General features: G+C 37.4%; 1 protein-coding gene and 1 long non-coding RNA gene across 3 annotated transcripts; both read left to right on the top strand.

Moving 5' to 3' along the window:
- The first annotated feature begins 438 nt into the window (after positions 1-438).
- Positions 439-71,837, top strand: MYOM2 (myomesin 2). Of its 2 annotated transcripts, XM_085056686.1 has the most exons (37): positions 439-564; positions 1,590-1,709; positions 3,351-3,489; positions 3,666-3,823; positions 4,685-4,777; positions 15,873-15,961; positions 16,046-16,096; positions 16,373-16,537; positions 20,885-21,046; positions 22,952-23,093; positions 24,678-24,877; positions 25,586-25,639; positions 28,898-29,025; positions 31,989-32,172; positions 35,392-35,566; positions 36,939-37,060; positions 37,837-37,857; positions 39,120-39,307; positions 41,784-41,910; positions 46,256-46,434; positions 46,604-46,718; positions 47,301-47,457; positions 47,559-47,665; positions 49,304-49,348; positions 49,821-49,957; positions 54,809-54,953; positions 55,066-55,125; positions 56,549-56,616; positions 60,355-60,468; positions 61,824-61,911; positions 64,951-64,989; positions 65,671-65,776; positions 67,274-67,437; positions 67,767-67,803; positions 67,925-67,947; positions 68,786-68,841; positions 70,750-71,837. In XM_085056686.1, the coding sequence occupies exons 1-37, from the start codon at positions 458-460 to the stop codon at positions 71,074-71,076; spliced, it is 4,392 nt and encodes a 1,463-aa protein (XP_084912812.1). In that variant the 5' UTR covers positions 439-457; the 3' UTR covers positions 71,077-71,837. The 2 variants fall into 2 exon arrangements, with proteins under 2 accessions (XP_084912812.1, XP_084912813.1); XM_085056687.1 differs by lacking the exon at positions 37,837-37,857.
- A 26,295-nt stretch (positions 71,838-98,132) lies between these two features.
- On the top strand, positions 98,133-104,262 carry LOC146440215 (uncharacterized). The gene is made up of 3 exons (XR_014851082.1): positions 98,133-101,165; positions 101,707-101,800; positions 102,964-104,262. It is a non-coding gene; the product is annotated as an uncharacterized LOC146440215 (long non-coding RNA).
- The last annotated feature ends 17,634 nt before the right edge of the window (positions 104,263-121,896 follow it).

The following is a 121,896-nucleotide window of genomic DNA, read 5'->3' as shown; positions in this document are numbered from 1 at the left end:
AGTCAATTTGTTGTCATGGTGAATTGGACAAAAAATAGTGAGCATAAATTGCCAAAATGGAAAAAGTGAAAGGTTTGAAGAGGAAAGAGCTGAAATGTCTAACAATGGCCAAAAACCTGTCAAATTTCCATCCCTGGAAATTTCTGTGGAGGCTTTAAATGACATCTGCAAAGAAGAGGAAAAATGATCTAGTGAAATATCTTTTATTGCTATCATCTGTGTTTCCATAGTTCACACTTTATGACTGATTAGATACAGCCGGCGGTACCTATGTGTGTGACTGATGGCTCTTTTGTCACAAATTGATGCAATTTTATACATTTGTACATGTTCACACACATATCTACATATCAAAAAATATCAAACCTAAGTGTCTGAAATATATGGCTAAATATGTGTGTGGCTAAATACATGGTTAACTTCACTCTCTGCAGGAATTACTGGTAAAAGCAGAAGTATGTCGTCAGTAGCAGTGCCATTTTACCAGAGGAGGCACAAGCACTTTGATCAGTCCTATCGCAGCATTCAGACAAGATATATACTTGAGGAATATGCAGCAAGAAAGTAAGTGCCATGTATTTGAGCATAGACAGGTTTCTATTTTGGGTAGTCAGCTCTTAGAATCAAGATACTTACCTTTCCCCTCCACCAGAAAGTAGTGATTTATTCAGAATGATAGTTTTCCACTTCCTTCCCTTGGCATGCTCCTCGTCTATAGTCTCCCATCAGCATAGCTAAACTTCCTAGCAGCATTGCAAGACAACTACACAGACCTTTTAGCTTAAGATCTGTTCTGTTTGCTACCTCCAAATGGAAAATTCTTCCTTTTAGGCTAAAATTGAAACTCTGACTTAAAAAAAATTGCAGTGAATTTTTTTGTACATCATAGAAACAGCTTTTTACCCATTCTTCCATATGACATGATGATATTCCTTCTCCTGAAGTTGGCTATAACTAATTATAGTTTTTGTGATTCAATTTCCTTTTTAAAATTTTAATGAAGGCTTAATGCTTCTCATGTGAAATCTCAGAGTTTTAGCCAGAAAATACACATTCTTTGCATTTCAAAATCTGAACTTTTGTATTGTGGTTCCTTCAGAACCACTGTTCTCCCTCCTTAGTAATTAAGATGCCTACGTAGCAGTCTAGCTGGTCCAGATTGCTTTATGAAAGAGGAGAGTTTATGCAGAAGGTTCTGTTAAATATAGAAAGGCAGGAATACTTAGAAAAAGAAAATGCTATGGGGAATCTTTGTGATTTGTATATTAGACAGGCCGGTACCCTCATGGTTCTCTGAAGTGTTATCATCACACCTGAATGACTGAAGATTGAAATAAAAATAAATTTAATAGAATGAAGGAAAATGCCTAATGATCCCCAGTGACAGATGATGGGCATGAAACCCTTCAAGGATAAGTGACAATCAGCATGTAGTGTAATCAATGAAGATACAGAGGAACATCAGTGAAGATGCAACAGTGCTCAATTGTGGTATTCAGCTCATTCAGCTGAAAATACTTCCTTTGACGTTTGAGAGTTTATGTTTTACCTGAATTGCTGGGTGATAACAATGCCTTTTATATTTGAAGGGCTGCTTCCAGGCAGGCTACTTATTATGAATCGTCTGGCTTGGGCAAAACAACATGCAGACTCTGTGCCAGGAGGGCACGCACCTTGGCGCATGAAGCAATGCAGGAATCCAGGAAAAGGTAAAGCTCTGTCGGTCCAGTCTGACCTGTGTAGTGGCTCTGGTGCCAACTCTTTTGCCAGGGCTCTTTTCAGAGTTGACAAGCCTGGAGGCTTCTCTGTCACTGTTCTTCACTAATCTATTTTGGCTGGAACACTAAATGACTGAGTGTCACTTTCAGTCTCATATTTCAACCCAGAGTTATTCCCCTGATCCCCACTCTGACCCTTGAAAACGGCTTTAAAACTAAAATAAATTAGAATCCACATGGTATCCAGAACTCATTTTGAACAGAGCTACTCCACTATTCCTAAATTTCTAATTTGGATCAATTTAAGCATTTTAAATTATTTCCTTAATTTTAAGAGGGTTTACTGTCATGTCTCAGTTACAGCCTTAATAAGAACTCTTGTAGTAACTGCTGATGACAATATTCCCTTAGTGAATTTCACTGTTTCTGACCTGCTTTGCTCTATAGTTACAGCTCCAAAATATGGAAAATTTATACTACAAGTAGGAATTCTGCCTTGTTTGTAGAAAATATGTTGTGAAAATCATATACATCCATATGGTTCTGATACTTTGATTGCTTTGAAATATATCACCTCAGAACAGAAAGCTCTAGGAAAAAATAAAATGATTTTGTATATTTTAATTTCATTTTTAAAAACTGTTTTTAATTTCATCAATGTAAAAAAAGACATGGCAGAACACCTGGTATTTAAAATATGTTGAAAAGGTACAAAGATTTTTTTTTTAAATATCAGAAAAAAAATATCTTGATCTACTATTCACTGAATTTCATGCAAGTTTTGTTATCTGGGTTTTGCTTTCAGAGTCTTGCCATATGTTGACTATATTGACAGACTTGTTAGAAATATCTGATATTCAGTACCTTCTTTTGTCCTGTTGGGAAGTAAAAGAGTAGCATAGGCTGCTTACTGAATCTGCATGAATGAAGGAAACTGAGCTAGCTCCTCCTATAAATGTTTATGAGTTGGGTTTTTTTTTAGGAATTCTGAAAAATCCGTGGAGTCAGATTTTCAGGGAACAACTCAAAATTTTTTCAAAACTTTATATTTTCCTGGTAGTTTATATATTATTTCCTGCTCATCCTTGTCCAAGGACAGCTTGTTTTGCATGCAGTTCATCAAATCCTGGTGAGGTCCTTGGTCTGTATCTTTCAGGGGAAGCTGGCAGATATGGACCATGGAACTACAAGAGCTCCCAGGTCCTAAATCTAAGGGTACTGTGTAAGCAAGGCACAGATTTTACCAGGATTTGAACAGGCACAGAACTTGCTTTCACTTCTCTGCCTTTTTGTGTTCATGGAAGGAGAATTAGGGGCCAAAAGGAGGCCAGGCAGGTTCTTGATCTTGATTGCCAGAGGACTGTGGGGAGCCGTGTCAGTGTGACCACAGTGGCATTCAAGACCTAGAGCTATGGCACCACAAATACAGGAGGAAAGAATATGAAGAAAATGCACTTGACTTCACATACTCATTGTTAGGATAGAAAGATAGGTGTTAAGAATTATTCCTAACCTAAATTTTACATCCTGCTGATGTAGTGTCACAGCCCTTGGTTACCTGAAGTAATATAAGTGGGAACAATCATATAAAACATCATATTGGTTACTCTTATTTTTTTTCTTGTCCCACAGGAGTCATGAACAAAAGTCTCATGCAAGTGATGAGAAAAGAATCCGTTTTGCCAGTGAGTTGTCTGCTTTGGAAAAGGAGATTCACACAGCCAGGCACCGTGCTAGAGAGCATCTGGATAAACTTGCTGTGCAAAGAATGGTACCTGCTGAATCTCATTGCTCCTATACAAAAATAATTACAAGATACACTGAAATTTATGCCTGTGCTTCTAATACGAGTAGTGATTTAGCATCTTTTTGTGGCTTTAAGGTTAGATCTTCTAGCCTATTTGAGTCTGGTGCCAGATGCTTCTTTTCTTTCCCTGTGTTTAAAAGGTAGAAGAAAATATGGCTCTGGAAAGACATATCCTTGAAGAAACCATAAGCCGAGCCCCTGAAATTCTAGTGCGCCTGAGGTCTCACACTGTCTGGGAAAAGATGTCTGTGAGCCTTTGCTTTACTGTACAAGGATTTCCAACCCCTGTTGTACAATGGTAAGAGATTGGCCTTTCCTAGCCCTCTAAAAATGTTGTTAAGCTTTTTTCATTTGAAAGTTATGCCATAACTGATAAGTGTCACGTACATAATGGCTTTGTTAAATCCCCTTTATAATCCTCGTAGATGTGCTGGATTGTAGCAGTTGATACTGCAGTGCAGGGAGTGGGAGGAGAACTTGAGTGGCCCCATGCAATGTGAGAAGCAAACTCAAGTATTTCAGAAGGCAGACTGGGGAAGGCATTCCAGTCTTTCTGGCCACTGAGTTTACCGAAGACAAAGAAGCAAATGGCAAAATACCCAGAGCTCACAGGGTGCTTTCTAAGCCTGGATGAATGTGCACAGCACCACTGTTGTCATGGGCTGTATTGTGTCAGCTTCTGTTGAGAAGGACATAAAGGTCCTTGCAGCTGCCCTCCTCTCCAGACAGGTGCTGTCCTATATATGTGAAAGCCTCAGGCTGGACTGTGAAAACCTAACATGAGGCACAATTCTGTTGCTGCTCCCCCTTTTTGTGCTGAAGTGTCTCACTGTGGTCCAAAATAAAATTTGCTTACCATCTTGTGTCATGGCTAGTGGACCTGAAGGTTCAAGACCCATGCCATCTTCTCTTTACTTCTCTTCATGCTCTTCTAGATGGGGTGCACATCTTTCCACTTCCTGGCTACTATGATAGTCCTGCTTTGCCTTCATGATAGGTATCTATCCATACATACTGGAAAATACTCCATGCAAGTAGCGAAGATTCATAGAGAGAGTTCAGATGATAGTAAATGATTTCTTGATCCAAAGATCTACCAAATTAATGAAGTGAAGACTTGCTGGTATTTATGAGTATTAATTTTTTTCTTGATTGTCAGGTACAAAAATGAGGAATTGATTTCCCCTGCAAGTGATCCAACAAAGTACAGAATTGAAAGCAAATATGGAGTACATGTGTTACATATAAACAGGTAAATCTTTCTGGGAAATACAACAGTTTTTAAATAGTCTACACAAAGTATTTTGTATCAAATACAATTAAAAATTCACACAAAGGCTGAAAGAGAATTGTTAAATTCACCACAGTTTTCTGTTGGTACTCATTTTTATGCTGGAGAAGGTTCACTGAGTGCCTGAATATTAGATTATGAAAATGAATTGAAAAGTTAGATATTTGTATTCATTAACTCCATCAATCTACAAGATATAAAAGAAGAGACAAGTAGATGAAAGAATGGTCATTACTTTTTTATTAGAATTGTATCTTCTCAGCATTTGAAGTGGAAAATTGTATGTTCTTGTAATGATGAAGCTCTTCTAGGTAAACAAAATTATAGCTGGTCAGGGCAAGGATACACAGCTGTATTTGTTGTACTATATGCTAGTTCTGTTTACTTTTTCATTTCCTTTTTATTTTTTTTTGTCTTCCTAAAAGTAAGGAAGTGTAAATTATTTTTTATAAAGTTCTAATTTAATTAATTTTATTTTTTTCAAATGTTAACCATGTGATATAGAACATGCCTGCGTAGAGCAGCTTCCCATAAACTAACTCCATGCTTTCTGAAACAATTGAAATGTTACATGTGACTTGGTGCAAGCTTTTTAAAAAATATAAAAACCCAAATAAAACCGGAGACATGACTGTGGTATTTAAAAAGAAAATTAATATCTAGAGCAGAGACACAAGCGCCTTCTTTTAATTTCTCCCGAACATGATCATCAGCTGTGCTGAAACAGCTGGAATATTTCTGGCTAACACTTGGCTGGCCAAACATTTAATCTTCTACCCTGTCTCCATCTGTCAGCAGTGGAAGTAGCCCTGAGCACAGCCTTGTGGCATTAGTACAGAAAATAAGTGCATCATTCCTTCTGCTTTTGGGAAAGACTACTTGCTTTTGTCATCCTGCAGCCAAGTCCAGTCCAACTGTGAACTTTTTCATAGCTCAGGATGGGAGAAACATATTGCTATACAGAACCTGGCAGCAAGAATCACCAGGTTGTTGCTTCCTAAGGTTCTTCAAAGTCTTAGCAGCTTAGTCTACTCAGTCTTCTACCCTGAGGTCATGGATGACTTGCTAACTGCTGTCTGTATCCATGAAATCTGTCAACGCTGCTGTTTCTTCCCACCAACATTACTTTTGAAGATAAGAACAGGAGGTTAAAAGATAAAAACAGGTTGTCCTTTTGCAATCCTCTCCCTTTTATCAGGGAAATGGAAAATGCTCTCCTTTGCCTGCATATGTGTGAGTACCACACATATTTGTGACATTTGGTCACTTCCTGATGGTGAGTGACTGTGACTGTTTACTTCTCTTGATTAGTACTCCCAAGGAAATGAGTCCAGATGCCAGTTCTGTAGTATGTAGGTTCCTTTGTGACATTTTGGGAGTAAATAGCTTTTAGAAGAAATGTGAACCAGTGCTGATTCTACTTCCTGAGCACCTGTAACCATCAGGCTGAAGTTTACTAATGGCTTCCATGCCCTTGGTACTTTTTATCTCTTTTCTCTGCTGGTTATCAGTCATGTAGGCACAACCAGGTTTGGGAGTGCTCAGACCCAGCCATATTTCAGACGAGTTCAGACATTCCACGGTCATTTACTGACTCCCACTCAGGTTTCCCCACCCCCTGTCTGCTAGTCCCAGACCAGTATGTGCTCATGCAGACTCCCTCACATTCAACCAAGCTGCCATCTTCAGAGACTGCTGCTCCCTTTCTCTTTCATTCTGTCTGGCAGTGCAGTCTTTTTGCCACTTCAAGATTCCTGGCTGCTCTCCCACCGATTTCCCTTCTACACTTAATAAAAAAACCACTAGGGTTATGATTTCTAAAGTTTATTAAATTAAAATTTCTTATTTTAATTTTTTTCTCTATTGCTAATCCATTTTATTTCATAACTTGACCATCAGCTGTATTTTCTGTCCCAAAGAGACAGAAAATGAATGTGCAGGAAATGAAAGAACATTCTGTTAGAGCATAATTAAGTGTATCTTGTATTGAAAACAATGGATGTATAGATAATGTTTAAAATATATAAATTATTAATGACTTTATACAAAAATGTATCTATTAAATCTGTATCATGCATATCTTTGTGCACTTATATGTTGTATTTTATTAACAATTTATTTTACTGGGAGGTGGAGCCATTGGGACTTTCTCCCTCTCCACTTCTGTGCTCTTCTCAGCTGTTCATACTGAAGTGCTGAGCTGAATGTAATCCTATCTGCAGCCACTCAGAACGGCCTTGGAATTTCTTGGCTCCTTTTCTAGCACTTCAGCGAAGCCCAGGGAGTGAACTTTTTCCTTCTGATGCAAGTGTGATATTTATTCCTATGAGTATTCCCTGATCCCAGTGGAAACATTCTTGAGGCACTGAAACCTTACTGTCACCTTGTTGTCTTAAAGTAGTAACTGGACACAATTTCATCCCCCACTGTTTGCTGTTCTCCAGGACCCATAAGCCTATATAGTAACCAGATAATTTTAATTTCTCTGTCTCATATTTTTTATGATGCTACATTCTCAATTTACCACATTTTCTGCATGCATTCAGAGCTATCATGATCATATAGTGTCTCTTTCTCTCTCCTTTTAAACTTCTTCAAATGGGAGTTTGAGCTCAAGATCTCCCTTGAGAAGTAAAGAAAAGGAGTTTGGAGTTCAATTCTATTTTTTGCACATCATGTAATTATAGCAGAAGTGATATGCACTGGGCTAGTGGTTCATCCCATCTTTCATCTCACATCTGATAGGTTATTAGGAGGAGACTGTGAGGAATCCTTGGAGGGAAAGCTCCTGGTAGTTGAAATGAATCATACATGTCTGAGAATGTGCGGGTTTCTTTAAAATGTGTTTTTTATCCCCCATAATTTAACTGTGGATAGGCACATAGTAAAGATTTACACAAAGGCACAAAGAAAAGATTTCTGTATCAGAGGCAGTCATGATGAGGGTAACCATTGCTTTACGGCATAGCTGAAAAATATTTTCTGTCTAAGTGACTATCTTAGAAATTAAAAATGGTAACATTTTTAAGTTCTTAGTTGGTGATACTTGTTTAGCAACAGATTTAGGCTTTTTTGTTTCTTTGTTTACTGTGATGACATATTAAATGGATCACTTGGCTTATTCAGCTGTGAATGACTGTGTTATATTTCCAGCTATGCTGGCTGGTGTGCAGAGGGCACAGCAGTATACTCCTCCCTGGGGGTATTCTTGACTCCCACCCCTCAGTGAGCAGGAGAGAAGCTGAGCTGGATGATAGAAGCAGGGAAGGACATTCGACTTTCCAGAGGACTGTCACCTCTGGTGGTGTGGCAGCACAGTTTCCTATATACAGGGCTCAAGGTTTGCCAGCATTTTGTCTTTTATTAGGGCACTGTCCCTTTCTATTTAATAAAGTCACAGCCTAAGCAGTGTATATCCCTGCAGCAGCAAAGGTTTGCAGCTGCATCGGCAGAGCCAGCAGAGTGCAGTGTTACACCTGCTGGCAGCAGGCAGAGCCAGCCTCTGATCTGGCACTCCAGCCTCAGCGCCACCTGCGCTGCTGCAAAAAGGAAAGCTTAAAAATTGAATGAACCTTCTCTTCTAGCTGTTCTCATTTAACAAATGATCCTGTGCGGTCAGTACGGTGCTATTTTAGTTTGATTAGGCACAAAAGGCTTGAGATGATTTAATCTGGAGAGGCAGAGAGCGAGGCTTGCCCTTTCTGTGCTGGAGGTAGCAGCAGAACAGAGCAGAGGTGTTGAGACAAAGGCGACCCTCCGGCGTAGCCCACTGAGCCTTTGAGCTCTGCAAGGTTGGTGGGTGATAGACTCAGCTCCCTGGCTTTTGCAGGTATGCAGTACCAGTGGCTGTGCAGGCAGCAAAATGCTGTACTGCTCTCCTTGCCTGGCTGAAATGCAAACAACAGCCCACAGCTATGTGACCTTCTGACTTGTCAGTCACTGCTCCTTATAAGCTGCACTGGCTGGGGGCTTGAGGAAGTGGCCACCTCATCACAGAGATCCCTCTTCCCCAAACACAAAATCCAACCAAACAAAAAGAATCAGTGAGATTCAGTCTGACTGGAGAATCAGCACAGGAGATGGCAATTCTGTAGAGTATTTCTGCATTTTGATGTCATAGAGCCATAACACTGAAAATTTGTCATTTGGATTCAAAGGATTAATTTTTAACTCTGTAATTTACTACATACTGCCTCCTGTTCTTTACATGCACTGAATTGTGTTCTAATTCAGGCAAAGAAGCTATTTCACTCTTAACTCCTGTGTTTAAATCTACACTAGGCGGTTGGATGAATATATGCATTTTAAATAGATGTATCTGCCTGGGGAATATTCCCCACACAAGCATTAGCACTTCAGAACCTCATGTGGATTCAGAGCAATTTAATTTTCACAAAAAGTATTACTACCTTGGGACAGATACAGTTCTGCACTCACACTCCATGCTATCTAAATGTACTCTGTGCATATTTTATCTGACCTTTGTAAAAGCTGAAAAACACATTCTCCGTCATAAAACAAGAATAACTGTTAGACCACACCTTGCCTCCTGGGTACTTCTAATGTAGTTTCTGACTGGTGTTGACGTAGTGCACTTTACAGTGCAATTTAGGAAATCTAAGACTTTTTTAGCACACAGAGAAATAGATAATTTACAGGATAATCCTTATTCTGAGCACTGTCTGGCACAAAAGGAATGTCAGGACCTTATGTAACTTCATCCTGTCCAACTTTCTTCATAGTGGGTATGAAACAAAAATGCTGTCTAGCTCTTACCCACTAAAACCCTGCACTTCCAAAATAAGATTTAAAGGCATTTTAGTGAGTATTAGGCTGTCTAAGATGGTTTATTTCTCTCCTAGAGAGTCAGGTGAGTGAGCATAGCAAAGAATTTTAAATTGCTGTCAAAGCAGTAACCTACAGAAAATGGGTAGAGTTGTTATGACCTCTTAAATAGCAGAAAGTGCCTGGCCTGGGGAATTGTGTGTTCATAATAGCTATAAGTACCTCATTTCTCTTCATAAAAACCAAAGGATGCTTCATGAGTGTGGTCAGCTATTTGGTCAGTTGCTTCTTTCTTATGTTCTACCTGAGCAAATTAATTCTAATTCTATCACTAACTTGTCAAATAGTTGCTTTCAGATTTTGAGCTTCTTTTGCCTAAAGATATGACCCTTTTGTTAATCTCCTGTCTGTTCTAGAGATATTTAGGATCATATGCTGTTTTCTCTACCTTGGACACTGTCCCAAACAGAAAGATCTCATCCAGAGATGTATTTTGCTGTTTCTTAGGAGAGCAAAGCTACGGGGAGGGGATTGAGATGAGCACAGACATATATCCATTTGGGAAGTTAATCAGGTTTCTGCCGTTCTGCTACATTTTAGGGAGAAAATTTTGCAGTTCTTACACCTTTGAATTTCTTACACTTTGAGTGGTTTAGCACAGTTTGGGACTGCACATAAGTCCACAATACATGTTTCTCTACTTTCTGGATTATTTGTATGCCACCTTTTGTTTAACAATAAATCTCTCTTTAGATCCCATGTAATTCTTACAGGAATTAGTTCCTATTTACTCATTTATCTGTTCTGCTGGAAAATGAAGTCAACACTGAGAGCAGATGATGACTGGTTTAAAGTGAGATTTAATCAGAGTTAACCTCAGTCAAGCAATGCTGGTTTTTCATCTTTGTTGTCAACACCCTGTAGCAACGACAAAATGTTAAAGAGCAGTTAAGTCGGATTTGACAGAAGATAAGCAGCCTGAAGTAATGTTTTGTTTATGTGAGGAAATGGCCTAGTGCAGCAGTGCTGGTGTAATATTCATCACTCATTTATAATGTGAGTGCTGTATGCTGTCTAAATCGTGTCCAGGCCAGGGAAGGATCAGGCCTGATCAGCAAACACAGCATGGCTCCCCCAGCAATGTCTTGCCTGCTGTAAGTGAGCACCATCCTTCAGGAAGATCTAGCTCAGCCAGGGGAAACCTGGACATGTGGGTGCTAGGAAGACCCTTTGTACCTCTGTAGGTCTTTGGCAGGATGGTCAGTGGCCTGGGTTGTGGCCTGAAGGGCAGGAAGCCTTTGTAGGGCAGGTATCTGGGGACAAGGACTGTGGGGCACTCTATGGCACATACCTGCCACCAGAGCCTAGGAAATGCACTCCTGGGCTCTGTCTGATACAGCAAATTAGAGACATCCTCTGCCACAGTGACCTCCTGGCATTAGATGACTAATTCGCTCACTCTTCAGGACAGGGCTTTCAGACATCCTGACTGCTTTCTGGAAAAAGTCCCTTTCTGTTGCAGTTTAAGGGTTGTTATCCCAGACCTTACCGGAGAGCGTCTCTGCCCAGCCCAGGTAGGCACCTCAGTGTGCCAAACTGTCCCTCCCAGGTCACTGTGCTCTCACCAGCTAGGGAGCCATAAGGCTAGCTCTGGTTCGTCTGCTTCCACAACCAGTGATGATAAATGAGGCCAGGAGGGTCTATGTGTTGTGTCCATGGAAGATGTTTATTCGCATGGTGCAGCAGAGGCCAACGACCTCCCCGAGACAGAGATGCCTCATGGGTGAAGGCCTCACATGCACAGACAGATGTGCACAGACATCCCTGGTGCACAGACACACGTGCATAGACAACAATATGGCAGAGGGTGAGGGGTTTTATAGGGAAACAGGGTGGCAGGGACAGCACATTGGCCCAGTGACCTCTGGGCACAGGGGAGGTACATGGGCAGAGTTGGGGTACTGGAATCAATAGGGAAAACTCGAGGGAGCGGCCAGGACAATGTGGGTTGGGAAAAGCAGGACAATAGGCCATGGGTAAACACATTAAGGAAGGAATGGGTGGGGAACCTGCAGCTATTATCATAACACCTTCCTATCTCCTGAGCTGTGTGTGGGAATCCTTTTGGTGAGCTGGAGCACACTAAGGCATGACAAGGGCTGTTCTAATACATCAACATTGGGGCAATCAAGATCCAGTTTCTGGGGATGACTGCTGTTTAATTTGCTAATATATAATATATGTTATTAAATATACTATGTACTATATTTACACTATTTTCTGCATATACTATATATAGATTCTTAAATTAGGGATATAGCAGAGTGACAAAAATGCCTTACAGCTCCAAAACAATTAATTCTGCAATGCCCCTTGTAACAATGTTTTGAGCTTCTGCATCTGTTGTTAACTTGTTATAATACAGTAAGATACTGTACCAGACTGTGATAAATGCATGAACTATGTACATTTCAATATAGAGACATAACATGTCTTAGAAAATCATCCTGTGCTGCAGTTTTTTATTGCTTTTGGCATTTTATTACACAAGTGCTAAATAGTGTGAAACTGGGATAGTAAAAAAAGATTCTTTTAAAACTTCATTACAAAGAAGTGTTGCCAACTCTGATAGCTCTTGAACAAGTCCAGAATCAGTTAAGCTTTATATATCTCTGTGAACAGGAATTGTAATTTCTTTAAAATCCTTCATGAAAACAAACAGACAAACAGCTAAATAACATTCACCAGAGAAAATGGTGCTGAATGAGGTTACATCCAGCTAGTGGCCAGTCACAAGTGGTGATCCCCACCACTGTTGGAGTGAGAACTGTTTGATATCTTCATCAGTGATCTGGATGAGGGGAACGAGTGCAGCCTCTGTCAGTTTGCAAGTGCCACCAAGTTGGGTGGGAGTGCAGATCTGCTGGAGGGTAGGAAGGCTCTGCAGAGGGATTTGGACAGGCTGGATCAATGGGCTGAGGCCAGCTGTGTGAGGTTCAAGAAAACAAAGTGATGAGTCCTGTCCTTGGATCACAACAACCCCATGCAGAGCTACAGGCTGGGGAGAGGGTGGCTGGAAAGATGCCCAACAGAAATATCTTGAGGGTGCTGTTTAACCGCAGCTGAACATGAGCCAGCTGTGCTCAGGTGACCAAGGAGGCCAATGGCATCCTGGCCTGTATCAGCAATAGTGTGGCCAGCAGGACCAGGGCAGTGATTGTCCCCTGTACTCAGCACTGGTGAGGCCACACCTTGAGTGCTGTGTACAGTTCTGGGCTCATCACTACAAGAGAGTGAGGAGCTGGAGCAAGTCCAGAGAAGGGTAATGGAGCTGGTGAAGGGTCTGGAGCACAAGTCTGATGAGGAGCAGCTCAGGGATCTGGGTTTGTTTAGCCTGGAGGCAAATAGGCTCAGGGGAGACCCTATTGCTCCTACAACTGCCTGAAAGGAAGGTGTAGCCAGGTGGGGGCCAGGCTCTTCTCCCAAGTAACAAATGACAGGACAAGAAAAAATGGCATCAACTGCACCAGGGGAGGTTTATTTTAGATATTAGAAAAATTTCTTCACTGAAAGGGTTGTCAAGGTTTGGAACAGGCTGCCCAGGGAAGTGGTTGAGTCACCATCCCTGGAAGTTTTCAAAAATCATGTAGCTATGGCCCATGAAGTCATGGTTTAATGGTTTAACAAGTTAACAAGGTGTTAGTGCTCGGTTGACAGTTGGACTTGATGATCTTAGAGGTCTTTTCTAACCTTAACAATTCTATGATTCTATGATTTCAATTATTTTAAATTGTTTTTGAGTTTCACTGTGCCTGTCCAGACTGTACTGGGGTTTCCTGCTCAGCTGCAGGCTTTTTGGTTATGTAGCCTAATCTTAGGACTTACCCTTAAGTCTTTGATAATTTATTGTATGATAAACTTTGTAATTGATTTCTTGATTTTGTGAAATACGTGTCTGAAGGGTGGCCTCCAGGAGGAGCTGTCAGACCTGTAAATTTAGAGAGGTAAACCTCAATTTAATGGAACTTTTGTCAAATTGTGCTTTAGCCATCACAGTATAGATAGTATCATTTTTGTGATATGACACTGTCCAGAACATATGCAAGAAGTGAAAAATAGGTGTCTGATGTGTCTGTGACAGCTGCTACATGCTCCAAATTTGGCATCCTGTTATGTAATTTCTATAAAACACCATTACATATTCCTTCTCCCACATCTGAGATATGTGACCTCTTAGAAGACAAATGCAATCAGAATTTCATCACTTGGCAGTTGCCAAGAAGACCAAAATTTGTTCTTCTGAGAGGAAACTAAATGCATGCATGCATGCACAATAGTGTGTCTCGTAATTGAAAATTTTTGTGTGGCTTCCATTAAATATATTACTAAATAAACTGATGGACTGATGGACTCCATTTTAAGTAAAAAACAATTTGGGGCATCAAGGTTTGTACCTGTATCTTAACAGGTGGTCATATATGTGCTAATGTAACTTTAAGGAAGGGTGTATTAAGTGAGACAATCTACCATTGTTTTGCACTGTGTTGGTTTTGCATGGCCTGGTTTTTGGTAGTGAGGGGACCACAGAAGTGGCTTCTGTGAGAAGCTACCAGAAGCTTCCACCATGTCCAGTAGAGCCAAAGTCTGATGGCTCTGGAGATGATGGACATGCTGCTGGCTAAGCCTGGGCCAATTAGAAATATTGGTTATGCCTCTGTGATAACATAGTTAAGAAGAAAATCAAAACAAAGGGGACACAGTTTTTTTCCGAGGCAGAGAAGAAGAGGAGGAGGTGAGAACCTGTGAGGCAACAACATGGAGACCCCAAGGTCAGTGGAGAAGGAGAGGGAGGAGGTGCTCCAGGTGCCTGAGCCAAGATTGCTCTGCAGGCTGTGGTGATGACCATGGTGAAGCAGCTGTGCTCCTGCTTCATGGGGGTCCATGGGGGATGCAGGGATCCACCCACAGCCCGTGGGGAGGTGCCCATGCTGGAGCAGGTGGATGCCTGGAGGAGGCTGTGAGCCTGTGGTGGAGAGAGGGGGCCCTGCTGCCAGGTTGGAGCAGCCTGGCCTTGGAGGACTGCACCCCGTGGAAGAGAGACCCATGCTGCAGCAGTTTGGGGAGGACTGTCTGCCCATGGGGGGAACTCACACTGCAGCAGTTTAGGGATGATTGCTGCTCATGAGAGTGAATCCACACTTGGAGAAGTTCACAGAGAACTGTCTCCCATGGGAGGGGAAGCAGGGGAAGGACTCCTCTCTCTGAGCAGCAGAAGAAGTTCTTGGTGATGAACTGACCCAAACCCCCATGCCCTGTCTCCCTGGGCTGTCGGTGGGAAGGAGGGAGGGGTTGGGCAGAAGAATGGTGTGTTTAAGGGCTTATTTTACCTCTCATTATCCTCATCTGGCTCTCTTGGTAATAAATTCACTTTGTAACTCTTAGTTGAGCCTGTTTTGCCCTTGGAGTATTTCCTCCTGGTCCTTAGCTCAACTCATGACCCCTTTTTTTAATTTTTTTTTCCTTTCCTCTGCCCAGCTGTGGCAGGGGACAGTGAGTGAGCAGCTGTTGGTGGGTGCCTGACGCTTGCCCAGTGTAAAACTACAACATACACCAAATAACTATTTTTTGCTTTATATTTGTTTATACTGTCCTTGCATCATGAATATTTTTTCTCACTTAAAAATATAACAAACCAAGTCATATATTTAGGTCAGTGTTCCTGATTTTTTTCCCCTGAATTTAGGTCAGTGTTCCTGATTTTTTATCATTTCCACTGGATTTAGTTATGAGAGAGGCAAAAAATACCAGTGTCTGCCAGCTGGGAATAGCCACAGAAGGCAGAATGTTAGCAAGAATCACCTCTACTTTTATTCCATGTCTCTGTCCTAAAATATGGCAGAAAGGCAAGATGGATTAAGGAAGGTTACATACAGAAAGGGAATAGCCAGACTGGCATACTCCAAATATCTCCTTTTGATCATTCTCTAAAGGTCATTTCCAGTTTGCTCGAGTTAATGTTAAGTTGGGATAAAACTGCAGCCTGCATGTTAAGTTGGGATAAAACTGCAGTTAAGAACAGTAGATTTCTGATTCTCTTTCATCAATATCTTGCACTGTGTGACACCAGCAAAGAGCTTTTTAAACTTTCCCTACCAGTAAAGATCTTTATACACTTTCCTTATGGTTGACATAGTTTGGCCTGTAATATCAATCATTAAGAGAATTTTTATTGGGATAAAGAGACATCTGTTTTTCTCCTCCCCCTTTTCAGAGCTGACTTTGATGATTCTGCTACCTATTCAGCAGTTGCAACAAATGTCCATGGTCAGGCATCAACTAATTGTGCTGTGATTGTGCGAAGTAAGTCCTACTTCATATTTAAAACAATAAATAAATAAATGTAATGTTCATGTCATTGACTGTTTCTTATATGTTTATTTATAGGGTTCAGAGAGGATGAAGAGCCTCACCCAGCTTCGATAATGCCCTTCCACTGTAAGCATTTTTTTTGTTTGCCTAGGTAATTTATGTTCTCTTGTGAGAAAAATGTTTTATAGATGAGAATACTGAATGCAACTCACTTCTTCTGACTCTGCTTTCTAAGCATTCAGTTACAATAGGAGCTGTCCAGATGCCCTAGCTTTCCCAGGTGAATTTCTAGATCAGCATACAGTGTAACAGAAACCTCTGTCTGTTGCTCAGATCACACACGAATCTGTACCAAGTACAATTTACTTTGACTCAAGAATGCTTTCATTTTCTTGTGCATAGTGCCCATGTCATATGATGTTTGCTTCACCCACATTGATGTCCAGTTTCTGGAGAAGTTTGGAGTTACTTTTGCCACTGAAGGAGAAACACTGACCTTGAAGTGCTCTATGTTGATCACGCCAGAGTTGAAAAGACTACGACCTCGTGCTGAGTGGTACAGAGATGGTAAGTTGTTACATTGAATAGAAGCTACCCAGAAAATGCTGGAGGAGACACTGAGGTCACAGGTCAGGTTTAGAGCATCATATTCTCAGAATTAAACTTGGAAAAGAGCAAAAAGATATCTTTAGTTAGAATTTATAGTCCTGCAGTCTCAATTAAGTGACTTGGTCAACATTTCCTTGAGCACATATTTATAGCAACAGGAAGTAACCTCATATTATCTGATAGCACTATAGTCAGAACATTTACTTGGAAGGGATCCAAAGTAAATTCTTAGATTTCACAATGATTTGTAGTTGAATACTGTGACCACTGAGCTGTAGAGTAGTCACAGGGCAGTAAATTAAAGTTTGAAGTACTGAGGTATGGGTGAGGGTCTCCACTTTAATCTTGCTCCAGTATTTGTTGTAAATTTTATATTAAAATTACATGAACATGTAGTTAAGAAATACTTAGAGAAGCCAGGTCTTATACACACGTTTGCCTTGCTGTTTATGTGCCATGTTGGTAGGCTTCTTATGTTCCCTCTTTTGTCACTGAAAAATTGAGTTATGCCAGGTGAAGCTGTCTTACCAAGAAATACTCAAAATAACGTCACTGAGGATATAGATGCAGGGGTGGATGGTACAAAAACCCTGGATGAGTAGTGTTTGTTCACTGCACCAAGAAAGGATTTTGAAACATAAAATGAGCTACTCAGAGCTTAACAGATAGCAGCCTGTTGTAAATATTTAGCCCACCACTTTTCACCAATCACAATCTCTGTGTAGGACTCTAAAGTAATTATTCTACCCGAGGATTTAAGGAAAACCTTGAAAATCTGTGAATGGTTAGACCTTTCTTCAAAGGGACCACAGTTGAGAATGGTGGACTTCCAAGACTGATGTTTGGACTGGTCCTGAAAAATTTGGCAGAAATTTCCATAGAGGACAAAATGTGATTAATAAGCTATGAAATGACAGTAAGATTAATAAGGCAGTCAAGAAAATTCAAGATTAGGAAAATCAGCAAAAGGATACTTTTGCTACTGCTTGTTATGCCTTTTGTTTCATGTACATCATAGTTTGCATAGATTCACATCTGATCTTTCAGGGAACAACTGCTACTTATTCTTCCATTCTTATTTGTCTATGCTTGTGGACACTTCATTGTGATGAACTATTATATGTCATCAAAGTAAAAAATATGAAATAATAAAATAGCTTTTTCTGTTTGCTGAATAACCAAAAATCTAAGGCTGATCCTTGAATCCAGATTCAGTTCCCACTGAAGCATACAAGAATTTCACTATACACTTCAGGATATTTAAAGACTATAAATAATTGCTCACTGGGTTCTCAGATGAATCATAATTTTCAAGGGTACCTTTACTTTGTCTCCTACTGGGGACAGTTTCTCAAGGTGCCAAACTCTCAAATTTTTAGTTTCAAACTGCAGCTAAGAACTTCTCATTTTCAAGGGATGCCAAATTTTGTTTCACTTTTCATCAAACATGATTTTTTCTTGCACTATGAACAAAAGCTCATGAACTTTTCTCTTTGTGCCTTCATAATGCCAAGATAATTCTTTCTTGATGTGTAGCAAAAATATACTCTTTGTTTTCCCCCTTATTTGACTTAAAAAGTCCTTATCTGTGAAAACCTGAGAGGAAAACTTTGTTTAAAGCCAATAGGTTTTTGCTAGGGAGTCAGGTAGGTGTTCATCCCATTATTCTATTTATGTTACAGGAAATAGGATATTAGAAACAAGCTTAGATTTGTCCTTCATTACAAGTAAATGGATCACAGTATTTCTGAGAGGTGTACAGGTGCATTAACTTGCAGAACTTGTTCCCAAACACAGCAGAAATTCATGCACTATGAACCTTTGCTATGTGCTACAGTTCCCTGTGTTGAGTCTCTTGAGAGCTGGAGGCAATGCACAAATATAAGCAATGAGAAGTTAATAATTTGTTCAACATCATGAGCTTTAGACATTCTGGTTCTTTTGAGAGGTAATATTTAATTCTACTCTTGCATTATGACAAACTGTACTCTTTCTAATATTTTCCAGTTTGTTTTAATCAAATAATAACAACTAAAGCCCCGAGATGGATATGTATGATTTACTTCTAATAATTATACACAGAAGAAATATGTGTTTATCTAGCATAAACAAGCTTCACACTAGTGAATCTTATTGAGGGTATCTAGTAGACTCCTAGGGGCATAAAAGTCAGCTCAATCAAATCCTCTGAAGTGATTTGGGATTTTACAAACATGCATATGATGTCTATTATTCATGGTCTACTTAGAACAATTTAGGATGCTGAAAGAACCATTTACGACACTGAAGGAGCTAAATCAAAATAATACTTCAGGAATGTATATCTAATCTGAACGTGAGTTCAGATAATAGCAAGAATTTTCTGTTATTGATCTCTAATGTAATATAAAGAGTATAAAGCTATATGTACCAGCTTTGTGCAGCCATTTGCACTGTAATCTAGAATAAAATAATTTGCTTCAGAAGGAAAGATCATGGAGTGAAGAACCTTGCTAAAATTCCAGCAGAACAAAATACATGATAAAAAGGAGTTTCAGTATATAGTAGTTCCCCACTCTTTGTATGAATTTTCACCAGAGTAATGTATTAGGAAAATTATCTCATGTACTAAAACCAGTATGTGAGGCTTGAGACACACTGCCTCTGAGGGTTACTCTCCTGCAGGTTTGTTCTTTGGTAAATTCTGGGAGAAATAACAGAGCACAACACATAAATAGACTGTGAATAGTGAGAACTTGTAATATTATTTTGATGGCAGGTATATGAATACTTGTTCTATTAGAACTTAATATGTTTGAGACCTCCAAAATTTACTCTAGTTGTCTTGCCTACAAAGTCATTCATACAGACTGCATAAAAAGAAGATTACTTCTGCTGATTTCTGGTGGATCTTTGGCCTTGTTTGAGAGAGAGGATATTTTTTGCTCTTACCAAACACAACTGCCTCCTCAATTTCTGGTGTCAGGTACACATAAAGAATGGAAATGAGTGGTAAGGCCTTAGTAGCCTTACAAGCTTGCCTAAAATTTCTGTATATTCAAACTAAGGTAAACACCAATCCACTGAAACTTGGAGTCTAAATAAGTGACCAGCTTTTCAGAGATGCTGGTCAATCAACTTTGTTTTTTGCTTAGGATTTTCCACAGTGCTCATGAATTGGTTACAGGTTCTAGGTGGAGATATTTTCTGATTTAATTTAAAGTACTTTGTGTCTCTCTGCACAAAGTCTAAGTACCATTGTGACATGCATGACAGAAAGGGGACACTCAGGTTTTCTAAGTAAGGAATGTGGGATGGAATGTGATTAAATTTACCATGTGTGCTTCTCATAAAACTACTGCATGCTTAGCTGATTATGCAATTTGCTGCTCTAAGTTTTAGTAGTGTGTGTCTTTCACATGCTTTATTATCTGAATGTCTGTCATGTTTTATACCTTCTCATGCAATTCAGCTGGTAGGTGAGAACACTGATTCCTTTGCAGTTTTTTGAGTGTCTGCTCCAAAAAGTGTTTAAGCAATAGAATAATAAACATTCATATATATTCAGATCTTTTAAATACAGTTCTGCTGCATTGATTACAATAAATTCATATGTAATGGGTCTTAGGGAGTAAAAAATCAAAAATAATCCAATCAGCTATTTAAAAGGATGGTATGAGAATGTCCCTTGGCTAGCATAAAATATCCCCTTCATTCTTTTGCTCTGGTTTCACTAAGCAATCATATTAATGTGCATTAATCATGGGTCATCATCTCTCACCTTTGAGAGATTTAAATTTAATTTTATTCAATGCTCAACAGGCATGCATTGAAGATTTAAGTTTGGTGTTTATTCGTAGCAGTTTTCAGATTAAACTGAAATCCAGTTTTTAAATTCAGAAGAAAAAATTGAGTAAACTGACATTTGACCTGAACAGGAAGCAAAGCTTATTAAAAATGAAACAAGGTTCCACCCTGCATTCATTAGAGGGTATGACAGATTTTCATGTCAATATTTCTAAATGTGGATAATATTTTTGTCTCTCAGTGTATTAAAAATTACAGTGATAGGAATTTTGTTGTTGGCACTGCATAGGGTAGTATTGGACATCATCTCTAAAATTCACTGATCAAATAATTTTAGAGAGATGCAACATACTTTCTGTAGAGTTTTCATAGCACCAAAGCGCTGTAATTCTAAATAAAACTGTCACAAATCAATAAATAAATAAATATTAGTTTGTGTCCCTGGTTAGCACAGAACTGCACTAGGATGCAGGTTGTTCTAGCAGCACAGTAATGTTTCTCATGAGTCTTCTCTTCCAGACGTGCTGATAAAGGACTCCAAATGGACGAAGCTGTATTTTGGAGAAGGCCAGGCAGCTCTTTCCTTTACTCATCTGAACAAAGATGATGAAGGTTTATACACCCTGCGCATGGTTTCCAGAGGTGGGATCAGTGAATGCAGCGCATTCCTGTTCGTAAGAGGTAAACTTTTAATCTCTTTCTTGAGGAGAAATTAAAAAGAGCATTGTAAAATTTAGTCTTATTAAACAATCCCACGTAATGACTGAAGTACAAATGAAATTTAGCCCTGTGGTGTTTCACAGGATATTTTGATTTATATCTGGTAGTCTGTACTGGAAAAAACTATCACCTTACATGAATGGGGAGCTTCAAGAGGAGCATGCTCCTGAGGATATTTTGTTTCCTGAAGAAACAGAGAAACCATTCTTGTGAAGAAACAACTTGCTTCTTTCTTTGTCATCTCCTTTCCTGGTAGAAAATAAACATTTTTGTGTACAATCAGTTCTTACTGTGATGGTTTTAGCTTTAGAGCTTGGAAACTGGGAATGAGCCTCATTGGGCATTCTCACATCTTGTGCCTGGCCTTAGGTATATGCACAGGAGAAAGCAAAAGAGATATTCCCACCACTATACCAGTCATAGTCATGTCATTAACCAGAGAAAAGAAGAAAAGTAAGAAATTACCTGACTGAAGAAATACAGTTTTCACAAGAGACATAGATAAAAGGAGGTAAATGTATTAAAATAGAATAAAGGTCAGAACTTTTCATCACATTTCCATGCACAGCTCTCAGTGAAGTGAGAATGAGCTTCCACATGCACCTGTGAGCAGAGCTTAGTATTGACTTTTATATATTTTTTTGTTGAAAAATGAAAATATTACTGGTTGAGCAGTTCTTTTACTCCTTAAATACAATGGATGACATTCTTGATGGGGGAAATTGGAACAGCCCCACTGAAGCCACTGTAGCTGTATTAGTTTTAAACCTTGCTCTTCTTGGAAACATATTGGAGCATATGTGCCTTGCAGGAGTGTCATGCAGACAGCTTGTGTGGAGTAGAGAAGGTGAATGTCTTTTTCAGGGGGCTGAGATCCAGCTTCCTCATAGGACTAGTGCAAGGGCTTCATCAGTTTTGCAGTATGTCTTGAACAATCCACAATGGCACCCTGATCTCATTAGAAACAATTTGCTAAAGATTTTTATGTCCAGGTTACCTTCCAACAAAGACATTACTAATATGAAGAACACCCACTAATATATAACAACTTTCTTAGAAGTTTTTGTTGTAGCAATGGGTCAATTTTAGGTACCTCTCTTGTCTTTTTTATATATATTTGATCCCTTTACATGCACAGGACCCTGGCCCTGAGCAGGGTCTTCTGGAGTCTCTAGTTTTGTCTGTGGTCCATTCTCTTGCCTTTTTTCATGTAGGCTGTAAACTGATACTGAGCATGAACTACTTCACAACTGCTTTGGACTAGACTCTATAAATTTAGACTCTATACAGGGTGTTTTTTTATTACAGAAATCTTCTTCTGAAGGGAGAGAACTTTACCTGTTAGAAGATTCCATTAGGTGTTGTGGGTCCAGATTAGTTAACATCTCTCAAAATGAAGTCATGAAAGGGTATCTTAAATGTGGTATTGTAAGACTATGAATAAAACATAGCATTCTAAATGTTTCAGGAGTTTGCAATTTTTTTATTCTTTAAGAGATTTGTTTTCCTCAGCTACTTGTTCTTTACCTTGGTCTGACAAGTAACACAGTGAGTCACAGATTTCAGTGTGACCGAGCACCAAAAACACGTGGGTGGGTAAGGCTTTTAATTCTCATGAAAAAAATAGATATTTTATGCCTAAGCAACTTTTCTGTCTTCAAAAATATTCCTGAACATTTTATCTGTATAAAAATATAAACATTATTGTCCTGAATCATCATTGCATTGAATTACTTTGTCATGAAATGTTTGGGCTTCCATTCATATAAACAAATAGCACAATGAATTGGTTGTCTTCCCTTTGCCTTTTTGATGTATTTCTGAGGAGCTGGGGTTAAAACCAATTTATTTTTCTTTGTGGTCCAGATGCTGATGCATTGATTGCAGGAGCACCAGGGGCACCAATGGATGTTAAATGCCATGATGCTAACAGAGACTATGTTATTGTTACCTGGAAACCACCAAACACAACCAGTGAGAGCCCAGTTATTGGATATTTTGTTGACAAGTATGTAAACATTAGCATTTATTTATTTTTGTTCATCACCAGAAATATGTATATACTGAAGAGAAAAAAAAATCCTTTATATCCTTTCAGTGTGTGTGTTCTTTAGATATATTTTCACAGACACTTGGCACTGGAACTCAGTTACACACTGTGTTAAATTACTAGGTTTTTCCCTGGCAAACTTTTAGCCCACATGATTTAGCACTTTCACAGGCAATTCTGGGCACAGTCTGGGAATTAGCAGGGGCTGGAGGCCATTCCAAGTAATATTTGCAGGCAGACACATTTTATCATACACTTAAAATATTCAATAGTATGGATGTGGCACATCAGAGAATGAGCCCTGACAGTATTTAATTTATAAAAGCTAGAATCCATGGGCATCTTCAATTGGATTTGGTGTCTTTAATCTATGCTGCAAAAGCTGATACCTAGGAGTTATTACATTATCTTTTTATTTCTTTCTTAAATGTAGTACATCAGGAGCTCAAGGCCTGGACTCCTGGGAGCTGGTAGTTTAAATCAGACTGGCAGACCTCTGTCCTTCAGTCAGCTCTGCACTTTGCTGGGATTTCAGCACAGGCAGCTGGCAAGCAGAGGATCCAAGTGCTCTTTTTCATGTCTCTTCCACTGAAGTGAATGCTTGCTCCTTGTAGCCTGAGCAGAACATCTGATCCTTAGTGTCTGAAACTGTCAGTCAGCAAAGCATTACTGAAATGATTTCGTCATGCGTGCTGCTCTGCACTTAAAAGCAACATTTGCACCTCATTGCTATTTACTACCCTGTCATTCGGTCTAGTTCAATGATAACTGTCTGGGAGTAGCTGGAAAAATATTGGTTTATGAATGGCAGTCAGTATGAGGAAATTAACTTGAGACCTGGGGACTCTAGCATCTATATCCAATTTGTGCAGTGCATAGATCACGGGAGTATTTCACCTATGTGGTGTATAATCTAGTCTGATGTGCCATTTGACACATTGCTTGTATCACTGCAGTGCAAGGAGCCCTTGATCATGGCACCACCTTTTTCTGCTACCATCAGGGCAAAAGAGAGTCTTCTACACAAAATTTTATAGCAGTAGGACACAAGCTATATATGTACACACAAAGCAGTCAGTATGAGGGCATCACTCTGCTTTGTGATGACTCTGAGCCATTTTGGGAGAGAAAGGCACAAAGAAGTTTGCTTGAAAACATGACAAGGAAGAGATGGAAAAGATTAGGTGAATCTTGCAAATTCAGCATGTTCTGTGGAGACGAATATTAAAAATGAAAGTGAATAATTTATTTTTTATATGGCAAGGAAGAGAACCAAACAGAAGAGAAGCAGAGATATTTGAAAAGGCCAAAAACCGTGGAAGAAAAATAACCTTTGCATTATGAAAAAGATATGAACAGAGTGGGAATTGGTTCTCTGATCAGAGAAGAGTGTATAAAGTGTGTGAATTTCATTAATGAGATGTATGGTTTAGCTCCTCAGCTTAGCAAAGGTGGCTTCTGTGGTTCTGACTTGGCGTGTGTAACATGGGGCAGATTTATTGTGAGATGATACTGACATATGCTCTCTTCTGCTATTCCAAGATGTGAAGTAGGCTTGGAAAACTGGGTCCAGTGCAATGATGCTCCTGTAAAAGTCTGCAAGTATCCTGTGACTGGCCTTTATGAGGGACGATCTTACATATTCCGGGTGAGAGCAGTGAACAGTGCTGGCATTAGCAGACCTTCTCGAGCTTCGGAACCAGTTGCAGCACTTGACCCGGTTGACCTGGAGAGAACACAAAGTAGGTTATTCAAGGCTTCTTTTTTGAAAAAAAAAATAAAATTAAGAGTCTGTTTACCTAGTTAACCTAAGGAGTAGAGTTTATTTCTTCCTTTGGTTGAATATCTCACTACAGACTGCCAAGCAGCCTTATGAGAGCTTCTCCATGAATAGAGTAAGCTGGCTTGCTCTGGGGAGTAGTTTTATTGATTTAGCCTTGTCCTAAACCCCTGTGCAGATTCTGTATGTCATGTACTTGCACACCTTCTGTTTTATGTGCTCCTCTTAGTCAGTGGAGAATTAAAGTTAATTATGAATACTTCAGAGCGCTGCCCCAATGTTGCCTGTGAAATCTGAGCTGAATATGCAGTTTCCGTTACATATGTCTTATGTATGTGTGTATGCTTTATGATTAATTCCTATAACAAAAGTGCAGTTAATTTTACAATTGTTTACTAATCTGCCTCAAAATCAAATCCATCTACTGTGACTATGACTCTTTCTTTTTAGCATATCTTTAAATAGTACTGTCTTATCATGCCCTGCTTTCCTATGAAAGTGAATAAATCAGTTTATGACTTTGAGTTGACTCTATCTGGGGAAAGATTTAATTGCAATGTTATAGAAACTGAGGTATACAGGTTTCTGAACAGGTGACAAACAATAATTTGCAAAATTTGTAAATATATTGCAGTAGTTTGAGAAGCTAATTGAATATTTTGGTTAACAGCTATCCATGTGGATGAAGGACGAAAGATTGTGATCAGTAAGGACGACCTTGAAGGTATGTAGCATTTCTACAAATTCAGTCCATCTCCTCATACTCCAGGAATTTTGTATTATAACTAGAAAGATAACTTGAAAAGAAATCCATCTAGTTACTAAACTCTCTATATTAATAAAGACATATTCTGGCTTGCAAGGCTGAGAGAACACAAGTGAAAGGTGGGGTCTAAAAGGATGGGGAACATCACACTGTCAACAGTAAAACTTTTATTATGTGTTGACAGCATGTTCTCACCTTTTTGCTTTGACTAGTGCTAAGCTGAGTTTAAATGGTTGAACACTGTATTTGATCGCCCATATTTTCCCTCTTTCTAGCCTTCTGGGAGCTAAGTATGGGTTTTTTTAGACTGATTTTGATGATCTGAGCAAGTTATTGCCATTCTCATAAAAACTTATGCAATCCATCTCAATTAAGATTAATTAATCATCTTAATATATCTACCTGAATAGAAAGGTTATTCTTAAGGCTAGCGTTGTAGACTAAATAATGTTTTTCCTCAGGAGAATTGGAGAGATCACTGACAACTTTTGAGATAAAGTCTGAATTTCTTCTGGTTTTGGTTGTTTCTCTATGGGATGATTTGTATTTTAGACTTGAGTAATGATCTTCTTTACACTTAAACTGTTAAAATTTTTAACTGTAACAGCTCAACATTAAAAAAAAAAGTCTGGTCTCTTCCACAAAGGTTATAAAGCTGTAACTCCAATAATAACACAGGAAAAGAGAAATCACCTGAGAACAGATGTAGTTTAAAGGAGAATCAGACATTAAATGCTTTTCCCAGTGCCTGGACAGGACAGATGAAGTTTCTCTATTTTTACAATGGTACCCTAAATGAATTGATATGGGTATTATAGGATCAGAGGCACATTATGATATCATATTATAATTGTCTTTTTTGGCTTCACAGAACATTCTCCTGCTCTCAGGGTTGCCTTAGAATGATCAGGTGTAGTAAATGACCACGCTGGCATAGGCGTAAATAATGGTATTTGGATTTCTGCCACATGAATGTGCATATTTAATAGAGAATGAATATTCAAATATCACTCTTTATGTAGATCATTACTTTCGTCTGCAAGATTGGAATCTGTTTCTGAAAAAGCAATCTCACAAATCACAAATGGTTTTGCTTTTTAGTGCTGGATGATGTTCCTTTCTGGGAACTACTCTGTACCACCATATTGTATCATTACAAAGTATGGTATCTTTGTTTTCTTTTAAGAATGTAAGAAAACATGTTGAGATTTAGTTACGTGAAATCAATTGGAAGCCTTTTGTTATTGTGATAATGGCTGGAAGTTCCCCACACCCCTTTCTTAACGACTGTACTTGTCACCTATTGTCCTGCCTTCCCTACTCCACACAGTCCTAGCCACGCCCCCAGTTTTCCCTATTGGTTCCTGTACCCTAACCCCACGTGGCCCTGGCCACTCCCTCGGGTTTCCCCTATTGGTTCCTGTACTCCTAACTCCGCCCCTGTACCTCCCCTGTGCCCAGAGGTCACTGGGCCAGTATGCTGTCCCTGCCCCTCTCTGTTTCCCTATAAAACCCCTTACCCTCTGCCATCTTGCTGTCTATGCTCCACGTGTGTCTATGCTCCACATGTGGCTGTGCATGTGAGGCCTTCGCCCTTGAGGCATCTCTGCCTCGGGGAGGTCGTTGGCCTCTGCTGCACCATGCGAATAAACATCTTCCATGGACACAACGCATAGACCCTCCTGGCCTCCTTTATCACCGCCGGTTGTGGAAGCAGACGAACCAGAGCTAGCCTTATGGCTCCCTGGCCGGTGAGAGCGCAGTGTCCAGCCCTGGGACAGAGGGTTTGGAGCACTGAGGTGCTGAACTGGGCTGGGTAGAGAAGCTCTAGGGTAAAGTCTGCTGCAACATCCTCAAAACCGCAACATTTTGTCTTTATGCTGTGATTGTAATTTTCTTGACGATATGGGGTCAATTTCATCTTAAACTCAGCTGATTCATGTGCCTTTCTTAAACAAAAAATACCATTGTAGGAAATCAAATATAGAAGGCATTGTGAGAAATAAATTTTCACTGGATATGTCAGTTTGTTTTATAAACGTCTGGTTTTGATTTGGGAAATATATATGAGGAAATAACATCTGTGTACGTTTTGTACCTGCTTCTTTCTACATATGTTTATAAACTGTTAAAATATCACTGCCATGATTTAGAGATTATTATTGAACACTTTTAAAGTTTTAAAGTTTATTAAACACTTTCTTTTTTAAAGGCAAATCTTAAACATTTAGAGGATATATGCTCTTTTCTAGCCTGAGAAGGTGAAAAATTTACCTTCAAAAAACAAAGCTTTTTCCTTTTTCTACCACAAGCCATAAAAATAAAATTTCTAGGTGTCTGCTAAGTTGCTATTTCTGACCTATTACCAAGTTGAAGTTTCTTCAGGTCTGTGTAGCTGTGCCTCTATAGAAGTTCATCGCAGGTCCATCGCAGGCCACTCTCCTATCTAGTGCAGCTTTCCCTCATTGTAATTCCTTGGATACCAGAACCAGCTTTTTTTCATATTGCAGTCAGTGAGAAGGACCACAAAAGGTCGAGCTGAATTCTTCCAGCCTGGCCCAGGGTAGGCAGGTTCTCTCTACCACTCCTGGCAACTCTGCAGAGTGAGTGGGGAGAGGGGTTTGATCAGGCCACGCTACCTGGTGGAGCCATCAGAGGGCTGGTGACATATTTTTGTTTCTCTGAGTCATAGATTTTACAAGTGCTTTAGACTACACAGCTGATAATACCATCACGTTATAGGATATATTGCTAATAGGTTCTGCTCCTTTTTCTGCTTTCCTTTTTGTTTTAAAGGTGCTTTTCTCATTGTACTTCCAGCTACTTTTCCTATTCTAATTTCTCATAATAACTTGTTAGACTTCTGTCTTTGATCAAAAAAATCTCATGTTTGCATATAGTGAGAAGACTTTTTACTAGCAGACTGAAATAATTCAAATGTGATCAAAGAAAAAAGTGTGACAAGTGCACTGAGTTTCAGGGAGCATATTTAGCTTTTACTGAAAAACTAAGTAACTGCTATTAATACTGAAGTTTTATTTATAAAAAATTAATTGAAGTGATCAGGTGAACTGCACAGATGATAGCACAGCCCCTAATAGCAGAACATCGCAGTGCAGGGTGGGAAAATTGAATCAGAAAGATGAGCTGTAGCATGAATGCTGACCCAGGAGTTTATCTGCTGTTTAAAACTGACTACATTTATTAATCTTACAGGGGATGTTCAGATTCCAAGCCCTCCCACAAATGTACATGCTTCAGAAATCAGCAAAACATATGTTGTACTCAGCTGGGATCCACCTGTTCCCCGTGGCAGGGAGCCACTGACGTATTTCATTGAGAAGGTACTGCACTGTGTAGTGGGTTTCTTTTATAAAGTGCTTCATTGCTGTGTGCAATTACATTCAACCCATTTTCAGAACTACAGAATGAACAATAAAACTAACACTTCCTGTGGTCTTGCATGATTTGGAGGTAGGATATTAGAGAGGCATGGATAATCAAATGTCTTACTGCAAGATTTAATGACCATTGGAATTCAAGGTCCAGGGAAAAGAATTCCCCTGTGCTATTTGCTTACCGCTGTCTAAAATGGGAACTAATTATTTATATAAAGTAGCAGTTTAAAAAATAGAAAAGAAACATCTTAGTTTTTTAAGTTTCTAACTACATCTGTAGTTTTCACAGTCCTACAGACAGGATTTTAAGTTTTTAGTCTTTCTGTATTAAAGGGAAGCTTCTGTTAGTCAGATGGGAGAGCAAGGAATAAACAGTAACTCATAATTTGATCCTCACTTTTTGCAGGCTTATGGCACCCTCTACCATACACTGACATTTCCAATTTATCCACTGTGAGGTCAGCAAAGAGGCTGATACCTGTCTCAAGTTCACTGCTCCCTGGTACTCTTTATGGCTGTCTTCCTCTTCTCTTTGAATTGAAAGAGACTTTAGTGTTCACAGTAGGAGAGGTTTGTTCTTCACCCACCTAAGTGAATAAAATTTAGATAAATCTGTCCCTGAGCCAGATTTCTAAATTATATTGGATTACAGCAGTTCGTTACGAAGTTTTCCCAGTAGGTAACATGGGCCTCATACCTGACCTCTAAAACACTTACATGTCAAGCTATACTTAGTTTTTATGAATTATACCTCGAGCATATGCCCCCACTTAACAATCCACAAACACTAAACCTGTTCATAAAACTTCCACACATTCAATTTGCATCTTGAATATTGTAGCAGCCTTTTCTCAGGCCCTTACTTGCAAGCGTTTTTCTTCTCACATCTGAAATTCTGCACATTCCTCCACAGTTAATTTCCCAGCCATCCTGTTCATGTCACTCCCATTTTTGCAGCCCCCAGCTTGTTTTTTCCCTCTGAGACACACAAAAAAACTCCACTTCAAAAGAGCTCCATAGGCCATTTTTACATTCTTCATCATCCATTACCTGCTGGATGTTGAACAAATTAGTGTGAAGACTGCTCACTAGATAAATTTTCCAGCAAGCATGTCCATTTCTCACACTTTACCTTTTACATTCAAAAGAAGTAAAAACTTCCATAGAAATAAGCTTTTAGTTTTTCTTTATATGCAATAAAATATGCCTTCCTTGCATTTATTACCAGTTACATATATCATCTCTTATGTATAAATTTGAAGAATATTGTTGTAAGGATTTTGAACCAGCTCTTGTCATGGAAATACCTTGTTAGTTCTAGAATATGCAGAAATAACCCAGATAAAAAGCTCAGAGGTAGATTTCCATTGAGTGGACACTTATACTTGGTTAACTGAAATTTATTCTAATGAATTGGGAAATACACATTATCTGCTTGTTTTATACAAATAAATTTATATAGCTCCAGAAACAGCATGGAGCAGAGACAATGATGATAAAAAGGCCTCAATTAAATGCCAAAGTTACTGAAGGAAAGTGAGAATGAGAACTAAAAGGCTATTATTAGAAAAAAGAGGTTTGTTATACTAATGAATACCTGAATCTAAAATCTTTTTGCATAAATAACTAATATGAACAGCTTATTCAGTTCATAGGTGAATGTTTGTTGCTTTCCACTGTCATCTGTTAATTAAGAACAGTTTCTAATTATTTCATTTCAAATAAAGAAGATTCTATCCTGAAGAATAAAAATGTATTTGTAAAGGCTTCAAGAAACACAGAATACAAATGAGTCTTCTGTTCTCTTGAAATACTTTTTAAACAGACAAATCCAATCAAACTGGGGAAGAAAATGTGATGCTGATTCTTTGTAATAAGAAAAAATAATGTTTTTCATGGCAGGAAGTAAAATATGTGGCAAAATAATATTTATCTCATATTTTCCAGCTTTTTATTATGAAGAAAATGGGTGTTATATTTCTTTTTTCTGTTGAGAATACTAGGTGGGTTCAGTATCTATGAAAAAGACTTTGATATATGGACTCCAGCTGTTTATATTTTTATTATTTATCTATTGTAGACATCATTATATACAGGGTAGTTTCTTAGCACCCATGAAACACTGTTCCTCCTCTAAGTTCACAGTCTATCAGATTTTGTTCCCAGATTCTCTGTTCTAAAATTTTATGAACATATAATTTGTATGCACCTATCTATGCGCCAAGGAAATTTTCTTCAACCTGTTTATTAGGCACTTGGGATTTACCAAAATTTCTGAAAGATTCCATGACTAATTTTTGGATAAACAGTTTATGTGGCAAATCTAATGGACAGCAGACTTCTGTCAGAGTACAGATTTGCTGGCTCTCCTCCATGTGCAGTTTGGTGATGATAAGCTCAGCTGCTGCACTGAGAATATTCAAAAGTAATTACTTCATTTGATGAACACTTTTAGGAGACTTGACCTTACGCAACAGAATAAATAAAAATAAAGTAGTGAGTAAAGTAACATTTCCCTCCCTACCTTTCTGCTGAATTTGGATTAGGGTTTATTTGCTTGATTCCAAATCTTTGAGTGTTCAAGTGAGTTTTGCAGGACATGAGAATAATTCTTTTGGGACCAATCACAGTTGACAGTCACAGCCCTAAAAGAAGGGTGGCTGTGTGTACAAGTGTGCATGTATTGAAGCTGAGACAGGAGGGGAGACAGTGAGCTATTCAGACCTTTTTGTAGAGTAATGGAATGCACGAGCTATGAGAATTTGCATATGTTTAAGTCAGGCATTTGAGAGTGATCCTTCTCTCATAGCTCTTAAATAAATTCATGACAGGATGCAATACAGCAATGTGTTCATTTTTTGACAGTTCACAGAAATGATTCATGGCTTTTTGTTTTTTGTTTTTTGTAGTCCATGGTTGGCAGTGGAAGCTGGCAGAGAGTCAATGCACAGGTTGCAGTAAAATCTCCTCGCTATGCAGTGTTTGACCTTGCAGAAGGAAAACCATATGTTTTCCGAGTGTTGTCAGCAAACAAACATGGCATCAGTGATCCATCTGAAATCACAGAACCTATTCAACCACAAGATACTATTGGTAAGGTATTAATTTTAAGACATTAATATTAAACACAATAGAAATTTTACAAACTGGAAATAGACAACTCTCATTAGATTAGTATAACTACAATAATAGAAGCTGACTTTGTGTTCAGCTCTGCGAAGGATTTGAAAAAGGCCAAGATGCTAAATTTTAGAGACTTTCCTGAATTTTCTTAGTGATCACAAGCCTCCTTACTGAAAACAATAATCAGTATAACATTAAATTATTTTAACTTATTCACTCTTCAGTGTTCTATTAATATGATGCCAAAAAATAGGTTAATCACTAGCTTTGATAAATATATTTTCTGGCTCAGGTAATTATATACTACCTAATTCCCTACAGTTTCAGCTAGATAAGGTAGCCTTTAATTTCTTTCTTAGTATTCTGAGTTGCAAATTACTGCTGGTGCACTATTCCTGTGGCATGCAGATGAGCAGATTTCAGGGAAAGGGGAAGATACAACTAGATATTCAGTGGTGATTTTCCAAATGAAAATGAAGTATTTATCTTGGGCCCACATTCAAAAACAAATGAAAATGTAGGGAGTGGTTATTCATCTTGTTTTTCAAGTATTAGTTTTGCTTTTGCAGTTTTGCAGATGCCATACATAACAGCCTGATGTATGGAAACTCACCTTAAGTGTAAATATCTTGCTAGTACACTTTCTAGTAAGATAAAAGATATTTACAGTATTTGATATACCATAGTTAAAAAATATGATCCATACTTTCAGCTTGATCTATAGCTACATGATAAAGACAAGCATGTTTTACTTTCATGTATTCTTGATTTGATGTCTCATTAATGCATATAAATTATTTAAACCATTCAACGTCCCCCAAGGTAGGGAAGAAAAATACTGCATTTATTTCACTTAGTACAGAAAATAAGCTATCCCTTAGGGGTTAATGCATGATGTTCTGCATAACTTACAGCTTTAAATAAAGCACGAAGCGGAAGATTCTATTTTAAAGAGAATTTTCAGTATTTTCAGAGACAGAGTTTGCCACCTGAGCTAAAGTACATCAGAAACACATGGCTCCTTCTAGTTGCCTGCACTTAGTGTCATTTGATATTCTTAAGGGTGACTGAGAAGCTTCATGGGGATGGCAACCATTAGACAGCAACTATGGGTAGCTTATGAGCAGAAACTAAAGAATGGATGGGTTATCTTAGGCCATCCTAAATGACACTTAAAATGATGCAATTTAATTGAGTGGTAGAAGAGTATTCAGTCTGAGATTTAAATCTAAATTTAGGTGTTTCCATGTAGATACCTACAGGTGCAGTAGATACCTCAACTCTCACTGTGGCAATTGGAGTCTGGAAGATAAGCTGGCTGATGTTGCCATTAGCTTCCCCATGTCACCCAGCTGTGGAGTGTCTGTTTTGGGGTGAGATGAATAATTTTCAGGATCCAACCAACCACTGATCGAAGGCTTGGTTTAACCGGCCAAAGAGGCATCCTTTTCAAACACTTTTAGTTTGTCATTTCAGTGTAGGTGTTACCTCCCAAGTCATATCTGACTGCTCCATGAAGAAGTTATCGATGGTCCAAAATGGCCCTAAATTATTTTATTTGTGTAACTGAGTTAATCCCTATGACTCCCTATGACTATAGTGGCAGCTTAAGAATATGTGCTTTTAGACATATTTACATAAAGACCTAAATGTAGGGACACTTATCTCAGACTGAATCCATTTGATCTTACAAATTTATTGTATAAATTTGTAGTGTGTAAGTATTAATTTTTATTTTAATATTGAAAGTCTAAGTGGAAAACATGCTGCCTTTCTTTTGTTTCACGTGCTTGCAGCTCTCTGCACTATCAATCTGAGGAAAATAAAATATCTTCAAAATGCAAGTAATGGGTTCCTCTCTTAATCTGTGATGCTAGACTGAGACAGTGCCATGGCTTTTTACATTATGAAAGCTCAGATAGATATTTTATAGTGTACAGACTGTGTGTTGGTTCTTGCTAAGATTTGTTTCCATTTAGATCTCAATATTTCTGTTTCTATTTATGCACATTTATTTGTTTACATCAATATAAACCAACAATGAACTTTCATTGCATGTAAACTGCATACTATGGTGCATTGGAAGAACTGTAGTCAACAGATTGAAGGAAGCTTTATCCTCTTTTTCTTGGTGGTGTGGTTTTCTTGAGATTGGTCCTGGAGTATTGGTTCCCAGTTCTGGCTTCCTTAGTCTAGAGGGATGGTTTTAAAGTGGAGAGGTCCTGTGGGTGGCAACCAAGATGACCAGAGGATTTGAGGTTGTGACCTATGAAGAGAGGTGGATGTACCTGGGCTTGTATAGTTTGGTGACTTACAAACATGATGCTGTCAAACTTCTCAGCAAATAGAGGCAAGAACTAAAACTCTTAGTAAGTTCATGCTGGACATACTTTTAATGCAAAGGGTGCAAGGTGCAAGAGTGCAGTACTGGAACAGGTCATGCAGGTAAGCTGTGAAACCTCCACTGTTGGAAGGTTTGAAGACTCAGAGAAACCTGTGACTGGCACACCAGTTCAGTGCTGGTGATGATGCCACTCAGTGATGGGATGGGTTAGATGATCCCCAGAGATCCCTTCCAACCAATGTTCCTATGCTTCTATGACATTCATCTGGATACCTTTAGATAAACATTTTGCATTTAAATATATTCTTAAAGTTGTCCTGAAAAGCTCATATTTTCTGAATTGGAGCTGTCATTAGTTGACTGTAAGACAGTATTTCTTAATCCTCATGATATCATATCTCTATGGTTTATGTGCATTTCTTACTGATGCAGTAATGCTACAGGGACATAAGCTATTCATCAACCTCTTATTTGAGAGACAACTTTTGAGAGGGAACATTTTCATGTCTGTATGCCTTTATCCACACTCACATTTGAAAATATGTATTCCTATAATTGACTATCAGAAAACATATATGAAATCATATAGGTGAGGAGCCTCACAGCTTATTCTGAGTAAAAAAATAGAAAAATAAATATATTTGTATACACACTTATATAGCTATCCTGACTTAGAGTGAAAGAAATATATAAAAATGCATATCATATCACAGTATTAACATGTTAGGAGAAGTCAAGAGCTGTAGTGATTAAATATGATCAAATTATACAGTGTTTCATCTAACTAAAATTGCTTTCATTTTTATGTATTTTCTAATAGTATATGTTGTATTTCTTTTTCCTAGTTGTCCCATCTGCACCTGGTCAGGTGGTTGCCACAAGGAATACAAAAACATCAGTTGTAGTTCAATGGGATAAACCAAAACATGAAGAGGATTTATACGGCTACTACGTTGAGTATTCTGTGGTGGGATCAAATCGCTGGGAACCCAGTAACCATAAACCTATTAAATATAACAGGTATTGATAATATGTATGTATTTTTGGAAAGTTTGAAAACTGTAGGATATTTTAAAGACATTATATGTGCTAAGCCATAGGGTTGTAATGGAAGGAGAGTATGGAATGAATATGAAGAAAAACAGTCTGCAGATTCTCAGAGCTAAGTTTTCCAAATCACAAAGAATTTCAGGGCAATTCTCACCTTTTTTTTTCTTTCTCCAAGAAAAGTGTCTTTTTTTTTCTATTCCACGACTTTGAGTTTTAAAAGCAGATTCTAGAGATGTGATTCCGATTGTCTTGGACATAAGTAAGCCTAAAATATGTCTTTTTAAAGTTTGAATTATGTTATGGTGTAAATAGACCTCATTCACATGAGGAAGAGTATGAGAAAGGAAAGGGAATTCTAAAGCTTTGTCATAGTCCATGAATAACAGGGCAAAACCCAGGCCATTTTTGCTATAAATATGGTGGTGAAAGTGCTTTGGCAGCTGACACTATTGTGCAGGAAATCCAAGTGTCCCATTCCAGAAACATCAGAGCTCCCTGATCTGCTGCATCTCTGGATAAAGGACAGTAGCCCCTGTTTCTAATTCCCTTGTCATGACACTAGCTCTGTTTGAATTTCTGCTGATTTCTTACTTCCTCCTGAAAATATCAAACTTAATTCTGGGATGTTTCAAGTAATTTCCTCTGTAAAAATCATACTTATTTTTATTGGAATCACTCATCAGATGCAAAGCTTTGATGTTTAGGTTGTATTTTCTATAACAAGCACATAATTTTGTTTAGTGTATTATGTCCGTTGTTAACGGAGTGACCTTGTATTCTGATGAGCTCTTTTTTCAAGAAGTCAAGGAATTTGATCAAAGAAAAAGCAGAGACTAATTCTTACTAATTCCAGGTCAAAGGGGGTTGGGAAAGCACAAAAAGAAGAAAAAACATTTCATTTCTTCTCATGTGAACATATCTTACAGTAGGATAGTTCTCAGTACTCTGTTTAGTACAATAATTACCTAGAACCTTAGATCAGAACTGAACACTATTTTTGACAATAACTATGAAAGTACAGTGAAAAATACAGTTCCTTCCCAGAATAGATTAAAATTTAGCAAACCAAAGTTCACAGGGAATATATTATATTTTATCTGACTTCACCTAGTAGATCAGTACTAACAATCTAATGAGTACTACAATTTTTGCTCCAGTGTCCCATCCAAGTATATTGTACTACATCATGTCGTTGTATTGCAGTTTTCCTCTTGGAAATATTTTCCTTTGTGAAGCATTCATGAAGCTGAACTTTTTAATTGATACAACAATTTCATGTTACAGCATGGAATGGTTTCCATAAAATATATACTAATATGTGATGCTATCCTTTTTAACCCAGGTTTGTTGTTCATGGTTTGGAAACTGGAGAGCAATACGTCTTCCGTGTGAAAGCTGCGAATGCAATGGGATTGAGTGAAAACTCGCAGGAGTCGGAGGCTGTAACAGTGCAGGCAGCCCTTAGTAAGTGTCATTCTGTGCAACTCAGCTTCTTGTTTCTTGAATAAGGCACATATTTTCAGCAATCATCTCCTTTGGTCTGATTTGCTATAATAGTGCGGCCATCATGCACATCTGCTTAATGATGTCTATCCTCTGGCATGTGGCTATTCTAGAGAAAGGACATTGTTTTATAAGAGAAGTTATTTGTAATGACTGTTAGAAATATTGGCTAAGATGCACTATAGTGACCAGGTTGCCTTTTCCTCCTGGGATGTATCAAAGAAACTTAAATATTGATTAAGTTAGACAATTAGTTTCTGAGTGACTTGGAGTAGTGCAAAACAGTTTAGCATGCAATCTGCTCCATTTAGAAGAATCTCAGTAAACTTTATTACTGTGTAGCTGAACCAAACAGAAAATCCCCTTTGTCTGCTCCAGAATGGAGCACAATCTACATCCTCTGGTATCCTACAAACAAAATTTCTGTGTAAGATCTGTTCTGCAACCTTCAATGGGAATGATACATGTTGAGTGAAAGGTTGAATAATCATTTAGAACAAAAAGAAGACCAATCTGGGCTACCATGGTTCAATTTTAATTTCTGGACAGCTTCATTTTCATACTGAAAAATTTAAAATAAGGGATACCTTTTCCCCAGCTGAGTTGCCTGTACCTCTTGGAGAAGACCAATTGACATACTTGTCAGAAACAATAATCTAAAAGATTTATAATTCAGAGCGGCTAATAGAAAGTAAGTTTGGATGTTACTGACAAAGTTACTCTATTTGATTTTTTAGGAGGAAGTGTGTCTCATGTGGGTAGGTGGTGCATGGACACCTGTATGTCTATCACCAAAATGTTGTAAATGCACCTATTTGTCACCGTGTGTTTTGAAAATGAGAGTTGCATGGGGTATATCACCAAACACAGAGCATGTGGATCTTACACACACTTATGGGATGTGGACGGCTTTTATCCATTTTCATAGCCTTAACAGGAATTTAGCAGGACTATTTATAGGTGACTTATATTCTATGATTATTCTTATTTACCAAGAAGTGACAATAAATGCAAAGGCCACATTTTATGGCCTCTGAGTATAACACCATATTTGAAAAAAGAAAAAAAGAACAAAAGGCCAGTTCCGCTGATTGCTATCTGTTTTCATGGTGCTCACTAGTACAGCTCCAAGATCAGGGACTGTACTAAAGGCCTTTGCTAATGTATTCTCTTCTGAATGAGGTAACATTCTCTCAAGTTATACTGGTAATTCAACTGAAAAGATCAGATGAGCTTTAGAGCCAGGTGTTCAGCTGTACTGGTTGAAGCACCCCAGTGTCAAGGAAGGGCTATCTTTGGGCAGACTTTCAAGTATGGATGACAAATGCAAAACTGCTTGCTAGAAGGGGTGCTTGCTAGTAGGAAGGGGTTAAAAGGATCAGGAAAAGAATTTTCATCTCTAGGAAGATGTCACTCCTGGTGACATTTCTGCTTCTGCTACAGAAGGGATTAAACCCATGCAGGTAAACTCATTAAGGAAATTACTTTTCTGCCTCAACACAAGGTTAAGTTACTGAAAGTCCAATAATAAGAGAATAAGAGGGAAAAACTGTGGTGGCCATATATCAGTCAGTCATATGATTTAATTTCATTTAAGTTTATAATCTTCTTTCTTCTTTAATTGGAGGATTTTTACTGAATTCCAGAAGCATTTGAGCAGCTTATTTGTTTCTTAGTAAGAAGAGATCTTCTGACCCATTTCAATCTTTTAGCACAATATTTGGTCTGGAGACACTTGCTGCCATTATTATTTCCTTACCAAAGATCATCTATTCCCCCTTGCTACCTTCTGAGAGGGTAAAATGTAAAGCAGACCTTTTAGAATCTTCCATGTTTATATCTGTGATAAAATGAATGTTGGTTAGCAACTTTACAACTACTTTGTTATGATTATGCAGCTGAGAGTTGCATATGAGGGTTTGCTGCAGAAAACAGAAGCAATATCAAAAAGGCTAAGCAACTTCTACACTGCAGTGTTTTAGACTCTGTCCTAACTCTCAGGTTGTTTATTTCCTTGTAGCTTGTCCATCACATCCTCATGGTATCACACTTCTGAACTGTGATGGGCATTCAATGACCCTTGGCTGGAAAGCTCCAACATACAGTGGAGGTTCAGCAATCCTTGGTTATTATATAGATAAACGGGAAGCTAACCATCAAAACTGGCATGAAGTCAATTCTTCCCTTATTACCCGGACGATTTATACGGTTAGTATTTTTAATTGTTACATTTTTGGAGTTGATTTGTACTATTTCTTTAGATTTGGTTGTTTTTTTTTTACAGGGAAATTCTTTAAATACTTACTTCAACAAAACTAGGAACTTCCAGTCAGAGTGTAACAAAGTTAAACCTGGGTTAGAGAATCAGTGCCATCCCCTACTATGAAATTCTAATATGAATAAGGCCATTCAGATGAGAAAACTTTTGAGGGAAAAGTGTGAAGCACATTTTTCACAAGGAACAAGATGAGGTATAAAATGCTCCACAAACTATTTTCATTAATGATCACTGTAGTTATCACCACTGTAACAACATACAGAGAAAGGATGGAAGTATTTAGCAGGAGAGATAACTGCTCTCTGTAGAACTGGCGACTTGAAAACAAAATGGAGATGGGTTGAGAAAAAAATATAACTGTCCCTGTTCTTACTCTCAAAATCTGCCTTCAGCTTGAAAAAGCATGTACATTAATGAACCTAGCCTTATGTCTCATCACCTTCTTTACAGAGTACCAGTTTTGAAATAGAATAATTCTGGTTGAACTTACAATATAATAAATGTTTCTTAAAAGAGGAAAATCTGGATATGAACTTCCATGAGGAAAAGTTAGGGAGATAGGATGTAGCAAGTAATCAATCAATCCAATGCTTTTAAAATTAAGTTAAACAATCAGATTTTATTCACAAATACTTATAATTTTATTTCTGCAAGTCAGCAAACTCTTGTAAACCTTAGGGCAAAAGTCTTGCAGGTATTTGACACTAGTAGAAGATAATGATGCAGATGAGCTGAGGAAGAATGTTTCATGCACAGAAGACAGGCAACAGTACTCAGGTGCATATGTGCTCCTGACTGATTTTATGATTGGCATCCCTGACACAGCAGATGGAGCAGGATGTCGAGAAATAAAAAAGGGCAGGTAGGATAGGCATGAAAGGGCAATACTAAGCAATGCTTTCCACATATTTTTATTTTTAATGCATTTGTAAACAAATGAATAATGTAAATTAAGGGCCACCATTCAGAATTTAACTGGATATCTAAGTGTCAGTGCTTCCAGTAATTGTATTTGTGCCTGAAGGGACATCTTAATACGTGAGTTTGAATGACCAGAATCTGAAGTACTGATGGGAAATAAAACCAAGACAGCTTTTAGTAGCATAGAATATTTTATGACATACTGCAAGCAGAGAATGCCCTGAGATATTCAGTGCAGCACTGGGAAATCACTAAAGGTTTAACCTTCTCTGATTAAATAATTCTGTGGGAACCCCACAAATATTCTTTCTCTTAAAAACCTAGTATTTCAAAATCATTTTTACAGGCTGAGCTGTTATTCTGTCTTGTGGGTCACACTATATTGCTCTTTGTCTTCATGAAATTATGTGTAATTATTTTAGTGCCTGAATTTTCTGTGTTACCTTGTTTGCTTTGGTCTTGTATTTGATGCTACCCCACATGTTTGTTACCATCACATGTATTTTATCATTAAACAAACCCCACCAAAATACTTTTTTATCTCAAATTTCAAAGCCAACTATTTATTCATGAAAATGTAAAACTGTTTGGTATCTACAACAGAAGTACTATCCTTAGCTGTCTCTTGAGATATATGGTTAAATATAATTTTTGGAAAATTATTCAGAGGAAGGTGGTGTAGAAGACTTGGGGTTTTGTACTTAGGTGTTCTGGAAGAGGAAGGATGGAAGAGGGCTGCTACCATGATGTGCTCTGTGTGTCAAGACATTCATGCCTTCTAGTCCTCTACTTTGATCTCAAAATCTGAGGTGCTGGTGTGGGGATGGGCTCATTAGAAAAGTCAGGGTTCATTTACCAGGGGTGTTTGCAGAGGAATATTATGGATTCTGCTCATCCAACTCCCAGTGCTTACTTTCTCACTTTGTAATGGTAGGTAAGATTAAGAGACAAATGCATACAAACCACAAAGAATTACTGTGAGGGTCTTTCCTAGATTTATATCAGCATATTGTGGAACTAATTGGATTGTTTTTTCTTTTAGTTTCCTCCTGTTTCCTTTTCTACCTTGGTCAGTCCACTGTGACCTTTTCAAACCAAAACACCATTTGAACTCTTGCATAAGTGAATGGCTTATGAACAGCCATAAGCAATGCAAGAAGGTGTTTCATTCTAGAACACTCAGCCCTAAGTATCTGCTAGTGGTCATTCATTGATTGGGCCCCTTGAACTTTTACTCTAAACTTGTGCACCTTTTCATGCCAATATATGAGTGCTGTTAATCCCAGGATGATGTGACTGAAATGCAGACAAATAATATAGCATTCTGCAGTGCATTTGGTTTAAGAATAACATCTTCAAATTAGATCGTTCAGCACAGCAGAAAGGTCTCATAATTGACTAACCAATGTTTCTATTCAAGTATTTATTAAGTGAATAAAAGTCATGGCTTTTGAGATATTGAATTGTTTTCTCAAATGAAAAAAGGTAGAGGATTTGACTGAAGATACCTTCTATGAATTCAGAGTTGCTGCTGCAAATCTGGTTGGAATAGGACAACCTTCAGATCCCAGTGAGCATTTTAAGTGTAAAGCCTGGACTATGCCAGAACCTGGTAAGTCTATTAGTTCTTCATGAAACTCAATCCAATATAATGTCCTTAAAACACAGACCCAGGGTTCCAGCCAAACTCTGCAGGATGTCTTTTGTTTAACTTCTTCCACAGTACCGGTTGAGATTGCCAAGATCTGCTAAAAGCTACCTCCACACCTCCAATGATGACACTGAGTCTCCTGGGAAATAGATGACCCTTACTAAGCTTGTTGAGTGTCCCTTTCTTTCACTGCCCTCATCAGCTCAGAACATTGTTGAGCCTTTAGTCTATTTTTGTGTCTCTATCAGCTCTTCAAGCCCTATGAGCTGCATCTCACACTCACCACCTGTGCCATATCTCCACACCATAAATGCAGTCTATTAAGGATATTCCTGGAGTTTCAGATTCCAAACCTATGTTAGTTTTTAGTCATAAGTAGTACATGAGAGGGTATTTATTAATAGCACATGAGAGGTATATGTATTTATTAACACATGTCTATGTTTCTTGACATAGACAAGTAGCACAACTAGTCTCCTAGTGTCAAATAGTATGCCCGTGTACATGTGTTTTCCCTACATTGTACCTAGGTGTTACCTGAGAGATTATTATTAGCCAGGTGTTAGAACAAATTTGCTAACAAACATTCAGTAGGAATAGCTGTGTGCTAGTACTCAAAACCTGTGTTTAGGTTGTCTTTAGTTTCGCAGTGTAAATGTAGCTGAAGACTATTAATCACAATTATAAGTACTGTGAATTTGGGACCCTCACCAAAAAGAAGTTAAAGTCAACTCACCTCATGTGAGCATAGAAATTTGTTATGTAATACATATTATAATATATATGCTATGTGTCGCTGTTGAGCTGCCAGCAGAGTAAGAAGACCCAGGTTCAAAAGGTGGCATCCAGAAGAAAATTTTATTATTTAATTCCATCTTATATAGACTTTTCAAAGGTCACCCAGATTGGTCAGTTCAAAGCTTCCCCCTAGGCCTGATTGGCCAGGCCTGAACTGTCCACATCTGAGAAACTCTTTTTAATAATATCCAAACTTTATCTTTGTTTATAAAACACAGGCAGAAGAGAGAAAAAAATTCCTACGGGAAAGGTCTGTGCTAGCCACAGCTATGTATATGTTATATGTTATATTTATACATAATATATAGTTATATAATATTTGTAGTATAAAAATATTAAACATCTAAAGAATTAGTTCCCCCAACAATGCTAAAGGTCTCTACATAAGCTACACAAGAGTTTCTGAAGGTCCATTCTGCTTATTTTATAAAACTGTAACACCATTACTCATGCCAAGGAGAGAATTTGCTGAAGATATTTCTGATGCCTGGACTGATTTGCTTAAACAAACTGTGTCACAAGCACAGCCCATAGTACAAAACACAGGGGCCTACCACTTTAAAATATTTCTACCTTCTTTTCCCACAAATACTGTAAAATACTGCTGTGTTGTTATATCAAATTCTATTTATGACATTGAGCTTTGGTATGTACCTAAAAACCCATTGTACCTAAAAATCCATTCTAATACTTGTTGATATCATCAGAAGCTGTCTGACACCTAAGGCATCTGTTCTGTGCCTGAATATTCACATAATTATTTCCTCAGTAAAGAAAAAAACCACACAACCCCTAAATTTAGATTTGTAAAGCTATCAAAATAATTAGTGAGGAGGCATGATGTGTCAGGGAAATTTCAGTTTTCTATGCTATATGTAAAAAGTAGTTCTTACCTGGAACAAGTAAAAAATTCAATAAAATCTTGGAATTCTTTATGAGAACAGCCTCTCAAATGTCATCTAATCCAGCTGCTCACTCACTTGCAGGTTACCTATACCTATTGTCTTCCCAGACGAGAAAATCCCTCTTTAGTCTTCTCCTCATGAAAAAGTCCAGGTTCTCCTGGACAAGATCCATTCCTAATCTTACTATGGTTGCAGTTTGAAAGTTTCTCTTATATTCTTGAATCTTTCTTCCTGCAATCTTTCCTATAGATCATGCATTCTTTATTGCTAAGTAAAAAAATATTTGCTCTACTTCTAACTTTTTCTAGTTGGTTCATTTCTTTCTTGAATGGCAGTACACAAACTGGAGACACTACTCCAAATGAAGATTTTTCAATGCTGAATGGAGAAATTGTAACTCCACCTCCTGCAAATCATTTGCCTGCTTACACATCCCCTTCTATTTGCTCTCTAAAACAAAAATTACATTGTTAAGTTCCAAGTTTAGTTATTTATAATGACCATATTCTTTGCTGAAAAGCTTTGTCTTTGTGTTTTCTAGCTAAATTCTTCAGAGTTCATGAATCTTACCTTATGGATTTAATGACATGACAAAGCTGTCAATCACAAAATGTTTAATCTCCTGACCTTAACTCACTTCATATTAATTATGTTTCTTTATAACTTGTAATATTTAGTATAAATGCATCATCTGTTTCTTTATAACTTGTAATATTTAGTATAAATGCATCATCATTTGAACAATTATTTTTCTTAAGGAAAATATCTACTATTTATGTTCTCTACATAAATATGTTTTCAAAACATAAGTGAAATTAGGTGGTGTGTAAACAAGTTAACATTATCCTTAATTTTAAATGATAGATAAAGAAATAAAATAAGAGGAAAGAGCCTGACCCTCTTCCCTGACTTATTAAAAATACTAAGGACTAATGTAAAGTGACTGCAATATACTCCCAATGTCAACAAAATACTCTTCCACCTTTTGATATAGAAGGGAGGTTACCTTAGAAAGGCCAAAACCTTTTGCAGGATTTCCAGCATAAAGTGATGGATTCCTTGCCCAGAGTCCATAATTATTTCATCTTTCTGCAGAACTTTAATCTTAGGTATCTCTGTGAGTTTCTGTGAGTTATCAATGATAGTAAATGGATTATCTTGCATTATTTTAAATAAAAAGAAATGTCTGGGGTCTCAGAATCCTCAGAATGGGACATGCTTCATTACATTTTTCCTTCTTGTGTCTAGATTTCTATTGGGTGCATTTGACAGTGGAATTTTAATTATCTATGGATATATAGACATTTAGTTTGGGATTTTTAAAGAGCCCCGAGGGAAGATTTTAGGTTCCTTGAAAACGGCAGTCTTTCCATGAGAAATCTAATATTTGTCCTTATAAGGTCTGCAACAGGTATTTAGTATGTTTCTTCTCTGAAATGAGCTTATTTACTTTGGAGAAAAACTTTTCTATTTTTTTTTTCCCTTGTATATTTGCTGAATATCATCCTTTACAAATTTTATGTTCATTCATCACTGGTTCACATCATGTAGGCTGGAATGGCAATCAGATTTATTTGTAAAGTTTTCCACTCTTTTAAAAAAGTTTTATTTTAAATGGTAAGATGTGTTGTAGGAAAAATCAATATCTTGAATACTGAGGATAAGTTTCAAGATATTGAAACTTAATTGAAACTTAACTAAGTCATAAGTTAATCCATAAGTCTTCAGTTTTCCTTGCTCTAAATTTAAAAAAAAAGAAAAGAAGCAAGCTACATAATTTGACTGAATATGAGTATTCCATCATATGTGTTTTGACCACAGTAGGAAACTGATATGATTATACCTTTACATTGATACTTATTTACTAGTGTAATAAATAAGAAATGTATAGTAAAAAATAAATACTATAAGTAGACTGAATGGCACTTGAACAGTTAGGTGACAAAGAAGGAAAGTATAGTGGGGAGAACACAACCTGGTAGGTGCAAACATATAAACTCTCACTTATTTGTAGAGTATCAGGACATTTTTGGTTTAAATTTTTCTCCTAACTGGCATCATTTAACTTGAGAAGTTCCTCTTGGCTGCAGCTATCCAGTTCAGAATAAAAATTCTGTCAGGGAACAAGAAGCCTGATCTAAAGTCCCTCGGTACCACTGGATTTTGGATTACTCTGAAAGATCACGGCTCATGTATACTAACAAAAAAATAAAAATTTTTATTCCGAACCTGACTCAGGCTCAGTGAAGCAATTTTGATTTGGGGCTGGTGAGTTAAATAATAGACAAGAAGCCTCTCTTACTTGTTGGAAAATCTTAAACTGCATGGATTTTCCACATGATTAACTTTCCCTTAAAATAGAGTTACTGAGATCAAGCTAAGCAAGTATGCTTCAGAATATTAATGTCACTCACTGTATAACTCAGGTACTGCTGTATACAGCCATGAGGAGAAAATCACCTAAATACCACTTATACCAGGTTTATTGTAAAGAATGAGATTTTTGAAAGCAAATACAGTCAAAATTATAGCAGTACATTTTGGCCTCTACAAAGACAGCTTCATTGTATTGATGTGAATTTCCAATATTTCAAATACTTTAGGTCCTGCCTATGATCTCATGATATGTGAAGTTAGAAATACATCACTGGTTCTTCTGTGGAAAGCTCCTGTGTATGAAGGCAAAAGCCCTATTACTGGGTATTTAGTGGACTATAAGGAAGTAGATAGTGAAGACTGGATTACGGCTAATGAAAAACCTACATCAAAGCGCCATTTTAAGGTAACATTTTCATTAATTAATATTAATATAAAACTGAGTACTAAAAAGTTCTTAATGAGTATAAAAATGTTATTTATTTGAACTTCAGCTTCTGCTAACATCTTCATATAAGTAAACAAAATAGTTTAGATTGTTTTTTAAATTGGCTTTGCCCTTTATCTTGTTTAAGGTCACAGATTTACATGAGGGTCATACCTATGTTTTCAAAGTTCGTGCAGTGAATGATGCTGGGGTGGGCAAGTCATCTGAGATATCTGAACCAGTGCTTGTTGAGGCACGGCCAGGTAAAATGAACTGTTTAAACTTCTCTGCTTCTAAAATACTAAAATACTTGGAATTGAATTTAATCAATCTAATTTGATATTGTATCACATATAAGTATTTCAAGAATTAAGAAGCTCTTAGCCTTAAAACTTAAAGAAAAAATCATAAGGATTTGATGTGGATACAGAGATAGTGATAAGAGTTTTCTCCTTTACTTACTGCAGAAGTTATTTGATAATCAGTTATTTAGGTTTTTATTCTAACAAAGGTGCTACTTGCTGTGACAACACGTTTATTAAAGCTTCAGGGATGATAATAAAATTGGCTTTTTTAAACTTTTCATGTCTTCTCATAGTCAGTTCTATCTTATTGACTTGTTTCTCAATAAACATTTATTAGTATTAACATTCCTTTCTGGTGTGTAGAGTAAGAAACTTACTAGCATGTGATGCTGAGTCAGGATATGACATAAACCTGCTTTAAGACCTGCTAATAAAGTCAGTATCTTTTAGGACAAAAGAGCTCTGGGCTTTAGTAATTTATGAATTGCACCTTGAAAGAAAAATGCAGCCTTGACATTTGAGTTTATTCCTATTTTGCAGGAACAAAAGAAATCTATTCAGGTGTGGATGATGAGGGTAATATTTACTTGGCTTTTGAGTGCAAAGAAGCTACAGATGCATCTCATTTTACATGGGGTAAATCTTATGAGGAGATTGATGATTTTCAGAAGTTTAAGATTGAAACAGAAGGAAATCAGTAAGTCATGCCAGCCTACCAAATTATTAGAAAATTGTTATGTTAAAAATCTTAACATGTGATACCCTGCTAACTATATACTTCTTCACTGGTGATTTTAGTTCTAAACTGTACTTCAAAAATCCTGATAAATCAGACTTGGGAACTTACTCCATCTCAGTTAGTGACACAGATGGGATTTCTTCCAGTTTTGTTATGGATGATGAAGGTAAGGTCCTTACAATTTCAAGTCTTTCTTCATTGTATCACCTCAAATGCACTAAAAATTGCTCAAGAGAAAAGAACACAAGTCTGACATTCTTTCCTGTGCATTAAGGAAAAACAAACAAACAAAAAAACCCCCACACAACAGACTTCATGTGATTACTTATTTTTCTGATTATCATAATAATGAAAGCTGAGATACCTTCAGGCAATATTTTCTAGAGAAGGTAAAAGACATGTCAAATTAGAATTGTTTTCTTTATGCTGGGATTATAATGATGTTTGCAAATATCCCTTACACTCTCAGTTGTGCTTGAGGCTCTAGATACAGTTTCTCATAACCGAGAAGCAGGAAATTAGTGAGAAAAAGGATGATGCTTTAACAAAGTCTGAATACATTGGGTCAAATTATCATTTGGCTTGCATTTATATTAGTTTTGCTTTATTTCATTGTAGCTATTTTGTTTTATTGGAGTTGCAATTAATTTGCTTCAATCTGACTTTGTTTTATCATTGAGACATGCTGACATAAAAAGCAAAGATGAGAGTGTGCTATTTTACGTAAAATAAAAATTACTTTGATGCTTTCCCAGTGCCCAGGCTGTAATTGCTATGCCCAGTTCCTCAAGTTTCTCCAGGACTTGGAACATTTATGAGGTGTCTTAGTAATTAGTCATTACCAATATGTGCTTTTTAATTTTCTAGTGCATTTTTCATGAGAACTACCCTTTGGCTTAGTTTTGAAGCATCAGTCTGAAATCTGTGTAGATCTTGTCACCATCAGCTCTACCTTTGGAGTTTTTTTTTTTTAATAAGAGCACTGAAGATATTTCCCATCCCACACTTAGCCTATGTCTTCCCTGATCATATGTCACTCAAAATTACAATTTTATTTGTACTGGATCCCTGCATAAGTATCAGATTTTGCATCTTAACAATGGAAACCATTATTTCACTGCCCATTTACTCTCTCAAAAGCTATAAATTCTCCTGTAATTTTGCTAAATCCTCTATAATGTCATAAATCCATGCTAATTTTCTCTGGTCTTTACATTACCTGTAAATTTGGAATTGGCAGTAGTGTTCATTTTCCAAATCTTTATTGGCAATGACTATGATAAATAGGATTAGTATGAAAATCTGACAACTGAATTCTACTCTCACACAGCCTTCATGAGGATCTAGTGCATTAACTAGAACTTTCTGTACTGTTTTCAGACTAACCTGCACTTGATCTTGTTTCCTGCCACAGTAAAACAAGCTTTAAAGGAATAGTGTGAGAATGGAAGTCATCAGATAAAGGAACTTTGTACACTGCTTAGAATCTATTGTTTCCTATCTTTCTTTTATACTGCTGTTCTTGAAAGTTTAAAATAGATTTTGGCCTTTGTTTAGATTCCCTTGTGTAAGAGAGTGTACACCAAAATGCATAGAGTAGGAACATTTGCTAAATCCATGCATCAGAATTTAAGTTTCCTAAATCTTATTTTTCAGTGATCATTCTCTGAAGAGAGTTGTGTGTTTCACATACAAGCTTCAAGGGGACAACTTTATTGAGGCTGATATTTACTTTCGTTGACACTTATTTGCTATCTGTGTTTTTCAGAATGAATTAAAACATGAACATTTTTCTTATTTTCAGAGTTTGAACGTTTGATGGCAATAAGCTATGAAATAAAGAATCCAAGTAAGTTGAAGATCTGAACATTCTGCATACTTCTAGGAGAAATATAATTGTATACTAATGACTGGAGTTCCTAAAAGATTCCTCTTAAGACAATAGCAACTTCATTTTTCATGGCAGCTTCAATTACCATGGAACACTTTGTTTCCTTATCTTTTAGTTTGTTTAGGATAATATTAGATGACATAGAATAAAATCATCATTCCTAAATGTCTTTGAAGTTTAATTTTGACAATATATTATAGATTGTTACTAGCCAAATCCCTACACAAAGTACAAACTGGAAGACATAAATTCTTGTCCCTCTTTGAGAAATTAATTTAAAAATCAGCCAAAGGCTGCATTAGAGGACTTTTCCCTGTGTAAAATTTATTTGATATCCAGAAAGCTGTAAATAGCAGGGAATTTACAATGATATTCCTATTTCTCACCAGGTTTCATACATTAATGACTTTTGGTTCTTTTAATTTTGTAGCAATACCACTAAAATCAGAATTAGCTTATGAGGTTCTTGACAAAGGAGAAGTTCGTTTCTGGATTCAGGCTGAAAGCTTATCTCCAGATTCTACCTTCAGATTTGTTATTAATGATAAAGAAGTTGAAAACAGTGAGGTAAGTACATATTGAATATTGTACATAAGTGATTTTGTTTAATTAACCTGCAGGTTTCTATTGTTATCATAGAATCATAGAATTGGAAAAGATCATGGATTGCAACAGCTAACATAACACTGCCAAGATTACCATTCAACTATGTCCTTAAGTGCCACATTTACTTGTCTTTTAAATACCTCAACCACTTCCCTGGGCAGCCTGGTCCCATGCTTGACGGCCATTTCAGTGAAGAAATTGTTCTAATATCCAATCTAAACTCCCTTGGTGCAACTTGAGGCTGTTTCCTCTTGTCCTGTCCCTTGTTCTTTGGGAGAAGAGGTTAAGCCCCACCTCATTACAGCCTCCTTTCAGGCAATTGGAGGAGCAATAATGTTTCCCCTGAGCCTCCTTTTCTCCAGGCCAAATGACCCCAGCTCTCTCAGCTGCTTCTCCTCAGACTTGTGCTCCCAACCCTTCATCAGCTCTTTTGCTATCTCTGGACAGGCTTCAGCTCCTCAATGTCTTTCTTGTAGTGACGGAACTGAACACAGTTCAGTTCCCTCACTGCGCAGTTCCCTCTTGTAGTGTAGAGAACTGAACACAGGTTTTGAGGTGTGGCCTCACCAGTGCAGAGTACAGGGGGACAATCACTGCCCTGGTCCTGCTGGCCACACTATTGCTGATACAGGCCAGGATTCCCACTGGCCTTCTTGACCTCCTGAGCTGATGGCTCATGCTCAACCAACTGTTGACCAGCATGCCCAGGTCCTTTCCCACTGACCCACTTCCCAGCAACTCCTCCCCAAGCCTGTAGTGCTACCTGGGGTTGTTGTGACCCAAGGGCAGGACCCAGCACTTGACTTTGTTGAACCTCATACAGTTGGTCTCAAACAATCTCTTCAACTCATCCAGATCCCTCTGCAGAGCCTTCCTACCCTCCAGCAGATCAACACTCCCCCCCAGCTGGATCCTTTCATCTAGATTGCTGATAAAGACATTAAACAGGACTGGCCCCACTACTGAGCCCTTGAGAACATCACTTCTGATATCCACCAACTGAATTTAACTCCTTTCACCACCACTCTGGCCCTGGCCATCCAGCCAGGAACTAGTGCACGCATCCAGACTGTGAGCAGCCTGTTTCTCCAGGAGAATGCCATGGGAAACAGTGCCAAAGGCTTGACTTAATTCCAGGTAGACCACATCCATAGCCCTTCCTTCATCCACTAAGTGGGTCACCTTGTCATTGAAGGATATCAGGCCAGTAAAGCAGGACCTGCCTTTCACAAGCCCATGCTGGCTGGGCCTGATCTGTTGGTTGTCATGTGTATGTTGCTTGGTGTCTCTCAAGATGTATCTGATTCCTAATATTCCCCAGCACTGAAGTCAAGCTGACAGGCCTGTAGTTCCCGAGATCCTAGAGTTATGATGTTATTAGGATGTGATAATACCTGAAAAGAAGGCCAATCTTTAACTTAAAATATTTTGCAGTATAGAATTCCTGTTGCAGAGTGAGCCTATTCATACTGGAAAAAGAGTTGGACATCCTCTATTCATTTTCAGTAACAAGATGACCAACAGCCAAACAGAAGGAGAATTTGCACACAGAGCAGTGTTAAGCACAAATATTTCAGAAAAATAGCTCAAGAAAAAGGCTGTTTCAAGTACAGTTTTGGACTCCAAACCAAGATGATACTCTGCTCCCAAAGACTCTCTGAGGCTTATATTACTAGTTTTATGTATAATGTGGGAGGCACTTGACAATGCAGCAATGTTCATAGACTTAAATGTATTTTTAAATTTTGGCTTAGAAATTGGACATTGAACAGCTACACAAAGATGAAAGGGTAGGCCACCAGCTTCCTGCATTTTTATAGCTCTAGGAAGACCTCTCATGTTAAGAGGCATAAAAAAGCTCTCAGATTGGGTTGAGAACAAAGCAAGGTCATGCCTTTGCAGGCCAAGAGTATGGTTCATCTACAGGTGATAAGCACAGCACTGGAAATACATTTTCCTGTGAGGATTTAATCTCCAGTGCAGCTGTTTGAAAGATTCAATTTATTCCTGAGAATGCAAATCCGGGTTTGGGTCAGAGAAGTTTATCAGCATTTTTATACCACAGAAAAGCAAAGAGCATTTAATTTAATTACATATTGACAAGTGTAAGAAGAGGTATTTCTGAGTAAAATACTTCTCCGTTTTTCTTGCTTTAAGAGGTAATAAACCATTGCACTGAAAACCTGAATATACATGCCCAAGATGTATTGAAATGACAATATTCTATCTTGGCAATGTTCATTGAACAGAATGAGCTATTTTTAGTTTGCATATGTTTTGAAAATGTTGTCATCAGAAGGAGTCTTGAAATGAAGCTGCATTATTTCACCTCTTTAATTAGTAACCCACAGGTGACATTTATGTTTGGAGACAGATGATATTTTTGTGGAAAGTCACATAAAAGCCTAATATTTATGATGCCCATAAAATCATTGAACTTCATCTTGCTGCATAATGGCAATAGTTAGAAGCCTAATTGCACTCTAAAACTTGTCTGGAGACTGGGCTACAGTCACTGAACATGTTCAATAGACCATTATGCTGGTGAATTGTGGCTTGATTCTTGACATTGGCTGAAGTGATAATTTTTTCCTGCTAGGTCCTAACAGGGAGTGTTTTTGGTAAGATTTCAAAATAAGCTGTAAATGGAATGAACTGAGCCCCATTTTCTCAGTTTAAATTTTAATCTTTTAATATTTTGTTTCCCTTTCCTAAAAGTAGGAAATAAAAAAAAAAAGTGTAAGAAATAATCAGATTAAAACATACAAACATACATCTTGCTGTTGTTTTTTGTTTTTTTTTTTTTTTTTAACTTTTCTGCTTCTGGCTAAATTAAATTTAATGTTCTCCCTGGGAACTCATGAAGTAAATGACAGTGTGGTCCTTGACCTCTGTGGGCAAGAGACTATAAGCAAGGATTTGGCTTTTGCACTTTGAAATTTGCACTTTTTGATAGTTTGGGTGAGTTTATTAATGCTCTTTTTAATCAGCCTGACCTATCACCTTAACTCTTTCAGATGAACTATTACATAAGTAGGTTTTCTACTTAATTTCCTGATTAATTTAATCTTGTCTTATTCTTTGACATTGTATCTTTCTTTGCACTGTATCTGGGAAATCATATATCCAAATTAACTTGCTTATCCCTTAACAAATTATTATCCTCATCAATCTGTTGGTTGATGCTTTGTTAATTCCATATCTTTTTTTTTCTTCATTCTTGTGTTATCCCACTAAGATTGAAAAGATTCATATATTTGAAAATGCCAGTAATGAAAGCTAAGTATCTTGACTGTTCTTCTAGACTTATTATCTATACAACGCTCTGTTAACTATACAAGAGTCTGTTTTTGAGGCTGGCATAGATTGTCCCTCAAAGCTAAAGCAGATATATTTGTGGAGTCATTCCTACTACTTTTGGATCTTAGGGAACTTAGAGGTTCTTCCACTTCAGTGAGATCCTAGAGAGTTTAATAAGTGGCATTTTTACTAGCTTTTTAAAAATTTTCTTCTTTCTTCTCCTTCCCTAAACTTTATCTATCTGTGACTTTAGTACCATTTATACCAATAACAGGTTTATCAAAACATTCTGTTTTTAAGACATCATGTCTCCTTTAAACAGTATCTAGAATAAATTTAAAAGTAAAAGCATCTACAATAATTCACTGCATATAACTCCTTCTAGATGGTGACATTTACTGTTCTGAGCAATCATGGATGGAAGTTAGTGTGTAAAATCCTTGGCCACATTGTTTACCTGAAAGTATTCTTCAAGTAACTTCCGTGGGTTATTTTTACTTAGCTTTAAGAATTTGTTAGTTGAGATTCAAAAAACATCACTGTTAGTGGGGAACACAGTCCTCATGGGTGGCACTTGTTGAATAAAAGAAGATATTACTTAGTAAAACATGGCTGAGTCTAAAACAGTACCTGCAAATTCAAACCACATATTTTGCAAAGATTGTCCAATATTTGCTTGCAATTTTCTGTTTCCATGTTGATGCTTGCCAATAATTTTTCTTTCTGGAATAGTTAATAGAAAGCAAACACATAAAGGACAAAAACAGTGCAAAGCATATTTAACGTTGAATTAAAGTCAATATTTGGTATTTTGTGTATTCTGCAAACAGTTAAGTGGGTAACTATATGTTCTGACAGAATTATACCTTTCTTTTCGGACTTGGGCAACACTTTGGTTCCCAGAAGCTTTTTTGGGTTTACACAAGTTACTTTTCTCATGGTCTTTTGCTTTAAGTGTTCTTTGAAAATTACACCTAGCATTAAATGAGAAAATCATTATACCCTTCATCGATTAACTATTTTTAATGAGAAAATAAGATCCACTGTTGACTAATACATGTTGCAGATATTTGGTAGGGATGACTTTTTGAACTTGCTGTGATGGATTTGTTTGAAGATCCACATTTGTGTCTAGAAACGTAGTATTTCCAGTTGTTTCTGGACTCTGCTTGGTATAGTGCTTCTGCCTCGCAAAGCCCTGGAACTGAAAGCTTAATGCAGCTAAAGGCTAGCTGTTAGGTTCTTCTTCAACTATGCACAGCGCCATAAACTATTGTTTTCAAATACAAACCAGCTGTATTATGATGACTCAAGGATTCCAAATGCAGCTGCACACAGAGGTTTCTGTCACCCCTGGGATCTTATTGTACAACAGTAAATAAAAGCACAGTCTTCTTTCCTTTGTATACAATGAAAAAGGTTGACTGTAGAGCAGCAATGTAAATCATAATTAATTCAATAAGAATCAAAAGTAATTTGCACTACACTAAAGTTCTTATTTGTTTATTTCAGAGGCATAAAATAAATTGTGACCGTTCAAATGGCATTATAGAAATGGTAATGGAAAAATTTACAATTGACAATGAAGGTACCTACACAGTACAGATTCAGGATGGAAAGGCCAAAAACCAGTCTTCATTAGTTCTCATTGGAGACGGTATGTTCACTGAACCATTGAAACTTCGGCTATCATGAACAAATGAACTTCAATTATTCTTTGAGTAATTTTGTGAATAACTCATTTTTCATTCACCTCTTCTAAAATTTAGCATTCAAGGCAATATTGGCTGAGTCTGAACTCCAGCGGAAGGAATTTCTCAGAAAACAAGGTAAGACAGAGCAAATTGGTGACTTTTGGCCCAGTTTGAAGCTAATGATTCATCCCTGGTGAATTCTAAGTGCTTACAGCTTCCATTCCTTATTAGAAGATGAATATATTGTACAATCTTAGGAGACACTTGAACCCTTGGTGGATCTTGTTTTTCAATATTGTAAATTTGTGACAGAACTTTCACTAAGTGGAGAAAATAAGTGGAAGTTCTCACAAGAGGTTATCTTTCCTCAATATTAATGAGAAGTGTGCCTACTGTAGGCTCTCATCCAACAAAATATTTAATTGCATTTAGTTGTAAGTATACAAGTTGTCTGTTCAGTATAATCGACAGAAGAGTGGACAGCCAAGACTAGTAGTGCCAGACAAGGAAGATTAAAATCTTCACCCTATGGTTTCTGTCCAGGCAAAATTCCAGGAATTAAATGTATATTTGTTGAATAGTTGCTATACTGTTATAGAGTTTGTTATATACTTGTTATTGATATTGCTTGCAGCTGAATGAGAAAATTACTTTGGGATACCTAATTCAGATTTCTATCCCAGTGAAATCCTTAAAAAATTGAGTTTGAACTCCAGTTTCTAATTTTCACTTGTAAGCACATGGCTTTCAGGATGAAAGTAACAATCATAATTAAAACTTCTTTTCTAAATAGCTTAGGTAAGATTGTGTACAGAAGCACTGTAATTATATTTTTTTTTGAAAGCTGTTTAAAATTGATTTAGGAAAGAAATTATACCACTTACACCATAAACTGACAAAATATTTCAATTCTCAATGATTTATGTGAAAGTCTTTCCTACTTCCCAGGTTTGGCTATTGGAATTACAGGCCCTGATCCTGCCAACACAAAAGCATATACAGTTATTGAGACAAGTAAATACAATAACTTTAAAAAGGCCATATATGTCAGCAAATTTTCATCAGGATACATTTATTTGCAGGATTGGAACCTTAGTGGGGAAAAGGAATACTTTCTGTTCTGCTTGTAATATTTAATACATTTTAAAACTTTACATTATTTGGGCAAACAACGTCCAGCATGGGTTTGTTGCCTTTAGATTAAATACATTATTTGTACACTTGTTTGTAGGTACTTTGTTTCTTTCCTCTGCTTAGTTGGTAATTTGGCACAAAGGCATTTATTAAATTAATTTCTCTCACTCACCATTTTATATTTTGGAATACTACGTGATTCATACAGAGATGAGACGCAGGTTTCTAAGCTGTAAAGTAGACACTAAGTCAGTATGATAAAAACTTAATTCAGGTTTTCCCTTCTAGTGCATGGGTAGTTCAGGAGGTCCCTCTTGCTCTGGTGTAAGGATGTTGTAATTGTCATCCTTTTTTCTTTCTTTCACTCGATTTCTCTGATACTCTTCATTGTCCGACATTGCTTTAACATTTTTTTGTTTCTTAGGTCCTCACTTCTCAGAGTTTTTGTATTGGAATGTTACAGAGGAATGTGAAGTTTTACTTTCTTGTAAGGTAAGGAAATATACTTGAAATTATTTTTTAGAATTTGTTGATGAAAAATTGAGGTAGGAAAATGTGAAGAAGGATTTAGATACCTTTAAAATCTGAAGTTTCATATGAAATCTCTTATGTAGAAAATTTTAATATGAAAATTTCTGACTTACTATTTTTCAGCAGTAGTGTTGATTAAAAAAAATTATAGGACATTTATTCATGTATTATTAGGTGGTCCAATTCTTCCTAAAAATTGTGAGCCACAAGAATAATTTACATGAAATATACATCCTATGAGTCCTGCTTCTTCATCAAGAAATAGCTACAAAAAGCCAGAGTTCAATATCTTTGCCATTTTCTGATTTCTCTGGCAAAGCATCTGTTATTTAATCAACTGTAATCAAAAATGCAACAAAGACTTCTAGAATTAAAGTTATAAAACATGATTTTTTAATTATTTTTGTCTAATGACTTTTAATCTTAAGTAATGATAATGTGTATGGATTTCAGTGTAACTTCTGCTATTAACATCTTTATATGCCTTTCTGAACAGATAAATTTTCATTTGTTTTCCTCTTCTAGAGTGACTAATTAGAAGTCTGAATAAGTAAATTGAATTCAACAAGCATCAAACACTTCTTCAGTCTCTTTTCCTGTAATATGGATTCTTTTGTATTAATTTTCTCCTCTTCTTTTGAAAAACTTTTGGCTTATAATTAGACTAACTCGGATCATGAATGATGAGCAATTTACATGAACATTTGTGGGATTTTTTTACTTCTTCTTTCTTTTTATTTCCCTTTTTATATTTTCTTTTTTTTTCTTTGCTGCTCATTAACTAGGAGACCCTTAACCTCAAATTATTCCCAGCACACCTGACTTGGTGCTGAAGCTGCTATTCCATGTGCTCCCCTTTCAGGGCTCAACGCTCATTAGTTAACACGGTACCTTTGCTGGTACTGAGCTGGTACTGAGCTGCATTGCTGGAGTACTTTATAATCTCCACATGCACGTGCCTCAGGCATGAACCCTGCTTATCCCTTCATTCACATGGGGAATTAAATGTTGCTGAACCAGTTATGTTGGTGTTAATTCTCTACAAATTAATCTGAAATTATCCTTCTTTCATTGACTGTCAAGCTTGTTTATACCACTAAAGCTGTGAAAGGCTGACCACCTGATTATTTGCTTTTCACCAGTGAGCCTTTTGTTCACAAGGTCAGAACATTTTATGTAAATGAAATCTAGGATGTGGGCTGCTCGCACACTCATCATTTTAACTATGCTATTGACCTTATAATGTTTGTTACTGTTAGTATGTGACTGGCCATTAGGTTCACATGGTACTGTTGTTTATGGCTGTTTTACTGATATTTGTACATAGGAAGAGTTTGAAAAACAAAGCCTGGATTTGTCCTTCAAACTCTAGATACCTGATAAACAAGTTAGAAGTGTGGCCACTCTGCGCTGTTTCTGTGGTAATAAAAACAATCAAGGAATCATCTCTGCCATCCCACAGATTCTATTTAGTGCTCCTCTGCAAAAACAACTGTCAAGGGGGTTTTTACCTCTTCTAAGAACCTGGGAGAACATGAAGGAAGTAGCTGTAAGAGAGGGTATTTTACCTTGACTTTCTTAAAGGCATAGCATGACACAGGGAAGCTAGGAAACCACGTCAGCTGGTTCAGTACTTCTGAATAGTACTGCCGAAGACTGACTATGATCCAGGCCTGTAACAGTAATAATGGACAAATACGGATTGTGTTGTAGAAGAGACTATCAAATGTCACCTCACATACCCTATATTTTCTTTGTGATTGGACCCGACTGACTTTTGGTTGACTTAGTATTTAATTCTGAATTAGCTGGGATTGATGACCATGTTCTTGGTATTGTAGCCCTGCAATGCCAGTGGAACATGATGGTCCACTTGAAAGATAAGTTGATGGTGTTTGCTTTTTGCTTTCTGTTTTGTGTTTATTTTTCTTCCCATGTCAGAAACTACTGTCATTTTTCTTCTAGTAATTCTAAATTTCACAACATTCAGAAGCTACTTGCTCTTGCATAACTTTGGCCCTTATTTGTACTGTGTCTGTTTAAAGCAAGACTTTTGGTGTGTGGCTAAACAGCGAAAAAGTAACATTTCATAGTAAATGTCAACGTGAAATAACATCAGCACTGCAAATTGCATGTGTCTGAAACTCAGTCTATTTATTGTCAGATTGAGTGCTAACAGTCTGTGATGAAAAATTGTTGAAAAGTATTAAAGGCTTGTTCCTTCGGGCTTTGTTCAAACAAAATTTCCACTCATGTCATAGGAGTACAGGAACAGCCACTTTGTAGTTACTGGTAAATGTAAAATGCTGCTCACTTTTCTCCAGCAAGTCATTGCTTTGGGCCAGGTGGTGATCTCAAATACTGTCAGAGATCCATGGCAACCACAAAAGGTATTAAGCAACAATAGATGTGATTAATGTGGGCATGTTTCGTAGAGATGTCTAGGAATCAGAAGACTCTCCTATTTGTTTGTCACCTCTATAGAGAGCTTTCATAGGGCTGTTTATCTATGGAATGACTTCTATAATGTAAAAGGGTTGGAAACTGGCGCATGTTTTTTCCTCCAAGCAAGCCACTTGAAAACTATTGCAGATCTGTATTAAGTTCCAGGCTGCCTTCTAGCCATTTGTTCAGTTTTTTGCCTTTTCTTTAAGGAGCCTTTTAAAAGTAACTGCCTGGGGACTGAGAAATATCTTGCTGGCTCTGTCCTTCCACCAAAGCCACACTGACTGGGAATTCAGGCTGCACATGAAAATACCATTGCATTTTTATGACTTTTAGAAGGGTATGGGGATAACAATGTCAAATAAACCGTAGTGTTTTTGAAAGTGAGGGGAAAAATACATATATCTTGCCAGGGTTTCTAAAAAGAGCTGCACTTCTAGCTTCTTTGAATTGAGGTAATTTATCCAGCAATATTTTAAATGTATCCAATATACAATTTAATATCAAAATTGTAACAGTACTTTAGGTACAGCTGTAGTCTGTTTATCCATTGTTTCCATGACCTGCTGCTACTACAGCAAAATTCTTGCTTTCAAACAACTGCTCTGCATATACACTACCTTATTAAGCCCCTTTCTGGTGGGAGAGACTGCAATTTGTAGGATTCCCCAGGTCTTTGTATGCCCCATAGGACTCAGTGTAGAAGGAAAAATACAAAAGGATTTTTGGTGCAGCTCACAATTTTGAAGCCTTGGATGCTTTCAGAATAGTAATTTCAGTTGCTTTCTGCAGCTTAGCTGGGAGAGACATTGCTTAGGTAGCTGGGATAAATCTCCAAATTGGCCAGACACTAAGATAGGGCCTAAGTTCTGTAGTACAACTCTCTGGAGTCACAGGGCAAACACAAAAAGATAAAGGAGAGTTCAGAAGCTCTAATTTCAAATATACTTCTCACAGCTATCTCTAGACAAACTACAAGCACAGAGCAAGGGTGCAAAACCATTTAAGGGAAGAGATTGCCAGGATTTTCTTTAAGGATTTTACAGGGTTCTGAAGATGTAACCTGTGTACTGTGCTGAAAAGAAGTACTGTAGGACTAAGATTTGTTTAGTAGGACTTTGTTGAAATTGGTTTTTTACTTAGCTTTATTTGACATGTGCTATAAAAAAAAAAGGTTTCATATGTTGAAAGTACCTGTGTGACTTCCCTTTCCTCAGGACACAGCCAGGCTTATGTGCCTTGTCTGTTGTACAGGTTGCGAACATAAAGAAGGAGACTGATTTCAGGTGGTATAAGGATGGTTCTGGGGTTGATGTTGAGGAGCTGCCTGATCTGCAGAAGGGAGAATGTCACCTCAGTATTCCCAAGGTACTGTATCACCTGCCAATTACAAAGGACAGCTTCTGCTTGACACACTGCAGATTTGTCAGACAAAGCAGTAAACCAGCTATCATGATTTCTTTGAACAGTTGTAAGAAAAAAACATATCTTCTACCCTTCAATTAGCTGGTGAATAGCTGTGGCTAGCAAAAAGTATCTGTTTTTGATATCAGCTCAGAGAGTTCATGCTTAAGTTGCTGTAGAGTCCTTGGGTGAACTCTATCTCATTTCTTTCTTATTACTCCTTAATTTTTCAATTTGTTCAAGCACCTCATTTTTGACAGTGTTTTAGTTTTATTGCCTAAAATGAATAAGTTTGAAGTTTATGGCTTCTTAAAATTTATCTTTATGCAAACAGGATAACCCAACTTCTATCTGAAACTTTACCTTGCATAGTTGCTGCCTTTGTGAAGTGACAAAACTTCCCCAGACTGAGATTTTCTTATTTCAGTAATGTGCATTCCATCTAATATATTTATTTATTGGCTTCATATTCTTCTAATTTCCTTCCTTCATTTCCCTTGAAAGAGGATACTGACTTTCCAATGGCTTCATTTTTCTTGAGTAGACTTTTCTTGGGTGGGTGGTTTCTGCTTGTCTTGGATTAATCTTGTTGGTTGTCATTCAATTATATGATACTTGTGCTATGGTTTATGTGCTCATGGATTTGTTAAGTCTAAGAAGTTGTCTCCAATCTATATATACCTGTTGGTATATTTTCCTTCAGGTCTTAAAAGAAATTAAAATAAAAACAAAAAACCAAAACCCCCTACTGCCTTTAGTGCAATATCACTGTGATAGATTTCAGAATGTAAACTCTCCAAGGGTAATGAATTAATTATTTACTTAGCATAGATGTAATTTGACTAGGGCTGCAGCTTGAATGAAAGCAGCATGAAGGAGTTGGTATTAGAGGATATAGATTTGCTGTTATGCATTATATAATTAAAAAAAATTATAATTTTGATTGAAGAAAAATTACATTTCTAAAGTTTGTGTAGGTGGAAGTTTGCTCTGTTACATCTTACAACAGTGCTTGTAATTTCTACTGATCAAAATCAATCCTCTTCGTCTTTTTTTTGGAAAAAGAAAAAAAACCCTCATGGTTTCTTGAGGAAACTGAACTGAAATCAGAACAGGTTTTAGGCTTAAGAACTAAATGTATCTCCATCAAAAAAGCATGAACAAGACATCTGTAGTTTCCATCTTGTCTCTGGTAAGATTATTTATCCAGAACACAGTACAATGTATGTTGTTTTAGAGAATCATGCAGGGGGTGAGCAAATCTAGTTCTATCTAGGACTATCAAGTTTGTCAGTAAACATCTTTGGTTTTCCTTGTAGCTGTCTCGCAAAGATGAAGGAGTTTATAAGGCGACGATATCAGATGATAGAGGTCAGGATGTATCTTCTCTGGAATTATCAGGAAAAGGTAATATTCAAATTATTGTAATGGAATAATGATCCACATGTTCTCCAGAGTTGTCAAAGATCTATCCTTGCAAATAGCAAATTCGCATATACTTTTGGCATTCTTTGCATTTCGTTTCTCGTATGTTATAGAGACCTGAACTTCAGATCAGCAGTTTATAAGGGGTGACCCTGGGCGTTGTAATGATTCATCTCTAGCATTTTGACAGGCAGGAGATGAAGTATGTTTCTAACCAGACAGACCATTTTATGTGAGATCACTCTGTCTCAGGTTTGTTAAGCTTTAATATCTACAAAACACCCTAAAGCAACAAAGTGCTATGTTGGGACTCTCAGTGGGGACGGAGAGTGCTTTTAATTCTAAATCATAAAGCCATTTTGTGGTTCACATCAGCTGGCATCTCAGCCCCACACAGCCACTTGCTCATCCTCTTTCAGTGCGATGGGGGAGAGCATTGGAAGGGGAAAAGTGAGAAAATTCCTGGCTTGAGCTAAAGACAGTTTAATAGGTAGAGGAAAAGCTGTCTACACAGGCAACGCGAAACAAGGAAAAAATTCACTATTTCCCATGGGCAGGCAGGTGTTCAGCCATCTCTAGTAATCCCAGGCTCCATCACATGTAACAGTGACTTGGGAAGACAAACACCATCACTCCAAGTTTTTCTCACTCCCTCCTTCCTCGCTCAGCTTTACATACTGAGTATGATGTCACATGGTATGAAATGTCCCTGGGGTCAGTTGGGCTCAGCTGTCTTGGCTGTGTTGTCTTCTGACTTCTTGTGCATCCCCAACCTCCTCTTGGTGAGATAGTCTGAGGAGAAGAAATAAAAGACTTCCACAGTTTACAAGCACTGCTCAGCAATCGCTAAAACATCCCTGTTATCAACACTGGTTTAGTCACAAATCCAAAACACAGAACCTTAAAGTTGCTATGAAGAAAACTAGCCAGCCAAATCTATCCCAGCCAAAACCAGTACAATTTCTGTCTCTTATTCCATACCATTTATGTCATGCTCAGGTCCCATGCTTTGCAATATATTCTCATTAATCACCTTCTCCCTTCCTGTCCTTTGATATATACACAGATATAATTCCCTTAGTCTATGGATTTGTTTATGGGTACCCTGACCACTGGAATAAGAAAAAACTACACTAGGTGTCTGTCATGGTCAGGGGTCCAGCTTCCAGTAACTATACTTCAGGTATGGCAAACTGTGCTGTGCTTGAAATGTACAGTGAAATGCCTATGTAGAGAATGCACAGTGTCTAATTCTGTGAGTCCAGGGGGCTTTGGAAATGTCAACGAGCAAATCCACAAAAACTACACTGTTAAACCTAACAACGGGACTGCTAAATGGTGGAGTTAGCCTTGAAACATAAAGGGTAAACAGATAGGTTTAGCAGGAGCAGGAATGCTGCACATTCTACGGGGCAGGTTACTTCAAGCTCAGTATGTACTGACATTCAAATGAAGTTAAATGCAAATTAAAAGTACGTCTAAAATACACCCATGATAGACATTTAGAAAAAGTTTCATATGATATCAGATATCACAGTGAGATACTGTAATTTTATGTATATTTAATTTTTTTCTGTAATAAATGTCAGTTTACTTTGACCCTGGTTAAAGCATAGTGCTAATAATGCCAAGGGGATGGTTTTGATCCCTCATGAGCCGTTCACTTAAGACTTGGACTTGATGATTCTTGTAGGTCCCTTCCAACTCAGAATATTCTGTGATTCTGAGTCAATAACAAACATTGATCTGTTGCCAACATGAGCGAATTTTACTTAACTTTGGTGAAGAGAGCTTCCCTGGGCTTATTTGCTTAGGTCCCACCAGCTAGGCCAAAGTGAATCTAGATTCATCCCACACGCATGTAGACATGTGACCCAAATAATGACAATTTTTGGCAGGTCCTAGTAGAAGGAGAAGGATATGTTTAAAAATAAACTCAGTTTACCAAAGATATTAACATACCTTTTCAACAGAAAGAGGAAATACCTGAAACAAGAGGAAAAGATGAATATCAGGCTGAGTTCTTGGGATGTGGTTTACTGCAGAAGGCTGTACTATCAATTGATAGTCTCCCAGGCATTTTTCTTTTGCATAAATTCTGCCCATTACTCTTTCAGAAAAAAACCCCTTGCCCTCATTTAGACAGCATGGTTAACATAACCCTACCTTCTCAGACGTGTAATGTAAGGCATATATAAGATGCAGTTCATGTCCTATGTTAAGGTGTCAGTAGAAGCATACTGGAGATTGCAAAGACTTATGGAACTGAATCAGGATTTATTTTAGCTGAGACAAAAATGTGCTTATACAGATCAATACAGAACAAATATATAACTAGTATTTTTTTAACTTCATGCATTTCTCTGTCTTCCATATTCATAAAAATTTGTCAGCCTTGGATAAGCATCCTTCAGCCTTGACTATGCATTCTTCAGACTATGGTGCTTCTTTCTCTTTTTTTCTATCTTGCACAGTGTCACTGAATATAATTCTTCTGCTATGAAAGTGTTCCCCACTCTTGTGCCCTTGTCCCCAGGGTTCTCTCCTTCTACAAACCCATCAGCTCTGTGATCTTTCAAAAGCTTTATATGATACCTGCTTTATTTCACTTGCTGTTAAAGGACTTTACTTTTGTCAAATGCCTTCCTACAGGGAGAAGGTGAAACTGTTTTCACCAAGTATGAGATAATTTCTTTTTCACTTACGCTCTGCTTTGAATGTGAACAATTCAGTTTTAATAACTTTTTTTTCTTTTTCCTGGCCTAAGGGAGAGAGATAAAGATTTGGCAGCAGACAGCTGACTCCACAAAAGGCAGAAATACTGAGTGACAAAGCACAGATTTCATATGCTGTACGCAGACAGTTTCCAATTTGTTCTGTACACCTGTTGCAATTTTAATGGTTTTCTTTGCTTAAGGATATGTAGATTTCCCATATTACTTTAATTAAACTGAACATAACAAAGCTATATCCTGATTGAATTTTGATGGTACATTTTCTTTTTTTTTTGTCATTCTGCAGTTTATGAGGATATAATTCTGGCATTGAGTGGAATGAGTGGTAAGTAAATCCTGTCTTGAATTTTCATGTAGTTGTTTTATTTTGAAGTCATGTGAGGCTGAGACTGAAAATTTTTATTTTAAGTGGGAAACCTCTGAGAGCCCAGATACTTATATTATTATGGACATGTTAATAAGTTTCTGAACAGGCAGTTGACCTTGCTAATTGACACTATTAAAAGGGAACAAAGTATTATTCCACCCGGCTTGTTTGGTCTAGATACTGTGAAAATATTGTAGCAATAATTTTCGTCCTACTTCCTATTAGTAAGTGATCCTTGTCATAGAGAGAATGAGGTCCTTAATCTGTTCCTGGTAAGAAGCTGGGAGTCCTTCCACAGAAAGAACAGGGTTTGCACAAGAATAACATTTTTATGCAACTAGAATCATTACACTACTCTTTCATGGCAATTATATGACTAGATTATTATTTCACAATGGATCTTGCTAGTCATAATGCTTGTGTATGACAACAAAGCCATAAATTCATACTGAACTTTCACCTGATATAAATCAGCAGATGTTCCTTGAGAGGTATAACATTTGTCTCTGTGATACTTGAGAATCATGACCCAGATCTTGAATTTTCTTTTCTCCAGACAGTACAAATAATCCATTTGATTATTTTCTGTTCATTCCACTGTGTCTCCTATTTGATCCACATATACTCCATTTTATGTAGGTAAGTCAGCCTCTCCACTGAAGATCCTTTGCACTGAGGAAGGGATAAGGCTCCAGTGTTTCTTGAAATACTACAATGAAGAAATGAAAGTCAGCTGGTGCCACAGGTAGATGAGAATATTTTTTTCAATTTTATTTGAGACAAAAATGCTGTCTTTATGATTTAATAGTTACTATTCTGTGCCATTCATTTATCAACCTGATATTAATGAATTTATCTTTCCAGAATAGTATATTCTTTTTTAACACATATAGTACATAAGGTAAAGGAAATATTAAAAGACTTGTCCAACACCCATCAGGAGGGTTGTGACAGAGAGAAAGAAAGGAATCTACAGTATTGAGTTCTCTTATTCAATATGAGACTGTTTGTCTTCAATTGTATTATCTGCTTGGTTAAAAGACGGCAAAATATTTGAGATTAGTTTCCTATTCAGGTTCCTTTTTCAGGTTTCTTTCCTATTTCCTTTTTCTAAAGTGAATGAAACTCTCCTCCAGTTCCAGGTGAATACCAAAGATTTGCTCTCACAGATATCCACTGCCTTGCATAGTATGGAATACAATACAAGTCCTAGAGCTGGTATTCATCATCCACTCAGGGCACAGAGGGAAACATTATATGTAATATTTTCTAATATACAGCAATTTCTATCCAGGAATCTAACTTTGTAGGCTGAGCTCAATAAAATTGTCTTAAAGAAAAGGAAATGGTGAAAATAGCTTTTCTGCATCAAAATAATTCTAGCTATGGAGTCAAATCAGCTCTGTCTGGCCAAATAAAATGAGCGATCAAGGAGAAGCTAAAGCTGACTTCATTTATTAAAAATTCCAGCTAAAGATGCCTGGGGAGGAAGAATGAAAAAAGTGTTTTTTCAGTTAATGAGAGAAAGAGGAAAGTTCTCTTTGAACCTCTGAAAGTGGTCTGATTTGCATGCTCTCATTAAATAGCTGCTTCTATTTCCTCTCTTTGTGACAGACTGTGGACCAGAAGACCACCTGATCTGCATCTGAAGAACATTTTTTTATTCTTAACTAGGAAGTGATGATAAGCTAATGTCATTGATTTTTAAAGAGTTTTTATTACTTACCTGCAGTTAAAATTTTTTTCTTGTTTTTTAAAAAAAACAAAGTGTATTTTGACTTGATGCAAGAGTAATTTTACACAAATCTTTTGTTTTCTTAATTGATATTTGTAGTTAATGAAAGAGTAAAGATGTTTTTCCTTCATCAAAAAAGGTGATTTGCCTATAATTTACCATCCTTATGAATCTTATTTTACTGTGAATTAAGTGTGCAGAACTCTAAACACTGTCACACAGCCGTGTATGTGCATAAAGATGTAAGCAAAGTTCTGTGTGAGAAGGAGAATGAGAAAAGGTTGATCAAATGAATCTTTGAAATGGAAACTCAAGCTAATATTTTCAAAGGGTTTCATACTCCCACCAGGAAAAAAAGAGTTTTCTGGAAAAATGAGCCCATTAGTTGCCATCTATCTATAGTTTAGGAAAAGTATATTATCATTTGTAACTTTTTATTGATTATTTCCTATGGACAATGTAGAGGAAAAGAATGTTCAAACTCATCTCTATGCATCTTTTTTCCAGGGAATCTAAGATTTCTTCTGGTGAAAAGACGAAGATTGGAGGTGCAGAGGATGTTGCCTGGTTGCAGATAATTGAACCCACTGAAAAGGATAAAGGGAACTACACCTTTGAAATCTTTGGTGCCAAGGAATCCTACAAACGCACAATTGATCTGTCTGGGCAAGGTATGTTTATAAGAACTGATTTATATTGTGCCTTTTCATAGGTTATGCAGATTTTACTGGAAATAGAGGAATGACAGTAAAAACAGATAGTCTTTGATCACAACCAGTTTCAGTTCAGTTTTATAACTCTTATCATCTTTTTAACCTTGTATCTGTTTTAAGCACTAGCTGCATTAGGTTTCAGGGGTCTGGTTTTTCGTTGTGCTGCTGTGTACACCTGTATGGGTTTTAATAGGGCTGTGGCATGAGTATGTATTTAAATGTTTGTACTGAGGCCCAAGTGCAAGTTATGTTCATGGAGAATAACCCTCTCAATTGTTTTGTTACAGCTTTTGATGATGCAGTGGCAGAGTTCCAGCGACTCAAGTAAGTGCTGCATCTCTTGTGTTTTAATGCCCTAACAACAGTGTCTTTGCTTACAAAAATATTTTATTATTAATTTCATCAATAAAATTATATGTTTCTCTTTCTTTCTCAACAACTTTAGGGCAGCTGCTTTTGCTGAGAAGAGTAAGTTTATTTTACATTTTATCATAGGTGTTTCACAATGTGATCTAGTGTTCTTTTTAATGCATCCATCATGATATGCTGCCATAACATACTGAGTTCCGTGGTTACAGAAATTCTCTGTTAGCACAAAATACTGCAATAACAATAGTAATTTGTGGATTTAGTTGTCTTTAATTCCAATGGAAACCCACTATACACTTTACATATTTTGCAAGCCTCCGCTGTATTTTGTGTCTGCAGAGATTTGGTGAAGTGTGAATTCTGTGTCATACAAGGAGGTGTTAAGTCTGAAAGCTGCTGAGGATACTGAATGTTGGGATCTATCTATTAAGTAAAAAATTGCCTGCTGCTGCCTGTTGTGTGCTGCTTGCTGAGACCCAGACAGTGGGGAAGCTTGTTACTGCTAGGGGCTGTGGGACTGCTGGAAATGATATCAATTCCCTGGTAATGACACAATGCTTCTGCACACAAAGACAGTGGCAGGACAAATTTTTCATAGATTTTAGATATCACCAAGATGCTAAAAGCACCCTCTTTGCTTTGCTCTGGGCCCAAAGCACAAACTGTCAAGCTCAGCAGTACCCTCAAGGTTGTTATGTGTATCAGTTTAGAATGCTGTTTCACAATCTCTGCCAAAAAAATCTAGGGGGACTATAAAATACATTAAAACCCCACCAAAATATCACAGAAATATCATTATGCTTTTTTAAAAATGACTGGGAAAAAAACCCAAAACCAAAAGCTGTGAGTCATGATGCCAAATTGTAAAATCCTTAAGAAATGAGTAATTTTGAGGTCTAAACTTCACACAGTCACCATATTTTTCTTTAACTCCTAGATCGTGGTAAAGTCATTGGTGGTTTGCCTGATGTCGTTACTATAATGGATGGGAAGGTAAGGACAGCTTTTGTTATTCTGAGCAGTGAGAGGTTTACTTTGATGTCAAAAGAGGAGGGAATGCAGATGATTTCATAGAAACTGAAAGCAGAAGGAGAACAATTTGATTTTAGTTCAAATCTATAATTTGAAAAATTAGAACAGACCCAAGTTATATAAAATGACTGTGGAATATATCTGTTCTCTGCTAAGTTTTTAACCTTAACTTATTAAGACTTGATGGATTATTATGATTTATTTATTAATTGCTTTTAAATGAGGTTATTTTTGAAAACAATAGTAATTAAGTGTTGCCCATGTTATAAAAAAGACACAAAGAATAAAATTCACACTATTAGACATAAGGTTGTTTTCCCAAAATTTTGTTTCTGTATTTGCATCATTAATCCTTTAAGTATTTTATAGTAATTCTAGTATATACTATTAGTTAACTTTACCTCCTACACAATATCACTTCTTCAAGAATATTCACAGACTTAGCTTGTCACTGTGCTGTATCCAGAGTGTGTAAATCTTCCTTCAGCATTCTGACTTTGGAGGCACAAATTGTGCAAGACCACTTCTACTTTGAACATATGGTGTTTTTGGTCACAGAAAATTTCTTCCTGTTTTATTTTTACTCTGAGTTGTATCACACCTATTCAGTCACCATCAATCAAGAAAAACATTGCTCAAAAACATGCATGTATGAACACAGTTGGACTTTGTAATCTCCCTCTGGATCAGGATTTGGTAAAACCTGAAGGAGAATGTGGAAGGAATATAAGGAAGAATTCTGGTAAAAATTGTCTGTTTTGGGTTGTTAATAGTAGGGTTTTTTCTTTATTTTTTTCTGTTTTCTTTTTCTTTCCTAACACAGTGCTGGATATGTTAAATTCTTAAGGTGACTTAGTTATCTAGGGCCAAACTTCATGCAGAAGGAGTTTTCAGCGAAGGAGAACAAAGAAGGGACTAATCAATGCAACTTCTCAGATGTTTCTTTCATTTTTTCTGTAATCACTGTGCCAAAATACATGAAGTTTACATACACATACATAGAACTAGTCAAAATGGGCTCCAGCAGTACATCTATAAAAATTTGGAAGAATGATCATGAATATTTTATAAGCTCCTTAAATCTCAGTTCAGTTGTTGAAAAACACCTGATCTGCCAAGATGGTCCATTATGTAATGTCAGCTGTTTTCTCAATATGCTGTACATGTATGTAACACATGGCCAGGTTGGATAGGACTGTGACCAACCCTGTCCAGAGGAAGGTGTCCTTGCCTGTGGAAGACGTCCCTGCCCATGGCAGGGGGACGAGAAGTAGATAATCTTTAAGGTCCCTTCTAACGCAAACCATTCTATGATTCTAAGAGCACTTTACCAATATTTATGTATTATTTATTCTTCATAAAATATTTCCACTTTACTAGTCAGCAGCACCTGGAATCGATATCCAGTGATTCATGTTATGTATTCTATTTTTAAGTGAATTTTTTTTTAATCATCTCAAGCAATAACCTCAGGAGGCCTTGGTCAGAAAAGATTTGCTCAGTTCTCCTCCCTGCTGTGTACAGGGAAGCTTCAAGGATGTTTTTTAAAACTATCATTGCCTGAACCTCATGTCAGACTAATGGGTTGTCAGGAGTCTCCTGCAGGCAGGACTGCAATGACAGTCCAACTTACCATCTTCAGACACTGTAACCCTGAGGCTATTATTGTATCACAGTCACTGGTGAGATGGTGGAAAGTCTGAATCAAAGGATAAAGAAATATTAGGAACTCTACTTTTCAGTCTTCAAGAACATACCATGTCTTAGTTTAATTACCTAACAATAAAAAATGCCTGAAAGCAATACCGAGAATGTTCTTGTTAAACAAATCTTACTGATCTCAAAATTGCTTCTGTTTTCCTCCCTCAGACACTGAATCTGACCTGTACTGTATTTGGAAATCCTGACCCTGAAGTGGTTTGGTTCAAGAATGACAAGGCCTTTGAAATTGATGAGCACTATTCATTTTCACTGGAACAAGGGAAATATGCCAGCTTAACAATCAAGGGAGTGACTTCAGAAGATTCAGGCAAATACAGCATCCATGTCAAGAACAAGTATGGTGGGGAAACAGTGGATGTCACTGTAAGTGTGTACAGACATGGCGAAAAAATGCCTGAAATTAAGCCTGGCCAACTTGCTAAACCCAGGCCAATACCACCCTCAGAAGAAGTCCTCAAAACTGAGAACAAGTGAAGATCCAGAAACAAGTGAAGCTTGACACTATGTTTAACAAACAGAATAGAATACATGAGCTGCATTTGAGCTATTGCTACACAAAATTCACTGGTTATGTCCAAAGGGAAACTGAGCTTTTAAGTTTGCTTTAGGGAGGTAGCTGTGCTGTGGTGCTGTACACATCTGCAACAATCTCATTTTGAATGCATGTAATAGCGTAGGATTTGTAAACAGCAAAAAGCCAAATTCCTGACAGAGGTTCCCATATGCAATGGCACATTTAAAAAACTTACAAACCTACCGTAAACCTTCATTTTCACGATTCTCAATCCTCTGCAAAAACTCCAAAACTCCAAGCAACCCAATATGCCCCTGAGAACGAATGTCCCATCAGTAAACGTAGTGAACTGCAGTTAGATATATATTCAGAGATAGTCCTTTTGGCTATGAAGCCTTTGGTCCTGTAAGTTTGGTAAATAGTCTTGCTTTATTAGTGATACTGTTGTTCTATCAATAGTGTGACTTTATCTTTAGTAGACTTTTACAAATGTTCACTGTTTACTCACTGAGCCCTCGGTCACATGGTTATATTTTATTTTTTCTGCTTTGTGCTAATAAAACTTTAAAAGTCACCTTTGCTACTCACTGCTCCAAATCACACCTAACTAGTTCTATTTTCTCTTCGTCATTGTTTAATTATTGCTTATTGCACAATTTCACAGCTGGTAGCATGCAGACTATCGACTTTCAATAAAGAATGCAAATTATGGTTAATCACAGTCACTGGGTGGCACTTGCAACATTAATTTTACTTTTTACAATACAGGTCAAGCTTAAACTGTCACCAAAAGATATGTATACAATTCAGTCACTTAAGATAATTATGTCTTTGATTCTCCTCTCAGCGAAAAGAACAAGAGAACTCTTGCATGGGTGAACTGATGTTCTTCTAGGCAAAAATTTCAATATATTCTTGCTGTGAAACATTCTAACAGGATGAGCTTCAGTGAGATAGCTCACATATGTGTTACACAATACTTAATTGAGTGTTTGCAATGATGGTGCTTTCGGATCAGGTTTCCTGCTCAATAAAAAAACACCTATGTACCTGAAGAACCTTTACTCTTGGCTAAGTAGCTTCCAGCAAAGAGCTCTACTGTGAGTAAGAGTAGTGATACACACTGAATGCAGCCCTCCTCCCTTGTGACTTCTTCCAGTTTCTAGGAGAAATGAGATGAAAAGGGAGCATTGTGGGAGACAGGGGCACTTCGATGAAGGAATACATGAAGAAATGGCACTGCAAAATCTCCACTGGAGGAACTGGATGAAAGCGTTTGGCAGAAATACACAGACTATAAATTTGCTTCTGGGGTCATTGCTGAAAGCTTCATGCTCAGTCTTTCACTCTGAGTTTCAGCTCTGAGCTTAAGCGTGGGAAATACAGAAATGATTGTTCTGACTTCTCTGCTCCTCCCTGCAGCAGACAAACTGAAAAAAAACCCCACAGGAAAATGGACAGTTTTGGAACAAATTTAATCTCAGGTCTTCTTTCTTTTTTTTTTTTTAAATTTCATTTAAGTGACATAGACCTTTCATTGTTTTATCTGGCAAGCAAGTTGCTTGAACCAAAACATTTTTTTTTTGTTTTGGAGAAAGATGAAAAGCAGATGAAATGTGAAAGCAATTTACAAGCTGTCAGATGCAGTAGGTTGGAGCACTCATCTGGGAGACAGGAGAGAGGCAATCCCCTTTCTCCTCCTTGCCATCCATGGAGATTTGAATCAGAATCTCTGACTATCAAGGGTAGTGCACTAATGCTGAGTTTAGTTTGTATTTGCTGCTTCGATTTATCTTTTCTTTTTTTTTTTTTCTTTTTTTTTCTGTTTTGTTTACCTGGCTGGGTAAACAGACTAGACCTAGATTTCTCTGCTAGATTTCAGAGGTTCTCTCCATTTCTTGTATTTTATCTTAATTTTCAGTAGTCAAGGAAGGATTGAGGGCATGGTACTGTAAACTAGTTAGGAACCTGATGGTTTGAACAAATAATGATGAGGGTGGATTCACTGTAGTTTCTAATTCCCTAAGTAAGAAAGACTGCAACCCTCCTTTGCAACTCACTCATAACTGTGAGAAATCATGATAAAAAAACAACAGACCAGCTCTGGAAAGGAAACATCTTTATTAAAAATGCTTTGATTTTAAATAAAAATGTTTTTGAAAGATTTTTGTACCCAGAGCAAATGAACAGTGAGTTTATGTTTAAATACAGTACAAACATGCAGGAGTTATACTGAATGGCGATGAAAAATAATTTTTTGGGGTGAAAACTTGTGGCTAGGTGTCCACATTCTGTATCTGGTCATTGAATGAATGTGTCCAAGAGGGTTAAAGACTGAAGAACATAATATTACCATGAAGTATTTTAATTAGAAGATTTTAGGACACAAAGAAAAGTATGGATTTATCATCCAAGTATCTGTAAAAATAAGAAAATATATTTTTATAGGAATCTGTCATTGCAAGAACTTCAGCAAGTCTGTCAACAGAAGAAACAAAATTTTCTTCTATTCTAATTTCTTATTAAAGGCATTTAAGGTTTTCAAAATCTTACTATAGCAGGCTTACAAAACATCAGAGCCAGTCTCCTTAGCATACAAAGTGAATATCAGCAGGAATTTAATATTATTCTTATCTCCTTCTACAGTACACAGGTTAATTTTAGCTGACACTATCAAATTATTGCATGTTGTGGCAGCTTTTCAGAGGTATCCTTGGGCACAGGAGACAAGGTTAGTCTCATCTCTGTTGTACCTTTTTCTGGCCTTCTTAGTTAAGCAAGTTTCACTTATTTCCTTCCAGGCAAACAGAAATAATTTATTATGACAGCTAATCCTCTGTTGAAGTATAGAAATTATCATTCACAGGAACATTGTATTCAAAAGGCTAAGGACTTCCTAGAAACTCTTTCACATATTTCAGTGTTCAGTGTACCGTTGGTTCCTTTGTACACATTTTAAAATCTTGTTATCAATGCTAGGAAATGAATTGGTTCAACCCTGTTTAAAAGGGCCTGTCTTTTCAGAGTGAACGTGCACCTAGTTGCCCAGAGGGGCAATACAATCAGATAGGTATTAGAGGGTCAAAACCGATGCTTTGGTAATCTATGGAACACATGGTGAGGCATATTAACAGTTGCACACGCTCTCCACAGACCTGGAGTTAGCATTAGTTTAATTAATAAACATTTGAAGGGGCAAACCAAGAATGTAAGATTAGCTCAAGAAGGTCTGATGCCAAATTAACCTATTCACACTGAGGTCAAGGCAGATGGACTCATTTATACTGCATGTGAATCTAGTCTATTATTTTTACAAAACCAGGAGCCCATTAAGGCGAATTAGCTGTTTCTGTTACCTTTAAGAAGAAATGTTTCTATTGGAATGATTTTCTGTCGCACTGGTGAGTTTTGTGTTGTCTGAGTTTCATGTTGCGCCTTTCTGGGCAATGCTAGCGTGAAATGGAGCATTGCCGACTTGTCATGGGAGGCAGATAAGATGTCAGCCAGTTGTGCTGATGGGCCAAAGTCGTGGCTGTGCCTGTCATGTTGGCATTCTGCTACAAGGCTGGCAAGGCTGCCTTTTCTCCAAGCACCTGCTTCCTTTGAAGCTGCTTTGATATGTTGCTGTTTATTTTCTGGAAAACAAGTTCTATGAAAATTCCTCCTCAGGCCAATTTACAGGTGCTTTTTATGAGGAAAAGATTTTTTTATGACAATATTTGCCTCTAGGATAAATATTACTCCAGCCCATAAATCTCACTTGCATCCCATAGCTCAAAACCTTGTACACACTTCATTAATTTGCTCTTGTATGGAGACAGTAGTTCAGTGATAGTAGCATCCTAAGTGATGTTAAAGTGCAGACAATTTTTAAAGGAAAATTTGAAATATAATAGAGCACATTATTTTCTTTCTTTGTAAATCTAACAAAAAAACCTCTAGATGGCACCAGAAGAACAAGATAGAAATAAGCAGATCTTAAAAAGTTCTGCTAGTTATAGCATATTCATCATTTTGATACAAACACATCACTTAGGCAATGGGAGATTATTAAAAGCATTATACTTATGCCAGTGACAAGGACAGGTCCAGCAAATGACTGTTTCCCGGAAATAGTAGGTGATTTTGCAAGCAATAACACTGCCTCTTAATCTTCACATGACACACATTAAGAGGTTAAGAATGCCTTGTAAAATATTGCAAGACTCATTTTAAATCAACTTTTTTTCTTGGGTTATGAAAACCCCAGTGTACTGACTATATTTATGGAGGAAGATATGAGTTCGAGCTCTGAATGTAAGCCTCTTAGACTTAGCAAGTTCCACAGGTTTCCAAAACACTGTTTTCAATACTGCAAGGACCATGCCCTACAATTTTAATTCCTTTTTTTACAGAGGAATGATTCCATTTAAAATTAATGTGAGATGTGTGAACAAAGAGCACAGGTCTGGCTCTCAGCACTGCCACTGCAAGATTCAGTGATGTCAAGACCTGTGTGAAAGCACCACTAGCCTTCTGGATTAATATTTAATTCCTCATTGGAATGTGTATGTAACTCACTACTCGCTTTGTCCTCAGGTAGCTCAGGGTTTACCAGATTGTTGCATTTTAAAAATAGAGGACTTCTCTTCACATAATTTCATTTGCGAACATTTGAACTTCGTGTGGGTGCAGTAAAGAACTGTTAACTTGTAATAAATGTCTGCCATTTTTTAGGTTAATGTAACTTCATTTTATGTTATTATTTCTCCTCTGTTACATTCATGTTGTACAGCTGACATCTGACAGGAAAAAGAGACTTGGGCACCCTACTGCATTTAGAAGTGATATGGTTAATAGCTGCAGCTAAGGCCTTGCCCATGGTATCCTAAAATATCCAGCAAGGTTATCCAATGCAGATTTCACCAGGCACCATCACATGCCAAGAGTGAATTTGCCCTCCACCCTGCTGAGGGCCTCTGTGGGAAGCCATTATCCATCCAATGACATTGGTGCACACAGCATGGAGAAGAGAGGCAGATGGAAAGAGCTACAACTTCTGTTAAAGACAGAGCCTGTGTAGCTCTTTACCATTTTAAATCACAGTACAAATGATGATCAAAATTTTAGTCTGCTGGCTTAGTGACCTCCACAGGACCATTTTGAATGAAGAAGTGCACTAAAAGCCAATCCAACAATTGTAAATCAACCCAAAGCTGGCCCTCCTGATTGCAAGATAGTATGTGAAAAAGAGCCCCATATAGTCATGTGCCACTTTGGCTGCCTGGGAAAGAAAACTCTTTCCACATATGAAAATGGCAATCAACCCCCTGCATGGTGCTTAATGGGAGGTAAAACACAAGGCGACTCCCTGGCTGGGAGTTATGAGGCCACATGCAGATGTCTCCATCTGAGCTAATCACTGAAACTCCCTTCCTGGAAATGGAGAGAAACAAGTACCAGTAGGGCACAAGCCATGTCATTCTAAACCAGGTGTCTCAAATAAGTGAGATGAATCGTATATTCTTTCCACAGACTGTGAAGGGAGTTTAATATAAACTGGTTGGATGGGAGACATCTGCATGGCTGATGTTTGAAGTTAGGTGTGATAAATTCTGCACCATCTTTCTCTAATTAAGCTCTTTAGTTGAAGAATCTGTTTACATTGCTTCTTAATAGCTGAAATTTTTGCTGAGTTTTAACAAGCTGTCTTCCTCTACTGAACTCCTGTAATCTACCCCCTTCTCTGTGATATCCATCTTATTTCAAAATCTCTATGCAAGCATTTGTTGAGTTCCATCAGTCACTTGGTCCCATCTCAGAGTTGACTCTCATCATTTGGCATTTATGAAGACATTGCATTAAGCCTTCAAGTTTTTTGAATATGTAGGTCTTCTTCCCAGTTTTTGGTTGTCTGTGATGCTGCTGTTAGTGTAGGACTTGTTTCCTATGCCTTTGCTCCTCTCAGCGCCATCTCTCTGTGGCAACATCTCAACCAATGGATGCCATAAGCCTTTCATGGTCTGTTTTGTGTCCTTTAGCTAAGCCCATAAGATGTGCCTTGTGCAGTTTCTCTGTTCTGCTGGCAAAGCACACCCTTTGGCTGGAGAAGCACCATTCTGTGGTTTTCATAAGTCCAAATTTTTCTGCCCAAGGCAGCTCAGTAACTGGCAAAAGCTCTGAATTCTCCTGCTTCTGGGCTGGAATCTGTCTGCTTTAGTCTTCTGTTTGTCTCTGACTGGTTCCAGTTGTCCTTCTGTTCAGCTCTGTTATCCTCTATGTTTTGTGATTTCTTGGTGTGATCTGTATTCCTCTGTCATTCCATCTGCTATCATTTGATCCTGCTCTAATGGCAGAAGCTGTCTCAAGAAATAGCAGAGCACAAGGCTTACTTTTCCAGTCCCTAGACCAACTCTCTGTACATATCACATTAACCTCTTCTAGTGCCCACCACAGAGTGCAATGCCGTCTGAACTGCCCACTGGAGACAATACTTACCCAAACTAACTTCAGATCAAGAGCTTTTTAGGAGTGTGTGAGCTGACCTGCACCAAAATTTTGCTAAGGTCAGTCCAAACAAATAAAAGTACCAGCTAATTAAATTCAGTGCTGATGCCTTAGCACTGGTTAATTTACTTGAAGAGGTTTTAACTGAAGTGTCCAAGCACCAGTAACCATATGAAATGTGTATGTGATAGCATCAAGGCTTAGTGACTTATTAGTAAGTAAATAATTGAGTCTACATGGCCTACTGTTCTAATAACCACTTTACAGTGAGCAAACCTGTCCTAATGAAAATTAAATGTTTGGTTCAGCAGCCTGTGAATCTTGTACTGTTGGTAGCTGAACTCAGCATTTCTGGATGTTGACTCTTTCCTGTTCATGATGCCTTTTTTCCATCATTCACCACATATTATCCTCCCACTAACTTTTGGGTAGCTTAGGGGAAAAATGTGTTATGATTAACTGGCACACTTGTACTTTAACTCATCTGCAAAGTATACAGAACTTTACAAGCTTAAACCTTAAACTTCCTAATTTTCTTCTTGGCTTTTGGATAGACCTCCAGGTCACGTACAGTAAACACCTGTGGCAGCTGTGGCTGTTAAAGGTTATGTTCTGACCTTTCAGGAACATGTTGGGCCCTTGTGAGATCATTTTCCTCATCTTGGTGCATACCCCCTGCTGCTGCAGTCTGGCATTTATGCCTTGTCAATGGGATTCCAATTTTTCTCAGATGTGTCTTTTTCTCTAAGCAGGCCATGCAAACCTGTTTCACTTTGTCATGAGGTCTTAAACCTGCTTTTGTGCTCTCCTTAACACAATCATATTTTACATGTACAGTTCTCCTATTAGAAAGGCAGCCAGATTCCTATGCATCTTGTTTCTTCCGACTTACTCATATGAAGAAAATCTGTGTCCCATCCTCTTGTGACTGCTTGAAGTGTCCTGCCACAAATCTGAGAGTATCTCTTGCAGAGATACTCTGTCTTCTGAATTCTATATCATTAAGTGTTGTGGTTTACCACCAGCTGGCAGCTAAGCACCATGGTAGCTGCTTGCTCACTTCTCCTAGCCCCTCACCCTGGTGGGGAGGAGAATGGGAAAGAAAAGGTAAACTTTTTGGGATAACTACAGTTTAATAATTTAAAAAAATAAATACCACTGCCTCTAATAATAATTGTAATGAAAAGGGGTGAGAGAGAGAGGGGAATAAAATCCAAGAGAAAAAAGCAATGCCCAATACAATTACTCCAACACATGCTGACCAACATTTAGACCATTCCTGGGCAGCAATCATCACCCCCCAGCCAACTCCCCCCAGTTTATATGGTGATCATGACATTCTCTGGTGTGGAAAATCCTTTTGTCCAGTTCAGGTTATCTTTCCTGGCTATGTTCCCTCTCAGCTTCTCGTGCACCTGCTCGCTGGCAGAGCATGAGACACTGAAAAGTCCTTGATTTAGAGTAAGTACTAGTAGCAACAAAGAAAACACCCATGTGTTATCAACATTATTCTCACACCAAATCCAAACCACAGAACTTTACAAGCTATTAAGAAGAAAATGAACTTTATCCCTACTGAAATCAGGACATCAAATCACCTGTATTGTAACCCATTTAATTAACCAAGATTTCCCTTCTCAGAACTTTATCCTTACCTTGCAGTAGCAAAGATTCAGAAACATAATTTCTGTCATTTTCCAAGCTCTGCGCAATACATTCTGATGGGCTCTGGTCAGGCCTCATGTCCATCCCATGCCAAAGTGAATGACTATTTCATTCCAAAGAACATAGCTAGTAATTCCCCTTCCTTCAGAGCACATCTCGTTGGGCCTGACAGGCTTTAATTGAAAATGCCATGGGCTAATGACTTTGCAGTAACTGTGCTCCCTAGTCTCCTCCTGAGGCCTCAGACTGTAATTAAAGATGCTCCACAGGCATTTCAGGACTGGCAGCTTGCTTATATTTGTCTTTATTCTTTCAGATGGTCCTCTATTTTGATGTTAAAGAGACAGAACAGGGATATTCTGAGTGGCCAAAGGGACTTTTGTCTTTAGTCCAAGCAGTTAAACAAGTTGAGCCTCTAAGGGGTAACCCATCCAGAAAAATGCAGCCAAGACTTGTAGTGTTTTCCCCAGGAATGACACTGGGAATAGTACCAGCACACTTTCACTAGAGATTGGGCTAACCTTTGAAGAATTGCTTCTTCTTGTGGAAGCAATCATTTGCAGAATAAGCTGAATCTGGTTCACATGTCAACAAGCTTGACCCACAGTGTGGAGACCTCACATAATACTGACAGCCTAAATGAGCCTTCTTTGAGCTCCCCCTGCTTAGCAGCCTGGCTGCGTGGTGATGATCTCCCCTGGAGTTGGGGTACCTCTCACAGTTTCTACTTGTGACAGAGAGGATTTACCAGGGACTAATTTTTGGTAGCAACCAATATTGTGCATAAACATGCAGTATGGTAACTTTGATTTGACTGACTAACTAATTTTTGTCTTGATACGTTTTGAATCAGAGCTCAAATGATTGTGCTCTACAGTAAAAAAGTGAACCTTGTCACGGAAATTTGTTACACCAGTTTTACAGCATGATATTAAAACTGCTTTTGATAATACCTTTGGCAGCAGCTCTTTATGTGATCTAAATTCATGATGGATTGAATGGAGAGCAGCAGGAAAGAGGATCTGCAGAAGAAAATTGTCTCTTGCTATCCTCTTCAAAACCTGTGTAAATGTGGCCAAGTTGGTAGATTTTAGTTTGCGCATGAGTAAGGATTCCCTAGAGGTAAAAGTGTCTGATGGTTCTGTGCACACAGGTCAAGCTCTAGCCAAGAGCTGCTTGCCCTTTCCCTGAGATGACCCCTCTGGGATGCTAGAGGCAGTGCCTTCTTTCCCCTCAACCGCAGTGAAGAGCATCTCTTTTCTTCCCCCTCCTTCCCTGCGGTTTCAGGCAGGGCAGGAAGACAGAGATGTCTGATGCTGTTGCAGAGCAGATGAGGATAGATTGTTGTGGAAAGCCTGGGATTGGAGGGAGCCCAGGGAGGAGAGGAGAAGGGGGACTATGGATGTGCTGGAAGGCAGCGGATAGAGCAAGTGACAGCTCCAGAGAGCATCTCATCCTGGGGATACTGGTGTGGCTGCAAAAACAGGCAAGAGCAAGTAGCAAGGAGAGTTTTAAAAGTACAAGGGGGAACATGAGGTAGAGGGGAAAGAAACTGCAGTGAAGGGGGTGGACATGAAGCTCAGATTGGACAAAGCAATAGTGAAACAGAGTACAGCTGGATATGAAGGCCCAAAACTAGTAAAGGCAAAAACATGAGCCCATGGTCTGGATGACATGTATTTATCTCCAGGGCTTGAGATCATAGGCACTTCTGTGTATCTGAGAACAGTGTTTCATGAAATCTGCTGTTGATTAGCCCAAATTGTTATTGGTGGCAGCTTCTAAGCGAGCAGTGCATGTCAGGTGAGTGGGATAACCAGGGCTGAAAAATCAAAAGATCTAAGCAGTAGGATAGAGTGACAGGAGAAGAAGATTGGTGAGAAATTGAAGGAGAGCGCTGCTCTAACTGGAGACCACCATATCACACCACAAGGGCAGTGATATGCATAATGCTAACTCAGATACTAAACCAAAATTCAACAATAACACCCAACCATATTATGAAGGGAAAAAAGAGAGAAATGAAACACTCAGTGACACTTGGGAGCTGAGGAGATTGCTAGTGGGTATGTTCATGGCCCTATGAGGATATTTGCAGTAGTAGTGTTAGACTTTCAGTTAAGTGGCAGAATACACTGCCATCAGAAGCAGAGATGTGTGATTGAGCTGCACAAGAAGATTCAGACTGGTCAGATGACCATAACAGTTGTTATTTTAGATATGACAATTATATCCCCACACAGTGCTGTTCTCAATATGGAGACTACCAAGGTCACTAAGGGACTCAGCTACACGATTCTAAACAAACAAAGGAAAGTCTGTGACCAGATCCTCAAGAAAAATTTGCCAAATCTCTACCTGAGAGATATTTCTGGTAGCTGTCACCTTCTCAGGATCTCTGTGCAGCACCAGACCTGCTAAAATTAATACATAGTGTGAACTAAATATATTGTTCATGATAAGACATGGGACACTCTTTTATCTGAGGAGGTGCTAGCTGAGAATTCTTTAGTTTGAAGAGTTTCTTCTCCATACCAGCTGCTCAGATACCAGTAACAGAGCTGCCACAATAGAAAGATTATGTTTGGGCTACATAACCTGATTAAATGTTCTTTTGTGGTTGACTGGCAGTGGGATGGATCTCAAATGGGGCAGAGCAAGAGCTGCATGGCTATCAGTATTCTCTCTGCAGTGATTTCATCTGTCAAACTCCATACAGATTTTTGCTTTGGTTTTATAAAGCCAAAATCTTTAATAGAAAAACAATAAGGGATCCCATGACCTGTCAGTTTCACTGATGTGTCCCTGGTTCTCTGTACCCAGCTCCAGTGACTCATTGTGGCCATAACCTCTGTGTTTATGTCTCTCTTGCTCTTCTGGCATGGTACAAAACAAACCCCAAGAATCTAGCATATATTTTTCTTACCTCTAGAGGTACTTTGTTTTCAAAATTCTCTCTTGTTTTCATTGCTTTTCCATTGGGGTCAAAAGCTACTTTGTGAAGAATTACAGCTCTGCCTTTGCAGAAAAAAAAAAGCATATTTTAACTGCCATTTTCTCATTTTTAAGCTCTGCTCTGTTTTCTTTACTTTTCTGAATTATAATAAATGATTCAGTGATGAACCTACACCTAATTTGAAAGACAAGGAGAAGCTATTTCACAGAGCTCTTATTTTCCTTTTTATAAATTTTATTTTATTTTTGATGACTAATTCCAGATGGGCTATGACTATCCCAGCCTTTTTTTTTTTTTTTAACAAGGATTTGATTGAGTGCATAAACTCTCATGCAGTATGAATCATATTGGAGAAGCTTGATAACAACTGCTGCAGTTTTCTTATTCAACCCAGAATGGCAACACCTTAGTTATCAGTTACTGGGAGTACATTTTGTAGTGAAGAACTTTATTAGACCAGTGTTCAGACTCTTCATAGAAAAGCAAAATTACGAGGATAGGACAGCAGAGAAAAGGTATTGCACTTCAGGCATAAGAAATATTATGAAAGAAATATCATGGGCAACTGAGGCTCTTGAAAAAATTGAGGTGGTGATCCAGAGTAAAATTAAGAAGTGGGAATGTAGGAAACTCTGGCAACACCACTTGAAAAAAATCAATGTTTTTTGACTTGTCCAGCCTGTCGTGCTCTGCAACTACCTGAAAAAAGGTAGCAAGGTGGGGTTCATCCTCTTCTGCTAGAGAATATGGCCTCAAGCTGCACCAGGAGAGGCTTAGGTTGGAAGTCAGGTAGAATTTCTTTATGGTAAGTGTTATTAAGCATTGGAATGTGCTGTCCAGGGAGATGGTGGAGTCAATATCCCTACAAGCGTTCAAGAAATAGCTGGATGGAGCTCTCAGTGCCATGGTCTGGTTAACAAGGTGGTGATTTATCAAAGATTGGACTACGTGATCTTGAAGGTCCTTTCCAACCTAATTGATTCTGTGCTTCTGTAAGACTTTAAAGGAAAAAGTTAATAAAAGCTGAGCACTTCTATACAGTGACCAACCTACCATAAAAATCTCAATTTCTCAGGGATAAATAATTTGTGATAAGTTTTTCATAGGGGCTACAGGACATATACCTCTAGGGACAAATAGATGGTTCTGTGTCTTATATGATGCAACATGGATGAAAGCATGAGAAAAAAGCAGTGTGTGAAAAGATGGGCACTGCTGTAGTCCAGCCATCCTTTTGTTGCTTGAAAAAGATAAACATTGTTGAATGGATAAACATTCAACAGCAGGTATTAGAAGGAAGTAACCCTCCTTGAGGGCAACAGAATTCAAATTGGAAGCAACTAGCTAATTTTCAAGAGTGAGATTTAATTAACCTGTGGGACATAGCTTTCAACAGCAATTGAGAGACAGAAGGTCTTTCTGAATAGATACAGATCAGTTAAATTACAAGTTATTTAATACTTTCTAGTTGACTTCATTTTTTGTTTGTTTGTTTGGTTGGTTTTTGTCTAGGAGGGAAGGGGGAAGGTGGCAGTTTTTTGTCCAGGCTGGTGAATGGCTTTCTTCCTGCTTTAAAAATCTACAAAGCTGTTGCAGTAGTCCTATATAATCTTGCCATATTAAGTGCAATCTTAACTCTCTCTTCAGATCACAGATTTAGGGACAAGGTCTTGAATAAAAGAATGAGAATCTGTCATTATGAAGGGTGTACAACTCAACAGCAATGAGGCATTTCTTCCCTTACTGGGGAGGCAAAATGAAGCGTTTGTCACTGTAAAAGATAAGAGACAATACAGCTGTCTTTGCATTCAGAAATGGTGATCATTAAAGACCTTGAGCTGGATGCAACCCTTTGTATAACATCAGGCTGAAATTCTGAGTCTCAGGCTTGTCATATTATTGAAACAAATAGGGTCATACTAAGTGACACGTTCTTGGGCACTGGGAAGGTTTGATCCCCAAGGACTTTATTTGCCTGTGCTAATTCTGCTTATCAATCAACTGGGCATTCACATTTAATCCTGGTGCTGAAACATTCTTGCAGGAGAATCTTAATTTGTGAGCTCTTTGCATTCTCTTGTGAGTCAAGAAGTTAAACTAATTTGATGTTGCACTCCCTTGATAATGAAAAAGGTTGATGAGAACAAGACAGAGTTTACAGTAGTGTGTCTCATTAAATCATTTGCGTTTCAGTAGAAAGATAGTTTATCTTTCAAGTGGTGCTTGTGATAAAGGACTGATAAAACCTGTCCAATGATCATATTAAAAATGCAAATGTTCATTATTTTTTGTTACAATAAAATTCAAATTTCTGCTAAAAATCATGGCTGAATGGTGCTAGAAGATGTACAGAAAGCCTCAGACCCATCAATGAGATGCAATATTGCCAGTGGCTGGAATTTCTACTGTATCACCTCATAATTTAGACTCAAAGTCCTAGACTGATGCAAGTATCTCAGTTTTAATTTAAAACACAGGAATTCAATTCTAATATGGTGGTTGTTGTGCAGAAAATCTAGAGAACTTAAACAAGAAAAGGTTAGAAAAATTAAAAGCAGCAAATAGAAAAGTTTGCCCCTTAGGGTCAGGGGGAAGTCAAGTGCATTTAACACTTCTCAGGAAAACTGGGCTTATTCTGTCCACTTTAACCACATCATTCACAAGTGTGGTCTCTCCAGATGCACCCAAAGAAAAACATGCTGGAGTTGGCTTCTGCCATTGGAGCAACCTGGCAAGCTATCTGCTATCAAGACCCTTTCTTTGGAGGTGTTATGGAGTGGGGAAAGACTGGCTACATGAACTGTCCTTGTTATGACTGAAACCTGTTCCTCACCACCATTTTCCCTTGAGATCCTTCCCTCACGACACAATAGAAGCAAATCAATTTATTAGAATTAATGCCTACTCCTTGGTGGCTGCTGAATTGGCTGAAGAGAGAGGGGTGTTGAAAGGAGCTGTATGCTGGATTATTTTTTGATGGGCTGCAGGAAGCCCCACTGGGTGTGAGGGGAGCATTCCTGGGTTATAATTTTATCATAAACCTGAAGACATACTTCATAACATATGAACACAATGAGATTACTTCTGCATCACCTGTAATTAAAACGGTGTGAGGATCGAGAATCTTCAGAAAAGAAACTGCTTAAAACCACGCCCAAACCATCCTTCACATGGGAGCTTGATTTCCAGGTACAGCAGTGTGCTTATCTGTGCTAGAAACCTTCTTGGACATATTCACATAATAGTCTGCAGCACACAATAATGCAATGTAAGGTTCACGTGACAGAATTGTTATCTTTAGCTATAAACTCATAAATATGTTCTTTGCACAACCAAATATGCTGTTCTTTTCATTGTTGCAGCTTGCTACTCTAAAGCAAATTTTTATATGCTCATTAACATAATTATCGCATATCACTGCTCTTGAAAAGAGAAATGCAAGCGGTTCTTCTTCACAGTTTTTGAATAAAAAACAAATGTTCTTGAAGTACTTTTATAAAAATGAAGATTATCTGGAATTCAATTCACATTGATCTTTAGTATTTACTGTTTATAGGGAGAAACTAATGTCTAGGAAGTACCCTAGTTCTGGATGCGCTCATTAAAAAGATGCATAAATCAAACAGTTTAACTCATACACACAGGTAAAACCTCCAACTCATCAAAATCTAAAATTATCATTTACAACTTCATGAAAAAAATGTTGTTTTAGCCTGAGGGTGAAGACAAAGAAGAGAAAAATGAGCTGATTTCCTATGAGAGTATGAGTAGAAACACTCTCATGATGCCAAAGAGGTGTGCAAAATGTTTCCAACAATGACAAAAAGCAGATAATGTACACAGGTGCTTAAATCCAGGCTAATGAATATTTGGCCATGTGTGTCCTCTGTGCAGTGCTGCAGTGATCATGAATCAAAGAATGGCTGCATCTTTGGAAAATGCTGAATCCTAGAAATGCTAATGAGGCAGTATGCAGAAGTCATCACTGTTGCCACTGTAAGTGGCCATGAAAATGATTATCTGTTAAGATACTGGAGGCAGAGCTACTCTCCTCTAAATTCTCATGGAATTCATCTGATTTACTAACTTATCGTTGCATCAAGATTTTTAGTTTGTCATGGCAACCTGAGAACAGAGAGGAGTAGGATGCCATCAGGCAGCAGTCATAATGCAAGCATAAGTTAAATGCCTCTAAAGTTAATGATCCAAACTCCTCATTGCAGGCGCAGGGCACACAGCGCAACTTGGGGGAGGTGCACAGATGCTGTAAATTACTTTGGATGTCAAAACCATGACCCTGGGCCAGCTGTGTGTCAGACCAGACTGGTGGCATAAGTTACCATAATATAACTGCTGCTGTGAGTGAACCTGAGTGGTTGCTGTGGCAGACATGTAATATCAGTGTCATGCTGAAGCATAAGCTCCTTTTTTTCCTTTTCCTTCCTTACTCTGGCTGTAGGGTTGAAGTTAACCAGGGAGCTGCTGCCTTTTCTCTGCCCCACTAGGAAATCATCCCACCCTAAATTATCTTTACATTGCTGCTGGCTCTTATAATTCAGTAAAATGCTGTAAGTCATCTTGAACTCATGAGACAAGCCAAAGCAATATACTCTCCCTTGCTTAGCATATTTTTCTGTTTTACATTCTGTTTTATCATAATAGCATGGACACTAATTTTGCTTTAATTATAAATCTTGGATCCAAGAAAATGCTTTTAACAGTATCAAATTCACCTGGGTAAAAATGGTAACTGAAAAGCAGTGTTATTGACAAAATTATCTGTCAGGGCAATGGCATCCTCTCTTCAGCTTTTGCAGTGTGATGTTATTAGTGCATGTGAAAGCTGCCTGCCTGCTCTGCTGCCTGCTTTTTAGTGATAAGTATTATCTATTGTATTGCAGGGACTTTTGGTCAAAGCCTTGTATATTTTGCAGTTTTCTGAACATATTCCAAGATCTTCAGGTTTTATCATCTGCAGATAATTGTTACAGACAAATAGATATTATTCTAGTGGAAGAACAGGAAGAAACATCTGCAGCCAGGAACACTGACAAACAGAAGTTTGGAGGTAGCAAATGAATCATGTGAAACTGGGACAGACCTAGCAAGGAACAGACACTGTTCATCTGTGCAATAAAACCCATCTACTTCAAGCCACAGCTGTAAAATTAATGGAGTCTTGGTAAGCTGCCACTCCCTGGGGATAATAGTGAGTTTATATGTCTAGTTTTCTTACATTCTCTTTTCCTTATCCTGGTAACCCAGGTTGCTGAAATCCTTTTTACACTGCCCTCCTGTCCTTTTTTTTTTTTTTTCATGGAATATGCCAAGACCTCTCATAAAGCAGTCACTATATTAGGAGACAGAAACTCACAAAGCCTGGGTAAATGTCAGCACCGTGGAACAACTTTCACCCCGAAAGGTCACAGACTGCAGCTCCAGCATATTGTGGTCCAGTCAGCAAGCAACCAGTCAAGCAAATCAGTTCAGCATAATACCACATTATTACATTTATCTGGCCAGCATTAAATGTGCTGCAGCCTCGTGCTTTGTTTTCCTTGACTTTGAATGAATGAAGGAGCTTTTGTAGGGCATCCTAAAGCTGTTCATTCAAAGATTAGGAAAAGGCCATGGTGTCTGATGGGGGATTTAGACTGAATGAAAACACCTAACACCAAACCCATGATCCTCAAACTGTCATCCAGCTTCTCTCTAATCCTCACCATTTATATTTGCTAAATACCTAGAATAGAACACTGCAGTTACCTGGTAGCACCATAGTTGTTGTGGGAACAGGGAGCTCCTGGCACAAGCTTGCATCTGTCGAAGTCTGCCTTTTCCTCCTATGTCTCTGGAAAGTATTTGCAGAGTGCTGATTCTTATATTAGACAATTCCACCTACAAAAAGCTGTACCTTGAGAGAACTTGTTTGATTGGTTTGTTTTGGGGGTAGAGGGAAAAGGGTCTAAGAACTCTCTAGGCTGCAAATCCCAAATGGAAGACTGTGCTGCCTGGTAGTGCCTGGGCACTAACTCAGTGTAAAGCCTTTCTTCAGGACTTCTTCCTCTTATTCTGCTCTGTGCTTGGTATACTGTTTCTCGTGGGGCTAGCTGTCCTGCATTAGAATGCCTAAAGGCTAGGTACAACACTGCCTAACAGTTTAATTCCTGAATTCTTGTGGGACTGGTTGCTGTGCATGAAGCAAATACTTTGGAAGTCTTAGTTTTCTTATCTGTTTATAAAATTTGTCAATTTTTCAATTGAATTTGAAAAAAAAAATTGCCAGGGGCAGGTGTTTAGTTTGCTTGAATTTACATCTATATGCACATACATATTTTTTTTAACCAAACAGCAGCACTAGGAAGACATCAAGGGTGTATGTTACTATGCTCTTATTGATTACACATTACAGTACAGTAGAGATTATATATTGATTCCATAACATTTTTAATGAAGCTTTCACAACCAACATGACCAATAATTTAGAAAACTAGTGATAAATCACTCATCTGATGATTGCTCAATGCTTATGACTTCTTTTCCTTGGATGACTATTCTGTTGGAGATTATTGTACAACCTATAAAAGTTTCTAAAGCTGTGTTTTGTGTGGGTGAGCCAACATTTCATTGAAGGACTCTGCGTGTTACAACTTTGCTGTTTCCTAGGGCAGGCTGCTGATCTCTGCCTTCATTTTTCTGAACATTATCAGAACATCTAATTTCTATTCTGCTTTAGGGTCATGTTAAGTTACCAATTTTAAACAGTTTCTGTGATGTTGACAGTTTTAATTTGTTCCACTTGCTATGTTAGTAGGCCTATTGTTTGTTCAAAGTAGATTTTTCTGTTTCTGAAAGAGACAGTTTCTGTATTTTCTCAATGCAATGCAATTTGTACCCATATTGCAGCTCCAGACATCTCCTTAAGGGCAAGTCTAATTGAAGTTGCTTGATTTCTGCTACCAATCAGAGTTTTTTCAAACTGGGTTTCTTTTCATCTGTAATGCTTTAAGCTTCTCCTGTATTAGCAGGCTCACTCAGGTGTAACATTTTCTCTGAATCTCTCTTCTTGACCACAGCCCTCTGGTTCACTTTAGTCAGTCTCCAGCTAACATTTAAAAAGCAGCTGATGAGCTCTGAGACTGATTAATACTTATGAGAATTTACTTGTCCTTTCTTAAAATGATTGCATCTAAATTAAGCCATAAATCTAGCTCTGACTCACCTTTCAGCAAGTTATGCCTTAGCTCCCAGAAGAGCATGACAGGATTCAGGGCAGATGCAAGGACCACAGCTTGGATCTCTGTCATTCAGTAGTCATTTGAGGGTCATTTAGGTAGCCTTTAGGATAATATTTCAACAGTTACTAAGCAAGTCACTTTGGTGGAATTATATCCATTTTTTCCTGGGAGAAGAAGAATTTGTTAGTTTCAGCTGTGCAGTGTGTTTTGCAGGGGAAATGTAAGTTTGTATGCACTAGAATTGAAACGAATAGTTTATAAAAGGGGGAAGAAAGTGGAAATTTTCAGGTTATGTATTATTTGAAGTTTTTACTTACCTCTTTGATTTCAGCAAAATGGATATTGCTTAACATTCATGTATCTCTTCTATATCCAAGCATAAACCAAACTTTGCTAAATTTGATTATCTCATAATTTATAATATAATAATCTTTGGCCTTTTGGATCTTAGTGCAATGTGCATTTTAAATATCTTTTGCCTGTGATGAATTTATTTAGCCTTTTGTTGTAGATATATATCAAAATGACTTTCCTGTCCAAGTAAATCACTAGTCACACAAAGTTTTTTTTCCTCAGCAATCAATAAGTTGTTTTTACCACTTGGTTTTCCAAGTACCCAGAAGACTTATCCTGCCTCCATTTCCTCTTTCAACATTTTGATTTTTTGCATTTTAGAAACAAACAGTTGAATTTGGTTGTGTCTTTACTGAACAGCTGTGAAGAAGAGAGACAATGAAGGCAGGGGGGCAAGAGAGACTGACTGGACGACCAGGAAATGTGCATGAGTGTCTTCAGCTTCCCTACCACGAGCACTCTTTGTAGCTGGGGAAACCTCTGTCCCTGGCCTCCCTTTTCTTCCCCCAGTGCCAATTTTTCCCCACTTGGAAAGACATTTAATGAAGTGCCTTGAAATTGGATCACACAGAGGAAGGGGAAGGATGGAACTGATGACAGAGATGGTCAGGGTGGTTGGCTGGAGAGTTCTTGCAATCTCAGCATGGTGGTATGTTCTAGCTGCAAAATCCTACCAGAGCCAACCAATATTTACTTCTTAATATAAACTTTCAGTCCAATAGTTGCAGGTGGAAGATTTATGAGTCCTGTCTGTCATGCAGTTTCCATATGCTGAAACATTTTCCTGGTTACTGAGTGTGTAAGGTAGTAGTAAATTGCAAGTTTCCTGAAAATTGTACAAGGTCTGTCATATCATCTTTGATTTTGATATAGGAAAATAGGAGAGAAAAAATTATTTACTTGTGGGAACAAACATAAACAAACTAGTAACAGTAGAAGAATTAAAGCACAGCCACTGCCAAGTTTTATCTCTAGTTCATTTATGCTTTGTTGTACAGAGACTTAAAAATTAATTTCTTTTGTAAAAAAAATATTAGGATACTAATTCAGACCTTTACTAGGTGAGTATAGGTGCTGTGAAGGCAAAGACTTCTCAAATATTTTTGGGTGGCTCAGCAGCAGGTAGATAATTGATCATGAATTAGCTGATATTTAAACATTGTGGAAACAATCTAGACCCAGGCCCAGAGCTAACACAGACCCACATAATTCCACTGGAACCACACTCCCTGAGCAAGTTCTGCATGACAATATTTCCCTAAGTAGTAATATATGCTAGGTAGACTATTTCAGAAATTACAGTATAGACATTATGAAAAAAACTGAAATGAATAAATCAATATTTTTAGTTTTTAATAAAAATATTATATGCACAAGGGTCCAGTTGTACACCATAAAGAATGTTCTATTTTGAAAGTATTTTTAGTGTGCAGTATTTTCATCCCATATGTAGCATTATAAAATTTTCCAATTAAATAAAATCCTGCATACAAACATAATTTTTATACAATATTTAAACTGAAAATTGTAAAAAAGACAAAGACTGAGAAATTATATTATTTTTACTCCTTGTAAATATAAAGTTATATAAGGAAAGCTTTGTCCCAGAAGATTGATGAATTTTGAATGGATTATAATGGGAAAGAGAATTCCTCAATAGAAAATGAGCATTCAAGATAAGTTCCTGAGGATGCATTTGGAATCTGGTAAATTTTTGCTGATAAAATTCTATCTATCATGTTTTTATCCAAAATAATGATTCCTTGTTTCATTTCTAAGTTGTTCACTAAATCATTGTGTGCTAGAAACTCATGGAACAGTTGCATTTTACTAAATCATGCTATGAAAGATTAGAATTGTTCTGCAAAACCTCAGGAGACCTGGAGTAGTCCACAAAGCTTTCATTAAGCATTTTCTATTGAATTTTTCATCCATTAACTGATAAAATACATGTACCAACAGACTGCTAGCTGTGTTACAACCTCTCAAATCCTCTAAGACGTGAGAGAAAACTGTTGTATACTAATTTTCTTGACAGAAAAGTTTTCGGGATGTTCAGCTTTCTCATTTACATTAACTTCTAGCAAAGAAAAGTACTTTCATAATGAGTATTTTATACTTTCAATACCTGGTAACTATACTACTACTGCCAATGTCATGAACAATGATAATAAAGAGTATCATTCCTCAAATGACACTGGAAAGGAGAGATATTTTTTCTTCCATTCAGCAGAACTAAAGAATTTTTTTCTAGAAAAGCTCTTTGCCATTAATATATAGTTTACATATAGTACAGCTGTTTTAAACCACTGAAACTGTTTATGATACATTTATTCATTACTGTGTGGTAATCAGCATAACTTTATTGGGTCAGCACACCAGATTGTAATGTATATTAGTTTGTTTACTTTTAAGTGAGATTGAAATGGCGATTTTATAGTCAGAGATAGTAATGATAATATAATTTATTAGCCTTTACATCAGAAGTCGACATTTGAAATCCATAGTCCAATTTTATTAATTAAGCCCAGGAGCAGAGCATTATATTCATCTTACTGTTGACTCCTAGAATTTATTGAAAAATGATCTTGCTTCACCTTATGTATCAGAATCAGTTTGCAGAGAGCTTTTCTGCTGCAGAGGCATCTCTAATAAATTTGTACCACAGATTAAAAGAGAAGGAAATGTTTAAAATGCCATTAAAATTGAGCAGTAAATCTTTCACTTTAAAAAAGAGAGGAGGAGGAGAACTAATTTCTCATTTCTCATCAGAGGTAGGCAACTAATTAGTCTCACTCCAATTAATACTTGGGTTATATAAAAGATGATTGATTCTGTCTAGATTTTTATCCTTTGAACATATGGCAACAAGGAACATGCAAAGTTTTCATTTGTCATATTTGTGCTTGTACCTTAAAGTGTGAATATCTGGGCTATGCACAGGCAGTGGTTTAGTATTTTGGCTGCAGAGATAAGTGCATACTATTCAATCACTTTTATTTCCACTGTTTACAGCTGATAAGAACAGATCTTGGCCATGCAGAAAGCATGTTGACCACCTATATGGTCTGCAGATGGCTTTTGAAAGTGTATCCAGACTGGTGATTCTAGAGCAGAGCTGACAATATAACAATAATGGTGACATGTAAAATTTAGGCTCATGGTGAGATGCAGAGTCTGGACACAAAATGACCTTCCAAAAAAACCAGCCAGCCTGTCTCAATTTCCTACAGCTAATCCCATAACATTTCCCACTCACTGCACCCCTTCCTCCCCCTTGCCCACATCCTGCTTGCTCTCCTTCTTTCATGTCTGCTGTTTCTATTTCCACTCCCATGCACAAGCAGACCCTGACACAGGCTCAGCCGGGGAAGGCTTTGGTACTCCAGCCTTTCTCACATAGGAAAAGTTCCCATGTGCTCTGCAGAAATTGCTTGCCCAATATAAGCTTGTCTGGAGTTATGTGAAAGAAGACCCAAGGGAAATTGGTGGAACAAAAGCACTCACTGAAGATGACATATGGGATAGTGGAGGAGAAGGGTAATGGTCAAGCTCAGCAGCCCAGGAACACGGACTTTTGCACAATCTCTTGGACTGCTCTTTTCTAAAGCTTTGCCTGCCACTGGTAGGAGGGGTGCCAGAGGAAGTTAGGCACTAAAGTTGTTACTTGTGCTGTTTCTAACAGACTCGTTTCTAGCCTCCCTATTTTGGGTAAGATTTTACTCCCCTTGTCATCCTCTCAGCCTCTCATTTGAGAGGTGGTGATTTAGAAAAGGAGTTTGCTAACCTGGGTGTTAATTTACCTTAGGAAAAGTTAAATATGAGTAGCTTGAACAGGTGGATATTTTAAGTTCTGTCATGCTCATTATGGGTTAGAATTTCATCTGCTTGCAGAGAAGCTTTTGCAGGAATAGAGGGCAGATCTCTGACACAAAAGATGCATAACCAAGTTTCCTAAGTTAATGAATGCTGATCTTAGCATACTGTCCTGTCTCAGTTGCTTTTTATGACCTCTCTGCCTTGGTCTCTCTCTGCATCCTTGATGCATGTACCTTTTTTCTCTTTCTTTTTTTTTCTCTCCTCTTTCCTGTTTTTTGTTTTCTCTAAATGAAAAAAGGAGAGATGAGACTATATTCCAAGGGACTGGGTAGATCAAGAGCAAATTCTTACATACAGAAGGACTAGAAGGTGAGGCGATTCAGACAAACGCAAGTTTCTCAGTGTCACGGAGCACTGGCCCGCTGCAGACTGCAACAAGCACTGGGTCAACCACCTCAGTGATTTTCTTCATTTCTGCTGTTCAGAAATATTTTCTGGCACAGGTCACAGCAGCACATACTGCAGCTCTTTTCTAACTGCCTCTGTACTGGCCTGCTGCAAAGGGAAAGTATTGCTGAAATATGGACTTTCCACAGCTAGACTTCTTTCCTCTCCTGCATATTTTTCTCATTTTTCTCTTCCACATGTAGGTGCTATGCAGAGGTAGTATAAAGGTAGGCTGTTACTTAAATACAGTTGCTCCCTGAGCCAGCAAAACTGTGGTTAGGCACTATTAATAATTAGTCACTGCCTGTTCAGTGACATCTTTCCAAAATCTAACCTGTTTCAAAATATCCTTTCTAGCATGATGATGCTAAGAATGCACAGAAAATGAGGCAAAAGTAATTAAGTCATCCTGAAAAAATAATACACTGCATAATTCGAGCAGCATATAATTGATTAACGTTACTTCTGTAAGCAGTTTTTTGTAGCTTGTAAATTAAATCAATTCCTGATAAAGAAATATGTAGAAATCCAATATCATTACTTGTCCATATACTTTACTAGAGAATTATTTTTTCTGTAACAAAGCATATTTTCTGCACTGTTGAACTACATCCATCTTAATGGGATCTGCCTCTTTCAGGTTTTTATGTTTACTTGACTGGGTGGCTTCCCTGCTTGAGAAAGGCAGTTTTTTGAATTATGAAAACAAGAAAACCTCATATCCACAAACTGCTCTCTATGATATTTATGATACAATATAAATGTTAACAAAAGAATTATTAATTTTCAAACATAATTGCCAGTAGCTATTCAGGTATTTCCTTCCTCAAAGTAGTTTGTAAACAAGCAGTAAATCTTATATTGTTCTGGTTATTCACTTGAATCTGGGAAGAGAGATTTCAGTGAACTGGATATGAAACCACTGTCCTTTCTATTTTTTCCCAGTATTTCCAAAGTACTTCTGCTTTTGCAAACTGCACCTTGAATGGCACCAACTGTGAGCAGTTTGTTTCTCTGTGATGAGGCACTTTGCTTTCTTGGACTGAAAGGGAGCTTCAGGAGCCAGATCCTCAGCTGGTGTGAATTTATGAATATATGAATAGTGTAGAAGTAAATACACTGCCATTTAGGCTGCCTGCTGATGTTCCCTTTCATTCCCTCAGAATGATGTCTGTCATCCCACTCACATAAACCTAGCATGGCTGATGTTATTCAAGATGTTATTTGCAAAGCAGAAGGGCTTTGCTCTCTGTAAGGGTAAAGGAGCAGTGGTCCTCCATCCAGTTCAACCTCTCCTCCACTAAAATCTGTTCACAGGCTATTGGCTCAAGAAAATCACCACAGTATTTACTTGCAAAGTAGAAAGCAATAAGCTGCTTCTCAAGGACACATCAGTAAATTGAAAACAATGGAATTATGTTAATTTAATCTGTTTTTTAAGGGTATATTTTTAACATTGACCAAGATTTTATTTTTAATTCATTGGTTTCTATTGAAAATAACTTGTGCTCCTGGTGCCCAGCAGTTAAATTCAGGCTTCGTTATGTGCCATGCATAGCACTGGACTGGCCCTGGACACAGAACTCCAAGATACACAAAGTAGGTTTGCTGATCACACTAAATTGGGAGGAGCTGTTGACTCCTTTGGAGACAGAGAGGTCCTGGGCAACAAGGTCTAGGTGACCCTGCTTGCACATTAGGTGACCTGGTAAAGCCTCTTCCAAACTCATTCTCCTTTTGTAAATAACACATTCGATAATAGAGAATTAACAAATGTGTGACACTATTTTACTGAACAAAACACCAGCACCTAAGTATCTTGTTGCTAGGGATCTAGAAATGTTGAAAAGACTAAACTGACAGCAATCAAGACATGTATTTCTCTCACAGGTTTAGAAAATGTGTCTCCAATTAATTATGTTTTCTTGTCTGAAGGACAAATCAAAAGAATACCCTATATTATAAAAAAGCCTCGGGTTACATCTAGTGATTGTACATAAATGTGATAAAAATAAAACCAGCTTTTTCACATTTTTTCTTTCTCTTTTCAGTCTTTGAATCGTGTAGCTAATAACACATTCAAAAAGTATTAGAAGTTTAATGGAGTTTACTATCAGTTACAATCAGACTTTTTTATTCCTAAATGATAATTACAATTATTTGAATTCTTCTCTTCACTAAACACATTTAAAATGAAGTTAAAGGAAGCATATGAACATTCTCTCAAGGCTCCATTCAGATATAATATTTGTTCAATGAAACAGAACCCTTGCTTTAAAAAAACCCAAACAATTCCTCTGTTCTTTATTGAATTATGCATTTTTTGATTATGCAATATCTGTATTGATATGGTTAAGGGAAAAATTGTTTAATTTTTTAAACTGATTGGTAGATACTCTGCATCTCTGTCAATTGTTCAGAGGAGAATGCCCTCCTGAGCTAATTAAAAGAGGCAAAATAAACCAACAAGCAGCCTAGTTTCATCTCAGTTGTTATAAAAGGGTTTGGACTCTGGTAAAAAGCCACAGTAAAATTTACCACATAAACCTACTACATATATCTACCACAGAAAAAGCAGGTGTTGGTAAACCAGAACTTGTAACAGTATCAAATGTAAATTTGTAGATTTTTAGAGGTATAGAAAATATAATTGTAAGTTAACAAAAAACCCTGTATCAATGTCTACCTTCTATGAATCCCTTGAAAGAAGACAATCTTTGCAATATGCTGTATTATAAAAAGAAAGACTAGTTTTCTTCTGTCTATTCATATTGTAATATAGAGGCATCTGTCATCAAACAAACCTTTTCATGGTCAATTTGTAGTATAGCAACAAAACAGAAGGACTGCCAAAAGGTTTATAGGACAACTACTCTTTAATTTTGATGGCACAAATGGTGTGTAGGTCTGTATAAATGAAATAAACCACTATAAATATTGCTTGTTATGCCCAACTTTTAGAAATAATCTGTGGCATATGGTCTAAGGCTTCTGGAGTGTCTTTTCCTAAATGTATCCTCTTTTTCTGTTATAAACTCACAGAGTGCTTTGCTCCTTTTTTTTTCTTTTCTGCTTGTCCCCTTGTGTTTCTTCATTCCTAGCTGAATGAATAATAGAAACAAATTCTCTCTGCTGCAAGAGCGTGCTCTTACTGTTCCTTTTCCAGTTTCAAAGTCTGCACTCATATTTAGTTTCTATGGCATGTCTAAATTGTGGGATTAAGGAGAGATAAAACAAACTGCTTGGAAGCGGTTTGGCAGCACAGCACATCACTAAATGAGGGCTAATTTACTCAAATGAGAAATAGGGTGTGTTAGTACACAGATGCAATATGTGTTGGGGATTATCTGTGAGCTTAATTTTACCACAGATCATCTGCTTTTAATCTTTTAATCAAATTTAGACAAGAAGAGTAGAATTGGCTTTACTTATCTTGTATATATTAGTTGTACAGAGACATACTGAAAAATGTGCTAGTCCTCACAATCTTCTCAGCCTAAACAGAAATGATATGATGGGCAAACATGTGCATGCTGTTTGCCACTTGCAGGCATTGTCTGTTGAAACAAATTATTTATTTGGAATGGCACGTCCCACAGCATCATATTAAACAGGCAAACTGTGTCACTATACCTCATAGCTGCAATACAGAACTACATAGTATTTCCACAATGCTGTTAAATATATGATGATATTTCATGGTTTATTTTGTCTGCTCTAAGCAACATCTGAGATTCAGTGTTATTTTTGTGGTAGAATTGTTTTTATAGGAGTCTTTTGGAAAAATATATGCCTGTCTTTTGATCTCTACTAAGAATGTTGGACAGGTCTGGTTATAAAATATTTATTCTCTAGCACTTTTAGTTTATAGTCATTATTTCAGTTATATATTACCCTCTTCATGCACTTAACTGCTTTTGTGTTTTTGCCTTGTGACAAAGCTCTGTGAAATACTTTTGTTGACATTAATTAGAGAAAGAGCTAAGTTTGGATGTTTATGATAAAATATTCAGAAGACAATGGGAACTTGGCCTTAAGTGCTGTAGTTTTTACTCCACATTTTAAGATGACCAGATGTTCTCACTCCTAACGGAGTGTTCAGTATTTGTTATTGCCACTTTTTCGAGTTGACTAGCTGTTTTATTGAATGTATTTCTGAATCAGCAGCTGTCAATAAGCCTTAAAAGAGTTGTTTCTGTGGAAGGAATCTTAACACTTTTGGAGATGGTAGGTCTTGGGACCTTTGAGACCTCACTGGTTTTGCAGCAATATTTTTGTCCCTTAGGAACACTGTGTAAACTTGAGGACTGGATTATTATACTTCTTCTGGAAGCCAATGAAATACAAGCAACAAAAAATAACAGCAGTGACTTCCCTGAAAATGCACTGCAAAACAAAGTAAACTTTTCTATTCTCAGTTCTTCAATTAAAAAAAAAATCTCCAAAAGGTTCTTGAGCATTACCAATACTTCAAGGAACACTAATTTTTGCACTCAAACGAAAGGTCAGCTTTAAGCCCAGACCCACAGGCAATCTCCAAGAGCTTCTGAGCTAGACCCATGCCTGCTGTTCAAGGAGATGATGCAAAGATCATGGTTGAGAGCAAGGCTTTGCCTCTAAGGCATCCAGCCCCACTCCGCAAACTCTAAGCACTACAACGCTAAATGACAAACAGCAGATCTCTTGCTCCTCTTTTCCTGCTCCTTAAAGATGATGATTATTTGATTGGTTAAAAGTAGAAGGCTGATCTTTAGAATGGTATTGTGAGAAGAAAAGGATCCGATGTTTCTAGAAACAATATTTACGTAAATTAAGGTATAATTAGAGAAGCTTCATTGAACCTTCCTTTACTGCTTCTGTTGAGCAGGATAAGCTAGACATCTACCATTCCAGGTCTTTCTGGTTGGTTGCGTGTGCTCACATGCACTATGCTGTCAAAGGGCAACATCCACTGGAATTTTTATACTCTCTTTAGAACAAAGTTCTTATTCTGAGAAAGAAACTAAAAACTATGCATAAAATAGGAGTGTCTCCTAACAGTGTTACTGATACTGTTCCAAACAAACTGTAGTGAACACACAGTCAAATCACTGATCAAGTGTGCCCTTATTGCATACTTGGGAGATCTGAGGTTTCAGGGATCTAGATCCATATCAGAAGCTTCTGGTCTGTGCAGACTGGCCTCCACTGGCAGCCAAGGCCCTGTGTGGCCACTCCTCCCTCCTTTCCTCCTTCCCTTCCCTCCATGGGACAGAGGAGCAAATGGGTCAAAGAAGAGTGAGAAAATCCATGGGTTGAGATAATGACAGGGACATCACTTACCAATTACTCTTGTGGGAAAAACAAACTCAATTTGGGAAAATTAATTAAATTTGTTGCCAATTACTATGAATATTTAATTATTAATTTGGGTATTGGAAATTAGCAACAAGACCAAGAAACAAACATTAAAGCAGTTAGGGAAAACACACAGCTCCTCCTTCCCCAGGTTCTAGAAACATCCCCTCTTGACCCCCGTGTTATTGCAGCAGGCACCCTCTGTCCCCTCCATGACAGAATAGGGGTTGCACCATGGGCTGTGGTCTGGACATTTTGGGGTTTTTTGCTGCTTCATCCTTCTCACCTTTTTTGTGGTGTTTTTGCTTTGTGACAAACTCTTGTGAAATACTTTTGCTGATATTAATCACAGAAAGAGCTAAGGAAGTTTGGATGTTTACAATAAATCTGTGCTCCCATTCAGGTCTTCCATGGCTGCAGTGCCTTTGGGAATACCTGTTCCTTCCCTCCTCTTCCTCCTGTCCCCATCTCACAGGGCTGTTCCTCTGACTTTTTCCCCTTAGTCCTCACTACCACTGTAGCATTTTTGTCCTTTCTTACATACACTTTGCCAGAAGCACTCCCCCCTCATCCGTGGGACTTTGCTGTCCTGCAGTGGGTTGGTTGGAGCTGGCTGGAGTGGGATCTGTCAGGCACTAGGTAGTCTTGACCTCCCCTCACAGAGCTCCCCTGCACCCTCTGCTGCTGCTGGAGCCTGTGCAGGCAACATTACGTACATACATATATATATACACATATATATGCATACATACATGCACACAAAGTTGTCATAAAAGTTAGTGCAAGAGTCTCCTGTTTGCATTTCAGTTGAGGACACTGAGATGCTGGGTACTGTATGAATAAACTTCTAGTCCAGTTTTAAAAAGAGAAATACATAGAAGCTGAATTCTTCAGTGTTTACCAGTCATCTTGAAATCACAAAAGCTGCAGGTGAAGGTGTGTCTAGATGCACTGAGATCAGAGCTGAACTTCAGAGTGAATGCATCAAATGGCATCTGTGTGTTCCAAGCTTGAAGTCAGTGTTTTAAAAGTGTGTTAAACTGGAACAAGGTAAATTTGAAACACGGGAAAATTCACATATGCTGGGCAACCCTGATTAAATAGAGAGCATAGAAACTTGTCTCCTACTCATTGTGTTGTTTCTTGACAGAGTCCCTCCTCTAATCTTTTCAGTCTAGCTTTTGTCAGTGGCTTTCTTGAAAAAATACCAAGAAGTATCCTGAGGATTTTTTAAAAAATAGTCTTCCCATCACCTCAGAGCCTTGGATGTGAACCCTTGCTGCTGGCAGTATTCACTCAATCAATGTGTTACCTTCTCCAAAAACAGAGCAGGTAGTAATTCAGGTAAGTTATGTATTATAGTTCTTATTGGCTAAAAAGAGAAAGACTGAAGGAAATATTAGAGACTGATGGACTAAAGACTACTACAATGTATGACATATTTATGGAAGCACAAAAGCACAGAACAATCAAGGTGGAAAAGACTGCTGGAGATCACCCACTCCAAGCTCAAGCAGGGCCAAATCAGATTATCCAGGACCATGTCCAGCTGGGTTTAAGAATCAAGACTCTGCAACCTCCTTGGCCAATCTGTTCTGCTGTTTGACCATCCTTACAGTAAAAAGCAGTTTTGCTGTGCCCAGGTGTAATCTCAGGTGTTGCAGTTTGTGCCCATTGCCTCTCTTTATGCCAGTGGAAACTATTGAGAAGAGTCTTTGCTCCTCTTGTCAGGTGTTTATGCACAATGGTAAGATCCTTCCTGAGCCTTCTCTTGACATTCTAAGATCTCTAAGCCTCTCCCTATATGTCAGGTGCTCTTTATATGCAGATGCTTCAATCATTTAATCACCTGCATGACTCTGAGGTGTACTTAGCCTATCATGTCCCTACCTTTCTTATTTGTTTCCCACCCCTGCTCAATTGGATAACATCTCAATATTTCATGCAGACCTCCCACTGTCTTCTCTTGATTTCCTGTTTGACTGAGATTTAGAATTTAGTGAAGAATTTTAGTGCGTAAAAGTATTATTATAACCCTATAGTAAGAGTTGCTTTTGGATGGATTGTGCTTATTTATATTGTTAATTGTGTGATACAATATGGTATCCAATGTCAAAATAATTAAAAAGTTTCACCTAAGAAATAATGAGGGTTCTGTCAGATGAATTAAAGGCTTGTGTACTGCAAATCTCTAAATTTACTTTTTATTTGTTGCAAATAACAGAAGTCTACCCTTGGAGTATCATTTTAGTATTTATTTACATAGCATTTTCTTTATAATGATGAAGCAATTTACCAGGCACGTCCAGCCATGGCATGACTCTTTATGGAAAAATAAGCAATGAGGACTGCATATTTCCATGAAGAAATACAACTGCCAAAGTAAGTGTTCAAATGCCCCCAAAATGCACTTAAATGCTGAAAAAATAAGTTAGTCTAGGTAAGAACTGAAGACAGTTTGCAGGGAGAGAATGTAAATCTTGGAAAATACGGCTTTAAGATACCCAGAATAGCCAGCTCCTCGTGTCTTCCACAATGTAGTGCTGGGAGCAAGGACAGGTAATGTGATCCTTGTATAGGTAAAGAGTAGAAACAGGGTCATGAGCTTGCCTCTAGCTGCACCACTGTAAGGCTGAAATGATAATCCATTGCATCTGCCTCTGTAATTTAAGGGGGATGTATAGGGACAGCTTGAAGGAAGGCACTCAAAATGATCTATGAATTGCAAAACAATGTGAGACTTATAGCACTCAACCCTTTGAGCTTACTGAAAAGCAGGCTGAAAGATCATTTCACACATAAGTGAATCTGATGGCTGGAAACTTTCTAACATTCATAGAAAAAGTCAAAACAGGATTCAGTGGCTGGTGGTTAATATTAGAAAAAATCAGCCTTAAGGTAAGATGTATTTTACTTGCAGTGCAGGTAATTAAATACTGGGGAGGTTCTGGACTCACCATAGTTCACAGAAATATAAATGAGTTGGGAGAGTAAAAGAAGAAAAAAAAAAGAAAAAGAAAGAAAGAAGCTTTACTTCACCTTTTGAGAGCATTCATATTGCTCAAAGAAGGGCAGCTCTGCATTAGGGCACATGGTATTAAAAAACGCCATTTCTAAAATTTTCTCCGGGTTTGCAGGAAACTTTTCCTCTAGGCACAATCAAGGAAGTTTTGTTTTGGTTTTTTTATTGTGTTTTGTGTGGGGTTTTTTTGTTGTTGTTCTTTTTTTGTGGGGGGTTTTTTATGTGTGTTGTGGGTGGGGCTTTTCTGTGTTAGTTTTTGGGGGTTTTTTTTAGTTGTTTGGGTAGGTTTTTTCTTCTTGTTTGTGTTTTGGTTTTTTGTTTTACTTTTTTTTTAACATTATCTTTATTTTGTTTTCCTTTCTCTCACCTCAGAGGTGACCAAGACTGTGTAAGGCAGTGCCCTGAAGCTAACCATGTCACCTGTCTGGGGAACAAAACAATCATTTGTATTGAGAAAAATACGGTCTGAACAACCGTCAGGGCTAGAGGTGGAAAGAAATATTTTTGCCATTCATATTCACAGGGCTGCTGAGTTCCTTCTTTTTTCCTCCTTGGCAAACTGAAACAGAGAGGAGGATTATTGACGTGTATATCCTCTATTTTATTCTCTGCTACTTTGGGGCCCTGAAGTGATACTGAGCTTCCCTGCTTCATCGTGGTGCTATGCAACTGTCAGCCTCTATGAAGCGAAGTGCTTTAACGTAAAACATTTGGGAGGGTTTTTTTTTTGGTACTAATAAAAGGGTTGCTGGGTGAAAACAAATGGTCTGTGTTATCCAGGAAATCAGTCTAGATGAAGCTCCCTGAAGCCTCAAACTCCATGAAGCGATGGAAGGTTAATCAAAGCACTAGATAAAAGCACAATAAGACCCATCCATGTTATGACCCATGGGATCCAAATAAAAATTCTGAGTAGCTCTTGTTCCTCCTCTCCCATTAGAGGGCAATGTTTGTATAGGCAAAATTTCCATTAAAGTCATCATCAGCCATTTGCATATATATTCACAGGATTAAAAACTAGCGTCGGATTTATCTGTTTAAACCATCAATCCATGTCTGCTTAATGTTTCCTCAGATGACATTGGAATAAAGGAGTTTGTAAAAGAACAGGCATCAGTGATACTAATAATGACTTCTCCTACACCAGTACATACAAATGTAGAGAAAGTTGTGTTGTTTGTGTATTTTTCAGTGAGCTGGGAGTTCATTGTAAGGCAAAAATGCCAATAAGTTTAGAAACTGATGTTTCTAATTAAATGTTTACTTTGTTTGCCTTGGGCTTGGAAAAGAGATAAGAAGCTGCTTCATGCCGATAAACAAATATGTATGCAACATGAGGGGACAATGAGATCACTAACTGCTTTGCAATATGTGGAATTATTACTTTTTCACTTCATTTAAAGAAGAATTATAATACTTAAAAGAACTTCTGTTTATACAGGTCTAGGGCATGCTCAAGGTTACACTGATGAAAATGGAAATCAAAGTTGAAAAGGTGGTCTGTTTGTTGCTTGGCAAGTTGTGACAGATAATCACTACCATATTTTCAGATGTGGGACCTGTAAATTATTTGTAAATCCCTGTGTTTCATGAGTGCTACAGGTGACCTATGTGTGCAGGTTTTGTAAAGTCCTCAGCTGAGAAATCTTTGTCAAAAAAACTTGCTGTCTCCTCATTAGGACTACCGTTGCATCTGAGTTTCCTCATTTTACTTCTTCCTTATTTTTGCAGTCTTATATGGGTTATCTTGGAGACTTAATAAGCAGGGTGTAGACTTTATGTCTGTATGCTGAAGTTTGAATTTCCTTTACAGCTAAATTAAAAATTGGAAACATTCTAGTGCCTCTAAGTGCTTGATCTTTCTGTTTGTGTTTTTGACTGTATTTGGCGTAGATTTTGGAGAACTAAAGCTTACAGTCCCCGGGTGAAATTATGTAAGGCTTGCAAACACCCAGGGTCTTTTTTTGTTGAGAAGTGTGGTTCAGCAATGGAAAACAAGAACAAAAGTCAAACACTGAATAAAAACCATAACTTTGTTCTTTTATTTATGTTGCTTTAGGCAATCACTAATGTTTTTTTCAGCTCAGTTTGAGCCAAGAAACTATTTCTCTTGAATAGTTTGCACATTATAAAGCTACGCAGAAAATAGAATATGTAAGTGGAGCAAATTATTTTGTTTCTTGTCCTTCTCCATGTTTACAGATGACCTGTTTGGGGAGGAAAGTTTTAAAGCATGTGAATTTATCTATAAAGCTGGTAATTGAACATCAGAAAAAAGAATCAATTTTTTTCATTTGTTTACTTTTCTTGTCTAGTGAAAGGTTATGGTATCAAAGTGTGATGAAAGAATATATCAAGGAAAATGTAATAGAAGTGAAATTTGATGCTACCCCTCTACTCTGCTCTCATGAGACCCCACCTGAAGTGGTGTGTCCAGCTCTGGGGCCCCAAAAATAACAACAGCATGGAGCTGTTAAAGCAGGTCCAGAGGAGACCACAAAGATGCTCAGAGGGGTGGAGCATCTCTCCAAAGAGCACAGGCTGAGAGAGCTGGGGCTGTTTAACCTGGGGAAGAGAAGGTTCCTTGGAGCAGCATTTAGTGCCCAGTCAGTACCTAAAGAGGGCTTACAAGAGAGCTGGAGAGGGACTTTTACAAACACATGTAGTGACTGGACGAGGGGGACTTGCTTTAAACTGAAAGCGGGTAGGTTTAGATTAGATATTTGGAAAAAAATGCTTTACTTTGAGAGTGATGAGGCACTGGCACACGTTGCCCAGATAAGCTGCACATGCCTCATCCCTGGAAGTGTTCAAAGCCAGTTTGGAGAGGTTATGAGCAACCTGTTCTAATGGAAGATGTCCCTGCCTATGGCAATGGGGTTGGATCTAGATAATTTTTTATGTTACTTCCAACACAAACATGGCTCAGGCTGAATTTTCAGAGCATGTTTCAAGTCGCTCCAATAGTATCTTTTACCCCACACAATGCATCTGTGTTTACCACTTTCTTTTGAAGTTCTTCAAAATCAATATAACTCCCTTCTCACCTTCTGTGTTCCTGCCTGTGATCTACATGACAGTGTTTGAACCATGAGGAAATGGCCTTTTCTAGTTAGAAAAACACTGCTGTCTTTCCACAGAATTGCACTTTCTGCAATGTTGTGCAAATGTGGTAACAAGATTTTCCAGGTAATAGTACCACAGAAAAATAAACATGATTTTGTAAGGAAGAAAATTCCTGTTGGATGGATAATGTGTCTTCTTTTCCTTGCTCACAGCATTATTCCTGATTTTTATCCTAACATTATGTAACATCAAACACAGCTTCAGAAATGGGAGACAGAGTAAGAAACGGACCTCTCTGAGGTTCAGGCCTGCATTACTGACATTGCAGTTGAACCTAGCTCTTTCTGGTGACACACTTAAGCACACTCTTCTCTGCCATGTATCTCACTGGATATTGACCACGTGTCCTTACAGTCAGATACTTCCGAGATACTTAACCCTTCTCTCAGACCATTGGAAAATCACAGCTAACTAACCAAACATTAATCCTGCTGAAAGGCATGAAAGTTGTACACCTTAACTACACCTTTTTGCTACTTTGGCTAGTAAACATGATAATCTCAAGGAATATTTCTGCATGCTGGAATTTCTTCCTGTGAGTTGCCAGAGCAGCTCATGACATGCTTTTGGATCTCATACTTTCTCAAAAGATTTCTTGGCATGGTTCAGGGTTAACATGGGCCATGGACCACTCTCACTAGACACCTTGCAGTCAGCTACCTTATATTGGAGGATAATTTAATAGAATAGATGAAACCTTTTTTCCTAGACAGGTCTTTCATAAGATTGTTGCTTGGCACATCTTGTGCACTAGTAAAGTCAAGGTCTTAAATGTTGTCTGGGTCACGCCCTGCTGTCTACAAAGACCACTCTCAGCAGGGAACCTTCTGGGCTCTAATATTCCTCTTCCAAGTTTAATTCTGATTCAGGGAAAAAGAAGCCAAAAAGACAATCACTAGGTATTTGGAAGCTGCAAATAGTTCAGAGCACAACAACAGACTCCCCTAAGTAGGGTAAATCTGACTGCTAGACTTTAAACTGCCTTCCTCTAGAAGAGAATCAAAGCCCTTCGTTGCCTCTCTGTTGGTCTTTTGCTTGCTCAGCTCCAATGAATAAAATGAATTCTTGTTTTATCCTATAAACATAATCACTGAGAATTTTTTAATGGCTTCCTCCTTAGTTCCTTTGTTATAGATGCACATCTGGTACCAAGAAAACTTGGGAATATCTGGATTTAAAAATCATTTTGCGTAGTTTACACATAGATGTGGGCTTTCCTTTATTGTTCCAAGACTTTTCTTTTCAAATATCAAGGGTTTATTGCAAACCACAGGTATTAAATTTATTCTAAAAAGTTTAAATAATGGCAACAGAGTATTTGTTTTGCTCACTGTACTTAAAAGTTGTTGAAGTGTTTTCACCCGTGACACACAAAAATGCCTTAGGCAGAAAGCAGACTCAGAAAAATGTTTTTATGAAAGTTTGAAATTTAGTAAGTTTGAGTGTAGGTATAAACAAATAATTTTCTAATATAAACACATGTAGCCTTAGGTAATGAGGCTGCTACATAATGCAGTTTTAGTAAGAGGTGATTATCAAAGAGATTGTATTTTGCTAACTTTTAAGCTAATCTTAGCCCAGATGGGTCCTAAGCAATGGAGCCTCATATTTGCTTTAAGGCACTGCAAACGGATGAAAGTGAATTCACTGTTAGTAGGGTGACTAGAAGCAATCAGCATGGTCTGATTGTGAAAAAATAAGTGTGATTGTGGGCATTGTCAGGTAATGTCTTTTCCCAGGAAAGATAAAGAAGTGTTAATGATACAAAAGGCACTGTTAAAAGGATTCAGTAAAGATGATTCTAGAATTCTGAGATGGTAAAAAAAAGATGAAAAATATATTTTATGAAAGGAAGGTAATAAAGAAAAAGTACCCATGGTTTGACAATATTGAAACTTGAAAGTGTTGTTTAACACCTCTGATTTTTCCCTCCAGCCCCCAGAGAGGCGGCAGTGATTTAGCTCAGTCACTATTCTCTGGCTTCATTGTCTGTGAAGAAGGATCAAAGGACTCATGAGTAGAAGCTTCCCAAACAACTTTTCTTACACAAACTGCTTACTAAGTGCAGGCTTTCTAACATGAGAAAGAATATTGTTGTTGCAGGGAATGTCAGAATGGAATTCACAACTTAGAAACAATGTATACACATATATATATATATACACATACACACACACATATATATTCACACACACACACATATATATATATACATACACTGATAACTACACGAGAAAGACGTGGACCTGATGGAACAAGCCCAGAGGAGAGCCGCTAAATAGATCAGAGGGCTGGAGCAGCTCTCCTGTGAAGACAGGCGAAGAGAGTTAAGGCTGTTCAGCCTGGAGAAGGAAAGGCTCTGTGCTGACCCCTCTGCTCTGAGTAGCCTGGTCTCATGAAAGGTTCCCATCTATGGTGGGGTGATTAGAACTAATTGATCTTTAAAGTACCTTCCAACCCAAACCATTCTACGATTCTATAAACTACAGGAAACTGAAAAATGACAAATATTCAGAACTGAGGCATGCCCTTGGTAATTTTTTCACTTCAGACAGAGAGATGATCCTGCCCCATGCTCCTAAATGCTGTTAAGCCAAACCCACTTCCCTTAGAACTTGCAGTCTCTCCTTTCTCCATATAATTAGCATTGCTGGTCAAAGCTGGGAAAGAGCTGAAAAAAGGGTCTGATTTGGATTTCTGGACTCTGAATGTACAGTGCAGATAACCAAAAGGCAGAGCACATGACAACTCCTCTGTGGTGTGGAGGGAAAAGAAATGTGCATAGGAGGCATCAGACATCACGTGTGGGGTAAGACAAATTGGACCCTAGGATGTATATGGCACTGTCTATCTGCACACATATTTTTTTTCTGCCTGTGGTATCAAAGTGTTTCAATGCTAGAGAAATTAGTTTTGACCAGAAAACTAAAAGCAGATATTTAATCTGCAACATCAAACAGGCTTTCTGGATGCTTTGCTTCAGTGTTAATCTGCCTGGAGCCCTGCTTACTCCTAACAATGAGGGTGAGACTCCCTTGAGTGATATTATTGGGAATCCTGTAAAGTTTAAAGAGCGTTTAAAATTCTTCTCAGCTGTGTGGCTTTCCTTTTGACAAGACCTCAGGTGCTTTTGGTTGTAACCTGATGTTCCAGGTAAATGAGAGGGCTAGTAATCTTACTACTTGAAGGCAAGCAAACACTGGTGTGTCATCTTCAGACACAGAATATGTTTGAGTTTTAATGACTGTGATCCTTTTCCTGCTTGAGAGTGTGTGGGGAGGCCAGTTTGAAGTTGGGCATTGCTGAGTTTGGCTCTTCTGCAGCATAAACACTATTGTGCTGATCTTGAGAGCAGGCAAGAACCATGGCAGTCAGGGAATTAAAGTTCTGAAACACAGCTGAAACTGTTCTTACCAGTCCAGGTGCACCCTCATAAAGGCTGATAAACACTTTTGCAAAGCTGTAGAGTTTGCCAGCAAGAATCTACATTGCCTTGCTGTGTCACAGACTTTTATCAGCTAAAGTCAACTCTCAGAATTTGAAGCATGAAGGGTTTTTTTTAAACCTTCTGCTTTCATTCCTCCAACAAAATAAATAAAGAAATGTATCTGAAACTGATTATAAGGAAAATAAAGAATTTAATGGGCAAGAAAAACTGTTTCATGTTGTTTTCAAGGTCTTGTAAAATTTAATTAACTGTATGGTAATTTTGCCCATTAATTTTAGTTTTTAAACAAACAATAAAAAATCGAAGCATGTAATTTTTTACCAAAATTTGCTACGTTTCTCAAAATCGTACATATTTTTTAAAAGTCTTGCTTTCTTATTCTGGTATACATTTATAGTTGTTAGCAACCAATTTGTGATTTTTATTCTAACCTTTAGTAAGGATAATATCTTTAGTAAAGATAATCTATACAGACTCCAAGAACTTAAACCATTTCCTTTTGTATGAGAATATCTTGCTTCTGAAATCCTTCTCTCTTCATCTTTTTATCAAATACAGGAGAGTACTCAGTTCCAGTCTGAAGCTGTAAGGATTGTTGGGTATTTCAGTATAGTAAAAACTAGTTGTGCAATTTCTACATGCTGTTTACAGTTAGGTGCACACATTAGAACCAGAAATAGCAGTAATAGCTCAAGGTACAACTGTAAATTAACTCCAGATACATATTTATTTTAATTATGTTTGCTGCAATTACTGTAATGACAGGAAATTAACATATGTGTTTACATCATACAGGAATTAAAATCGATCACAAGGTTGTTGATGTTGACATTTGTCACTCTCTGAAAATAGTTTGGAGGTTTTGTTTTTTTTCTCCTTTGAGCAAAAAGCATAAATTACAGACTGAGCTGGAGTGCTCCAGATGATGGAGTAGCATATGACCATTTCATCAATAATGTCTGTATCACTTGTTCAATAAGGGGATAAGAGAAAAAAATGAATCATCTGCAGGTTTGATAAATTGGAATGTTACTAATTCAATGGCATTTCATTTCTAAACTCCCTGTCAGAGCTGTTTGAGAGAAGTGGAAATTTCCTGCAAGCCACTGTATAGACTGCAGTCCATGGCACCATTGCAGGATTCTGCTGGAGATGATTCTGAAGCATTTTAAAGAAGTTTAGAAAATAACAGCAGCTAATTTTTTTTTTTTTTTTTAAATTTTAGAAGGAATCTCTAATTTCCACCTATTCATTATAATTAAAAAAAAAAAAATCAAAATCCACAACAAAACCAAACTCTGAACAATGCAACCAAGACTACTGAAAATGTTTGAACAAAAAATTGCTTGCTGTGTAATTCAGTTAATGTTTTGGCACTTTATTGTGCACTTGGGAATGACTTTTTGTAGTTCATGTGACTGGAGACAATGGTGATTACATGATTATCATGTAATTAGAACATTAAAGTTGAATGTTGATTAGGTTTCCCTTCTTTTAAAATCCTTAATGAACTCTATTTTCAAATTTTATTATTCTTTTGCAACCAGATCATTCCCTTATGCCTTCACAATCCCTATAAATGTGATAGAAAATAGATTAATATAAATGAGAAAATATACTATTATTTTTCATAATTGCATCCATTTTCCCTAACAAGGCTCCAATTAGAAAATGATAAAGACTGTTTTTAGGCACAAAGTACTTTGCATATTGAAACAGTCATGAGATATTTTAGCTGTCAGATTATTGTATAATATATGTGCATTGTATCCTTTTCCCAGAATTTGAGGAAGTTTAGAACGAAAAAGAAGATTTGTATATTGTGGCTGTCTAATACTTATCAATAAATATTGTTTCTCCTGTATTTTTACTCAGGCATCAGACAAGATGTTTCTCAATAACAGAATCATGGAATGGGTCAGGTAAGAAAGGACTTTAAATTTCATCTAGTTCCAAGCTTCCTGCAGTGGACAGGGACAAGTGAGGCTCAGAGCCTCAGCCAACCTGGCCTTGAAGAGAAGAGCTTGAGCACATTGGAGCAACAGTAGGTATTGATTATATTATTACCCTGAATTTAATTATATCACCTATATCTATGACTGGAACACCTTTTTTTTTTTTTTTTTTCCTTTGAAAAGAGGGTTCTTGTGGAGACTTTTGTTATAAGGTAACAAAAGGAGGTTTTCAAAAGATTTCTTCATCATGCAGTCCTTGTGGTCCCTCATAGAATGCTTTCTCCTGGCTAGGGCCCTGAACCTCAGAAAAGTGTATAACAGCTGCTTCTCTCAAAAGAAAAGCATAATTTTATCATATGCTCTGTGAGTTTGGATTTATTGATTGCCTACATTGCACCACACCATCAAACCCAGCATCCCTCCATGTGTGGGGATGGAGGTTTGAGCAGTAAAGCACCTCCACCCACTGCGAGTTGTCTGACAATGTGACACAGAAGATGCTGCAGTCATCCTGCCCACCATGGGGAAGCAAGGATCTGTGGGTCTCTGAATCAGGGAACTGTTTGGGTTGTAAGTCCACAATATTGGAAACAACTTACATGTTTTGGATTAATGTTAAAACATATGGTAAAAACATGACATCTAATTCTTGTTAGAGTGAAAAATAAAGCCTCAGTGTCATCAATATTTATTTTGAAATAAAATGTAAAGAGATGTAAAATATTTTATCTCTTATAAATAATATTTATCAAAAAATCCTTCTACAGCAAATAACTGGCATGCTATTATTCAAGGTCTGATACTTAAGATGCTGGAAATTATATTCTTGCTCAACATTTAAATTTAAGCACTTGTATTTTTTTTTTTTAGCTCCAGCTATTCAACTGAATGAACATGTTTATAGTTACTATTGAACTATAGTATCAGTTTACAGTTGTTGGGAGCTTTCTTTCTAGATAAGATAACTGTTCATCTGAATACCTTTTTGATGAAGCTTAGATTTCCTTAATTTCAATTCCACTTTGATCTTTGTAGCAGAGAATCATTCCCATTGCATTAATTTAATGTCATTGCTTATATAGTATCAAAGACTTTCGTATTAACATAAAGTATCTTTTTTTGACAAACATTTTAGGAAGTTTATATTTATTTATTTATTTATTTATTATTTTTATTTCTATTTCAGTTTAGTAATTGTAAAGATTATTTAAATGTGCCTTTTAATGTTTTTCCCCTCTGGGATATTACATATGATATAAAACAATATAAGAGTTTCTTGCTGGCCTTATAACAGGTAGAATTAACAAATAATAATAGTAATAATAATAATAAAAACTCCACAAAATAAAAATCTCTATCTTAAAAAAATCCAGCAATGTAGAATTAAATCTAATGCCATGTTTCATAGCAAAAAAAAAAAAAAGACACATTTACTAAGAAATTTATTTAAGTATAGCGACTTGCATCAATACTAATGATAGGAACTGAAAAGCAATCAGATATAGCAAATTCTGCAAAAATCCTGATGTCAGACAATGTTGCATCTTCTTCAAGATTTTTTTTTTAATTGCACCAATTCTTCAGCTGTTTAACTCCTGGGATCTCAGTAAAAACTGTTTTAACTGCCAATCAGGAATTTTTGCTCCTAAATGGTAAAGAACAGGAGTGACAAGTGATGTACTGACATGGTATTTCTGTTCAAATAAACCAGGTTTTCTGTTTAACCAGTAATGCTATTCAGATAAAATTATTTAACCAGTATTGCTGTTCAGATAAAATTATTTGCCCTTATCCATGAGATTTTATAATATAATCGTAGATCTTGCTGCTACATTGAAATGCTCCACAAAGCATAATGTGACTAAACTTGCTTTAATTGAGGATGTGTAAATGTGCTGGTCAGTGACCTAATTTAAAAGCCATTGGACTAAAATTAAAATAGATCCAAATCAAATAGCATACCCAAGTTTTGAGTAACAGTGTAGTCTCATTAAACTTAAATTAATAGTCCAAGCTGTTATTTACAAAAATTACATCTTATTTCCCCCCAATGATAACCAAAGTATGTAAGACTGAACAAAAGCAAAGTCAAAACCATAACATGGAGCAGTGTACTCTTTGTGAGGAATGCACCTGGGTTGTGTTTTAAAGTTTTGCACTGACACTAGATATTGATGTTCCTCTGTTTCTTAACTTTTACATCAGAATATTCCTTCACACTGAGAGGTTCTCAGGCAGCTAACATATATTGACTGGAAAGATAACTTTAAATATCTTTGATCCTAGCTCTGATTTGAGGAATGCTCTGTCTGTGTAATCATGTGGTGTGATCAGAGAACAGATGCAATGATCAAATGACTGGTGCTGAGAACCTGACCTCCACACTGCTGAGAGTTTCCTCCTGGAGCAGTTCGAGAGTGCTCCTGTGGACTGCAAGCACATTAGCAACTGGAAAATGTTATGTGCACTCAGGAAGTTCAGTTTCATCCAAAAGTAATTGAGTTTATACGCTCCAGGACTTCTCAGAGCATGAAACAAAGTGTAGCAAGCGGAGGAAATGGAGAAATTGAAAGCCTGTTCAGTCTCTTAGATAAAAAATATACCACATCCTAGAGATGATGATTATTAATATAATGGTGATATTCTCTTAGAGATATAATGAGGTGAGTTTTTCAGGGATCACAAGGCTTGTTCTCTCTCAATCAATTTTATTTTTCTTTAGTCTTTATTTTACATGTAGCTGACTGGAAAGTGAAAAATCATTATTCAGAAAGATACTTACGAAATTTCTTCCTGTTAACCACATTTTTACTGAAAATATGAAACAAAATGTCATAACTGGAAAAACTTGAAATATCTATCTGCTGTTTTTCTTAGCTGGTTCTGGATTCTTGCTGCCATGAGGTATCATTACAAAATAATTGGGAATTATGAAAATAAAGACTTACACTTCTAAAAGGTTTAATTTTCATCTTGTGCATCCTGTGGGCTAATACTTGAACCTCTTTATCATTCAGCCCCTTGCAGTGGTCAGTGCACATGCAGGAGGATAGTCTGGATAGCTCTGGTGATTGTTTTTGTCTTCACCTTTTATTTAGCAGCAAACCATTGTAGTTCTTCCTTCCTTCATTGGGAGGATATGAGCCACTACACTAAAATCAATCTTTAGCTCTGCCTTAATATACCCATTCTTAACTTCAGGTCTGAATTTTTTTCAAACTTTCAGGCTACAGATGTTGAATAAAATGCCGGAGTTGGGCCATCTCCCCTCTGTGCTGTGCCCAGTTGCTGTCAAAGGCCCTGGGAAAATGGATCTTCCTGGGACCACGGAGCTGATGGGGTGTCCTTGGCTCCAGCCTGAGCAGCCAATGGACCTGGGGCTGAGAAAGAAGTTCAGGGAGGCTGGGTAGGAGTTAACTACATGCATGTTTGTGGAGGGCTTCTGAATTTTTTTTGTTTGTTTCCCACTAGAATGTTCTTCTATACCATAAATACTAGCTTGATCTCACTGTGCTGCATATGAGTTCCAAGTGATGGAAAATTTTTGCCTTAATAAACTAAACTTGGTTTAGTCATTATGAAAATGAAAGGTCTGTGATAAACAAGTAAATTAAATATTTTCTTTCTGCATCAAATTTCTTGAAAGCCACTTAAACGGGCTTTTTTAGCATTTATTTAAAACAGTGTGTCTGTTTTTTGTTTGTTTGTTTGTTTGTTTTACTGTGATCAACATTTCAATTTTCTTTTAAGACAATGTTATTTATTTGGGAATTGGGGCATATTTTGGGTTCACTCGAGATTCTTTGCAACGCTTCTATTTTTGTTTCTGTTTCTATGATTTCTATTTATATTTGTGTTTAATTTTGATTTATAATTTATTTGGGTGTCCCTTCAATACATAAAGATTTCTTCATCATTTTTAAATGTCTGAAGAGATCTTGACAAAACTGCTTCTCTTCAGTTCTAGATACCAGTTTACCATATGAGTAAATTTTCTGATGCCAAAATTAAATTATGCCTTTGATAGCCTGTTTAAAATTTCATTTTAAGTCTGCCAATAAATAACTGCCGTATTTCAAAAAGCAAGTATCTGGGATTTTTAAAAGTCTCCTCTGTTCTATTCTCTGAGATTTTTCACTCTTTTTGATTCAACCTGAACCTTTGATATATGAGATATACATATTAAAATAATCAATGAGTTAGCCAAGTTCCCACTGGAATTCACAGACTGACAATGTAATTTTACTGAAGGATATAAATCCTCAGTATCAGGTGATATGCTGAAAGTATTTTATCAAGTTGATGTCAACCATTTTGTACCTTTATGTCAAATTTCTGTCTTTCACTAGAAGTATACTATGGAAGAAGTAGTACTTTTTCTTGGCAGAAAAGTTGGATCAGAAAAGCTATCTTCATAAAAATCAAAGTGCAGCCAAATTTTGTTTCTTATCTGTCCCTACTTCACACTTCATTATGTCTTCTCTCTATTTGTTTCTTTAAAATCATTCCACAGGATAATATCTTTTCCCCTGTCATTTCTGAAATAAGGCATAAATATCTCCCTAAAATATTGATGAACAGGTGATTATGATTTTGGAATGGTACATTTTGTGCTTTCTTGTAACTCATGCACAAGGGCATTGACATCTGCTTAATCCTCCTTCCTTACCTTAATTTAAAATAGTGCATTAAGTCTAGGAACTAAAGTTTGCATGACATAGCTCCCCAGACAAATGTCTAATTCAGAAGCAAGGATGTTTGGCCTGACCCTAAATGGGAGGACATCATGCAAGTTTGCTCCTACTTATTCTGTAGAGATGTCATGAAATGTGTTTTTGATTCAAAGCATTTCGCTGATCATACATAAACAAAAGTCAAAGGAAGAAAGGAGAACAGGCATAAACAGACCTTCTGTCATGGCCAAGTCAGTTCACACAGAGCCCCCAGTGCAAGAAAATGAAATGGTAGGAGTGAGGAACTGGGAGCAAAAGGCAAAGGTGGTATAAGGAGGTTTGTGAGGAGAAATGGTGCTTATGAAAGAAAGGAAAATAGGAAACTAACTCCTTAATAAGATGCATCCAGGGGCAAGAAAGGAGTGAAGACTTTCCAACTAGATTGTAACTAATGTAACAGGCCAGAGACCATCCTTTAGTCCTGATACAGAGATGTAGCTGGGCTTCCATCCATGTGCCCCAAATCTTTTTCTCCAGATGAATTAATTTCAGGCTGTGTCCCAACAACAGTCTGTAGGAAGCTTACCGAGACTTTATAGTAGCCATATGTACTATATGTAGTTGAAACTGTATAAACTAACTAAACTCCACCATAAAACTGCTGTTTGCATTTCTGTATCCAAAGAAAAGGTGTTCCAGAATCTTGCAGTTTAATCTTATAGCTCCCAAGAAACTCCCAAAAAAGTCTCAAGTTTCAGCATTCATTCTGGTTATATCAGACAAAGTTGCTTTAATCTTCAAAGTTAGAATTTATTTGCTTCCTTTGCTCCCCCTATCATATTCCAAGACAGTAGCCATATTCTGGTCTTCATTTGCTGAATTAAACCATTCTAAGTTCTTAGAAGAAAATGTGTTAAAGTGTAAATTCTTTAAAGAACCTAAAAATCCTCTTTCTTTTAGTATTTAAACAAGGTAAAACTCCAATTAAATCCTGCTTCTGTCTGCAGTCTCTTGCCACAATGAGAGTACAAATAAGTAATAATTGTAGCAAGGATATTTTTTGTGTTTATGGCATGTTTTGAATTTTCATCTTTTTTATTCCAAACAGTGTTATGAAAACTATGAACCAACTGTATTGTGTGAGGAATGCGAAAATTCCGCTGAAAATTCCTCTGAAAAGACATGCAAAGCAACAGACATGTTCAAAAACCCAAAGTATTGAATCACAGAAAAATGAAGGCATCTAATTACTTTTTATTCTTTTCAAGAAGATATGCATCAGCTTTGAAAGAAACACATCAAACTAAGAGAGATGGCAAAGGAGCACATAAATCTAATTAAAATAGTTTGGAAAAAGGAATAAAGTATATGTGCTCAGGTCACGTGTGAAAAGATCACTGTAAATTCCCCTTTTCCCCTTGGAAAGCAAGTGGCTTTAATACTTGATGCGGAATTGTTGCTAACTGGCTGATGTCAAATGCTTTCTTAAATTCTCCATTAACTCTTCCCAAGGGGAGGGATATTCTAGTGAATTAGCTGTATGTCCCAGATTTCTTTTGAATTTTTGTGAATCTTGCCAGTTTCTGGGTACTTGGAGAACAAACTGAATGTACTGATAGCCATGACCAATATCTAAGATTGCCTATCCTTAAGAATCAGAAGAGATAGCTTCAACTGGAAATGACAACTAAAAAAAAGTAATACTAGTAGGAGAACAAGTGCATGGGTCTGAACAGGAAAAAAAAAAGGGAAAGAAAAAAAAAAAGGCAGGATTAAATCACAGCCTCTGGGATTTTGGACACAGGGGATAAAGTTTTATGGAGAAATGTCCAGCTGCAGATAAGTAGTTGGAATAACATTCCCTCCATCATCTATACAAACACAAGCATATATAAAATAAGATAGTACAAGTTGTCCCCTAGATGAGATAAGCACTTTAATTAATTCCACTCCATCTTAAAATGTTTAAAATCTGGCCTGTAAGCCTGTGATTGCCTAAGGAGCTGATGTTTTTCCTCTCTGAATGTAGCCCTCATGGTGACTGTTCAACTGTGTCACTTCTAAAAACGCACAAGAGATATATTTGCAAAAACCTCCAACCTATATATCACAGTTGTAATTCTCCCTCTCTGTCTTAATTGCCCAAGCATCATTACACTTTCTGTCTAAGCTAAAGACAATTTATATCCCATGATATTAATATACTTTTATTGTTATAGTCTAAAAGAATTCTACTTAGGCTCATTGTATCACACATTTATTTGTATGCAGATAACTAGACGGACTTTAATAATCTTCTATTAATGAGCTTATGTCCATTTTTATTAGTCTCCATAAATTCAAATTTAATCTCTTATTTAGCTCATTTCTATCTTGAGTGCACACTTGAGTTTTATCTTCATTTCTGTCAAGTTCTTTACACTATTCCTCATTTGCTTTATCCTGCTGTGTTTGCCTTTTTGTCCTCTGTTCATCTTTGAAAATATTTTTCTTTTTTTTTTATTACCAGTCCACTAAAAAAGTTATCCACTGTTTAAATTCTTTCAGTATATGACCCTCTCAATTCCAAGTAACACCTCATGGCTTATATAAAACTGTTTTCCTTCTGTCACTGTATCAAGATTTATAAATCAAATGCATGTTTGATGATTTCTCTTTCCATCTCTTCCTATGATCTCCTTATTTTACACTAACATTTTCTCCTTCTCTACTTTCATAATACAAAAAACACAGAAGAGAACATCACTTTGGGACTGTTGTCTTCCTTTTGCAACCTCTCTCCCTGAAGTCTGGCTGATTTTGAGTAGACAGGATAGCTTTGGCACTGTTTACCACAGAGTCAGCTGTAGCATGGGTTTCTCACAAATGCAGTGAAGGCAGAAAGTGTTGGGCCCTGCTTACCTTCCAGCAGCATCTGTGACCTCCCAGCAAAATTACAGTGTAGGTGTAGCCAAAGCACATGGAGAGAGGCATGTTTTGTTCCACCTATTTCTTTCAGATGAATATGATACCATCTTTGCACCACTGACAACTAAGTTCAGAGATCTGAGCATAAATTAGAGCAGCAAAACACCACATGCAACCAAGCCAGAAGGAACACTCTATCAGAACTCAGAAACATTTCTGACCCCTGTATCTTTATAAGAAACAAATCTACCTAATGGACAGGCAGACATCAAGGAGACTCCTCAACATTTTGGCTCATCAAATCAATGTCGTAGCTACATTCAGAAAATACAGAAGTGTTTCAGGACACTTCATATGAAGGAAAACCTTTCCTCTGTAAAGGAGGCAAAGAAAGATAGAAGGTCAAATAACCAGACATATCGAGGGGTATAGCTCTCTGTGAATGGCCCAGTTGGTGGTCCTGTAGCTTGAGGTCTCTGGACCTTCCCTCTCAAAAGAAATGGTAGGAACAGCAAGAGAGAGAATGGAGGAGTCACTGTCTCTTCTGAGTTTGCTAGAATGATCTTAACTAAAACCAACAGAGGTCAGTAGGAAGAGAAGATAACCAAGGATGCAAAAAAAGGGATCACCTGGAGTTAAGATAAAAATATTTGCATACCGGGAAACAAGAAATTAATATGGATAGGTGGACTTGTAACAGTGCTGATTCTCATTAGAAAGGTAGATCTAATTGTTAGGTCTTGATTGCTGAGTCAGCAGGGCATAATTTCTAAATAAGGAGGTTGCTCACTACTCACGATATCAGTATAAAAACCATGGAACCTGATGTGAAGGAAAGTGAAGAACACTCACAGAGTAGTGTTTTGACAAATCATATATGATGTTTGTTGCAAAAAGGATACAAAGATTAATGTGATGAATTTGAAATGTTATCATTTCTGTTTCTTGTCAAAACATCTTTTACCAGAGATTAAGTTTTGCTTAGCATACTGCATCCTTGTTGCAGAATATGAGTCTTAATGTGATCTCAGTTATATTCGCTATGTTACATGGTTTCATTTTCTATAATAGTTAAATGTTCATGTAATTAAATAAAATGATTTCACATGGGACATTCTATGCATCCACATACAGATTTTGTGCATGAATATGTCTCTGATGTCTATTAAAAAGTAACCAAATCTTTTTAAGAGTGTGGAAATTTAAAGTAGAGAGGGCTTAAATCTGTGGGTAATGATTTCTGGCTGTCTTTGGAGTTAACTTTAAGTAGACTGTACCTAAAATCAGGCATATAAGGAACATGATTTACATTTTCAGTTTATTAATTGATGATGCAACAGTAAGAGAAAAATATATCAAAATGAATCTCTTATCCATATCAATAATTTTCAGGATTGGGGATTTCATATTTTTAATAACAAACTTTCTACAATACCTCTAACTCCTCCTCAAATAACAAAATATTAACATGATTTTATTTCATTATTATCTTAAGACTTTAATAAATGCATCTTTAACTGTTTGCAATTGAAATGTATATGTGCTGTGATTAATAATTTCGCATGGTACTTTGGTCACATTTTACTGCTTGATGAAAATTATGATTTAATTATGATAACTTGATGAGGCATGCATTTAAAAAACTCTCCAGAGTTGGGGTTTTTTTTTCCCTAAATTCTTGATTGGGACCAAGGTCACTATTGAAATGAAAGGTTATGTGTGAGTAATTTATAGATTAGTTATTCTGGTTTCAATATTCAGATTTCCTCTAATTTTGATCTGTTTCAAACATTTAAATCTCCTATGTATTCTGGCTTTTTTAGTGCTCAGTTTTACAGCATAGGGAATCTGTCATTAGAAACCACAAAGCTTTTTGAAAATGAATTATATTAGAGCAATGGGAATTGTTCTATTCTTTACCATTGTGTGCATTTTACCATATGCTTCCCCTATGGACCTGACCAACTCTTGGTCCTTTACAGAGGTAAAGATTCTATTAAGCCAATATGAGGTCAAGGTGAAAGGCTGGAGGAAAAGGCAATATTTACTGATTCCTGGGGGGAAATATGGGAGCAGAGACAGTGATAATTTTTGCTGGTGGATAGGCTAAATATCTCTTGGAGTCAAAAAGTAATGTGAGACTTTTAATTTCCTATTTTAAAGAGAGAGTAAGAGAAAATTATCAGTGCTTTTCAGAGCTGGCTTGAATAAAGAAAATTAGAGAGCTATGGTAGGACCCTTTTTGGGAATAGCTAATAAATTTGATCAAGAAATTTAAATAGATGAAAGGAAAGCTAAACATGGCAAAAATACCTTGGGGGATTCAGCTACACATATCTGCACAGAAAGAATGATGACACAGAAAGGCTTACAGCAGTAAGGAGATGAGAGAAAGCAACTAGACAGTCATCTTCCTCATATGTTGAGTTTTTTCTTAAACTTGAAGAGTTAACTGGGAAAAAACCTACCTTTTGAATAATGCCATACAGATTTTCATACTTTTTTTGGGGATCTATACTATTTCTCTGGAAATTTTGAAAAAATGAAATATATAAAACTCCCTGATCCACACATAGAAGTTGAATAGATTCCTGTAGAAGGATCATTGTATTAAAAAGGATAAAATTTCCAGATGTGAGCCAACAATCCTGTTCTAAAATTCCAAAAATGCTCAGTCTCATTATACTACCATACCACTGGCTTGCAGCTGTCACTGAGAAACACTTTTTCTATTAAAAACTGTTTTTTTACTTTCATGGAATACCCTTCTCTCTCTGTCTTCATACTCTGCCGAGCTTTGAGATTACATTTGAGTTTAGCATCTCTCCTTATTTTCTCTTCTGTCCTCACACTGGTTCCTGATCAGGCTCTCCACCACTTCATTGAACCACTACTATTTTCTCATGTCATTGAACCTGCATATTTCACACTTTCCTCAACACAGTGGAATATTTTCTTAAGTACTTGTGAAGGTCATGTCTTTTCACTACAAATCTGCTTTTTTCTGTTCAGTTCTACCATCTGTTTACCTAAATATCTATTTCCCAAATAGTTAAAACTCCTTATTTCCATCTGGTTTTTTCCCACCATTAGCTCCAACTTCAACCCTCCTCTGTCTCCTTCCCTCCCTGCCTCTCTATCTCCATCTCTCCCTTTATCCTTCTGCCCTTTCCCATTCCCCATATAGGACCCTGCTGGTTTCTTGTAAGATTGTATTATTGAAATGCAGCACAACTTTCCTCTCATTTTCTTTTCCTCATTTTCTTCCTGACATTCAGTTCTCCTTTCTCCCTGCTGATCTGCATACTTTTTATCAGTTCTCCCCTCAACTTTGCTCTCGTTATTGT

This window comes from Lichenostomus cassidix, chromosome 3 (genome assembly GCF_008360975.1).
Source record: "Lichenostomus cassidix isolate B80296 chromosome 3, HeHo_3.0, whole genome shotgun sequence".
NCBI lineage: Eukaryota > Metazoa > Chordata > Aves > Passeriformes > Meliphagidae > Lichenostomus > Lichenostomus cassidix.
Note: the sequence above shows the minus strand (reverse complement) of the source record. Positions and strands in the feature narration are given on the sequence as shown.

Coding starts and splice junctions, on each gene's coding strand:
- MYOM2 (XM_085056686.1), top strand. CDS start 458: ATGTCGTCAGTAGCAGTGCCATTTTACCAGAGGAGGCACAAGCACTTT. Junction 49,958..54,808: donor AAGAAGTTGAAAACAGTGAG/GTAAGTACATAT, acceptor TGTTTATTTCAG/AGGCATAAAATAAATTGTGA. Junction 67,948..68,785: donor AGCTGCTTTTGCTGAGAAGA/GTAAGTTTATTT, acceptor TTTAACTCCTAG/ATCGTGGTAAAGTCATTGGT.